Consider the following 121926-nt stretch of genomic DNA (forward strand, 5'->3'; position numbering starts at 1 on the left):
GGGTTTTTTTTCAACAATCCATCCACTAATTTCAGCAAGCCAGATGCACCACTTTGCATAGGAGGTCATGTGGAAAGTTCTTGACCATGTTACAATGATCTCTTCGCATAATACCTCACTCTGCCAACCAGCTCCACACTTCTACTCATAGGACTCCAGCTTTCTTAATAGTTCCCAAATCCACTCAGCTTTCAAGGGTATGAATATGCATCAATACTTTGTGATCAACCATTAAATTGTACTTGGTCCTAGTTTGGTTGAAGAGAAGCTCTCCATTCTGATATTTATGCTATTTTAGCTTTCTCATATATAGGAGTGCTATGAGAGTGTTATTGTAAAATATCAAAAGAAGATGGGCTATCAATGCACTGTAGCTTTACCACTGCCCATATGTTTATGACCCTAGATTGTATCTGACCAGTTTTCATAGACACAAGCACTTTGTGCTTTAGATAGAACACAGAGACTGAGAAGCCTGCAGAAACCCAAACTACTGCAAAGGTCTTGGGGGTCTTCCCAGATTTGGGAAAGGAGAGCGTTATCTCTGGGGACAGATATGCTCAACATTCAGAGAAAGAGAAAGATTAAGTCCTAATACAGCACACTTGTTCCTTGGTAACTGAAACTAAATTCTTAAAAGTGTTTGGCTCTTAGGAGATTATGTACTGTTTTCTCACGCATACACAAAAACGACATCTACACTTTGCAACTATCATTTTCAAAGTCCCATTATAAAGCATTACCTAAGTACAGCACAGGTGGGAAAAGTAGCTCCAAGAACTTCATCAGAACTCAGTTTTCCCCAAATGGGTAATGGAATGCAACAAATCTTACTTAGGAAATTAGCAGAATATTGGGGATCTTCTCACAGGTGTTTTTATAAAAGTTTATAACTTGGATATCTCATTCAAAGTCACAAAGCTCAACCTTGGGGAAAAGAAATAACCACCATAACCACAACAAAAGGCATTTTAATACCCATAAACATTCAGGATTTACAGATCAGCACAGCACCAAGGTAAGCTCCTCACCTCTCATTCTCTCTCCTCAACATGGCATTACCTGACTTTCTATCTTCTCCTTCACAGGCTTGCACTGAGAATGTCTCTGTAGCTCTCAATTCCTCCTTTGATCAACCCAGAGGTCTATCCTCAGTCTTCCTTTTTCAGCTTTAATATTACTTGGCAACACCTCCCTTCTTGCAATTCTCTCCGATGGGTTCCCCTCCAGTACACTGCTGTCACGGAATTCTTGGTTTCTGCTCTTCTTTACTCTTCTGTCTTGCAGTTCCCATTCTTCCATGTGGTTTCTGCCATTGAGTCAGACTTTGGATCTGAATATCCTGCTTTGAACTCTTTCCTAATTATGAGTCCCAACTCCTAACTTTCTACTGTTCATCTGCACTGATGTCTCACAATTGTGTCTCAGTAGGCTGAATGTTGAACTTAGCATTTCCCCAATTAACTATCTCCAAATACTTGTCTTTTCCACTCTCCTAATTGAAAGAATTTCCTTAATAATTATCTCTCATGTTTTTACCTGTTGATTTTTGAAGCTCTTCTTTTAAAGTCTCTTCAGTCTTCGAGTTTTTTTTTCTCTTTGCACCCCCATAATCATTACTCATGCATGGATTTTGCTCTTATATCCTCTCTTTAGCCTTTTTCCTCTCCAGCTCACTTGTTTATACTATTGCCACACTAATTACCATGAAACTCCGCTTTGAACAAGTCATCCTCTGCTGACAACTATAATGGCTTCTCATTGCCTGGTTGATAATGTTTAACTCTTTAGCCTGAATTCACATGATATCACCTGTGACTCTTCCAAGTACTATATTATTTTTATTGTTTCCACATTTATTAATTTAGTGCCTACTGTGGGCCAAACATTGGGCTACATACTGGCCATTTACTATTTCACTGAGTTATCAACAGGCTGCTATTTTGATGCCACTGTTACATTGTGAAGATGAGGGAAATGTGATGCAGCCAAGTAAGGAACCTGACCCTAGTCTCATGCCTCAAACTCCACAACTGTGATCTTAACCACAACACATGTCATCAGTCATTGTCATTGAAAGTTTTTTCTCATGACTAACATGTAGCTCTATGTATGTGGCTCAACAAAATATATTCAGATTAGCTGAAAATTTCTACACCAGTTCATATCATCTTTGCAACAATGCTCAGAGCAATAGCTTCACTAAGTTCATTAAATCACAATGTCAAGAATTTATTCTTTTAAATGTTAATTAAGTCCCCTCAAATCTCTCACTTCCTGTTATTAAAGAGACTATCTGGTAACAGAATATAATAAGAACTTCAGTTCTATACTTTCTTTATTAAATCAGGTACCAGCCAAGAGACAACCCCAGGCCTTGGTCGCAATCAACACTGAGCATTGTCAGATAATGTCAGGGTCAGAGACGGAAATCAGCTTCAGAATTCTAAAACAAGAAGCAAAGGTCATTGAGGGAATGCTGACTCTCAGACAGAAAGCATCAATACCAATTGTTTTCCAATTTTTCTCTTATTTTAAATACTAGAGAAGAATGGTGGAAAGATATAAGTGGACCCCATGTCTTAATCAAAAGTACTTTCCCAGAATAGAGTACATACCATCAAACTGTTTATTGTATTTTTACATTTCTGTACAATTCAGTGTCTGATCTTGGGAAACTATAGATACTCAACTACTAGGCCTTCTGACCTAAGTACGACATTGACCTAATCATTGCTCTCATTGTTACTCACCAAGTAAATCCTTGAGTGAGGTGATGCCTTGTTCCAATAATACAAACATGTATTAGTCCCAGACTCTACTCTTGAATAACTTCCTCCTATGTAGGCAAGAGAATCTCCCCAACACCAAGGTGATGTTGGCCAGTAATATCAGAGAGGTTCTGACATTGCCAAGAACATGGCATGAGATATATTTGGAAAGATCAAAGAGTAGCTTCTGGAAATGCCTTTTTAGGTATGTTAATTAATAAGAAGAATTTAGACATGCAGGTGAAATGGAAGGAGAGTATAAGCAGAAAAAGAAGAGTGAATCATATCTCATATACGAAATCCTATATGGAATGTACAAAATAGCAGGCTATTTAATTTGTCCAGAGTGGATAGGTGAGAAGGAAAAGAGAGAGCAAAGTAGCTGACACCTGAGGCCAAGGTATCTGGAATTTAATAGTCAATAGCGAGAAATTGAGACTACAGTCACAAAGTAACATGATCAGAATTCTGATAGAAAGAATTCTCTCCTACTGAAACATAAATAAGAAGTTGTATAATGTGTTTGCAACCACAAGCTTGAGAAGCACATAACACAGGTACTTAGCCCAATGTATCATAGTAGGCATTCATATGCATCATGGTATAGTATGAATCATAGTAAATAGTCAAATGTGCATAGTAATCACTACTCCAACTAGTAACACACTGGAATATCAAAGAACAATTGCATTGACAAACAGGTAAGAAATAAGGAAGTGTGGGAATGAGAAGAATGACAATAGGTTCTATTTTGGTTGATGAGGTTCAATATACTGCTGGGAACCAGACGGAGGTGTTCTCTAGATTAAATAAACACAGACTCAGAGTTGGGGAGGAAGACTGGAGCCAGAAATCAAGAACTGAGACACATCCACACAGTGAGGCCCAACTGCATTAGATGAAATAAGATGTCAAAGAGACACGAGGCTCAGGCATAGAGTCCTGGGAAAAAAAACCTCACTACAGGGAACAGAGGAAAGGAGATAAGCCCGAGAAGGACCAGTCAAGATAAAAAGAAAAATTCAAAGAGTTTATAATATGGAAACTAAGGGTGAGACAGTTTTATCAAGAAGGCAAGGTTGAATTCTCAAATGCTACACACAAGTAGAAGCCAATGAGAGCTGAGAAAAGGCCAATGGCTTCCATTTATCTTAAGCCAGGGAACCCAAAAAGAATTTTGGAATGTCCGTTTCTTCTATAAAGAGTATAATCATGAAAAATATATACAAACAATAAATAAATTTAAGTATTTAAACTAATGGACAACTTCTCCTAATTTTAAGAGGGAAGAAAAGTTAAAATATGATGCATTTACAATTTCTGTGCCAAGAAATTGCTTTGGCCAGAGTAGTAGTATCCCCAGCTAAGTAAAGGGCGTTTGTTTTATTTATTTTTTTAATGGATGATGGGTTTGGGTTCTACACATGTCAATCACATGACAATTCTTCTCTTTCTCCTTCTCCTTCTTCTTTCTTCTTTTGTAAGTAGAATTTGATGAAGGATACCAAAGGTGATGAGATTTTATCAATGAACATTTTATAAAGTGATTCTTACAAACACATTGATTCTCTTCCTTTTGCCAACACTATTCATGTTGTTGATATAACCAGAAATTAGAGATGGAATTTTTGAGCATTAAATGAAAAGGAGGGAAATTTATTCTTACTTTACTATCTTCATTTAAGAGCTATATCTAATGATGCTTAAACAAACAGGAGGGATAATTTTTCTAAATTCCTATTTGTACTCCAATTTCCTGTATGTTGTTCTACTGGCTGCCACTTCCCACCCACTCCACTCTATTAAGGCTGTCCTCTGTGGTCAGCTCAGAGAAAAACCATTAGTATTTCCCAACTTCAGATTCAGTTCAGATGTTATTTTTGCTTTGGTTTTTAAATAAAGGAATAGCCTTGAGCATCTTGAACCCTGCAGAATAAATTTTGTGTTAAGAAAAATATGTTAACAGGATACTTTAGTGGCACTTTACAAATCAGTGTTTTATGAATAACTGGAAAAGTGGTGAAAGTATACTTTCCTTCATTTATATATCTCTGTACTGTTTGACTTCTCTCAATCAGGAAGGAATCATTGTCGAAAGGGCAAAAATAACCATTACATGGATCAGGCAACATCACACTCCTTTTCATCCAGATGGCTCTCATTGTCTTCCAGAAGAGCACACAGCCCTCTGGGACTGCAGAATGGCCACCTGGTTGTACAAACTGGCGGTGCCCTGTGATGCCACATGGACACACGTGCTCACAATATTCAGCATGGAACACAGAGACTAACTCGTGTCCCAGCTCTTTGAGCCACTGGTACCCATTTTGTCTAACTTGCTCATTGTCTTGTCTTCGGTCTGATGACATCACTAGACACAAATCACATTAAAACTTAGGCTATATGTTTACATATAAATGTGTAAACCGTGTTCTATCACAATAAATGGGTTCTTTTGTCTCAATTCTAAATTCTTAATTTTAAAATCTGATTTGAATTAAATTAGATATTACTTTTAAAAACTTTTTCTAATTGAAATTAATATATATTTTTACCATAGAAAATTTGAAAACTGGCAAAAATTTAAAATTATGTTTATTTCCCATTTTCAGAGAGAACCACTGTTAACAGTATATTGGTTTAGTCTTATAGTTTAAAATATATAATATATGTACATACATATACATGCATATCATATATGTGTATACTATGCATATATACATGTATATACATATAAACCTAAATATATACATATATAATGCATAATATATGTAATACATATATATTATACACATGTATATATAAGAAGATGAAACAATAAAATATGATGTTTTATTTATCAAATTACTCTTTCTACTTAAACTGTGAGCATTTTTGCATTCAGCAAAGGATCAACATCACCTTGGTAACTTAATCCTCAATCACTAGGCCACCCGCTCTCAAATTAATAACATCAACAGCAATAATAATAGCTAACTGTGATGAAAGCTTCTTGTGGGGCAGGCATTGTTCTCTGTCCTTCACAAACATCATTTTATTTAAAGTTTAAAGAAACACTATGAAGTTGTAAATGGGGAAGCTAAGGCATAGAGTGTCAAGTTGCCCAATGTTACACAGAAAATGTGTGTTAGGACTGTTGTGATATTGTGATATAATATGTGGCCTTTATCTTCAGTTCTTGACATCGACCTTCTAACCCTTATCATTTCTGAAACATCTCTTTTTCCAACAAGGTGAGCCTTGGAGGGTCCCTAGATAACTTCAGGGTGGGAGCTGTTCACCAGAAACACCAAACTTTGATTAGAAGCTTGGAACTTTGAACTTCACATGGGGAGAGGAGAAGGACTGCAGGTTGAGTTAATGATCAATCATGCCTACATGATAAAACCTTCATTTAAAAAATTCCTAAATGACAAGATTCAGATTTCTGGAACTCATCTGCATGTGGGGAGAGTGGTCCACGCAAATCGACAGAGACAGAAGCTCCTGTGCACAGACTCTTGTGAGCCTCACCACTGTGGCTCCTGAGCTGGCTGTTTATATCCTCAATGATATTCTTTATAATAAGCTGATGAATGAAGATAAAGTGTTTCCTTGAGTTCTGTGAGACTTTATAACAAATTATCAAACCTGAGGACAGGGTTGGGAAGCCATGATTTGTAGTGGGTTGGTCAGAAGAGGTGACAAAGTAGGATCTGATGGGTTACAAAGTAGGTAAGTCTTGCAAATATTCCTAAAAATCTGTGATTATTTTTCTAGGATAAAATTTTTATAAGCACAGTTCCTGAGCTTAAGTATGTTTATGTTAAAGGTTTTTGGTGTTCATTTTCTTAAATTATGCTCCATCCTGTTTTTCTAATTTTGTAGGCTGGTGGGAGATACTGTTATTCTGTGTTTACTAACCCTTTCATACACGATGGTAAACTCATCTTCAGTCAAAAGCGAGCTCTATCCCAGAGATGCACGGCTCTTTCTCTGCTGTTATTGTGTTTCTTGGGGTGGCCTGAGCTGACTTCAACACTGTCACTGATAAACAGCACAGGGCACTTTTACAGAGCAGGTGCACTGTGTCCTCTGAAATCTGAACCTAGCCCTTCACCAATACCATGTGCAAATGCACCAATTTGGAAGCTCCACCAGCTTGTTGAAAGGACTCACCATCAAGGTCTATTGATGACTTTATTTGAAAAGAGCTCCTTGACCCTGCATGGTTGTAGATAACAGATATGAATCTAAATCAATATGTGAATGGACAGTCAGTCCATTTTCATTCAAGTTCCAACATAAAGGCATCTTTTCAATTTATAGTCCTGCTCATCAACTCTTTTCTTTCATTTCAAATTTACTAGAAGCTTCCAAGTATAATGTGCTCAGTGTTGAATTAAGTCAATATCCACATTAACATTCTTTCAAAGGCAACAGCCATCAGCCAAAGTTCTCACTTCCTGTGACCTTGCTCTACATGCAATGTTGACGCCTGCTTAGCGCCATCCTTGTGATCCTCCCACCAGCAGTGGGCAGCCATCATCTCTTAGATAATATCCAGATTAATTAACCTTTAGGTGAAAATACCAGCATCCCCATGATACTCACTTCCTTCTTGCTCATTACATTCAGCCTGAAAAGCAGCAAGGAGCTGCAATAAATGCATTAATTAGGAAAATGATTAAATGCAGTTTCCTTTATTACCTTGGTAGTTAATCTTCTCTGCAAGGTGCCTGAAAAGTCAACTCATCAGGGGGGAGTGGCAGCTGCTCAAGCCCTTGGACCCTCCCTCTCTCATTAGGAGATGAACCCAAGCTTCCACAAAGTAACCACCACAAAGTAAGGCAGATGCCCAAGAGGAGTGTAGTCACCTCTCTTCTCTCAATCCACCCTGCCCAGAAAGCATGGACAGCGGGGTCTTTGCCAACATCAGAAAGTACAAACTCCACCACCAACAGGTGGGGATGCTGGATGACTGGCTAATAGCTCATGATGCTTAGATCTAAAAGTTCTCTGTGTGATTAAATGGAAATCAGTAACAATATTTGGGAATTGCAAGAAGGGGCAACATTTCCAAAGAGAAATTTTAAAAAGTGGTTAGTTGACATGTCCCTTTACCAAAGAGACGTGATCAAAGCACTCTGCACCCTGTTTCTCACCCCAGATGAGTGTGCTGGAACCTGATATGTCTTGTACAACTAGCGACATTCACTGGGTTTGAGTTAAATTGTGGCCACTGGGTAAGTGTCGGGATCACTTGTTCCCTCTTCTGTGCTGTGGATGATCCTAATGAGACCTGAGGGTGCTCTTCCCTCTTTATTCCCCTTAACAATCCAACTCAGGGCTCATTTAGCCTCTTGACACCTCTGAGCTCCCTTCCCACCCCCACAGGTATTGTTCACCTCTCACTTATCTCCCAGTGACCTTCCTTCAGCTCACACAGTTACACTCTTCCCAACAGCTTGAATTCATTTGTTTACATCACAGTCATGCCCGTGTCCTCAGTACCCCAGAAGGTTGTTTGCTACATAGAAGGTGCTCGAAGATTGTTAATAGAATCTGATTTAGAAGCATCAGTATCTTCTATAAAGATTTAAGAAAAGAAAACTAGTTACATTACAGATTTGATGTGAAGGTAATGTTAATTGAATGTGTAAGTCTCTCTGACTGTGATCTGATCTTGGACAGAAGAGAGAGAGGAGGCAGGAACCCATAGCCATGCTCATCAGAGGTGCAGGATGCTTCTCAGGAGAGCCGTGAGCTTCCATTCAAGGCCAACAAACCTTACAAACCAGACCTTTGTCCCACTGCCCTCAAGGCTGCCAACCTCTGACTCCCTATTCTGTCTTCTGTATGCCTTACTGAGGAACAACCAAATCTCATAAAAGGTGAAGTCCCAGAGTCAGGGATTTTGACATGTTCCACTTTCTATAAGAAAATAATTATCAAATTACTAAAATTATTACCAAAAGTGATTAAAAATTTCTTTTCCCTAACCAGCTCTCAGCCTGTGTCATCAGCAGAGCCCTTACAGGTCCCTGTTCCTGCCTGCTGGTGCCAATGCCTTTCTTGCACTCAAGGCCTCTGTCACATGGCATTGGGTCCAGGCTGAAAAATTACAGCTACATTTTCTACTAAAACAAATAAAAAACAAAAACCTATAAAAAAATTCCATTTCTTAGGACTGGTCCCTCCTCTAATTCATCTGAATGAAGAAGGTACTGATCACTTAAGTATTTTCAGAGGAATCTGCTACTCTACTTGGAGAATAACTTCAAGGTCCCAGAATCCCTCAATCAGCTCCTTAAAAACTGAAGACCAGTCATGGAGCGGCAGCTGGATGCCAGGCCAGGCCTTGAGGCCAGTTCTCTCCCTCTGCACAGCAGCCCGTTTTCCAACCTCAAAGAGGTTGGGACTCTCAGAACTGTGTCCTCTGTCCATTCCTTGTTGAGAAGGTAAGTATGGGGCAGAAACAGCATGAGACTGAGAGTGAGGATGGAGCAGGGGTGAGGGAGTTGTCAGAAAAGGAGCAGAGAGAGCATTTCTCAGCAGAAACATGTCCCCAGATGGCCCCTAGCAGCCACCACCACTCATTTTGCCCTGCATGGGGGCATTGCTCCCTCTTGGCTCCCTGCCAGCACCCTTGCAGCTGCCCAGCCATGGCTCAGAGCCAGCAAGATGACGGGCTTCTGCGTTTGACCTTCATTTTCCTGGTCCCTCACTCTCACTGCTCAGACATCCTCTTAGGGAAATTTTCACCCTGGGACTCACCACAGTGGGACCATCTCAGGAGCCACCTCATGTGGCACTAGGTCAATGAAATTATTTTTAAAAAGTGTTATTTTTGAAAGCATAGAAATGTTCAAAGTGCAGCCTTTGAGTGATGGTGCTGGTGCCAGAGGGGCTGCCATGGAGCCCCCACTGGGCCATTGAGCTGCTGTGCACTAAGCTTGGGCAAAGAGGTGGAAACCTTCTGGTCCCACTCCAGGGCAGTGGCGTCACCCCTCGCTGCCATCTGGACACAGAAAGTGCTGTACCACCCCCTGATGTCTGCTGGACCTTGGCTGGAAGGAAGACCTGGGCTGTGAAGCATGAAAATAAGCTCCCTTTATCACTCATCTGAGCCAATGTCACTGTGGTGCTGTCTGATGTCCCTACATGGAGTTAACCTTGACACCACACCATCTGCACGTCACCCTCTCTGCATCCTGTTCCTTCCACATTAGGGGCGTCTGTTTGCAGCAGACTTGCCTGAAGCAAGCGGGACTGTTTCCTGGTATTTGTACCTATGTATTTTGACATCCTAATGACTCTTAAATACGCATCACCATTTCCAAGAAAGACATCCCACACTTTATAATCACTTAGGCAAACTACCAATTTTTAGAGCTCACCCCTGGAAACGGGGCACAAATGAGCTGTAAATTTAATTTGCTCTCACATCTGCTGCAGTTACCGCTGGGCCTCCTGGGCTGGCAACTGCCCGGGACTCATTCGTTCTAACGCCTCCCTTTTGTCGTGACTGTTTGGAATGATAAGTGCTTCCACAGAAATGAATCACCATTCAAAATTCCGGCCAGGGAAGCAATGTTTTCTATTTAGCTAAACTGAACCAAATCACGTTAGGGCAAAACGCAGAGGCTCAGAACAAATCCATTACAAGAGCAGTCACTGTTTGCTGCTGTCAGTTTACACTCCAGCATGGGAAGGCCTGGCTGAGCTCTGGGATTCTGACTGAAATTTTCACAGAAAAGAGGCTATCAAAGCTCAAGGTGTTTGTCAGTGTCAGGGATCCAGGTACCCCTAAACCTTACACAGGGCCACCTCTGTGCTTAGGGTCCACTTTTCCAGCATTATTCTACAATTAGGTAATATGGACAACTAAATGCTCTTAAGACAGCATGTCCATGTGTGCAAACTGGCCCACTTGGTTGCTGCCTGACTGAGCAGCCCCATTTCCGATCAGATAAACCAGTCGATGTGAATGCTAAATGGCTCATGATCCTTCGGGAAGGAGACACACGTGATACCTGGTTCCAGGGCCCTAGAATGGCCTGGGCTCCCAAGGCAGAGGCTAGGAGATAGATGGGAAGAGGATGAGAATGGAGATGGATCAGGGAGGTGGCCGAGGGAGGCCATCAACGGAAAGTAACAAGAAGGTTTGTGAGAACTTGACAGTAAAAAAAAAATATTTCATACATGCAATTACATTCACCCAACAAAAACCAAGATTGCGGATGATACAGGCAAATGGGCTTCAGCCAAGACACAGGATGACTGGGTGCCGATGGCTCTGCCTCTGTCCACAGGGCTGGCCTTCACTCCTGCCCAGTGCTGAGCTTTTATTTCCCCATTCTGGATTTTACCCCTTCCCTGCTCCAGGCTAGGGAGGTTGACTTTGTCTGCCAGAAGCTGGCCAAAAGCAAGTAGAATTACTCCATGCATCCCCCATGTATAAACTTGAATTCTGACAAACTTGGGCAGAAGGAACCCTGAACATCTTTCCTGGACAGACAAGGAACTGAGGCTCTGAGGGGGCTTTGCCCCCCTTGATGCCATTGCTAACTTCTCAAATGCACAGGGACCCTTCATGTACCCAGTCTTGCATCTCAGGCTTTCTGAGCATCAAGGCACAGAGTCTGTGTGGCTGCTCCATGTTATGGGTGCTGTTCTGAGCACCTGCATTTAATGGAGGGGGTTTGAAGAAATCCCCCACATCCCATGACTAGTGGGTGCCAGGGATGTAGCATTGGCCCCTGACCCCATGTTCTTAGCCACTCCAACTCCCTTTGTTATGTAAGTCATAGATTGCTCACTGTGAAGTAAAAGGATCCAGATGTGGCTCTGGCATAACAATCCAAACACAAGACACAGCAGCAGGTTTCTTACCTGCTGCAATTGTCACATGACAACTGTCCTCCCAAGTGTGCCCAAAGCAGGGTAAAGCAAGGCTGTGCCTGCCCTGATGGCTTCTGGCAATGCCAGTTCTTCCTGACTCAGTGTCAGAGAGCCCAGGGAGCCAGCAGATGGCCCACCATGCTCAAACCAAGCCTGAGTTGAAGGTGCCCCTCCAAGCACCACCCAGGGGAGTGTGGGCAGACAGTTCAACTTGGACACTGGATGGAGCCAAGGGAAGAGCTGGGATGGCTGCTGCCCCTGTGGTCCTAGTTAGTATCACTAACAGGAAGAGTAGACAGGTAAACAGAGCAACAGGACAGGCACCTCCACCAAACAGGCACCTGGGAGGGGATAGGGCATTTTAGTCCTTTGCCATTGATGGAGACAATTACCAGTGTGCCTTTAAAGGACAACCAGGGCCATTTCTCAATAAAAAAGGACTCTCTCTCTCTCTCTCTCTCTCTCTCTCTCTCTCTCTCTCTCTCTCACACACACACACACACACACACACACACACACACACACACACACAATGGAGGTTCCTAATATCTTTTAGAGTTTTCTGGAATTTTCCTCTCTGTCATTAGACCAGGCATGTGGACTTAGGTAGCAGGAGGGGCTGTCCTCTATTCTGGTCCTCCTCTTTGCAGAATGAAAAGGCTGTGGGGTCCAGGGCTGTGTCCACTGGAAGCCTATACACACCCTTTTCTGAACACTCTTCAGAGACACAGGGCCCCAGAATTCATTACCCAAACTGCTCTATGCCCCTTCTAGCATTTCTCCCTAGCTAGGTGCCCTGCAAGTGAGGTGCCCCACCAAGATCACAGGTCCTTCAGGCTGTAAGGTGGGGATGAGGTGGCCTGGGAGGTGTGTTGTGAGCCTGGAGCCCACTCTCCCCATCCTGGGAAGTCTGAGAAACCCATATTCACACTGGACTTCCTTGAAGGCCCTTAAAAAGGCTCAGCTTCCAAGACTGAAAGAGAATAATTTCTGTTCAGCAGTTATGACTGTAACTGCCCTGGGGTCGTATCTTTCACTGACTTGGAGCCTGGACAGTGAGCACTGGGTCCAGGTCCTTGAGTGCTGCCTTGCCCTGGCTACCTCCAGTGATGTCTTTTTACACCGTTGTGTGTGGTTGTAAAGAACCAACCCGCCAGGCTCCACCCAGAATGGACATTTTTCAGTTGGCTTTGTCAGAGGGAAACTTACTCAGGAGCTCATGGTCCAGCTAATGAGATAAGCCAGTGTGTTTTGTATGGCTCACGAGGGTGATTTTTATCCCTCAGAACCCAACTTTGAGGGATAGTAAAGAAAAACGTTGCTATTTGGATTTTAAAATAAAGTTTGACATTTCCACAGAGCCGTAATCCTGACAGAAAGCAGCAGCCCTGCTCTGTTTTCACCTGCTTTTATGTTCCTTCATTCATTCTTCCTGGGCATTGACTGACAGCCGTGCAGGGCTCACTTTGGGTTGAGGGATGCAGAGAGCTTGTAGAGAGGTTGGTGAGGCCGCAGGAGCAACAGCTGTGGTTGGCTGGAGGGACCATGAGGCCTCTCACAGAGGAAAGGGTTGAAGTGGAGTTTTAAGGAGGAATGAGGCTTGGTTGTAAAGGTGAGCAAAAGGTGAGAAGGCTTTCCAAAATCAGCTCCAGCTAATAAGGACTGAGAGGGAGGAACAGGCGGGCGGTGGTCACAGACACAAGGTTATGTGATCCAGGACATAGTGGATAAACAGGGGCAAGACTGGAAGTGAGAATGTAGACAAATCAAGATGGCTTTGAATCCTTCACTGAGGATTTTGGAGTTTCTGAGGCTATGGAGGTGATACCTCTGGGGAAAATGCTGCTGCCATGATCACCTTTACAAGGGCATCGCTGGTAAGGAACAGGGGCTGGGTGCTAAGTAAAGAAGAACAAGGAAGGGAAGATGTCCTAGGGGAGGGCTCAGTGAGTACCGATGCCACCTGCCATGCACCCCAGCAGGCCCTCTATGTGTGGTGTTCACGCATCCTCACAGCAACATGCTAAGTATGTGCTTGACGACTATGTTAGCTACAGGAAAACAGGGACCTAAAGGTCAAGTAATTTGCCATAAAAAAGTTCAGGTAACATAGTGGGATTTGTGCTTGTATCTGTCTAACCCCAAAGATCATTTTCTATTCATTATTTCATAGCAAGATATTAGAAATTTAAAAAAAAAGAAACATATATATCTGTAAGACTTGGTGGTGGATTAATCTGGGAGGTAAGAAAAAAGAAGAAAATTACAATGACTAATGCCTGAATAATTATTCAATATATAAAAGAGGGAAGCTGGGGTAAGAATTTATTTGGGGAAAAATTCATAAGCTCAGTACTAGGTGAGTGGACTTTGTGACAAAAAGAGAAGCATTTAAGATGCTTAAGAAATAAATTATGTTGGGGACAGATGCTTAGGCTTTGGAGATGGGGACATAGAGGTGTTAACTTAAAAATAAAAGGCCTTTCAAAGTGAGAGGCAACAAGCATTTATTTGGGATCAAAAAGAATGATCATTTGGCAATCATGGATTCAGGCAGAAAACCAAATGGTGTTTTGATTAAGAGACAAAAGTGAGAGATATTTATGAGAAAGAGAAGGGGAACAATTACATGAACAGAAGGAAGGTATTTCTTTGGGTGCAGATAACATAACCTATATTAATAATTCAAACAGTGCCTGTAATTTTTAGTCCAGTAGTCATAAGATCTGCTTTCTTGTTACTTTTGCAAACAGGTCTTTGGGACAGACAGAGGTTGCGTTAGGCCCAGTCCAAAGGTTATTTTGCCCTGTTTTAGCTTTCCAGATACTTGAGGTATAAGATGTGCAAGGCAACTCTTCTGAGATAGCAGCTCTAGCTTCACTTTAAAGTGGGTGCATATAAATAAATATGTGTGTGTGTGTGTGTGTGTGTGTGTGTGTGTGTGTGTGTATTTTTAACAGATCATGTTGCAGGTCTGTGCAGAAAATCTTGACTGGGATCAAGGAGAAAAAGGAAGATAAAATTTCCAAGAAAAATAAGTACCCATTGTATCAAATCCCTCAGAGATCAAGAAAAAACATCCTTAATTTGGTGATTTTCTTAAACTTAAGTAGAAAGAATCAATGACTGTCAAACACATTTAATTAGAAAATGAATTTTTATACCATAGAGAAAATCTGTAAAGCAAACGCTGGTTCCCAATGTTGCAGATATAAGTAGATATAAATACTCCCTGCAGTAGTGGGGTTTAGCCCTCACACCACTGTTCATCTGGAGTGTGGGCAGGACTCAATGATTCACATGCAAGAATAGAGCAAGAAAAGGACGAATCAGGAAGGGTCTCCAGTGCATCTCTTATCTGCCCCCTTATTTTCATGTGAAACCTCTTTGCGATGCTTTTCCATTCCCATGCCCTCTGTTTCTGGACATATTCTCAGTCCAGGTGTCTCTGGGGACCAGTAGAAAATGCAGAGCAATCTCAGTTTCAATGAACTAAGGCTGACCAGACAAATATATCCCAATAACAACACGGTGGTCAGAGAATGACACTCAGCAGCTGGATGCACGCCAAGCGCATAGGGAGAGTGAAACCAAATGAGTCTCAGCAGCGTCCTCAGCATTCAAAGAAATTCCACCCATTTCACCCTGTCAGTGACATTAGGAAACAATGAAAAATGACCTCCTCACCTCCCATTGCCGTCATGTCGATAGTTGTTTACTGATACTGGGTCCATCTCTATGAATTTCAGGATCTTTTTTACAAATGACTTTAAAATACTTCATCCAGACATGAACTAGACCCTTCCTTTCTGAGATCTTCATATCACTCAAACCTCCTAAATTTAAGTCACTAAAGAAATGCTTCCCGGCCAGCTTTTCTCAGACCCTTTGTTTCTCTTTGTCTGGCAAAGGAGACTTGCAGGTGGGTGTCAGTAGGGCCATATGCTGGAGTAAGTTGGCCAGCCCATCAGGGCAGAGGTCTCCTGCGGGTGTATGTGCCAGTGTCTGTGTTGTTGGTGTTACTCCCTTGCACACCCCTTTCTGAAGCCATTTCTTCACCAAAGAGGATGTAAAGACAGAGGGTGTCTTAGTTTTGCCAAGAAACTTAGTTTTGCCAGTTTCCCACTTCTGGGCTATGGAAGGGTCCGCAAGAGGCACAGCTAGAGACCGTCTCTCTAGTTCAAAGGAAGGATCTGGCAAAGCCCAGCCTGAGGACAGAGATGGCGGGACAGCTTCATACCCACGACAGGGTTTCTGTGCAAGTGGCACCTTCCAAGGTTCTAAAACAGCTCGCTAGTTGTACTATTCATTTAAGCAAGCATTTGCTAGACTTGTCTGATCAGGAAAATCACCTGTGAAGATTTTTATTCAGAACCCTAGGACCCTGCATAAAAATTCTGATACAATCTTGCATCACACGTGAAATCATGTGATCATGCAAATTAAGAAATTTAAATCATGGCCTTCGTATTTGGAAGGACAGATGTCACATGGAAGAACTGATACTAGAGACCTTGATGAGGTTTATTTCCATGCATTCTGATCAATGGGAAGTAGGTACAAAAGACAAATAGAGGACAAGGCAGAATGAAATTGCTTCCTTGTTGTTCTTTATATGGAAAGCCTGGCCCTAGACACTGTGCAAAACCAACCTGGAGAATACGGGGGTATGCAGTGGTGTATGAGGGGGCAGCAAGGAAAAAGAAGCCAGACAAAAGCATATGGAGCTCAGGGGAGGGGCGTGCAGTCCCCAGGACCCTCTGAGAATGTCTTCCTAGGAAGAGTAGACTAATGGGATGAATGGAATCAGAAGTCCGCTTTCAGTAATGATTACCTAAATACCTCTAAATGATCATCCTGGTTCACTCAGAAATATTTATCACACTGCTCCTGCATGCTAGGTCAGTAACTGGAGAAAACACAGAGAACAAAGTATCCATTGTACTTGGCCTCATGGAGCTTCTATTCCAGTGGGGAAGATCAGTCATGGAACAACCCTTATGCATTCATCCTGGACATGTAATTAAGAGCTGTCATGAAAGCTGGGAAGGGGAAGTGAAAGATGCTAAGAGAGAATGCACCAGGAGCCCTAAATATGGAGGCGCAGAAATCCCACTGTGAGCCTGAAAGAATGGGGTGGGGGGCGGGGGAGACTCCCAGACAAAGAAACCCCATTGAAAAATCTTTATTCAATATCCATTATTTTTCAAGATTTAACATTGCACATTCATACTAAGAGTTTGTGTGTGTGGACTGGTAAAATCCCTGTTTTAAATTCTCCTTTTGTCACATCAACCACTCTTACTCCTTTTTCTCACCTAATGACTTCCCAGTACTCTGGCTTTGCAGAACTGAGGGCTCCACTCCAAAGGGCACTTTCTCTCCACTCCTCTGCCAAATATTAGAATGAACCTTTCTTTTCAATTTAGAAAACACAAATAAACTATGAAAAATTAAAATCATCTTTAAAAAACAATAGCTAACCAGTATAAATATGCGCTGAACCCGATCTCATTTAACCTTCACATCAATGCCGAGGCAGAGGCTGAGCAACTTGTCCAGGGTCCACAGGTAGGAAGAGTCCAGGCTACTGCAGACCAGGCCCCAGCATCGAGGCTGTACCTTCCTTCTTCTCAATGTGTAATTTCACCTCCTAGAGATAACCACTGTTAGCACTGTGATAAATGAACTATCTTCCAGCCTTTTTTCCAGTGTGTGTATGTACATTATGTAGTTTGCTTTTAAAAAAAAAATATTGAGGTAAAACTCACATAAAATTAAATATTTTAAAGTGGATAATTCAGTGGCATTTAGTACATTTTCTATGTTATGCAATCCTCACCCTATCTAGTCCCAAAATATTTTCTTTACTCCAAAGTAAAATCTTTCAATAATTAACAGTTTCCTACCATTCTCCCCTGACCCCAGCCGCTGGCAACCACCAGTCTGCATTCTGTCTCCATGGACTTACCTATCCTGGATATTTCATATAAATGGAATCATACAGTACGTGACCATTTGTATCTGTCTTACAGGTAGCATAATGTTTTAGAAAGTTCATCTATGTAATTCCATGAATCAGTACATCATTCCATTTTATGGCTGAATAATTATACCATTGTATGGACAGACCACTTTGTTTATCCATTCATTGTAGATGAACTTCAGGATTATTTCTGTCTTTTAGCTATTATACATATATATTTCTACCTTCTGACTATAAACATGTATTTGTGGAGTACTTTTTCAACTTGTTAAAACTGATTAAGTAGAATTACAGGGTAATATGATAATTCTATATTTAACTTTTTGAGAAATTGCCAAACTATTTTTGACATAAGCTGAACCATTTTATATTCCCACTAGCAATGTACAAAGGTTCCAATTTCTTCATATTCTTACCAACAAATGTTTTTTTTTAATTTTTAAATTACTATTATAGCCATAGTAGAGGGTGTGACATGGAATTATATTATGGTTCTTAATTTTTATGATAACTAATAATGTTTTTTTATGTGCCTGTTGGCTATTTGTATATTTTATTTTAAGAAATTTTCTTCTAAGTTCTGTGCCAATTTTCTTAATTGAAATGTCTGCCTTTTTGTTGTGAGTTGTAAGTATTCTTTTCATATTCTGAATACTACTAAACTTTTATCAATATATAGTTTGTAAATATTGTTCCATTGTGTATATTTGTCTTTTTACTTCTTCATAATGTCCTTTGATGCACAGAAGTTTTTTATTTTGATGAAGTCCAATCTATTTATTTTTTATTTTGTTGCTCATGCTTTTGGTGTGATAGCTAAGGATCCATTACTAAATACTGTGCAAGGTCCCAAAGATTTACTCCTATGCTTTTGTCTAAGAGTTTTATGATTTTAACTCTTATATTTAGATTATTGATCTATTTTGTTTTTATTTTTGCATATGGTGTGAGGTAGGGGAAATTTTCATTCTTTTGCATATAGACACCCATTTATCCTTGCACCCCTTAGTGAAGAGACTATTCTTCCTCTCACTTGAATGGTTTTCTCACCCTTGTTGAAAATCATTTGGCTATAGATGAATCGGTTCATTTCTAGACTTTCAATTCTATTTCATTGGTCTATATATCTATCTTTGTGCCGGTACCACACCATTTCAATAACTACAGTTGCATATACTGCTTTTTAAACATTTTTGGTTTTACATAATAAGCATAATAACTTTTGCAGGACTAAGTATTTTTCTATAAAACCATAATAAGTTGACTTTGTTATGTTTAGGTTGTCCATACTTTATTATCAAAAAGACTATAATATACACAGTTGCAGTTTAATGAATGAGATAGCCAACACTTATTCTCTAGAATAATTTCCCTAGAAGTAGAATTGCTGAGTCCAATAATATTCAAAATGCCCAGACTTTGAGCAGCTATTGCCAAATTCCCTTCCAGAAATGCTCTGCTAGTCCATCCTCCCTTTAGACTAGAAGTGACAACTCAGCCTCTGTACTCCATTCACTTTTTACCTCAGTCTGATCCCAAGGTCATTGTCTCCTCTTTTCTTCTGTCTCCAATTTTGTTGAATACCAACTCTCCTTATTTTTAGAGTTTTAAAATTAACTGCAAATTGTAAAATGCAATATTCCCTTTATCCTTTTTTTGACTGAGATATTAAAAAATCCAGCTTTCTTGAAAAAGCCTGAAGACCTCATTCCTGATGTGATGGTCCAGCAAGGACCATGGTGCACTCTGAGTGCCATGTGTCTGTTGAATCCATTGAAGCAGAACCAAAATGGCAGTGACATCCTGCATCCTGATCATGCAATGTCGTCTCTCAGTAATTGCATTTACAATAGACAATGTATTATTAGTTAATGGTTGAAATAATTCAGCATAAATGAAACTACTAGTCTCAACTGAATTATGCTGGTAATCAAAGCCCTCTCAAGGACATGGGGCAGAAATGACACAGCAGGGAGAAAGAATGCCTCATTTGACGAAGAAGACAGCCTTCCCTCTCTGTACTCCTGAGAAAAAAACAATTCTAAAAATTCCTCCACTGTGGCTGACGCATCATCAAAGCCACGTGGGCTGTGAAGTTTCACTGAGACGGAAACAGCTTCCTTTGCCAAAGAACTCAGAGCAGTGATTGCTGAATGGCACAAGTGGGAAAAGGAAAGCAGGGTTGGGGCAATTGCAGAATGTGAAAGACAACAAAATCTCTTTACTCTAAATGTCTCTGAATCTGAGATGTATATTGCAGCTCAGAGGCTTCTAACTAAGTTCCTTTACCAAGGTCCTTTCACTGAAAAAAACAAAAACAAAAAACAACTTTAAAACACTCCTCTTTTTAGCATTGAAGTACAGAAGAGTAAAGGTACCAAGAAGCCCTGGCTTCTGTGGCTCAGTGGATTGAGCGTTGGCCTGCAAACCAAGTGTCGCTGGTTCGATTCCTAGTCAGAGCACATGACTAGGTTGCACGTCAGGTCCCCAGCTGGGGGCGTGAGTGAGAGGCAACCACACAGTGATGTTCCTCTTCCTCTCTTTCTCCTTCCCCCTCTCTCTAAAAAATAAATAAACAAATAAATAAATTATTTAAAAAAATACCAAGAATCTATTTATGAAGCCAAGTCATGAAGAAATTCACCAAAGTTGGGCTGAGCAGGGAGATTAGACTTCTGGCAGTCTTGCCCCACTCCCCAGCTTTAGGTTTGCACAGACATCACCAATTGATAAGCAAACACCTTGCTGAGTCAGTTCTTCTCCATGGTGCTCCAAGAAGCCACTGACCCCATTCTGAGGGGGATACACATGAGATGAGTCTAGGCTAGACACTCTCCTCTCCACACCACAAAGGATTGAATCTCTTTTCCCTAGTGTTTCTCTTTTTATTTTTATTTTTTCTTTTCTTTTTCTTTCTTTTTTTGTTCTCTCTCTTCGTCTCTCCTCTTATCCCTTTCTTAAAAAGGAACATAAGAATGAGAGAGAAGAGGGTGAGGGAAGCCTAGAGATCTTACGTTATCTAGGCATGATTAACTCACTGGGGGTGGAAGTGAGAACAGGCTCAGTAGGTATATCTGAAGACAAGTTTTCCACCCAGAAAGGGGACCATTCATCTGAGTCATGTGGTTACCTTTGTTTGAGAGACAATGGTTCTAGCTAAGCTGTCAGTATCAGGGACATTTCCGAAGGCAGAGGTTCTAGAATTTGCATTTACTTTCATGTTCTTTAAAGAATATTAAGAATATTACAGAAAACAAATGATAAATTGTAAATAAGTCGAAATTTAAAAGAAGCTAGGAGCAAGTAAGATAAAGAAAGCATGGTAAACAGAGTAATGGAAAGAACAGGCCATGGTGAACTCAGGAAAGGAGGAAAGTTGAAAAATATAGACACAACTTTCCAGTTACACTTTCATTTCACAAAGCACTTTGCAAGACATCAGCTCCTAATCTCACTGTACCTCAGGGGCAGAAATCAGCAGAACTCCTTTTCAGGTGAAGCAATGAGAAGAGATCCGTCTAGTGGTCTGAGCAAAGTCACAGAGCTCATTAGGGGCAGACGATGTCAGGTCTTCTAACTCATCAGCTGGTGACAAAAAAGACAAAAGCACAAGGAAGAGCCCGTATCTGAACTAGAGCAGAAGGGAGTTGGTAGAATGACTTGGAGCAGAAGCAATGTTTAAATATCATAGAAGAAAACAAATTAGACAGAATTCTCTGAATAGAGGGGAAAAAAGACAATATTGAGACAGGAACAAGTTTAATTCTGTAAGTTTACAACACAGTTCCCTCAGGCTCTGTGGATGTTGGGAAAAAATGACTCTGGTGAAGGCAAACAGTTTATAATGGGTTGATTAAAAACACAGAAGCCAAAAGCGAAAAAGAAAACAGTGACTATGACAGCTGATGGAGAAACTCCCAAATGAAACTCAGGAAGGACACATCCTTCCCCAAAACTGTGCACAAGCCCCGTGTACAGTCAACATGGAAAAGGCCACCAGAGGAAAAACCAAGGCAGAGGTGACTTGCAGAACAAAGACTTTGATTAAAACTTTGTATTATTTGGAGTTAAAAGAGTCTGCTGGGATGCCTTATTTGCCCCTTTGACATTTACCTTCCAAGGGTGTCTTGAGAAAAGAACATAAAAGTTAACCAAAAGATTTCCACAAAGAAATATCAAGTTGGTGATGATCTGCCACTTCTAATATTTTTATTTTAGGGGTTTGCATTCAGAAAACATGGAGATTTGATTTTCTTGGGGAAATCTCAGAAGAAAGTAGCTGTTAGTAGCCATTAATCCCAGTGACCTCATTCACTATTCTCTTCAAAGAGGGTATAAACCAGAAACAGATTTCAAATGAAAGTTCTTTTAATGAGCAGTGACAGACGTGCAATTTGGGAGTAATGAGCCCTGAGTCTATAATCAGCCGCTCTGTTAAAAAGTGTCCCCAGATAAGGCAGCCCTCTGAACCTAAATAAACACACATCCCACCTGGTGTGCTTCTTCTCTCCAGATAGCCCCCTCCACCTGTAAATTCTTGGTGCTTTATCTGTCCTCTCCTTCCAACCAAGAACGAGGCTTGGTGATCTGAGGAATAATGAGCCTATTTATTTTATCTGACCTAGTGGTTCTCAAGCAGAGAACATTCTGTCTCCCCGGGTACATTTGACAATGTCTAGACAGATTTTTGGCTCTCATGACTGGAGAGGGGCTGAGCGATGGTATTAGCATCTGGTGGACAGAGGCCAAGGATGCAGCTCACCCTCTTACTAGGCACAGGATGGATCCTAGGACAGTATCCAGACCAAAATGTTAATAGAGCAGAAGTCAAGAAACCATGACCAACTGAAAGACATGGAAAAATTAGAGCTGCCCCTCTGCCCTCTCCAACATAGGAACTAGTTCACATACAAATCCTGCATCTGTCTTCTTTCTCACAAATACAGGGTTCCAATGCCCACGTGTCCAAATAGATGATACTCTGTTGTTGCTGTCATCTCATCTTCAGGTCTAAGATAAGTCAGGTCATAATTACACAGTGATGTGGAGTTGGGGTAGTTCCAGAATGTGTGAATGCCTGAGGAAGAGACATCTGCAAAGAGGTTAACTTCAGCTGAGTCTCACACGTCAATTTTTAACAAGAATTCCAAAAGTCTGCATCCTTACCTGGGTCATTTGCTACACAACTTCATAGAAGTCAGTTACTTGGCATGACTTTATAGAAGTCAGTTACCTTCTGGATGCCTTGTCCTGTCCTGTGTGTCAAAAAGGAGTACTAAGTGCCCTGGCTGGGTAGCTCCATTGGTTGTAGTGTCAGCCCAATACATCAAGGTGCAGGTTAAATCCCTGGTGAGAGCACATACAAAAATCACTAATGAAAACATAAATAAATGGAACAACAAATTGATGTTTCTCTCTCTGTCTCTGTCTCCCCCCTACTCCTGCTTCCTCCCTCTCTCTCTCTCTCTCTCTCTCACCAATAAATTAAAAAGAGATACTAAAAAAATAAAGATGATTCTTTAATTCTAAAAAAGAAGCTACAGAGAAATGGAATATACTTGAAGTCTAGAAGAAGTTGTGTACTCTTAAAAATCTGTGACAAAAGCAATAAAGAAATAACACTTTAAAAAACAGGCATACACACGAACCAAAAATATGGAAAGAACCCAAATATCCATCAACCAATATATGGATAAATAAAACACAGTATATCCATAAATGGAATGAAGTATTGAAATATGCTACAACATAGATGAGACTTGGAAATATTATACCAAGTAAAAGAAACCAGACACAAAGACTATATATTGTATAATTTATTTTATTAAAAATGTCCACAATATGCAAATCAATTGGGACAGAAATAGATCAGTAATTGCCAGGGACTTGGTGGGTGGGAAATATATAGTAACTGCTAACATATATAGGGTTTCCTTCCGGAGCAATGAAATGTCCTGGACCTAGATAGAGGTAATAGTTTTACAACATTGTGAATGTACAAAAAAACAGTAAAATATATATTTAAAGTTGTTAAGATGGTGACTTTTATTTTATATACATTTTATCTCAATTTTAAATAAAACATGCTTTGGGAAACTTCACTTGAAACAATCTCACGAAACGAGCTCTACTGAATGGGAGGAAACTTAAGTATAAAAAACCTTTTGTGGTCTATTGACTTATGAAAAGTAAAGCCAAACAAACAGCAAAAATTATAAATATGCCAGGTGTTTGTGGATGGTAAATTAAATAGCTCATTCCCCTTGGCACTGGGTTTCACAGTTCTGGGACAAGATAAATGAATATACATCATTGAACATAAGTCATTCCCTTGCCATTAGCCAGGCATATTGTTCGTCATTCTCATTTTTCATCCTCCCACGCAGCTTCATTTCATAATGTCTTAGAGATATTTGAGTATAATCATGGTCAGAGCCAGCCTTTGGGACAGGTAGTCCCCTAATCCTATGAATTCTAAGAACTTCCTCTCCAGGAATATCTTCACCACTGGTATCAGTAGGTCCCCAACCCTGGAGTCCAAATATTGTATCTAGCAAAGTGAACAAACAGCATACAGAACAAGTGACCAGCAGCTGTGTTACCTAAACCAAGGTATGCTTTCTACAGAGGCTGACCAAGCTGGAGAGCCTTAAGGTTTTGCATGTACAGAAGACAGGAAGGCAAAGACACAGCCATTCTAAAAAGGAGGAGGTTTTAAGCAGAAGTGGTAGAGCTCTGAAGATCATTTTCACTGATTCTCTCTGTCTGCAGGCCCCACCTTGATCTCAGCCTTTATCATCCTATAGGTAGAACTGACTTTCACCCACACACTTCAGCATCTCTCCTTCTTTTCTGTTGCTGCTAGAAAGGGCAGATTTCAGGTTTCCAGAATGTTCCAGCTACTTGTTAATTCCATGATCAAATTCACAGTGTCAGAGTCACTGTAGAAAATGTGGAACCTGTTCTGACTAAGACATTCTTGGCAAAAGAGGACAGGCTTATCCAGACAGTCCAATTTTGGATGCAATCTCTCCTGTTCATTGTTATACCTCAATTGTGCAAAAATCTGGAGATGCAGAGATAAATGAGAAGCAGCCCCAGAGACCTTAATTCTCTACTTTCCTTCCACCTCTAAGAGCCAGTAATTCTAAGTTGGCTGACAAAACACCATGTTTCTAACAGTCTTGTCACATGGTAGACATGGCCATAATTATTCTCAGTATTTTGCTGCTCTAAAGCTTTCAGATAGTTCTTTCTGTCCAGGAGCTGACACATACAGCTCCCCCGACCCTGCCATCCAATTCCCACAATCCATGCAAAGAACCAGATTCATAGGGTGGCAGAGAGGAAGCACAGAAAGGCTAAGTAATCCAAGTCTCCAATGTCCTTGAAACTTAATGCACACACCTTGCTGGCTGTTTCCCATTCATTCCCACAACACAAAAGCCTGTGAACTCTTTCAACGGGGCTTCCTGGTAGGCTAGTTTTCATTTGGGTTCAGCAGATGAAAGGCACCAGCAGGAGATTGGTGGGAGGGCAAAGGGAGAGGTCTGGTTGTCTCTTCTCCATTTCCTGTTCTAGACCATGTTTCTGGTGGTGACAAAAATCCCTTCTTCACTGGCCCCACTCTGTCTTAGCTCAGATAGAATTCTTTCCTTTCCTTTAATAAAAAACAATTATTCCTGACACTTGTTTAAGACAGCAAGGCAGACTTTATTCAGGGACTACCTACAGAGACTCCAACAATGACTTTTAGTGGGGAGAGACTGAGCTTAATTCTGAATACATCAAGGAAAAGTGAAAATTTATAGCCCAGGAGGGACTCTGGTTGATCCCACCTAAGAGGATTCTTGCTGAATACAGGACAGTGTGATCAGAAACTTGATTATATATCCAGGGTGATCAAGTGTGAAGAGTGGGGAATTCTGACTAAACCAACTTAACAGAATTTTTGTTAAAACTGAGTGATGCAAAGATGGACACAGATGTCCACATGTCAGAGTTCAGGAAAGAGGGCTCAGAGAATCCTGACTAGAGTTTGGTCAAGGGAGGACACTATGCTGCCTTGGCCCTCCTGGTCTAAAACTGTCATCTTCCTTTGTCATTTCTTTAAAAATATTTCACACTCCTGAGAACAGACCATTCCTTAAGGTCTCCTGAACTGAGTTTGATTTTATTTTCTGCCAGGACCCAGACTGACACGATTCTGGAGTCCAGTCCTTGCATCAACAAAGTGTTGTTAGCATCCAATATTACTTTCTATTTTATTTCTGATGTTACCATTCAACAGAAATCTCCTGAAGTTCTAAGAACAGATGGATCCCTCCTTCAAAATGGAGCATTTGAAAGGTAGATGTTCCCCCAGGACTTACAATGTGCTTTCAAAGTCTCTCAGATGAGTGCCTTGTGAATAGGAAAAGATTTATCACTGTCACTCTTGCCACTGAAAATAAGCCTGCAGCTCACATCAGAGAATTCCAGCTACAGAGAGAGAAGTCAGATGAAATCGAACTCTGAAGACAGCAGGAAAGGTGGCTTCCCTTCAGCATCAACGTTGGGCACATTTGTTCTCTGAGGAAAGCTGATTGCTTTGAAAGGCAATTATTCTGTTCAGCACAGTGATGCCCACTTGTCCATTCAGAGCCCCCTTTTGTCACTGAGAACAATGGAAACGCATGAGCTCAATGGCTGGAGTGACCCCTCTTGTTCCATTGAAAAGAATCATCATGAGACACAGGTTAGGGAGATTAGAACTGGATAAAATGATGTTAGATGTGTGCTGGGTTTTTTCACACTAAGAGTAAAATAACATTGCTATTCTTTTCATCTCTTTCTTCATTGACTCCAAAGACCTACAATAGTTGAACTCAAGTAACTTTTTATTATGGTTGTTCAAAAGCCACCTTATGAGGGTGCCTGGGATGTATATTTCACAGTCTAATAGCCTGGAGGTGGCCTCAACCCTCCTTCTCCATCCAACCTTGAAGTATATTTTTTAAACAGGAGTTGACAAGGATCAAGTGCTTTATCCTGTCTGCCTGGTCATCCCAGTAACCTTTCCAACCCTGTCAGTCATGTCCCCTGGGTTGCCTATCTTGTCCCATTGCACTTTCTGTAACTGGAGTCCAGCACCTCCCTTCTCCATGATGACAGCTGCAATGGTTGCCAGAATGAGGAAGCGCACGGCCCCCTCCCTGTAGTACTGAGTGAGAATACAGCTTGGAGAATTCCTATGGAGCATCTGAAAGGAAATCACCTTGTGAATGATGATTCTTGGAACCCTTCTGGGGTCACTGCATGTTCTGGAAGTGGACTGCAAGGCTGAAGGATGTCTCCACTAAAGGAAAAAGTCTTTTGTTTTAGTGGAAGTCTTAAATGAATAACAGCTTCATGTTCTCACCTGTAAGCACAGTGGTGGCTCAACACAAAATGATGTATTTATCCATCTGGTAGAGTTTATCCAGTGTTCAAATGTACATAATAAGTGTTTATACCATAATGAGAAGAAAGAACACCAGCTAAGGTCAGCCATCCTCATGGACAAGGTGATAGATCCAGGTCCACAAACAATGGCCCATGAACTAAATCCATCCCACCTCCTGTTTTTTTTTTTTTTTAACCCAGTTTTATTGGAACACAACACTCTCATATGTTTATATATTATCTGTGACTACTTTCCCACTACAATGGTGTTATTGAGTCGTTGTAACAGAGATTAGATGGCCTGCACAGCCTAAACTCTGGACTCTCCTGCCCTTTGGAAAATAAGTTTGCCAAACCCTGTAATAAGTAAAGGATGGCAGAATAGCCTTTTCTACCATGCCATAAAATCTGGTGGGAATGAATCAGGTAAATTCCTTAAATTATTTGAGCTTAATGTCAATAGAGTGAACGTGACTGTTTAGTAGAAATAATAAAGCCAGGAGACAATAAAATATCTTCAAATAATAACACTAACAACAAAAGCCAAGAATGTAAATTTATTTAAATTCTAGAAAAATATATCTCAAAAATAAAAGTGAAATTAAAACATGTTCAGACGAACAAAAATGGACTTGATTCGTCAGCATGAGAACCACACTAAAGGAAATGTGAAAAGGTGTTCTTTAAGTAAAAGAAAAAAAGACTCTAGATAAGAACTGAGAAAATGGAGAGGAGTGCAGACATTAAAACTGGGAGTAAATCTAAACAGTGTTTCCATTAAATAATAATAATATAGAATTAAAATGAATGACAACAATACGCATAAGGTAGACAGATGCTAAATAGAGTTAGGGTATCCTAAATTTCATACATCAGGTGGAAGTAAGTGAAAGTATTAATTTATATTAGACTTTGTAAGTCAAGGATGCCTGCTGCTTTCTCTAGGGTAATCACTGGGTTAAAAAGAGTATATAACTATGAAGCTAATAGGGGAGGGAAGCGGAGTAATTAAAACAAGCTTAACCAGTCCAATAAAAAAGAACAAGGAACAAAACCATGTCTTCCAGATATCAAGACCTCTTATAAAGCAACCATAATTGAGACATTTCAGTAATGACATAAGGATAAACACATTTTAAAAAACTGAATGGCCTTTTTGGAAAACTATGTGGCATCAGCAGCTAAATTCAAGACGGCACTGAGAGTAGCGGTGGTGTATTTGGTAATGTGTTAATTCCATGGGGAATCCATTTGGAAAAGAGTGAATCTTAACCCCTACTTCATTCAGTACATAGAGTCATTTCTAGGTGAAATACAAACAATACATTTTCTAGAAAATAGCATAGAAGAATATCTCCAGGACTTAGGAGTAAGAAAAAATAAAAGTAATAAGTAGAGCTCTGTTAAATATAAAAATTGAGTTCATCAAGGGGAAAAAGATACACTACTAAGAGAATAAGGGAAGCTTACTATTATATAAGATTATTATTGTATTACATTATGTATGTTATTTACATCACATATAACCACTGAAGTCCTCCCATCCAGAATCCCTAGATACCAACAATAAAAAATACAGACAACTATATGAAAAAAATAATAATAAAAACAGGCAAGAGACTTGAACAGGCACTTCAGTGAAGAGAATGTGTTTAATCTTACTAGCCATCTAGGGAAACATAGATATAAAGACCAGGATGGACCACTGTAACACACACAACCCCAATTAAATAAATTCAAATATTGACAGTGACAAGCATTAGTACAGCTTCTTGGAAATTGTTTGGCATTTCCTACTATATTTGAAAAAGTGCCTGTCCTAAGGCCCAACCACTATACTCTTTGGTCTATACCAAGAGACATGAATGAGAATATTTGTGGTAGCCTTACCTGTAATGGCCCCAAACTGGAAACAGTTATAATATCCTTAAATAGTGAAATGCATAAATAAATGGTAGAATACTAATAAAATGAAATATTATGATATGAAACAAACAACATACATCTACACAAAACAACATGGCTGAATCTTACAAATATAAATAGAATAAAAAACAATAGTAAAGTAATTATGCTATATGATCCTGTTTATATGAATTTAAAAAGAGGCAAAACTGCTTAAAGAGTCACATGGTAGTTAGTTATGATTGTGAGGCAACATGAGCTTGAGGTTCTGGCCATGTTCTATATCTCTTGGCCTGAGTATTGCTAACATAGGCATATTCATCATGTAACAATATATTGGCAGTACATTTATGATTTGTACATTTTTGTTCATATGTTACATTTTATTAAAAAGAAGAAAACATGTGCTTTCAAATGCCAAGCCTGAAAGCTTAAGAACTTCACAAATTACTAGCTGAATTTGGGAATAAGTTCATTGGGAACCTCTAAGTTATTCTTTGACCAGACTTTAATATGGGTGATTCAAAACAGGTTCTGTTTCTGGTACCTGTACTTGGTGCTCTAAAAAACACAAAGGTGTATAAAATAAATAAGTGAAATATTCAGTATAAAAAGGGGGATATTGCTATTCTTTTGGAATAGAAGGGCAGGGCCACTCTGAAGGAAAATAACCTTCTCGAAGTCGTTCCCCAAGAACCTGTCAAACATTGCACAGAGCAAGTGTGCCTTTTGACTCAGAAACCAGTACCTGAATAGAGAATCCCAGGACCTTCATGAAATTGGACTCTTTCTTTTGACCTCTAACTGAGAAGAGGTGTTTACCTGTGATGATAATTAAATATATAAGTATATTATATCTTCCATATGACATAAAGGCAGATTTCATGAAGTATAAAAAGGAAAAGAGAATTTGTAATCAATATACCTATAGTTTAGACCATGTGCAGGTAATTTAACATGGAAGATAAAATAAAAAGTATTTCATCTTTTTTAAAAGACTGCAATATTACAATTTCATAGACTTATTTATATAGATTTTAAATAAAATATAGATGGTTTTATAGTCAAAATTCCCATTGGGGCTGAAAGTGGATGTACCACACGCAAAAAAACAAAGGTCAGATAAGAAATCAACTGGGTTTAATTCTCCTTAAAAAGTTGTTCCAGGTGAGACCTCTCTGAGATTTTGAGTAACTTAGAAGTTGTTCAGAGCAAAAATATAAGGAGACCCAAAGCATCTTACAGCTCTAATCTTCTGAGAATAAGTATGTAAAGCTGGTTCTGCTGGTGTCGTCTATGTAATCACTGCCTTGAATTGTTTGTTTTTCTCTGTGGTCTGACAGAAGTAGCTTTGTCCAGTTCTGGAACAGTAAAATTACAATCAGCAATGATATTCCAGCATCAACCCCCATTCACTGCCTGAGAGAGCCTATCTAAATCTCATGGCATAAGACACTGTGATATTCCTGGTGAAGGCTGGTATATTTAAGCCATTTTTATCTATTTTAAATATTTTATTTCTTTTGTTTCAGAGACAGGGGAATGGAGAGAGCAGGCTAGAAAGAGAAACATTAATGTGAGAGAGGAATGTTGATCGGTTGCCTTTAGTACATGTCTTGACCAGGGACCGAATCCACAACCCAAGAAACCTTTTATTTTGCAGGATGATGGTCAATCAACTGAGCCACACTGGTCGGGGTATATTAAGCCCTTTTTATCTTCTCTTACCCTCCTCTAAACATTTTTGTTTTTAGTTTCAACCTCTGGACCTTCTGGAGTCATATGATTGGTGGTCATAAAATTGTTCCTGACTTCAACACAACACATGTGAGAAAAAATCCACGAGAAGAGCCATCTGAGAGTCCATAATGGACACTTTCCAAAAGAATTGTCTCAAACAAGAAGAGTCGTCGTCGTCGGCAGCCGTCCGTCTCGAGAGACGATGGTGTAGCTTCTCAAGAGTCTATCTGCACCGCCGAGAATGGCTGTGCAGTCCGACTCGGGAGTGACACGGTATCTGTCTCCTCCCGTGTTGAATCGACATCTTGCGATGACGCTGGAGTGTCCTCTCCAGTGAAGCTGAAGCTACAGAGCCTGGGCAGGGTGATATGGAGGGTCTGCTGTTGCCCATGCAGCAGACCCCCCCTCTCTTCACAGCTGAAGGATCCAAGGGAAAGACGGAGTCAATACAGCTTGGCTTCAGGTGCGCCGCAGGAGTTGCCGGTGTTGACTACAACGTCAAACCGCCTTAGGGACTCCGGCTCCGGATTTTCTGTCGGGGTTTACTCCCTTAGCCTTTCCCCTGAAGAGGTATGCCGCAAGGCAGCGGAGGTTTTTTGGAATCAGAGTTTTCCTTCTCTGATGTACCCTGACTGGAAGATCGAACCAGCGACACTTAGCTCGCAGGCCGACGCTCAAACAAGAAGAGTAAGACTCCATAAAGGAGAGTTTCTGAGTTGACAAACTCAGGCTAATAATAGTAACTGCATCCTAGGGCTTGAGGTTTAAATTAGATTAAATTAGAGGTAAGCAATGAAATGGAGTAAGCTCTATAAATCATAGGCATCACCATTATCACCACTGTCATTATCATCACTACCATCATTTTCCTCATCACCATCATCACCACCACCATCGTTACCATTAACATCCTTATAACCATGACTATCATCATTATTACCAACATTATCACTACTATTATCATTACCATCATTGTCATTGTCATCATCACAATCAACACCATCATCTTGACAATCATCATCATCACCATCAACACCACTGTCATGACCATCACCATCACCATCAACATTATTATCCTTATCATCACCATCACTCTCATTCTCATTGTTACTCTCAACATCATCATCATCATCACCATCATCACCACCACCACCATCATCAACATCATTCTGGAGCTTGTACATTGCTTCTGCCAGCCTTCTTTTTCTTTTCCTTTTTCTTTTCTAACATCCCACATTCCTGAGTGCTCCACCTGAGCCCTCTGGAACTAAATGTGCCTAACTATGCCCATCACAGAGGCACTGGTGGAGTGGTTTGTTCTCCCTCTTGAACCACATGAAAATGGCAGGGAATGCATGTCAACAGCCAACAATGCACTGCGTGAACCAGACACATGGCAAACAAGCCTGGATGCATGGCTTTGGGCTCAATGGACACAGAGCAGAAGGACCTCAGTTGCAGGAAACAGTATGACCAGAGATAACTGAGAATAAAGATATTAAGGAATGGCTGCCTGCAATCTTGAAAGTGCAACTGATTGGTGGTCTGTAGGAAGCCTTTTTGAGACCCTTTGCCTTGAGGTTCTGAATGAAGCTCATTGTGATGCAGGCCTGTTCTGTTTATTTACAGTGATAAAATGAAACCCATGTGAGTTATTTGGCAGCAGGGAACACTGCTGCTTTTAATAAAAGCAAATAAAAAGACAATCTTTTTATTGAAAAGATGTATCCTCAAGGCCCTTTATAGACTACAGATGTGTGCACCTTCATCTTACAGTCCTTTGAAAAGAAAACACACATAAAAAGCAATCTATATGTTCCTAATTTCATAATAAAATACTTAAATCGTTCTGTCTTTCTGAATCAGAAAAGAAAAGAAAGGGAAGGAATAAACCTGCTGTGATACACAAGCCTCTGGAAGGTGCTAAGGCTGAGGGGATACTGAGTTCAAGGCCACCAAGCCTTAGCCTGCTAAGAGGCAAATTTGATATAATGTAAACATGAGAAGTCCAGACAATGACTAAAATATGATAGCACAAAAGGATGAATAGTAGCAAAACCCAATGAGTCTGAGAAGGTTTTAACTAGATTTAACCACTGTTGAAAAAGATTTTGTACCCACAAGTAAATGTAAGTTGGATGTCACCTGGTATGTCCCACACAAGAATGGAAGATGGTACTGTCTAGACAAGTTGTTAATGTCACCTAAAATACATTAAGAAACACATAATCCTCTATGATTACTCTCAAAGAGAGGCCTGAAAAGACAAATGCCCATAGAATAACTCCATTCTTGGCTGACACAGACAACAGCCAGCAGTTTCATACCTGGCTGATGACAGACATGATCTGCTGAGTGATGTTGTTAAGAAAAAACATTTTATTTCTTGTTTTAAAATTGTTTTTCAAGTACAGTTGTCCCATTTTCCCCCTATTGCTCCCCTCTACCCAGCCCGTTATCCATATCCATGTGTCATTTATCCATGTTCTTTGGCTAGATCCTTACCCTACTTATCCCTTCACACCGTCCCCCCTGATAACTGTTATTTTGTTCCTTGTTCAATTTTGTTTATTTGTTTGTGTTGTTCATTAGTCTCCTGTATTAGGTGGTATCATATGGTATTTTTCTTTCTTTGTCTGACTTATTTCACTAAGCATAATTCTCTCTAGTTCTATCCTTGTTGTCGAAAATGGCAGGAGTTTCTTCCTCTTTCTGCTGCATAGTATTCCATTGTGTAGATGTACCACTGTTTTTTGATCCACTCATCTACAGATGGGCACTTAGGCTGTTTCCAGCACTTAGCTATTGTAAACAGTGCTGCTATGAACATAGGGGTGCATAAGTTCTTTTGAATTGGGGTTTCAGGATTCTTCAGATATAATCCTAGCAGTGGAATCGCTGATTCAAAAGGCAGTTCCATTTTTAATCTTTTGAGGTAATTCCATACTGTTTTCCACAATGGCTGCCCTAATTTGCATTCCCACCAACAGTGCATTAGGGTTCCCGTTTCTCCACATCCTCTCCAGCACTTGTTGTTTGTTGATTTGTTGATGATGGCCATTCTGACTGGTGTGAGGTGGTGTCTCATTCCATCTCTCTGGTGACTAGTGATGTTGAGCATTCTTTCATGTGTCTATGGATCCTCTATGTATCCTCCTTGGGAGAAGTGTTTTTTCAGGCCCTTTGCCCATTTTTTAATTGGGCTGTCTGTCTCCTTGGTGTTGAGATGTGTAAGTTCTTTATATATTTTGGAGATCAATCCCTTGTCTGAGGTATCATTGGCAAATATGTTTTCCCATATGTTTGGTTTCCTTTTCATCTTACTAATGTTTTCTTTTGCTAAGCAGAAACTCTTTAGTTTGATGTAGTCCCATTTGTTTATTCTTTCCTTTATTTCCCTTGTCTTAGGAGATGTATTGGTGAAAATATTGCTACATGGGATATCTGAAATTTTTCTGCCTATGTTTTTCTCTAGGACTTTTATGGTATCATAGCTTACATTTAAGTCTTTGATCCACCTTGAGTTTATTCTGGTGTGTGGTGTAAGTTGGTGGTCTAGTTTCATTTTTTGCACATCCCTGTCCAGTTCTCCCAGCATCATTTGTTGAAGAGGCTCTTCTCACTCCATTTTATGTTCCTTCCCCCTTTGTCAAATATTAATTGACCATATAGACCTGGGTTTACTTCTGGACTCTCTATTCTGTTCCATTGATCTATATGTCTGTTTTTATGCTAATACCAGACTATTTTGATCACAGTGGCTTTGTAGTATTGTTTGATGTCTGGTATTGTGATTCCTCCTGCTGTGTTCTTCTGTCTCAAGATTGCTTTTGCTATTGGGGGTCTTTTTTGATTCCATATAAATTTTTGAAGTATTTGTTCTTGGTCTGTGAAATATATCATAGGTATTTTAATAGGGATTGGGTTGAATCTATAAATTGCTTTGGGCAGTATGGACATTTTAATGATGTTTATTTTTCCCATCCATGAATATGGCATTTGCTTCCATTTATTTGTATCTTCCTTAATTTCTGTCTTCAGTGTTATGTAGTTTTCAGAGTACAGGTCTTTTATCTTTTTTGGTTAAGTTTATTTCTAGGTACTTTATTTTTCTTGTTGCTATGGTAAATGGGATTTTTTTTTTTTTTTTTTTTTTTTTTAGTTTCTATCTCTGATATTTTATTGTTGGTGTACAGAAACGTCTTAGATTTCTGTGTATTGACTTTGTACCCTGCTATTTTGCCAAATTTGCTTATTATGTTGAGTAGTTTTTTAGTGGTATCAATAAGATTTTCTATGTACACTATCATGTTATCTGTAAATAATGACAGTTTTACTTCCTCTTTTCCAATTTGGGTGCCTTTTATTTCTTTTTCTTGTCTGATTGCTGTGGCTAGAACATCCAACACTATGCTGAATATGAGTGGAGAGAATGCTCATCCTTGTCTTGTCCCTGATTTCAGGGGGAGTGTTTTCAGTTTTTATCCATTGAGTATGATGTTACCTTCAGGTTTCTCATATATAGCCTTAATTATGTTAAGTTATGCTCCCTCTATTCTCATTTTGCTGAGTGCTTTCGTCATAAATGGGTGATGTATTTTATCAAATGCTTTTTCTGCATCTATTGATATGATCATGTGATTTTTGTCTTTCATTTTGTTTAGGCAGTGTATTATACTGTTTGATTTGCAAATATTAAACCATCCTTGCATACCTGGGATGAATCCCACTTGATCGTGGTGTATGATCTTTTTGATGTGTTGCTGGATCCTGTTTGCCAACATTTTGTTGAGGATTTTAGCATCTATGTTCATTAGCAATATTGACCTGTAGTTTTCTTTCTTTGTTGTGTCTTGGCCTGGTTTTGGAATTAGGGTAATACTGGCTTCACAGAAAGAGTTTGGGAGTTTTCCCTTTTCTTGGATTTTTTTGGAATTGTTTGAGAAGGTTAGGAGTTAGTTCTTCCCTAAATGTTTTGTAAAATTCACCTGTGAAGCCATACAGTTCCAGGCTTCTGTGTGACAGGAGTGTCTTTATTACTGTTTCAATTTCACCCTTTGTTATCAGTCTGTTCAGGCTTTCTACTTCTTCTTGATTCAGTTTTGGAAAATTATATGTTCCTAGAAATTTGTCCATTTCATCTAGGTTGTCAAGTTTCTTGCCATACAGTTTTTTGTAGTAATTTCTTACAATCCTTTGTATTTCTGTGATGTCAGCCATGATTTCTCCTTTTTTTGTTTCTGATTTTGTTTATTTGGGTCCTCTCTCTTTTTTTCTTGATGAGCCTGGTTAAAGGCTTGTCAATCTTGTTTATCTTTTCAAAGAACCAGTTCCTACTTTTGTTGATCTTTTAAACTGTTTGTTTAGTCTCTATGGCATTTAATTGTGCTCTGATCTTGATGATTTCCTTTCTTCTACTAGCCCTGGGCTTTGTTTGTTTGTTGTTGTTCTAGTTCTTGTAGCTGTAGGGTTAGATTTTTTTTATTTGAGATTCTTCTATCCTTTTCAGGTAGGCCTCTATTGCTATGAACTTTCCTCTCAGGACTGCTTTTGCTGTGTCCCATAGGTTTTGGGCTGTTGTGTGTTCATTATCATTAGTTTCCAGAAACTTCTTGATTTCTTCCTTGATGTCATTGTTAACCCATTCATTATTTAATATCATGTTATTCATTCTCCATGAGTTTGAATGTCTTTAATATTTTTCCTTGAGGTTGATTTTTAGTTTCAAGGCATTGTGGTCTGGAAAGGTGCTTGATATAATTTCAATTTTCTTGAATTTGTTGAGGCTCACTTTGTGCCCTCCCATGTGGTCTATCTTTGAAAATGTCCCATGTGCATTGAAAAGAATGTATATTTTGCTTCTTTGGGGTGAAAAGTTCTATATATATCACTTAAGTCCATTTGATCTAGTGTGTTGTTCAATGCCTCAATATCCTTGGTGTTCCTTTGCTTCAAAGATCTGTCTACTGTTGCTAATGGGGTGTTAAAGTCCCCTACTATGAGTGTGTCGCTGTTGATATCCTTCTTGTAGTCTTCTAGCATTTTCCTTATATATTTGGTTGCTCCTATATTGGGTGCATATATGTTTACCAGGGTTATATCTTCTTGGTGGATTGTTCCCTTCAGTATTATGAAATGTCCCTCTTTGTCTCTTTGTATGGCCTTTAGGGTGAAATCCATTTTGTCTGATATAAGTATTGCTACCACAGATTTTATTTTTCATGTCCATTTGCTTGCAATACTTTTTCCATCCCTTTACTTTCAGTCTGTGTAAATCTTTTGTTTTGAGGTGTGTCTCTTGTAGACAGTATACATGTGGGTCACATTTTCATAACCATTTTGCTACCCTATGTCTTTTGATTGGAGCATTTAATCCATTTACATTTAAGGTTATTATTGACAGGTATTTATTTATTTCCCTTTGTACCTGTGTTCCTCTCCCTCTCTCTTTTTTCTTCTTTTTCTTAAAATAATCCCTTTAGCATTTCTTGCAATGCTGGTTTGGTGGAGATGTATTCTTTTATTCTTCCTTTGTCTGGGAAGCTCCTTATTTCACCTTCCATTTTGAAAGAGACCCTCACTCGCTAGAGTATTCTTGGTTGTAGGCCTTTGTTTTTAATTGTTTGAAATATTTTTTTTTTGTCATTCCCTCTGGCTTATAGTGTTTCTGTTGAGAAATCAGTTGATAGCCTTATCAGAGCTCCCTTGTATGCTATTTCTTGTTTTTCTCTTGCTGCTTTTAGGATTCTCTTTGTCTTTGAATGTTGCCATTTTACTTATGATGTGCCTTAGAGTGGGCCCTTTAGGGTTTATCTTCATTGGGACCCTCTGTGCTTCCTGGACTTGCATGACTTTTTCTCTTATCAAGTTAGGAGAATTTTCTCTCATTACTTTTTCAATCAGGTTTTTTATCCCATGTTCCTCTTCTTCGCCTTCTTGTATCTCTCTGATTCAACTATTTTTTCCTTTTATGTTGTCCAGCAGTTCTCTTACACCCTCCTCATTCTTTTTTAGTCGTTTTTTATTTTGTTGTATTGTCTGGGAATTTTTTTCTACCTTGTCCTCTAACTCACTGATCTGATCCTCTGTTCATTTAGCATGCTTTTGATTGATTCTACTGTGTTCTTCAGTTCAGAAATTGTATTCTTCATTTCCTCCTGGTTCTTACTCATAGTTTCTATGTTCTTTTTTATGCTGGCATAGTTCTCCGTAAGTTCCTTTTAGCTTCCCTGGAGTTCTTTGTAGTTTCCCTGGAGTTCATTGTAGTTTTCTTTGAGTTTGTCAAGTTCATTGAGCTTCCTTATAACCATTCTTTTGAATTCCATGTCTGATAGTTGGCTTATGTCTGTTCCATCTGTCTCTCTTTCTGAGGATTCCTCTTTTCCTTTCATTGGGAGGTTGTTTCTGTGTCTCCCCATGTTGGATGTTTCTTGCTTGTTTTTGTTTCTTAGGTTTGTCTTATTTGATTTCCCACCTTCATGGTATGAGATTCTGTATAGGAGACCTGGGGGATTCAGTGGTGCAGTCTCTTCGATCTCCTGAGCCTGATGCTCTTGGGGTGCCCTTTATACCATTATTTTAAGCTGTCTGGTTGTATTTCGGTTACTCTTTGGTAGATCCTTCCCTCTAGCTAGTTGATTGACAGTCACTCAGCCTACCTTGTCTTGAGTTCTTTTGTAGAGATGTCAGTACAACCTTTGGGCACTGCCTTCTATTTCTGGATCTGCCTCTGGTCAAAATCCCATGGGTTTGGTTTCAAATCTTTTCTGGCTGGCTGGCTGTGAGGAGATCTAGGCTGATTCTGGGGTTCCTATTCTCTCACTCATGGGCCTGCCGCCGCTCTGCTGTGAGCTGCAGTTAGTTGAGTCCCTTCCCCCTGGTCCTGCAGCACCCTCAGCCCTCCTCAGGCTTGTCTAGCAATGTTCTTCTCATGGCACACATGCCAATAGTCTCTGCCCAGCCTCAAGTCCTGTCTCCACTCCTCCAAAAAGTCTCTGTGTTGCCTCCGAGGTGTAGCACCAGCCTGAGTCCCTGCCTGTACGTCTGCATGTGTCACTTGCCTGCCTGGGGTTCCTACCGAGTCTGCAGTTCTGCCACAGCTTTCCAGTATGGGCCCCTCTCCCCAGCTCAGTTCTGCTCCTTTGTTTGGTGGAGCCTTGGTGTGGGCGCTTGAGACAAAGAGTTGTCAGCCCAGGGTTGCCAGCCAAGGGAGTCCCCACCTAGACTCAGTTCATACAGTTTCTCACAGTCTGGGCTGTTCACTGTCTTCCCATGACTCCAGCTGTTTCAACCAAACCTTTTTTCTGAGTCCCTCTGGTGCTTTGCTGGTTGGTGTGCCTATGGCAGAGGGAAGCTTCCAAGCAGATCTCGGCTAATGAACTGGTCAGCAGCTGCCCCTTTCAGGTGCAGTGCAGCAGAGGTGCTGGGCTACGAGGCCCAGCGACTCCACTTTGAGAGCGTGGGTCAAGCTTTCTGTCCTCTTTCACACCACTCCCACACTCCTTTCCCTGTTCCCGCTATCTGAAATCCACACTCACTCACTCCTCTCTGTGTTTGTATTCCAAGTCCTTCCATGATGGGAGCAAGCAGACAACACTGCTAACTACTCCACCACCTTCTTTTTTCTGAGTTCTTAAATATTCAGGTCTCATGACTTATGTAGAGAAAACATATATTTGGTGGATTCCTGATATGATTTTTTCACCTAACAAGACTAGAAAAAATACATATTTACAAGTTACTTATTTTTAAAAACTAGTTTATACTAGTGCAGATGTAATTTTATCTTCTTGTTACCTGTTTCACAGTTCTCAAGTGACTCTTACCACCAAATCCATTAGTATTTTAAGGAGTTCTTAATTATAGAAAAGAATAAGTTAGTCAAGCAAAATGAGGAAAACTGAGGGGCATTGGGACTTGGGACCTGAGTTTGAGAAGATAGGTACTTTCAAGGTCTTTACTGGGTAGAAGAGTGTCTCCCCAAAATTCAAGTCTACCTTGACCCTTATGTGTGACTTTATTTATTTTTAATGGTCTTTTCAGATGTAATTGATTAAAATAATGTCATTCTGGGTTAGGCTGGGTTCTAACCCTATGGGTGGTGTTCTAATAAAAAGAGAAAACAGAGATACACAGGAAAGGACACTGAGTGAAGACAGAGGAAGAGAATGGAGAAACATGTCTACAAGTCAAGGAACACCAGGGATTGACAGCCAACAACAGAAGCTGGAAGGGGCAGGAAGAACCCTCCCCTGGAGTCTTTAGAGGGGACATGGCCCTGCCACACCTTAATTTCAGACTTCTGGTCTCCATAATTGTCAGAGAATGAATGTCTATGGTTTTGAACTATGAGGTTTGTTGTACCTTGTTACAGCCGTCCTGGGAAACAAACACCAGGTCCCTTAGCCATCGCACAGAATGGAGTGTGGGCCCAAACCCCTTCCAGGAATTCATGACCACTGAGCATTCAAGGGTCCTTTGAAATCTGTGAAGGGAAGATACTGTTAGAGTAGATTAAATAATGCATCTCTTAAGTGACCCTGCTAACACATGGAGTTCTGACAGACACTGTTTCCTTCTACCACATGCCACCATGAGTTCTGTCAATCCTCGGCATGTGATGTCTTCCTTTTATTCTTGATCAGGCTTATAGAAAACTATTTCTGTTTGATCACCTAACGTACATTTTCAATGGCCTGGGTGGACCTCCATGTCACCTCATTGGACCTCAGTTTCCTTGTATGCAAAATGAAGAGACAGAATCGTGTTATTTTTAGGGACCTTTTGACTCAATTAGTCTTTTGGCTATAAAATTTCCATCAAGATAAATCCAGCTTTGCTTCAAATGGGGACAAGCAAATGCAAACCATGTGCAGAAGTCACCACTCCAAGCACAGTGCCAGGAACCATGTGGAAGAGGAACAGGCACCAGGTCTTCAACTCAACATGAGTACTGATCTCTCCTGCAGAGGGCACAGATTCCACAGCGCAGCACAGCAGGAAGTTCCATTCCCAGACACTGGACATCCAGTCCTGGTCAGCACCTGGAGCTGTGAGCACCCACAATGTTTGGGATCAGGTGTCCATGCTCAGTGGCCTCAAGGGAATGTTTCCTTTGTCAGCCTACAAACTTGACCATTAGAGTCCCACCTTGGCCATGACTTGGTGCTGTGTATTAAGTACATCTTTCAAGTAATCTCCTTATTTTAATAAAATATTTTAATTTTCTTTGCTACCTCCTTTTGTATCATGAAAAGCCTAAAGAGTTAATTTTTTTTATGGAAAGAAGAGCTCTCTCTTGGGCTTTATCACATTGTGTTCTTAGGAATTGCCCACCTCTCATTAAAGCATGCCAGTTTGTGGGAGGACAAGGGGTTTCAAGATGTAGAGCCTAACCTCAAACTTTATACTCTGTTTTTTGAGGGAAAAAACTTTAATTAAGAAAGCAAATGATAGATCGGAGAAATAGATGCAATCAAGCGAGCCAGTCTTACAGACTCTCATTTATTCTCCATTTCCTCTGGAGATCCAGCCTAGAAAAGGAAAATCAATGATGAGTTTGAGTTGCAGCCTTGCTCAGTGTCAGCCAGGGCACACCCCTGACCCCTGGCCTGGTCACTCCTGGGACCCCATCCAGCAGCTTGCATGTAGCGCTGAGTGTGGAGGAGGGTAAGGAGGTGAAGAAGAGGGGCTTATTGTACAAAGTGAAGACTGGGGCTAAGGTGGGGGACTGCCTCTGTATGAATGAACAGATGTGTTCTCATGGGTGTGTGTGGCCTGGACAAGAAAGAACCCTGCATCTTGGGGCCTAATGATTACAATAGCTCACTTAGAGAACATACTCCCTAAAACAAATGTATCTCATGTGCTCAATTTAATCACCTGGCACTGTGTTGAGAAAGATTCTGAGCCTGAATCAAAGTCAATGACAGAGGGTACTATTCTAAGGGGTGGTACCAGCCATAGATTGGGTTGGGGAGAGTAGCAGTTCAGGTGTTTTACAGTTACCATTAGTCTTACTAAAATATTTGTCCAGTGACAATTTTTCTATAATTGCTATGGCATGGCAGGGTACATCATTATTTTTTCACTTCTTCCTAAAATAACTTCATGATGTAGGTAAGACATTTTTATGAATTGACTCTGCTCCTGTGTATTTTTCTTATTCTTGGATACTCAGATGGATATAAATGTACCAGGTCTATAATGAATTCACATCCATTTCTTAAAATCTTTCCAGGATTGCAAGTAATGAGCATTGAATGATAAACTGATTCATCTCAGGACTCATGAGGTGAATTTTAATTTCTGCTTGTAAGTAAGTCTTCAAAGGTTAACAAAAAAGAGAATGGTTTTCACCAATGAGTCATAGAAACCAATAATGTGGTGTACTTCCTCCCCCTTTAGATATAAATATTATTAGACCACCCAACATGAACTACTGTTCTTCTTATTCTATAGCTCTCCTGGAAATCTCATCTAAGACCTTCTATGCATCAGCCTTTGGAAGTAAAGTCCCTTTGTGTTGTGAGCTCTTCTTTTAAAATTAAACACAGGTGCCAGGGCAGAGGGAGAGAGACTAGTTGCATTATTAATTTCTAAAATTTCTGCTCTGATCCACAGACACTCTTCTCAGTGACATCTCCTCCATCCATTTATACCCCACATACCTTGGTACTTAACATCCTTCTAGCCAAAAGCAAATTTGAATGCTATTTCTTTTCAATGTTGTATTTCAAAGAAAAAAAAAAGGTCACAATGTCTTTGATACTCTTCCTTTGGCTGCACCTATGTTTTATCCCTTTAAGTCAGGCAGGCTTGTGACTGCTTCAGTCAATCAATCTGATGGCGGTGACTTCTGGAGCAAGGTCTTAACCCATGAACTTCCACGTGGTCTCTTGTAGTGTCCCCTCTAAAATGCTCCTTCTCAGAACCCAACCCATGCTGTGAGAAACCTGAGCCACAGGGATAGGCCATGTGTGGGCATTCTGCTCAACCGTCCCAGCAGAGCCCAGCCTTCAGGCCACCCAAGCCTGTGTGCCAGATGTCTGAGTGAGGATGTTTCCAGTTTCCAGTCTCAGGTCATTCCAGCCAGTCAAATGTTTCCAAGTAAGACTTTAGACCTCCCTTTTGAGCCCCACACAATTTCTGGACCCATGGGACTAGTGAGCATAATAAAATGATTGCTGATTTACATGACTAGGCTTGGGGTGGTTTGCTGTGCAGCACTCAATAACCAAATATCCACGTGACTTTTCACCACGTCACTCAAAGTTGTCAAGAATCCCACTTCCTATTTCTATCCTGATGGCACATTCTCCGTTGGTCCTTAAGTATTTTTCTGTCTTACACCTCAATCAATATTACACTAATATTTTTCTCATTATAATATTTTGGTGTGACTTCTGCCAAGATGGAGGTGTAGACAGACACACTGCATCTCCCTCCAAACTAAGAAGGAATACAACTACCTCAAAATTAGAGACAACCAGAAGTTCCAGAAAATAAAACTGCATGAAACTCCAGCAAACGAAGATATAAAGAAGAAATACTCATCCAGACAGGTAGGAGGGGCAGAGCTGGGGTGGAGAGGACGTGGTGTGGTGGTGGCAGCAGCAGCGGCAGCAGTGGCAGGGCAGCAGAAAGCACAGTCATGTGTTTTAAAAAGTCATGAGGGACACCTGGGGAGCATTCCCAGTTCCTAATCAAACCACTCAGATCCATTTCCAGCACTGGGAAAAATGAGGCCTTGTTGCTTCTGACTGTGTAAACCAGTGGGGTTTGGGGTGGAGGCAGAAACTGCCGGTCTCTCAGCAAAGTCCACTTGTTTAAAGGGCCCCCATGGTCCTACAACATCCACAGACCCACCCACTCTGGGAACAATGGCCAGGGCAGCAGATAGAGGGGCGTCAGTACCATACTGAAGTGGGAGAAGTGCCTGGAAAAGGGACAAGTGCTGGGCATGCGGCATTGTTCCCTCTCAGACCCCTCTTCCACATACAGCGCCACAACGTGATGAAACAGGTTGCCCTGTACCGATGAATCCCTAAGGCTCCACCCCTTACATCCCAGCGACAGCTCTACCTGGAATGCAGAGGCAAACAAACAGAGGAGCCTGTCAGAATGAGGAGACAGAGAAGTATGGCCAAAAAGGGGGAACACATCAAGGTTCCAGTGGGAGAACTAAGCGACGAGGAGATAGCCAACCTAATGGATGAGGAGACAACCAACCTAACAAATGCAGAATTCAAAATACTGGTGATTAAGATGCTCACAAGCTTGACAGATATGCTTAAGTATGGCAAACATATAAGAGAAGTGAAGGCTATGCTAAGTGAAACGAAGGAAAATCCACACAAAATCAATGGTGAAGGGAAGAAAATGGGGGTTCAAATCAATGATTTGGAACATAAGGAAGAAAAAAACAGTCAACCAGTACAGAATGAGGAAACAAGAATTGAAAAAAATGAGGAGAGGCTTGGGAACCTCTGGGACAACTTTAAACGTGCCAACATTCGAATCATGGAGGTGCCAGAAGGAGAAGAGGAAGAGCAAAAAATTGAAAGCTTATGTAAAAAAATAATGGAGGCAAACTTCCCAAATTTGGCAAAAGAAATAGACATACAAGTCTAGGAAGCATGGAGAGTCCAGGGCGACCTGGACCCAGAGGGGACCAACACAAGACACATCATGATTAAATTGCCAAAGATGAAGATAAAAAGAGAATCCTTAAAGCAGCAAGACTGAAGCAGAGAGTTGCCTACAAAGGGGTGCCTATAAGACTATCAGCTGATTTCTCAAAAGACACTTTGCAGGCAAGAAGGGACTGGCAAGCAGTATTCAATGTGATGAAAAGCAACCTATAACCAAGATTACTCTATCCAGAAAAGCTATTATTTAGAATGGAAGGGCAGATGAAGTGCTTCCCAGACAAGGTAAAGCTAAAGGAGTTCACTATCAGCAAGCCATTATTATATGAAATATCAAAGGGACTTACTTAAGAAAAAGATCAAAACTATGAACACTAAAACGACAACAAACTCGCAACTATCAACAACTGAATCTAAAAAATAGAAACAAAATCCAACTAAGCAAATCAGAATAGAAAGAGAATCAGAATAGAAACAGAATCATGGGTATGGGGATCATTTGGAGGGTTGTCAGCTGGGAGAGGGGAGGGGTAGAAATGGGGAAATGGTGCATGGATAAGAAGCATAATTAGTTGGTACAAAATAGACACGGGGAAGTTAAGAATAATATAAGAAAACATGAAGCCAAAGAACTTATATGCAGGACTCATGGACATGACCTAAGGGGGGTGGGATTGCTGGATGGAAAGCGGTACTGGGAAGAGGGGAGCAAAGGGGGAAAAATTGGAACTACTGTAACAACATAATCAATAAGATATACTTTAAAAATATTTTGGTGTATTTAACTCTATTGTAAGAAATTATTATTATGGGACATTTGGATTCTTTTCCATTTGGGGCAATTATGGATGATGCTATCCTGAATATCTTTGGGTGTAATTTTATGCTTGAGTTTGAGATTTGTTTCATAGAATAGATTTTCAGAAGTTTAATTACTGGGTTAAAGAGGATTAATGACAAGACTCTGGAGGCATATTGTCAAATTTATTTTTAAAGAGTTATAACTATTTAGAGTGACACCAATAATATATGAGCATGCCTATATCATTGTATCCTCTTCAACTCAATTAGGTTTTATAATTAAGAGAAATATTAATTTGAAGCATTAAATTCATAGCTTTATTTATCTCACGAATACTTGTAGATGTGGAATGAAAACAAGGACAGCTAAAATAATAGATATATTATAGCATGGGATAAAAAAGCAAAACAAAACAGATCAAGTCTGATTTAGAAGAAGAGACAGAAGCCAAAAGAATGATTGTCAAGCCAGAGGGAGGGAAAGAGTGAAGTGGAGTAATGCACTGGAAGGGAAACTTGGATGCCATGGCAAGGTCAGGGGGCATAAAGACGGAGGGAACCAAAACTAGAGAAAATTTTCTAGCTGTTGCATGGATCCCTGTGCTGAGCAGGACTCTGAGGTTTGGACAAAGCTCATTGAGGGCTGAATATCAGGGAGTCTAGGTGAGGTTTTCAGGAGAACTGTGCCTGAGAATTAGACCAACATATTGCAGAGACCCAGACAAGAGTCATTAAGAGAATAAGCAAAAAGAAAAAGAAAAACTTGACCAGTGATTGAATTACCACCTTGTTTATCATTCCATAGTTTCCTCAGAGGATAGCTAGAGGTTAGAACAGATGCTTTAGAGAAAGAGCAGTAAGGAAAAAAAAAATTTTGGAATGAGAGTAAATATGACCAAACAAATTCAGATACCCTTGGCATTACTTTTTAAAACAACTAACAATTTATCTTCTTCCAGGTCAATGTAGCTCCTGGAACTAAGAAATTTATGACAATATTCAAAACACCAATCAAAACAGGGTTCCTTGAAATCCCACTTGTTTAAGGGCCAGCATGCTGCACAAACCTACTTTTTCCCAGCTACCAAGCACTTGTGATAAAAACATCTGGTCTATGTGAGCTTGTTTATGGCAATAGCACTTTATGTAAATAAATATCTGCTTAAAAGTGCATCCCACAGCCTTGTTTCTGGAGACTTCCAGCCAAGATGGAGGAGTAAAGAGACACGCTGCATCTTCCTCTATGACTAAGAAAGAATACAACTACCTCAAAACTAGAAACAACCAGAAGTTTTAGAAAATCAAACTGCGTGGAAGTTCAGCAAACAAAGATATAAAGAAGACACACTCATCCAGACAGGTAGGAGGGGTGGAGCCAGGGTGGAGAGGACACGGTGTGGTGGCGGTAGCAGTGGCAGCAGCAGTGGCAGCAGCAGTGGCAGCAGCGGCAGTGGTGGCCATGGCAGGCAGAAAGTGCAGTCACATGGTTTAAAAAGTCAGGAGAGACACCTGGAGAGTGTTCCCAGCTCCTTACTGGACATTGCAGCCCATGATCCTAGCACTGGGCAAAACCAAGCCTCATTGCCTCTGACTGTGCAGACCAGTGGGGGTTGCGGCGGAGGCAGAAACTGCTGATCTCAGCAGAGTCCACTTGTTTAAAGGGCCCCCACTGTCCTATAACGTCCACAGACCCACCCACTCTGGGGATGACGGCTAGGGCAGCAGCTAGAGGGGTGCCAGTCCAGTGCGGAAGTGGGAAAGGTGTCTCGAAAAAGGGTGAGTGCTACGCAGGTGGCATTGTACCCTCTCGGACCCCTCCCCCACATACAGCGCCACAACGTGGTGAAACAGGTCGCCCTGTACTGACAAATCCCTAAGACTCCGCCCCTTACATCCCAGCGACAGCTCTACCTGGAATGCAGAGGCAAACAAACAGAGGAGCCTGTCAGAATGAGGAGACAGAGAAGTATGGCCAAAAAGGGGGAACACATCAAGGTTCCAGTGGGAGAACTAAGTGACGAGGAGACAGCCAACCTAACAGACACAGAATTCAAAACACTGATGATAAAGATGCTCACAAGCTTGACAGATATGCTTAAGTATGGCAAACATATAAGAGAAGAAGTGAAGGCTATGCTAAGTGAAACGAAGGAAAATCCACACAAAACCAATGGTGAAGGAAAAAAAACTGGCATTCAAATTAATGATTTGGAACATAAGGAAGAAAAAAATAGTCAACCAGTGCAGAATGAGGAAGCAAGAATTGAAAAAAAGTATGAAAACTTCCCAAATTTTGTGAAGAAGATGGACGTACAGGTCTGGGAAGCACCAAGGGTCCCAGGTGAGCTGGACCCAGAGGGGACCACACCAGGGCACATCATGACTGAGATGCCAAAGGTGAAAGATAAAGACAGAGTCCTGGGGGCAGCAAGAGAGAGGTAGAGAGTTGCCTACAGGGGGGTGCCTATAGGACTATCAGCTGATTTCTCAGAGGACACTTTACAGGCAGGAAGGGACTGGCAAGCAGTATTCGATGTGATGAAAAGTAACCTATAACCAAGATTACTCTATCCAGAAAAGCTATCATTTGGAATGGAAAGGCAGATGAAGTGCTTTCCAGACAAGGTGAAGCTAAAGGAGTTCATCATCACCAAGCCATTATTATATGAAATGTCAAAGGGACTTACTTAACTAAGAAAACGAAGATCAAAACTATGAACACTAAAATGACAACAAACTCACATCAACAACTGAATCTAAAAAAATAAAAACAAAATCCAACTAAGCAAACCAGAATAGGAACAGAATCATAGGTATGGGAATCATTTGGAGGGTTATCAGCTAGGGGGTGGGGGGAGAAATGGGAAAATGGTGTAGGGACTAAGAAGCATAATCGGTTGGTACAAAATAGACAGGGGGATGTGATTGCTGGAGGGAAGAGGGCTACTGGACAGCGGGGAGCAAAGGGGAAAAACATTGGAGCTACTGTAACAACATAATCAATAAAATATACTTTAAAAAAGTGTATCCCACAATTACAACTGATATCATCAGCTGCCAGTTTTCAAAGAACAATATGAGAGAACCACCAATCAAGTTCTCTACACAAGAAGAGAAAAGCTGAGAGACCCACCAGTGTCACTCAGGTTCTGTCTGTTCTGGGTTGGCAGTGAGGACCCATGTTATTCTGTGCACATGCTGAACACTACTGGGTCTGTAGAAAATCTGTCTTCTACCAGACCACATACAAGTGCTTGGCACAAGCATCTCACATATACAAGCAAATTGAAATCAATTTTCTGCCTGGACAGGAAATGGGCAAATTAAAATATTCTAGCTTGTATTGCAAAAGTGGTATTTATATATCAGGTGTGGATTATAGATTACCAAAAATGACTTAAATTTATACACTGACCTACAACATGCATGGTGAGTTCCTGTGTATTATCCCACTTCATTAGCACAATTGTGACAAAGAGCTATTAATATCTTTATTTTTCAAAACTCCAGGCCTAGGTAAATCTAACTGTTTGCCAACATGTGAACAGCCAATGCTGAGGAGAGAAATTATATAACTGCCACATGATGCAATTTCCAATCTGTGTTCTCCCAGCACGCCTGGGCCTGCAGACCCCTTGCTTCCCCTCCCACTCCTCACACCTCAGCCAGGATTCTGTGCTGGGCTCCCTCGCCCTTGCCCACCACTCCATGTCAAGTGCCCCTGTATGAATTTTGCCTCCTGTAGTCATCAGAGTAAACCTAACACAGGCCCATGAACAATAACAGGCTTTATAAGGTCTTGGGGGACCTAAAGACAACCCACAACATCATTTTTTGAAGAGTTCTCTTGTTTCAATCAACACTCCAAACAGAACAGAAAGGCTACTCTCTTGTGTCCAGATACTCTTTGAAAAGATTACTGGTGTTTTCCTACTTGCTTTCTCTCCATGTAGACCAACATTTCCTATTTGGGAAACATTGATCTTTTTATTTCTGTGCGGGCCTTTGAAAAGAACAGAAACAACATGGCAGCTTCTAACACTGGCTGGATCCTGCGAAAGGTGCTTGCTGAGGTACGGGTCCTGGGCTTGCCCCACCAGAGACCAGTTAGTGGGTCCACTCTCTGCAGCTCAGCAGATTTTCACAAGAGAGGACAGAAAATAGAGTTAGTTATGGAAGGGACAGTATGACAAAGGACATGGCAGAAGCCCGAGGTCAATTTCAGGTCTTCACTTATTGGCCAAAAAGTTCCTTTGGCTTTTTTTCCGTAAGATGTCTCTAGTAGTGCATAGTTGTCTTTAACTTTATTCACAACAATTTTGTTAGATTTTATTGTGACAGCTGTCATATTAGTGTGCATTTTTAAATAGTTTATCAAAATGGGTGAATTTTTGCGTAGCCATTTCAATATTGAAGATGGGAGAAAATCTGTAACATTTTTTGGCATATTATGCTTTATTATTTCAAGAAAGGTAAAAATGCAACTGAAATTTTAGAAAATGAAGATTTGTGTGGTTTATGAAGAAAGTGTTGTGACTGATCAAATATGTCAAAATTGGTTTGCGAAGATTTGTACTGTGAATTTCTTGCTGGATGATGCTCCACGGTTGTGTAGACCAGTCGAAGTTGATAGTGACAAAATTGAGACATTAATTGAGAACAATCAATGTTATACTGCATGGGAGATAGCCAACACACTTAAATTATCCAAGTTAATAATGTTAAAGTTGAAAGTAAAAAATGTGTAATTTATTTTATGGAAGAAAAAAAAGAACTTTTTTGGCCAACTCAAGAGATCTGAGCATTTGGGTGATGTTTACATTGTGAACATAAAGGGACTACACATTAGACCTGGCAGGCCCAGTGATCAAAAGTAACCACACAGGATGGTCCGATCATAAATTCCTAATTGGGCAGATCATGGTGGGTAGTCAGATCCCAGGTCTATAGCAGGGGTAGGGACAGGAAAGGTGGGAGAGGAGTCAGGGGAGGCAGAAGCAAATGATGATGGTGGTCCTGCCATGGGCCCTGCCAAAGAGTTAACCCAGTGTGGCAGGTAAAATTAAGGCAGTGAAATTAACACATTAATGGTCAACAACGGAAACTGATCCAAGGCTAGGATGAGACTGAAAGCTCCCTGCATGTCAGCTCCAAACTAAGGGGTGAAGGGGATGGACAGCCTTTCTGGTTCCAGCAGGGCCCCCATCTGTGTGCCTCTGGACAGGAAGAAAAGAGAAGAGGTGAAGGGGGTGGCAGGGGCAGAAGCACATGGAACTGTCTGGAGGATGGCAGGGTGGAGTCTGCAGTAGGTTAATTTAGATTCCTTATGAGGAATCAGGAATCAGAGAGCACTCCTACTGCCTCCTTTCTCCTCAAGCCCCACCTTTACTTTCTTTCTGCTCTGGAGCATGTGGACTCTCCCAGTTTGGATACAATAGTCTTTGTTTTTCAATTACAGTTTACATTCAATACTATTTTATATTATTTTCAGCATAGTGTACAGCATAGTGGTTAGGCAATCAGATACTTTTCAGAGTGATGCCCTCGATATTTCTAGCAACCTCTTGGAACCATACATAGGAATTACAATATTATTGATTATATTTCTTATGCTGTACTTCACTGGATATAATTTTCTTAAGTATGTACCAGTGACAACCCCGCATCATCTGATACACTGAGGGTCACAGGCTGTAGCTGGTGCATTGTACCCGCATGAGACCAAGGATGGTGTGGCTTGTAAGAGGCAGCAGTGTGACTATTGAAAGGAGCTTCTGATCTGGGAACAGAGAAAGAAGCAAAGGACTCAATAAATCCTAAGGGGAGGAGTGTGGCAAGTGATCATGAGGATGAATGGGACCACATGTATGCATTGTAATGGTCTGTCAACCAATGGTCATTGGCACTGATTTGATGCCAACAGGAAGCCCCAATTTGGAGTGTGGTGAAGAGAACTTTATTCAGTGCAAAACACAGGTACCTCAATTGCAATAGAGCACAGCTGTGTAAACAGCAAGGCTGTGAGGTATCTCTGGGGCCAGATCCCTCTCTGGCTAGACAGCTCTGCTCTGCCCTGTGCTGGCCTGCTCTGCTCTGTTCTGCTTCGTTCCAACAAGACATCTTTGGTGTTTCAGCTCCCACTTGGAACACAGTCCTTGGGGTGAAAGGAAAGTGCGCTCTCAGAGCCAGAGGGGAGCTGACTTATGTAGACAGAAATCCCTGCCCCTGGTTGGTCCATTTTTATTCAAATGAGGACTCCAAATTCTCAGTCTAATTTTTCCAAAAGGCACTGCCTTGATTGGTCAGAATAGCGCTGGTATGATCAGTTAGTGAAGAAGCTGATGGGGATATACCTGCATAGCTCTAATTGAGGAAGCTTCAGTCCTATCGGTTGAAATGGGATTTCAGGAATTTTATAGAGGCTGGTTCAGCAGACATAAAAACAGTGCAGAAAGGCAGTTCAGTGCAGAAGCAGGTAATTCATGCAGGCTTCTCCCTGAAGTGCAGTTTGCATGAGAGACCCCTGTGCAGAAATAGCTGCTAGGCTCTGCTGTTTTTAAATTTGAGCCCAGTTAGCCACCAAGAGCCCTTCTTTGTAGGTTTTTCTTTCCACAGGTGTGACCAGGGAGATGTGGTCCAGATGTGGTGGATAAAGCTTCCATACCCCTTCACTATGGGGGTTTTAGTCACAACAGAGTAACCAATCGCAAATGACTATAAGAACCTGACCTTCACCCACATGCTGAGTTAACACTAGAACAATCAAAAGGGAATTGCTTCAACAGAAATTGGCACATTGTTAATAAAAAGCCCACAGACCCTGAGATGGAGAGATTGTAGTTTAACAATTTTGCAGCCAACCACCATTTGTCATCAAAGAAATAATGAACAGGTATATCATGAAGAATTATGTGATGAGCAATACAGCACCCATTTTAGGGAATCAGGATTCAAAAATATAAATGCTCCTGTCCCCAAATATGCCAGTCGGAAGACACCTTCATCAATCACTGTAGAAGTGTTTTTTTCCAAATAAATGACCTTTCACATAGGGCCACCTGCTTCCTCTAAATCAGAATGCTGTACTGGTGCAGAGGAAAATATGCTGATATGTTAGTCTGGGTTCTCCACAGACATAGACCAATAGGACATATGTTAGTCAGGGATATGTGTTTCTGTGTCTTTGGAGAACCCTGATATGATGAATGGATGGATGGATAGATAGGTAGATATTAATAGATATAGATACCAATATAGGTATCTCAATATAAATATAGTATAGATGTAGATGATATAGATATAAGAAAAAGTGAGGATAGGGAATATATAAAATGGAGTCACTTTAACCAAGGTGCTAAAATTAACATTATGAAGATTGAGGTATAAGGAAAGTTTCCATTCTTATTCTAACTAACTTGAAAACTTAAACTTTTTGAACTTTCCAGTCTTGTCCAAAGCCTGGATATACATCTGGACATACATCAGGCCTTCAGATAACCCTCTGACTACCACCTGAAAGACTCATGTACCCAAGCCACCTGACATCCATTATCCAGGCCACCAGACATGACATGACCTGTCAACATCTTTAGACCATGCAGCATCAATCATCCAAACTGCCTGACACATGACAGAACTGTCCTGGACCAATTCTAGGGATATGAATGCAGGACTGATTATTCTCAAGAATGCACTTTTTACTATGAGAACTCTTTTCTTTATCACTCAGAACATTTTGAGTTTTTCCGTAGCTGTGTTCCAAGTTGCAAACTGTTAAGACCCTTAAATAAATCTTTATCATGTATGTGTAGTCAAAGCTTCCATACTGTTTTTGAGTTCATTTGAATATATATATACCATAATTCTAACTATTTTTGTTGCGTTAGTCCAGATTTTCCAGAGGTACAGAGCCATGTATCCTGACTAACAGATGTCCTATTGGTTCTGTGTCTTTGGAAAACCTGGACTGATAAATTATAGGTAGATAAATGATAGATAAGTACTTGATAGGTAAAATATAGATATAAACTCTCTCTACACATATATCTCTATAGGTAGAGATATATCGACATCTAGATATCTACATATGTATCCATATCTGTATCTAATCTAGAGCTATTTGTATAGACAAATAGATATTGATTGATTTTAAGGAATTATCTCATGTGACTATATAAGCTGGCAAATCTGAAATAAGTAGGGCAGCCCGGGAATTCAGAAATGCGTTGATGTTGCAGCCTTGAGTCTGAATTCTGCAAGGCAACAGTCTGGAAATTCAAACTGGGTGTCTCTGTTGCAGTCTTGAGGCAGAATTGCTTTTTCTTTGGACAACCTCAGTCTTTGCTCGAGGCCTTCAGCTGATCAGGTAAGGCCTATCTACATTATCAAGGATAATCTCTTTTATTTAAAGTCAACTGATTGTAGACATTAGTCACATTTACAAAGTCCCTTTACAGCAACACATCTAAGAGTATCTGACCAAACAACTTGGCACCCCAACCGAGCTGCCTTGGCACATACAGTTAAGAATCCCTGCTGGTTTATATTTCCTTTTTCTGGAACTCCACAGGGTGAGAGCAGTCTTCCTTCCCCGTAGCACAGTTTGCTGTTTAGTTCCTGAGCCTGCTACTCCTGAGCCAGAGGGAGCTGCCTGTGGTAGGAAACTGCACAGGGCGGAGAGCCCAAGTGAGGAATACACACAGCTGGCTGGTTCAGTGGTTCTCAGATCAGCCTTTTTCTTCCCTAGAAATTTCCTTAAAAATGCAACTTCAAGTTTCAGATCTGTTCTCTAAACCCAGGGCAGAGGGGATGGGCATGGTAAGATTATTCAATCACACTACGAAAAAGTTTAAATACAATTTATACACATTGAAATGCTCAGTTCTTAAATGGACTCTTCCATGGGTTCTATGAACATCTATCAAGGCACAGAGCATTTTCACAAGCAGAAAGATGCCTTTTCACTCCCTCGTCAATCATCCTATTCAAATTAAAATGATTTTTAAGACCTTAACATAGACCAGAAATATATTTTCTCAAATTTTGCTGTTAACATGTTTTTATTTTATTTTTTAAGTATATTTTATTGATTATGCTGTTACAGTTGTTCCAATTTTTACCGCTTGTTATCCTCTCTGCTAGTACCTCCCTTCCCTTCAGCAATTCCCCCTCCTTAGTTCATGTCCATGGGTCGTGTGTGTAAGTCCTTTGACTTCTCCCTTTCCTATACTATTCTTAACATCCCCTATTTTATTCCTACCAATTATGCTTCTTAATTCCTGCACCATTTCCCCTGTCCTCCCCCCACCCCCTCAGATTTTGACAACTGGCTCTAATGCACCTGTAAGCATTAGATGACGCCATGAGATCCAACTCCTGCATTTCGAGCTCCCTACGTGAGAACATTAAGAACACTCTGACTTGCAATCACGTTTATTTATCATGTAGTCTCCTTGCTGTCAAAATAGATCATTTAAAAAAATCTCTCCTAGGTATAACACAGCATGTAAGAGTCTCCAGATGGTATTACTTCCTTCCATTTTTTTTCTAAACTAAAAAGTACAAAATTCACCATGTATAGACATATATGCACAATTTCAAGAATATACACACTAACACTTATAAGGCCTTTATGTTTGTACAAATATGTCCTCTTTTGGTGCGCTCCACTGCTTCCTATAGCTTCAGGGTTAAAGCTAATCTAATTTTTCTTTAGCCTAAGTAAATTACTTTAGTATTTCTTATAGAGAAGGTCTCATGGAGAGAAATTCTCTTCACTTTTATCTTCCGAAAATGTATTTATTTACCCTCTATCTTTAAATTACTCATTTTACTTTAAGATTAATAATATTCACATGAGATTGTAAGAAATACAGAAATTTCATAAATCTTTTGCTCAGTTTTCCTCAATAAGAACATCTTGCCAAATTATAGTACAATATTATAACTAAAATATTGATAATGGCACAATTGAGGTACAGAATATTCCATTACTACAAGGATCTCTCATGTTGTCCTTTCAGTAACTCCTAACTCTCCCCTCTCTACTGCCATCAGTGACTTCTGGTAATCACTGATATGTCTCCCTGTTCTACAATTTTATTTCAAGAATAAAATTATGCTGGGTGGAACATTTTTGGACTGCCTTGCCTTCATTTTTAAGGCTATTTTGTAGGGTATGGAATTCTAGGTTGACAGTTGTATGTGTGCATGTGCACACTTTTTATTTCTTATGATTGGCATTTTTCTGAGGATTTTGGATTAATTTCATCAATTTCTAACCATTCTGAGAAAATACCTCATTAAATACTTTTTCTTTCTTATTCTCTTTGCTTCTTCATGGATACCAATTATACATATATTGGACCATTTGATATTGTCTCCAAATTTAAGACACTCTTAACTATTCTGTTTTTTGGGGTTTTGTCTTCTTCGTTGTCTTCTTCTTCTACATTTTTCTCTTTGTATTTCAGTTTGGACATTTTAACTAATTTGTTCTAAAGTTTATTGATAATTTCTTTTGCTGAGTTATGCTATGTTATTAAACCTAATAAAACATTTATTTCTAATATTGCACTTCTCATTTCTATCACTTTGTTTTTATAGTAACTACATGTCTACTGGAATTCACCATCCCTCATACATACTGCGCATGTTTTCTAATAGGTCATTTAGCATATATCTAGTTATTTTAAAGCCCAAGTTAAATAATTCCAACATCTGGGCCATCTCTGGATCTACCTCTATTAACTATTTCCATTCTTCATCATAAGATATCAAAAGAGTAGAGACTGAAATAAGTAATATTTTCCTTTAGAAAAGGGTACTTCCTTTCTTGTGTCAGGCCACTGGTTTGGAATGACTATAAATTTATTCCATACTTGAACTGCATCTGAGCTTTGGGCAATTTTAATTTGCTTTAATTCACTATTAGCTTCACATATTTGAGAATGGGTTCAGGATTTTTCATTCTGCAATACTTGGGTTGGAGCACTAGGAGTCCCAAAATTTGTTCATGTTACTCACACCAACTGTTTTGCACACAGTGAGAGCTCTTACTCTGATTTACAACTCAGCTGAAGCATTGTGCATTACTGGAGATTTCTCATTGCTTTCCAGCCCAGCCACAGGCCTTTGGACACCTAAGAAGATCTTGTGTTACTCGGAATGCCTTTGAAAATTCTTTCATTTTCCTGCCCCACCTACATCTATTGTCCACGGAAAACCTAAAGTGTTTGGGAACTAGAAGGATACTCTCATGTTTCTTGCTTATGCCCAACACTTGGCAACTAAAAATCCTGAGCGCCTCTGGCTGATCTGTCTCACTTCTCATGCTCCGCTTTTTCCCTCCTTCCATAGGGGGGTTGCCTTGGACTTGGAGGTGGTGCCATGAACTTCAGCAGTCTGTCAACTTTTTGTCTGGTCCTCCAGGATTTGGCACCTGTGACAAGGACTCAGGCCACTTGGCCCACTACAACTTAAAATATATTATATTAAGGTGATTTTTATATGAGTCTTCATTGTGGTAAGTGAAAATGTTAAATGTAGATATTACTAAATTGAAAAGTAAATGTATTATTACTACAAACTTATTTTTACACAATTTAAATTTCAAAGAAGCCCATACGATTAAAAAAATCTTATTTTTAATTTAATCTTTGAGCAGAAATACACACTTTTAAATAAAAACATGAAACTGTGGTGTTAATTGGTCTTACAAAGTTTTATGAGTTAAAGGTTGGTAAGTCTGAAAGGGCTGATAGTGCTCTTGCCTGCCCTGTATCCATCTGCCTTGTGTGGTCCCACTACCCGTCCTGGGTACACCAGCATTTTTCTTCCTCCAAAAGACACTTGAGATTATGAAAGTGTCTGCAAACCAAGTCTGACCTTTCTGCCACATTTTTTCATACCTTTGCTCAGTCTAATGTGGTAAAATATGGGACGTGGGACACAGGAAGCACACTTCACCCTTGACCATTGGTACTTCACGAGGATGCTAGAACCAGTGACGTTTCTATAATGGCACCTTGTGCTCTTCACAAGTGCACATTCTTACTGACGTTGAGGTCCCTGAGCATGCTCATGCCTCAGATTTAGAAGGAGCTACAGTGATGGTGGTATCTGATCTTCAGGTAGGCCCTAAGGAAGACAGATATATAATATTCCTCTGTTTTTAATAAAAGTACTTTACCTTGAAAAACTATTAAGCAAAAATTTTACAAAGTTTATCAAGTGAAATTAGTGGCACACAATTGCTTCAATAGTTAAAGAATATCATGTTATCCATGTATGAACTGGATTTTTAAAACAAATCCCCAGGACACAAATCTACCTCTGCTCAAGATAGGAGCAAAGAGCTACATGAAGTTATGAAAGAATAAAAATGTTCCCCGGTCAACCTCCATCTGAGAGACATGCATATAGTCTTGTTTTTGCCACAGTAATTCCAGGTAAATTGCATTGTCATTATGTTAAAAAGGGGAAAAAAATCATCTTCTCTCAAAAGTTCTCTGCTGGAAGCCCTTTCCCACACTCTTGGGAACTACCACCACCAGCTGACATTGTCTTTACTTCCATTAAAGTTTCCTCATTAAAACACACACCAGGAACACGTTTGGAAAAGAAGCATTGGGTTAATCTGAAATACACCTTCATGTCCTTTAGTTTCTTTTTTTCCCTAAAATTGTGTTTCAATGCATGGGTGGATGGTGCCGGGCTCATGGCCAAGGTACAGGCACCCCCTACTGGGAAGGTAAGTAGGTGACTGCAGGCCTCATTGGAGTGGAGTAAGAAACTGATAGTACTTCTGGATGTATTTCCCACTGAAAACACTTACATGAAATTAAAACAAACAAACAAACAAAACCACACTTGGAGCCAGGCATAAAGGTTTTGTGAAATTTAAGTGAAAAGGATGCCAGGTAAAGGACAAATAGAAAGCTCAATCTGTGAATAAAAAGAAACCAATCACATCATTTGAGTTCATTATACATAGGGAATATACTGCTAAAGAAAGCTAGAAAGAAAAAAGAAAAGAAAAAAAAGCAAGGGAAACTGACAGTTTATAGAACTGTATTTATCTTACTTTAATTTTTCTAATGCCTGTTTCTATATAGAAATTAGTTAAGCATTTCAAAATTGCACCAAAATCCAGACAACTTATTTCCTCATGCAAACAGGCTTTATAAACAGAAAGATGCATTAATAATATTATTATGGATGATGGTAAAGGTGATTGAAGTTAAATTCCATTTTCTTTAAAAATACAAACTAGGAAAGGTTCTATTTTCTGCTCCATTGCCAACTGAACAAACAGATTTTCAATATGCAGACAAAGGTTGGTCCTCTGTGGCAGAGATTCAGAGCGGGGGTGGGAGTACCCGGCACAGACTGCGTGTGTCATGCTTTCCCGTCTTCTGCCAAGGCGGCTCCCCAGTATCCTTGCTTCTTGAACATGAGTCACTGTGAAATTGGCATTCTGAAAACTAACCTCCAAAAAGGGCCCATGACCTTTTATAATGCACTTCTTCTTGCATTTTAAGGTAGGAACCAGAGGATGTGTTTGGTTTTCCCCACCATCTCTCCTTCAGCTGATCACACAGCTCCGCAAGAGACGTGACCCTAGAGTCCTGCCGCAAGGGAACCCAACTCCGCTTTTCTAGATGTTTTCACATTAACAAGACTCTGGAGGAAATTAAAACCCTACAAATGGCAGGTTCTCCCCCACCTCAGAATCTCTTTCCTCCTCTCCTCCATGTCCCCAACGGGAGCTGAAAGCAGAAGCTTGACACAAACCATGCCAGCCTCTGAATTCTCGATTGTAGCTTCCCCAAATCACAGTGCAGCTTGGACCACGTGCTTGGTATGCACATGGCTGTCCCAGCTTTCATCCTGATCTTCTCCTGACCCTCCTCACGCCCAGGTCAGGTGTGGGCCTGGCAGGGGGATCCAATTAGCAAAATAAACACCTGTAGGCTAAGTGCCTATCATCTTTCTCCAGAAAAAAATAATTTCCCTCTGAAAGGTGAAGCACCAAAAAATATTTCGGGAGGGCTATGTGTCAGGAGGCTTTTCCCTCCACAGATACACTATTTATTTACCAATAGCCTACTTATGGTTTCTGGAGATCAGATTTGCTTTATCCAAACATAACTTGCCTTCTATTAACAGAGTTCTTGGTTACCTGCTAGTGGTTGATGGGCAGGCGAAGGTGGGGCTTTCCCCACTATATATGGAAGGTGCCCTGCGCAGGGAACTCGTTTTGGTCTAACCTTTTTGTCAACTGCTTTTGCCAACTTCCAGCCCCCTTGCACTGGTCCACAATCAAGGTGGCTTTAACTATAGTGTGGAACAAAAATAGACTTGGTTACCTAACACAAGGTTACCGCATCATAAACCACACTTACTGCCTCTGATGCCCTGGCTGGTTTGGCTCAGTGGATTGAGCGTCGGCCTGCGAGCTAAGTGTCGCTGGTTCGATCTTCCAGTCAGGGTACATCAGAGAAGGAAAACTCTGACTCCAAAAAACCTCCGCTGCCTTGTGGCATACCTCTTCAGGGGAAAGGTTAAGGGAGTAAACCCCGACAGAAAATCCGGAGCCGGAGTCCCTAAGGCGGTTTGACGTTGTAGTCAACATCGGCAACTCCTGCGGCGCACCTGAACCCAAGCTGTATTGACTCCGTCTTTCCCTTGGACCCTTCAGCTGCAAAGAGAGGGGGGGTCTGCTGCATGGGCAACAGCAGACCTCCATATTATCCTGCCCAGGCTCTGTAGCTTCAGCGTCCTCGCAAGATGTCGATTCAACACGGGAGGAGACAGATACCGTGTCACTCCCGAGTCGGACTGCACAGCTATTCTCGGCGGTGCAGATAGACTCTTAAGAAGCTACACCATCGTCTCTCGAGACGGACGGCTGCCGACGACGACTGCCTCTGAACTCCAACCCCTGAAGCATCTAGGTGCTTTTTCTTCAAGAACTGTCATAAAACTTTAAATGTGATTATTCTTCAAAAACTAGAATGGCTACTTCATTTGAGGTTTTGCTGCATTTTTATTAGGGTTCGTTTTAAGAATTTAACGGGCGTGGGCTTGAACTTCAGGGAATCATAAAATAGGCCTGTTAGGAGTTCAGGTACACAAGCCCCATGACACACTGCCTGCTGACCAGCCCTTCACTCCAGATCTGTTGAGCAGTCAGTGGGGAACTGAATGAACCCTGCTAGGCAGGCACACAGGGCTAAGGACTCCAGGCATCCTTCTACCCCTACCCTCCCTCCAGCATCCAGGATCCCAAGGCCAGGGCAAAGGGACAGCCCTCCATACTTCCTGGGACGTCGGCTTCTGAGGGGAACTCACTTTGAACAGTTAATACGATCAAGCTCCTCATACAACCTGAGCCCCCCACCCCCATCAGGGTTCCCACCCTAAGTGACTATTGCCTAAGGGAAATGTGGCCAGAGGACCTGATTCCACACCGGAAGGGGAAGCAGAGCAGGGAGATGACCATAAGCCACCTGGTGTTATTAACCTTGGGGGTTATTAGAAGCAAGGGGTTGAGAAGAGTAGGTGTGGGCCTCCTGTTCCTATTACATAAGGGGCAGTTAGGAGTGGGCACTGCCACCCACCCAGGCTTCCCTGGACCCGGGGGGCCGGAGAGAAGCTGCTGCCAAGAGCCTGGACACAGAGCTGGCCCCAGAAAGAAGGGCCTGAGTGACAGGGACGAGAGGGAGACTGACATTCCAGTGTGTGACCTGTTTTAATTTTTAATTTACTACTCGCATACAACACACGATTAACATGAAAAGATTAAGTATTAAAATACATTGATTACAATTTGAACTATTAAAATGAATATGTAATAATACAAATTTACATATAAAAACATGACAATCAGGAGAGGCAGTTACTCTGAGTGCCAAAGGTGTGCTGGGTTCACGGTGTGCATTTCGATGCCCCGTTGTTCTCTTCTTTTGAGTTTTGCCAGTTGTACACTCACAATTTAGGGTGAGTTTATCTCAGAGCAGCAATTAAATGACTATTTGTTAAGAAAAAAATTCTTAAGGACCACAGAGAAACAAAAAAAATTAAAAACAGGGACTAGATTAAGTTTGAGATGGTGGGAGGCAGTTACTGAGCTCTCCCCACTTCCTCCCAAATTTCCACGGAAAGGAACCAAGAAGGGGGACAATGGGAGAGCCTTTGTAGGGAGTGACTGAGAGGGCAGAGCCAGAACAGAGGGCAGGTGTTCAGGCAGAACAGGGTGGCTGCAGCTGTCAAGTTCTCCGACTGCTGGGGAGCTCCCCACAACACCAGACTCCCCATTTGGAATTTGGTGGGTCTGGGGTAAGGCTGTGCCGCTGGAGAAATGCTGCTCTGGGGGCCATCCAGCCCGGCCACCTCACCCTCACTGCCCCGGGCACAGACCCCTACGAGGCTGCTGGGCAGCATCTTTCCCAGCAGGAAAATCAGAGGCCCGCCTGGCCCCAAGTGGAAACCCTGGCTTGCAGAGGCCACCCAAGCAGCGCCTCCCAAGGTCCTAACGTTGTTCACAAAAACCCAAAGTCCATAAAAGCAAGCAGACATTTTCATTTCCATAAAATTGAATTGTAGCATCTCTCAATGAGACTTCACCCACAATTAATTGTTTACATAGAACATTTTAACTGAGCTGAACAAACAAGCACAGCTTATTAAGACTGAAACGTCATGGTATAAAGGTACGTCTTCCTCAAAATTCTCTTCGGGGGCAGAAAAAAGAATTTTGTTTCACAATCAAAACTGAGAACAATAAATTTCTCTAAGGAGGTGTCAGGTAAATGGAAGAGTGTTAGTGGCTGTCTTACCTTCGAAACTCCCCTAAATTTCTAGAACACTCCTCACTGAACCCTTTCTTGCATCTGTAGTCTTTAAAAGGTTGACTGAACTCATTTATAAGCTCTACTCACACTACAGATTCTTTATGATCCTACATGAGAATGTGCTGGAAATGTTATTCGAAAAATCTGTGTGTGTTCAATGTGGGCAGGATGACTTAACAGTTCTTACACGTGACTGATCAGGAGTGCTCACAGAACCCCCCCACCCACTACCACTTCCCCCCTGGCCACTGTTCTGTTTTCTGGTCAAAGCATTTTGCTTAAGGATCGTCTAAAAAATATCCGGGAAAGAGTCTGAACAAATAAGCAAAGTATCTGCTTCTATTTTGAGTGGGAGGCATATTCTCTCAAATTCTATTATTTACATGTTATCCTTTCTCATTTACTTCTGGAGATAATGGGCCTAGGTGGTAGCACTAACTCCATTCAACACCCAAAGTATGAGTGGAAGTATCTCCCTGACAGCAAGGCTCTCAGGTTGTAAACTGCACCTAAGTGTGCCCCGGGCAAGGCACCCTGTCCTCTGGCCCGTGCAGTTCTCGGGTGAGCCTGCAGTGCCCTCTAATGGCCACAGCGCGGCACTCTCCATCCCCCAGATACAGATCCTGTTCCCTGCTGTTACATGGTTTCTACAAAGTAACCGATGTGACCAAGTAGCCTCACAGTGGGAAATTACAGCCTGAAGTATCCTCTACAGGCCAATGAAAAGCCAGGACATCCCTGGGAACAGGCATGGGGAAAAGCTTCAGATCTCCAAAAAGATCACTGACCACACCTCCATCGTTCTCCCTCAGAGCCACTGACCCATTTTGAACCGTTCTTCAGGGTCCTGGGCGGTGACTGGCCAGCGTGGTCAGACCAGAGAGCTTGCCTGACATGAGAGCTGCTGCAGGGCAGCGCACCAGCCTGTCTGTGGCAGGCTGCTTAGGACAGCCCGTGGGAGCCAGCTGTGGCGCCCAGAACCTGCGTGCCCCTCTGCTAGCCTAAAGCCACACCCAAGTCCAGGTTCAAATGCTTACTCACATTTTTATTTTTAATGATAAAACCCCACAACAATGTTATGCTTGAATACCAGAAACTAAATTTATGAACAGCTTAAAACTGCTTCACTCTCTGAGGATGACACAGCACCAAAGGCAAGTTCAGGCGTATTTATCATCAGGTCACAAAACAGAGCAGATGACGACAAATTCCACACACCAAAGGGTCAAAAGAATGGCACCAGCAGAAAAGGTAAGGCGTTGCCTATTCTTCATCAATTAAAACCAAGTAAAACTGCTGAGGTTAAAAAAAATATTCTCAACATTTTTGACAAAGCCATCCACTAGGCAAATTTTCCAAAAGACTTGTCTGCAGACCTGCTTTTCTCTTCCTGACCTCCCTTGCACTTTGCATCCCCCTAAGTCAAACGCTAGGAGGGAGACGCTCACTGAGGTCACCACATCCACAGGATGCAAAACACAACCAGCACCTGGCCGGCTCACCTCACCTGACCCCACAGCTTCAAGCACAGATAGCCAGCACCTGCCTTCTTGGCCCTGGCACGGAAACAATCACCAAGGTGCTACTAAACCACTGCCTCCGCCTCCTGCCCTGCTGGTGTTTCCTCCTCTGCCCTCTGGGAACTTACTGTACTTTTCTCCTTAGGTGAACACACTCACACTCACACACTCACTCTCATACACACATGCACCACTTTAAATAGCCTCCATACACTATCAACCTCCTACCTTCTGCCCTATCTTGTCTGAGCTCCACATGGCCTGTAAAGGCTCCCTGCCACCTCCACTTGGATGTCTTACAATGTCCACATCCCAAACCAGCGCCTAGGATTTGTTTCCTGCCACCAACCTGTGCACCTGTACCCACCCCATGGAGCCCAACTCTGTAACCTTGAATCTTGATTCTTACCTGTCCCTTACCCGAGTGCAGGAACTTAGCACTGACTCTACCTCCAAGAGATATCTGAAATTTCACCTCACACCATGATCTCTCCCCTAACTCCTGACAGGTCCCTCTGCTTCACCTCTTGCCCTTCTCACATCCCTTTGCCACAGAACAGTTCCAGTCAACTGTAATCTCATATGACATCTCTGCTCAATCTGTGAAAAAGCCCAGGGCTGCCCAAGTCCTAGGGACTGGCAGTTACCTGTATGACCAAATGACACTTGAACTTGAGCAGCATGTTCTGGCTGTATCAGCCACCTTGTTGCACACAAAAGGCTCTTTCCTTCTCAGAGCCACATTCGTCCGCCTGGGAGGGACACTCATCCCCCGCTTTCAAAAGCTGGCTCCCTTCTCTCAGGTCCGAGTTCAAGTGTTGCCTCCTAAGAGGGACTCTACTTAATCAACACCTAGGAAGAACAAAGTGTACCCTACTATTCTATGGCATCCTTCACGTTTTCTTCACTGAACTCAGCAAAATTTTCAGTTGTTGATTTATTGGGGCAATTGCTTAGGGTTTTTCGCTAACAAGTCACAGGTCTTCATGTTCCTTGCTGCCTGTTCACCAGCTCCTCTGTGTGAGGCACCAGCACAGAGCACATGCTCAATAAACACTGGCAGAAAAATGAACTCACCAACCAAAAGCTTCCAGACGGTTACATGGAGTTGTTCATAAACCTCAAGTTTTCTTGTTATTACTACTTTAAAAAGACAAAGGAGTAAAATACTTGTCAAATGTAATTTGAAAAGGACAGCAACTGTATTTAAACAAAGATATCCAATCATAAAGGTTAATCAATACTTAATTATCTGGTATCTGATACCACTGAGAGCATCTCAGAATACTCAGAACGGTGAAATACTGGCAAAGCAGCACATTTCTATCCAGAAGTGGAGTCCCCTTTGGAATGGCTATCTTCTTCTGTCTGCAGTTAAAGTAGAAGTAACACCAAGTGTCATCTTTACTGATCAGAACAATAATGTACATGGCTTACTTTTATTTTTTATTATAAAAAACATATACAAGAGGTTTAAGAAATGATGAATAAAGACAAATCAGAACCACAGCGAGTTATTAAACCCATTTTCTCTGTACAAATACTAAAATTCCCAAAGTGGAACATCATCGAATGTGACACACATTATCGCACTGTCCATATGTACGCAGCAAAGAGCTCCGCCGCGCCCATCTCTGAAGCCATATGTGCACGTCACTGATACAGAACCTGCAGTGAATTTCTACTTTTCAGTCTCCTTTTCCTGACAGAGTTAAGTAGTTTAAAGAACCTTTGTTAAGGAACTCGTGTGAAGAAAACGCATTAAGTCGACTTTCTAGAGGCTCCCCCGTGTTTTACTTGGATCAGTTGCGCACTATACCTTGAGAAAAACTTCTGTAGCCCGTTTCCAGCTAAGATAGTGGAAGAGTCTTCTAGTTCTTTTTTTAGCCAATATAGTTTTTCCTAGTCAGTCATTTGAGAACAAAGGCCAGAATTAACTCAAGAACCCAATCAATGCTTTCATATTAAATTCATTATAAAATGCCACCCAATTTCAAAAAGCGACTGAAAGGACACTTTCTGCAGCAAAAAGGGCTAAATTCAAGTTTTTGTTGTTTGACCAAGACACAGTACAATCCATGTGTCATGTAATCACGAACAGCTTTAAGTGATTTAAGTATGTGGTTCAGGGAAACACAGTTGTGCCACTGTATTTTTCCTATCTCCACACAGCGAGGAGAGCCTCTTGGCATTTTCTCTTTTGCATCTTTCTTGTGAAACCTTAGTTTGCATTCTGAAAGCCAATCAATCTGTTTACACCCCGTATGTGTGAAGGCACTTCTCTAGGTGCAGGGGCAGGTGGCGGCTTAGCCGAGTTCCTCTGCACACAATGCACCGACTTCTTCCAGGGACCTGACCACTGCAGAGGGGACGCTGTGAGAGGTCTCTTTGCGCCAAGCTTCCAGGATCTTGGATATTTCTGCTGGGTTGCTGGGACTCAAGTCACAAAGAGCATACACGGCTGCCAGCTGTATGCCCCATGGTATATCTGAAAAGAATTTTCATATCCATCATTACATAAAAACACGTTATTCAAAATTTTAATGGTGTAATCTACTGAACACTATTCTAATACAAAACATTTTCTGCCAGCAATGAAATCTATAAAACACAAGACCCACAATGAAAAAATTAAGACCTGTCTACCAGTAGGGGGAAAAAAAAGAAAAAGGAAAAAAAGCAGAACAGCCCTGTGCAGGTTGCTGGGGCTGGCCTGTGCCGAGAACAGCTAGCGTGTTACTGGAAGGAAGACACAGGGCTGGCCGCAGAGTGCCTCCCTCTCATGACCAACATTAGCTAAGCTTTCCAAAGCAGTTCTAGAAGCAACACACTCCAATGTTGAAGTTTTAATAAAATGTGAATCCCAAAGCATTCATCAAATAATTGACTCCATTTAATATCCACTGGAGGTGTTTATAAAGGGACTTTGGAAATGAAAAACATAATGAAATGAGAACAAATGAAAAGCTACTCTTGTACCATACTTTCATATACTAGATTATAGTACACTACAATATACACTATACATACTGTATTATAGTACACTATTCTAAATTATAGCATAAAGCTATAAATTACAGCTAGGTTACAGATTACGGTATATTAGAGTTCTCATTTAACATAAATTTACTTAGAAATTATTTAATTCCAATTTAGTTTCGTTAAATTTTAGCTAAAGTCTTTTTCACTGAAAGACTTCAGTTTAAAAATTTAGGAGTTATTTCATTAAAATTTATTATTAACTATGTATTTCAGATTTCCATTAGTGATGTGACTGATGCTCAACAGAGCAAACTGCTACTATTTAAAATAAATAAAAACATCACAAAACCCACACATTCACATGTTAATGCTAAAAACGTAGACAGTACCGCAGCTTTAAAATTACTTGCCCCTAACTTATAAGGCAATTATAGAGAAGCAGTGTGGGACTCATAGTAAAGACTACCTCCCCCCAAAAGTCTAACGGTAAGAGAAACACAATGATTTAAAAACAATTCTAATAACTAATAAGCAGGAAGGTGTGGCACTAGGTAAAGAAAGAGCTGCAGCTCTGAATGACAGGTCAGTGCTGGAAACATAGCCAGATGGCCGCTTCTAAAATCACCCTGATCTCCTCATTTATCAGGCAGAGAGAAACAGCGCATGGAACCCAGACCTGGTGAGGCCAATTCACCCCGAGGAATGCAAGCGTGTTGTGAACAGAAGTGTTACCTTCATCCTGGGCATGCTGTATGAACATACCGATAACCGAACTAATATTTTTCACAGCCGATGGAAACCCTTCCTTCAAACCCAATTGGCCTAAACGACCTAGGGGAAAAAAATAAACCAAAATATAAACAATCTTTGGTTAAATATTGATTAATCCTTCATAAGAATTTAAAATTTGTTCTTCCATAAAATATTATGCACATTAGGTTTAATGACCCTGAGCTGAAGTTAAAATGGGTACCTATTCTTAAGTGAAAATGGTTAAATAGTAAAGGATCAGAACTCAATAAAGTACCATTTGTCTTACAGGGGTGACCAAAATGGCTAGTCATCTCTTTTATTCATACATACAAATGAGATGCAATGCTTTACTTTCTCAGTGAATTTATAATACATAAAGGGAATTTAGAAGAATGAGTGGTTTCAGCCAGAGAGAACTTAGATGGGAGGAAAATAAAGACAATTCCTTTATTTTATGAATAATCCATGCCAGGCTTGTTAATATTATTAAATCATGGCCTATCAACTTACTTATTTGCTGAATTCTTTAGTTAATGCTAGCTTCAGAAACTCTAAGACAAGAAGGTTCTCTAAAACTTTCTCCTTAGAATCAGTTCAAACTCCAAGTTGATTAGGCATGTGCAAGAGGGTATGCGTACATCCAACCCTAAGACCACTTCTCAAGATTCCACCAGGGCTAAAGAGCATGCCTCACCTGTATTTGCCCTTCCCCTCAGCCATTTCCCCAACACTACATTCTCTCAGCACCTATCAACTGCTTTGTCCAGGTCAGCCTTCAGTGCAACAGATAACCAGGGAAGCAAAGCTTAGCCACAACTAGAATGGCCCAGCTGTCCCCTCCAGCCCTGTCCACACCTGTTTCTTTTTGAGGCACATTAGCTTGGCCTGCCCTGGTCCATCTGCAGGCCTAAGCAGGATTCACTAGTCCTGATTTAGCTCTTGTTTTTGACATTACACTTCTTTTCTACCTATTCATCCTCTGAATCATATTTATATATTTATGCACTACTAATTATTCTTATAACATGTTATATATATTCTTATAACATATTTTATAACATTAAATAAACTCATTAATTCTTAATTATATAACTATATATATTATTCTAAATAATACATACTATTAAAATTTATAAATTATTTTCTCAAAAGCCAGAATTTAATGATTTAAAGAATAAACTAGCCTGAGTGTGACTAAAGGTACAAGTAAGGTTTTCTCCCTACAATGGTATGTTCTTGTTTTTCAATAAACTACTGACAAATTCTTTTTAAGTCTCATATGGGTTACTTTTTAAGGTATATAATTAGAAGTATTTATATATATCTTGTGTAGTTATGGAGCCTGATAATTTGTATTCTCAAAAAAAAAAAAAACTTCTCAGGCAATTTGGACAGTTAGCCAAATCTGATATGCACCAATTCATATAAGGCACCTAAAGGCAAGAACCACAGAACCACATGTGAGGCTGACCCTCTTCCAGAGATGAACAGAGAAACTGCTTCCATGCAGTAAAGCAGTCAACTACCAAAAATGCAGCCTTCCACTCTCATTTCCTCTCTTGTTACAGTCATTAAATACATAAACAAACAACCACTGCAAGAATAACAGGAAGAATCACATCATATTTTAGAGGTGTGACTTAAAAAAGCAGGTTCTTTCAGAAATTTCAGATACTTCATCATAGATACTACACATCTATATGTATTTATAGACTTAACATCTCTCCTAATTCCTTAAATTCTCAAAAATATTTTACAATTTTAAATGAATTAGTTCCAAGTATGAACACTCTTGAATCCATGAGACAAGGTGCTACAGATACCAGAATTTCCAGACGTACAGATGCCACATGACTGCTGAAACTGTCATCAGTGGCCCTTCTGTGTCCCACTGCTTCCTACTTGGGACTGAAATTGTTCTTCAGGGTATCTTGAACTGAGGAATTCAGCAAAATATGGTTGAGACATTAACCCACTGAACAGCTGATTCATTTCGATTTTTGTGCCTTTATCTTCTAATTCCAAAATTGTCTTTAGCAAGCCTTTGATTCTCAGTCTTGTTTTAATAGCTTAATTACAAGTAAAAATTAGATGTCTACCTTGTAACCAGGCTGTTGTCTTATATCATTTTATATTTACTTAGCACAGTATTCTTATGTTTGGCTGTAAAATGCACACAGAATAGAAATGTATGTTTGCTGAAACAGTAACAAAATTAACCAGGAATAGTATATTTTCTACTGTGATTATTTATAGACCTCACTTACGTAACTGAAATATTCTCAAACTTTACTTCAATGGTATTATCTGGAAGTTTTAATTAATTAAACTCCAAAGACACCTAAAAATCATGGTAACTGTCGTCGAGTACCTAAAGGGCTTAACGGAAGAAATCAAATGAACCTTGTGTTGTGTGATCAGGGGCGATGAATACATGCTGCAGACAGAGAAGTCAGTTCAAAATACAAAGCCTGCTAATGGTTAATAGATCTCATCTGTGATAGTTCTGCAGAACCTAGAGAGCAGCTTGTCAGAGATGAGGCAAAGAGGGGAAAAAAAAACAGGTATAATTTTAAAACAAAGATCTATGATTTTAGGGAGCAGTAGAACTAAATGTTCAGAGGTTCTTTCCTTAGATCTGAGATTAAAAAAAGAGTATGTCCCATTTAAACAATGATTTTAATTTCTGTATATTCAGCTTAGAGGAAAACAAAACTGGTTCCCAATTATGTAAGTACAGAAAGTGATCCTTACTGTGCACATATGAAAAAAATATTTTATGAAGAAATAGAAGATAGCCTTATTTTAGAAACCAAATAAGAATATAGTACAATTTATTAGCAATTTATGTATCTTGGTGTGTATATGCAAGTGTATATGTCTGTTTATATTAATATTAGTATCTGAGAAGCAAGAGTTCAATTATAAATAAAATGTACTAACATTAAAAACCTTATTATCTGACAAAGATGGATAAAAACATTAATTTTTTAAAGAAATACTATCAGTAAGGATAATGGATTAAGCGCAAAAGTATCTACTCTAATGACTACAAAATAAATCATGGTGAAGTTTTAGTCAACATATATTATAACACACTTATTCCCTCACCAAGAATATCGTCAGTAACAAGAAAAAAATTAATCTGAGAGACAACTCACCAATCAGCCTCAGTATTGATGCTATAATAACATCAGGAATATATGCAATGTTCGCATGTCCTTTTCTGTATTTTATCCACTTATCCATTACAGGCCACAGCTCCTTGCTATAAAGTAACAACAATACTTACATGTATATAAAAGTATGCATGTTCATCATCACTCAAATATTCAGAACTTATCATAAAAATAGTCTGTAAGGGATGGACAATTAGTGAATAAGAGAAACTTCTGAAGATGTCACTTTTTAAATTAAAATGGGAACAGACACTAGAAGCTCACAAACCCTCTAAGTATTCAGGGTATTTGTGCCCACACTGGCTTAAAAGAAGCTACAAGCAGCCATGTTTGCATCTTTATTCGCTATTTTAACCTTTTCTTACAAGACTTTGCAATAGAGAAACTGAACAATGTCCCCAAGTCACAGACCTGGGAGAGAGAAATCTTAATTTTCACTTAGACCTTTCAGATATTAACGAAGCTCCTGTGTTATAACAGCCAACAGTTTCCATGGGAGGAGCAAGGTTAAACAGGCTGCTTCATAAAAAGAACTAAACCAGTGGGAATAATAATTTTTAAAAAACTTTTGATGAATTAAAGAAACTTTCTAATATCGAAAATCAGTGCCATTTCCTCTCTGCTTTCTCCTCTTTAAAAATGTGTTTACTTTTTACAGTATTTATAATACTAAAAAAGTAAAATGCAGAAAAACAGAAGAAAAATGTAAACCAAAACCAGAGCGACTACACATACTCAGATAATTGTCACTCTTCTAATTTTGGGGTTCATTTCGAGGCACTTCCACCTGTGCACATACGTTAAAAACATGGTGGATGTGACCACAGCACTTAGGAATCAGGGTCTGGCGTCACTCGCGCTAATCTGGCGTCATTGGCGCTGATCTTCAACACTGTCCTCACCACCTGTGGGAGGACCTTCAACAAAACACCTCTGACTGGCCCCATCCCTGAAGGGCTCTCCTCCGTCAAGTCTGCGGGAACAGAGGGGCCCAGGTAGGCATTCACACATCATTCCACAGAAGGTAATGAATGGATAGCCTTCGGTTACTTTCTTAGTTAACAGACTATGAAATACTTCTGTGTCAATACATAAAAATCCATTTATAGCTCTTTTAATATAGATGTTATTTAATTATATAACTCAATTCCCTATTGCTGACATTCAGATGTATAATCATTCCCTAGTGTTAAGGAGGAGGAAAAAAAAACAGGTGAGAGAACCAATTTCCATAGAATAAATTCCTCCAGCATTTCAAAGATATGGACTATCAGTCCTTTGGTGAATCCCTTTCAATGTCATAATCTCCTTTAAACTAGCCTCCCTCAGTCAGAGTTCCAAGAAAATCAAGAATTACAGAACAGACATTTGACTATTTTCTCCATTCTCCCAAAGATGGTACAGAGCTAGTGCCAGAGTTCAAGATGTACAGAATGAAGTTAATTCATCATTTATTTCTCTCCTGAAACGCCCAGATGATAAGAGCTGTTAAAGTGGAATTTTGAATATTTCTGTTCATGTAGGATTTTCCAGAGTATTTGTCTATTGAGATGATGGTCATTATGTTTCATTCTACACGTATTTGTTGAGCACATCCCTTGCACGGGCACTGTCCCACATCCTGGGGTATGAGAGTGAATCAAAGTGCCTCCTTCATGATTCGTTTCTCCTTGGGGGAGACAGGAGTAACAGACTATAATGAATAGTAGTAACAGGTACCACAGAAAAATAAAGCAAGATGTAATAATGATACAAATACTTTAAGGGTAGATCTATTATCTTATTTATTTATTTATTTGTTTGTTGTTTTGTTTATTTTTAGAGACAGGGGAAAGGAGAGAGGGAGAGAAACATCACTGTGTGGTTACCTCTCACTTGTGCCCCCAACTGGGGGCATGATGTGCAACTGAGTCATGTGCCGTGATTGGGAATCGAACCAGTGACACTTGGCTCACAGGCCGATGCTCAATCTACTGAGCCACAGCAGCCAGGGCAATTTATTATCTCTTATCCAAATCAAATGTCATTTTAGCTGCTTTAAACAGCAAAAATTATTCAAATCACTAGTCAGGAATCATTCCATAGACTACCCTAAAATTCAAATAACTCAACTTTATTAGAAATTAGAAAAACACTCTGTACCTTATAATGTTATCATGCGTCCAAATCCACTTCTGATGGCAGCAGAGCAGATCAATGGCAAATATGTACTCCCACGTGTTATCACTTAGGTCTTCACCAAATCTTTCACTGGACTGAAATTCTGTTTTTGGACATAACTGTATGGTCAAAAGTAGCTTAGAAACCATGAAGCCAACATCTGCAGGAGAATTCTAGCAACGAAAAAAAATTAAAACTAAATAAAATGCATTAAGAGTTTCAAGTATAGCACATCTTATGTAACCTCAAAGAGTAAAACAGGCCTCAGACAATCATTTACTTTTAAAAGACACCTTCTGAAAGTTGTATTTTGAATAAGAAATTATGTTTATCTTCGTTATGGCACATGTCCTAAAATAATGCTAGCATGGTGGTTGACAGACCAGATAGAAAGCTCCAGCATGATGCAGAATCCAGTCAGGTAGAAAAGAGACTAGTTGCAATTCAGACCAGAATGCAAATTTTCATTAACTCTAATCAGAGATTTACAGTTATAAAGTTATAATAAAAAATTTTAAACCTTTAAAGAATAGTATAAATTCTGTCATTTTTCTGATTCTAAATAGTCTGCTTTATCCAGAAAGTCATAAAATGGAATCAGACCGTATTAGGCCCTGGTATCTGTATTCTTTCACACTTGTACATGTTTTTAATATTTATCCAAGTTTTCCATGTACTGTTAGTTTGAATGCCCCTTTTTATTGCTGAGTAGTAATCCATTATATAGATATACAACAGCTGATCCGCTCACCCATTGATAGACATCCAGGTTATTTCTAACTTAGGCTACAGTTAATATTACTATGAGCATTCATGCACAAGTCTGTATACAGACATAAATTTGATTTCTCTTGGGTAAATACCAGCAGTAGAATTATAATTGTTTCCTTTAAAAACAATTATTTTTTATTTAAAATGAACAGGAAGCTTTCAATCTTTTCTTATTTCTGAAAAAGAGTGGGGTTACCTGGTTCTTTAAAGATGAGATAAAATTCAGGTGGAACCCACACATGCCTTTTGTATAGTATTTTTAAAAATATCCTCAGAAGAGAATATACATTTTTAAAAAATTGATTTTAAAGTGAGAGGAAGGGGGAGGGAGGGAAGGAGGAAGGGAGGAAGGAAGGAAGGAAGGATGGAAGGAAGGAAGGAAGGAAGGAAGGAAGGGAGGGAGGGAGGGAGGGAGGGAGGGAGGGAGGGAAACATCGATGCAAAAAACATGGACTGGCTGCCTACTGTAGGTGCACCCCAACCGTGATCCATCCCTCAACCTTTTTGTGTGCAGGATGATACTCCAACCAAATGAGCCTCCCAGCCAGCCAGGGCAGTATAGCACATTTTTAATAATCTTTCAACCTCTTTTATGATCACTGAAAACAACAGGTTGACTTAAATATTCTACCCCTAAAACCAATTTTGGTCAGTTTTATTTTGCTAAGAAATCATCCTAGGTTTTCAAATCTGTTGCTCTAGAGTTGCAGGTGGTAGTCTTATCGGTCATTATCCTTTAAATTTAAATTGTCTTCTTCCTCATCCAAAATCTTGAATCATTTTGCTTTTCTCTTTTTTCATTAATCTGAACTCTGAGCTAACAGTTTTGTTAGTATTTTTAAGGACAATTTTTTTCCCTCCTACTTTTTTTTTTGTTTTCTACTTATTTTTATTACCTTTTAAACTATATTCTTGTCTTCTAGATTTTGTCTCAGAAATTTAATTTTTAAGATGATTACCAGCCAACTTTGTTTAATACAGTAATACATTTAAACTATGTTAATGAATATAGGTTTTCCAAAAACCAGACATCTTTGTTATGAAAGTTTCCTTATCAATGACTTTAAAAAGATTGTAATTTCACGGTTTGATTTTCTGGGACTATACATTTAAATTTCCAAGTAATTTTAATAAAATTTTTGAATTACTTTTGTCTAATTTTATTAACAGAGAATTATGAGTGTATAATCTTTACTTTGTTAAAAATTTAAGGTTTTCATGTGGACAAACTCATGAATGGTTTTTGTAAATGTACCACAGGCATATGAAAAAATACATTCTTCAATCAAATTTACCTTTTATATTATTGAATTCCACTATGTCTTTGCTGATTTTTGTCTATTAGATCTATTGAATTCTTTAAGAGAATAGGAAAAGTCTTGTACTGTAATAATATTCTCCCCCCAAGTATTCATTTTTTTATAGCTTTGTCTTTATATTTTATTTAATCTGATACAGGGTAAATACATTTATTAAAATTCTACCTTATTCGTAAATGTCTCTTGTTATCAAATCATCACACCTGGCTTCATCCTGAACAGGCCAAAGGAGAAGGCTCCTTTGCACAAGTGGAGGACGACACAGGGAACAAGTGGCCCTGCAGGCAGCCTGGGGAGAGTAGCCTTTTTCTTAATGAAATTAACATCAAAAACTACTAAAACAACGATCTAGACACTATATTAGAACATCAGTTACTAAAGAAAATAATAAATAAAAGTAAACATGGGAACAAAATACTTAGAACAAATACAAATTCCATCAACTAGAAAGAAAAATAAAGAATATTTGATTCAGAATAGTCTTAACAAACAAAAAAGGTGAGATATCAATTTTTTCATCTTTCTTAGTACCTATTATAGAAGCAAATTATTTACAGCTCTCTTAGGAGCGCTTACATATACATACATATGTATCATCTCATCAGTCATAAATTAATGCACAAAATAAACTGTTAAATTAACACAATACACAGGTCTACAATTCTTCCCAAAGGATCTCATGCATACTTAATGAAAAAAATGCAAAAGCTTAGGCTAAAATAATATTTTAAAAGAGCTAATGCAAAGAATATATTATTTCTAAAAGGCTCTATCAACTAATATAAAACACAAAGCCAAATAACATTTACCCGAGACCTACAAAGTATGGTATTACAAGAAATAAAAATATACCTCACCTTTTCCCAATTGAGAAATGCTCTCAAACAGTTCAGAACCTCCCCTTTAGCACGCTGCCTGGCAACCAGCTGCATTGCCTTATTAATCACTGATTGAGAGATAAATATATCATGCCACATGTTTGCAATAAACAAAGTCAATTTTTCTGACTCCGGAAAATCTGTACGAAAGAAAATAAGAGAGTAAACCTTTATGTCTGATCAAGTGAATAAACAAACGAAGAATAAATGTTAGTAATTTCACTCGTGCCTTGCAAGGCTTTCTACCCAATGAGGCCCAGCCTCAGTTGTTTAGAAACCTGCTTCTCTCTCCTTCCCTTTGGCAAACTTTCTTTAAATTTGAAGCATAATATATGTATATATAAACCATTGTATGAAAAGACAAATAAACTCTAAAACATGAAGACAGGGCAGCCATCCTCTGTCCAGCCTACCCAGGTCCCAGAACCATCCTACTTGGTTAGTGTCATTTCCAGCCATATTTTTGTGCATTTACAAGATAACTCATTTGTAGAAAATATAAAGCTTTAGATTTAAATAAATATTTTTTGTAAATTATGAATGATAATCCTTTGTTGTAAATACCTTTTTCCCACACTGTGGATTGAACTTTGTCCAATTAACTTAATGGAGGTATAACTTACATACAATAAAATACCCTCTTTTTAAGTAGACAGTTGAATTTTGACAAATATCTACATAATCCCCACCACAATCAATATATAGAACACTGACAATATCCCATATTCCCAGGGGCTGAGCCTTTCCAGTGAATCTCTTCATGCCAGACACAGACAACCCTGATCAGTTTGCTGTCACTTTAAATTAGTTTGCCTAACTTATTCGGAACACTTGTACCCTTCCTGGGCTACCCCTTAGTATGTTTCTGCGATTCATCCACATTGTTGTATGCATCAGCAGTCTGCTCCTTTGTTCAGGTGAGCAACATTCTGTTGCTTATATATCATGCTTGCTTTCATTAACCTATTGATGGACATCTGTTTCCGGTTATGGGATATTATGAATGAAGATACTATGAATATCTGTGCACTAGTCCATGTGAAGACATGTCTATTTCTGTGAGATAAGTCCCTAAGAGTGAAATTTCTAGGTCATATGATAAATTAAAGTTTTAATTTTATAAGAAAGTGTCAGTGTTTCGCAATATGTTTGTACCCAGACAATATGAAGATTTTTATCCTGTTTGGTGTGAAGTCGCATCTACTGTAGCTAACATTACAATGTGTTTAAAGAGTAGGTAACTCAAAGCATAAACTGCAATTTTTGATCTGTTAATTCTGAAATCTTTGTGTTCATCTAGTTATACTTCCTTCTGTCCCAGGACTTTTTCAACCTGTTGTTCTATCTGCCTGGAATTCTCTCCCTCACTTTCCTCTTGGGTATTCCTTTGCATCTTCACAGCTCAGTTCCAAGTCACTTTGACAAGAAAAGCTTCCCTGACCTCTCAGATGCTCTCAAATCTGCCTTCCAGAGGAAAATTCATTCATTCCACAGATAAGGATCATATACAATGCGTTTTTCTGGGGCGGAAATATGGCAGAAACAAGACAAACAGAATTCCTGTCAGTACACAGTGTGCCATGTAATGGAGGCGTGAGACACAGCAAACCACGTCAGCAGGGCGCATGCCATGGAGGAAAAGGAGAACCCGGGATGAGCGACGATGGAGAGCACGTGAAATCACACAGTAAGCCGTAACAAAGCTGTAGGGAAAACTTCCCTGAGCTGAGAACAAGCTGGCTGTGTTTGAGCAAGAGCCAGAAATTCAGCGTGTGCTAAGCGGAGTCCATGCCCCTCTCCTTTCTGCCGCCCACCACTGATAAAACCTGATGCGTGCTTGTCTACTGTCACCAGGTATTGGCCCCACTGAATGGTCATGTCTGGTTTTGGTCGTCACTGAAGCCCTAACACGAAGTATGCACCCGTAATATTTGTTAAATAAATCAGTGACTGAAAGAGGAAACAAATACTGAAGTGGGCAATAAACACAACAGCCTCAGTCACAACTCTAGAATTGCTGAATATATTCAAGTATCCTGATTTATAAGCGCCACAAACATTATAAAATATTATAAATTTTTGCAATCTAGATAAGACTTTCTGATATAATATTAAGTGCATTTTATATCATTTTACTATTTAAAAATGTCTCCACTAATAATGTGATATAATGAAGAATGACTCCTAATCTGATTACCAGTAGAGACTGAAGAAATGGCAGTAAAGCGACGAGAATCAAAGGACAGCCCTCCTTTCCCCTTCTCTCCGGTACTCTCCTTTTCATGAGCTAATGAATCCATCTTATATTTTCTGTCCTTTTCAGGTGATAACACAGCATTGTAGGTTACTTACTTTAAATCATTTCCTTATTTTTTGTCAACTGTATCTTATTCTAAGGTAGTTGCAAAAGGAATAAAACAAATACACAGTGATGAGAGGGCCTGTATTCTGTACAAGTGAAATGCTGACCTATGTAAGTCTAAGTCACAGAAACTCGTCTACTGGAAATCAGGAATAGACAGGTAAACCCAAGGTTCTACATGCCCTCTGGTAAATGTACAAACCAATACACTGTTTTTAAAAATACACAGCAGTTGTTTAGCAAAAATACAGATTCAAGTATAAAAAGCAATAATATATTTTCAATACAAATAAGCCACAAAGTGAACAAACCTTCCTTAAGTAGGCTGTAGCAGAACAAGCGAGCTCTTTCCACATCTCCAAGTTGCCGACAAATACCCACATACACTCTGCATAGTGCATGAATGTAACTGTGCTCCAGAGATGTCTTCTGAAGTTTTAGTTCTGAGAGAATGGAGTGAAGCAAGCACTCTGCTAAATGCTGGAGTGGGGGGAAAACAATGAGAAGGTAATGTACTCCAGTATTTATCCTTAGCCTATTAAAAGAAAAGCTAAATTACAAAATTTAGCATATACTAGAAAAATAAAACATGTAGTCTATCACAAGATAGCAGAGGGCAATAACTGGTAACAACTCATTTAGCAGGTAAGCCAAGGGGCTCTGGGGACTAAGTCCACAGCTGTCAGCTGCCTGTGGTCAGTGGTGCTGTAGTTGTTAGATGGCATATCTGAGCACACCTGGATGTCTGTTGTCATTTCCACCACTCCAGCCAATTACAGAGTCTTGGTTTTTGCTACAATTTGTGTGTGTGCAAATATTAAACCCACTCTATCCTACTCCCTTCTAGTTTTCTCAACTCCAGTGCATGCTACACATTTATACTATTTACACCTTAAAACATTAGGTAACATTTTTCTTGCTCAGGAAGAGAAGCATTAAGTAATTTGACGTATTCATCCATTTGAAAATAAATATCTTTTCAAAGTTAGTTATACTGCTCTGTATGCCTTCTGAATCTTAACTGATCCAAGAAAAATATTTATACCATTTTGACTTGGAAAATGTGCAGATAACCAACACAGTACAATCGTGTAGCACTGGAAGTCTTTCACAGAAGGTGTCAACATAATTATTTAGAAACTGTAAGCCCATAAAAGTCCTAATAAACTGTAGTAGGTCTGCACAACCCTCATCTGGAAACTGAACATCTGCTCCCATTTGATTTGTGACATACATTCAGGAAGGGAGAAGGGAAAACCAAACCCACAAGCTGTCTTTCTGAAAGACTCTCAAACTTTCAAATGTGTATATACTATTCATTGAAACAAAATACTGCTATGTGATAAATCATTTGATGCTTTCGAGCAAATAATTTCAAACCTTTAAACATGTCAGAATCAATGGGAAATATGCAATTTTAGTTCTGACAGATACTTTTTCTTTAAAATGTTATTTGATGAACAAAAATTATCAAATCTCTAGTGTTGTATCACATCTCAAATGTATAAAATTCTGGCTGGAAAAAAAAGTACAGGTCTTTTTGTTTGTATGGATAATTGTCAATGTCTGAACGAAAACTTTTGTAGGGGTCATCTGCCATCTTGCTGACAGCAGATAGCTTGTCCCCGGAGAGGAGCAATCCCTAAACTTAGGAAACAGCTGCCACCTACCTTCTTTGTTGTGCTGAAGTCATAGACTACTTCTTTCTCTTGATCTCTCATTACAGGCTTTTTGGAGATATTTCCCACATAAACGTGACTCCGAATGACAGGCAACAGGTCAAAGGAAGACTCTGCAATCTTCTTCAGGGCATCAGCTATGGCTTTGTCATGGGACTCCACAGTTTCTTTGGGATTCAGAGGCAACTGTGAAACTGAACTGGTAGTTTGAACAGAACTTGGTTCTTCATCTGTTGCTGCAACTTCAGCTCCACGGAGGTTCCTGCAGGGGTGCTTGTTGACTCCTTCTGTAGTGGTGCTCCCAGTTTCTGATTCTGGGGACCCACTGTCCAGGCGCAATCTTTTAGCACTCCTCAGTATACATGCTGACAATGTTCTTTTCCCACTTGAATCCTGTTGAGTCCCCAGATCTCTGGACTTATCTTTATTACAGTCACCACCAGAGCTGCCCCCTGTTTTGACAAAGGCAGTTGACATAGAACTGATTGCTTTGAACCCTGTTATAGCGCTGACAGGCCCTGGTAAATTCTGCCGGTCAGTAGGTGGACCTCGTGTGAGCTGAATATTCCCTTTGAGGATGTTGAGAGTGCGGGCCCTGGCAGATAACTCTGGGTACATGGTGTCAAGGATTTTAACGGAGTTCTCCTGGGGCCCAGACACAGCAGTGTGGGCCGGTGCACAGGGGGGCAGTCTGCCAGGCACAGGAAGGGCATGCTTTGGGGTGGTGGCACAAAACTGCAAAGGAGATGACAATATTCTCTCCCCAGTGGATAAAGCAGATGGGGATGGAGATGTGCACGAAGGGGAGGCATGTTCTGGATCTTCCAGCAAAGGAGACATCATGGGTGGCACTGGGATCTCACACAGTGGAGAAAGCTGACCTACAGGAGAGGTGGGTGAGGAGGGACTGGAACTTGATATTAGAGGAGAAACTGGGTGTGAAGTCCTTGGAGGCGTGGCAATCAAAGGAGCTAGCAGTGGTGGCAAAGGGGGCCCCACCTCCTGCCGTATTTTGCTCAGAGTGTCAGCGGAACAATCTGTAGGGGTAGAGGTGTCAGCATTGGCTAGAACGGTCTGAGTTTGAGGTCTCTGGGTTTTTGTGTTACCACTGTCCCCTGAAGATGACTGAGAAACTTCACTTGGATTAATTTCAATCCTGCTGGGTGCTGAAGTCTTTACCAGTTTGTTTGACTGATCTTTGTTTGAAGTCTTTGATCGATTCTTGTTTTTGCCAGATGGCTCCAGTTTTGAGTTATAATATGTGTGATCAGACACAACAATCTGAGACTCAAAGACTTCATCATAAATTTCAGAACTAATCCTTACACTAGGTTTAACAGGTCTATTCCGCAAACGACTTTTATCAAAATTGGAACTCTGACCATTGCTGGAGGTATCTTCTTGAGTACATGGAAGATTATTGCCACATGGGGGCTCCTGAAACGGAGAGCCAGGGTGGCTGGTCTCTGGGGACTTCTCCACAGAAGTAATGGAAATGAAACCAGCTCCTGGACCTCCTCCATCTGGGGAAGCAGGGATGTCTCCAGGGGTGTCACAAAGGATAACCTGGTCCACATCTGGCATGAGAGCTACCCCATTTATGATGGTCCAGTTGTCCCCCTTTTCAATGACCAGATTTTGGTCCTTATTTATCAGCACATTTATAACTTCAGAAGTGACAGTAGATATCTGACACTGAAATGTCCTTTCTGCCTCACAACCAGCATGGTGCTCGGCTGTCTGCCCGGCTTCTGAGTCAGAACACTGGGGTGGGGGATCCACCAGTTCTGACAGGACTTTGCCTACATTGTCAATCAGACTGGCCACATCTGAGTTACCCTCGGGTCTGTCTTGAGTGTTTTTGACAGTAGATACCCCACTAGTGGGAGAACTGCCACCCAAGCCGGCTGTTGACAGGAGTGGATCTGAAGGGTGCAATGAGGAACTGCTTGTTTGCTGAGGTGAGACTTGTTCTTTTACATGTTCAGTTGTCAGGCTGTCATTTATATTGAAGAGCAGTAAATTACCAGCATCTTTTCCATCCGAGTCCTCACAGATGGACTGAAGTCCCTGCCCAATATCGGTTAGCACCTCAGACAGCGTTTCCAAAGAACACTGAGTGAGCTGACTTGCACCCCTTAATGGACAATCGTCTTCCTCGGATTCAATCCACTCTTCACAGGTTTTGAGAGTTTCTTCTTCATCACAGAGCTGCTTTCTGGACTTTTCTCTTGATATTTCACTTTGCTTTAATTCCTTGTTCATTTCTTTGTTTAGGGTTTCTTTGTTAGAATATTCTGAAACAGAGTCCCCTGAACTGTAATCTCTTAACTGACAACTTTCAAGAAACGTAACGACATCTGATGTAGAAAGTCTGTCTATCTCAGAGAAAGTACTGATGTTGAAGTCCTGCAGCGCTGAGGTCAGACAGCCCAACTCCGTGGAGGGCCTGGTCTCGGCGGCACGAGAATCCGCAGTTCCTCCGTCTCCAGAGGGTGCAGCATCCCACTTCTGGTCACCCATCACGGCTTCAGGCTCATTCTCACCCTCACTGCAGCTAGGGGCCTCACTCTCCTCCAGCTCAGTGTCAACACCCCCCACCTCCCGAATGCCTGTGTAACAATACAGAGGGCCAGGAAGGCTACTCTGAGGGAGATCATGTGTCTCTTCATCTTTTCTGCCAATCTCTGGTAAAATGGCAGCCCCTGTGGTGCCTGAACCTTTGGGAGAAGCACTGTCAGGAGTTGGCGATGGCTGCTCCAGAGGCTCCTCGGGGCTTTGCTCTGTACTAGGAAAGTCCTTTGAAATTGTCAGGGCTTCACCACCAGATCTGACTGTTCCTCCACATGATATTTCTTCAACAGGGAAACCTCCTGACCCTGTGACTGGAGGAAGTTTATCTGCACCCATCCCAGATGAGTCCAGACCTGTGGCATTTACACATGGACACTGCTCCTGTAGCTCTGCCTGCACGGCAGGTTCTGTCATGTTCTGATTTGGGACTGGGATATTTTCAGATAAAAATGATAATTTACTATTAGTAGAACAATGAGAATTTCCTACTGGTAAAGAACCACTTGGTGAATCAAAATCTAATTTTCTCCAAGAGGTGGAAACTTCCAGTGAAGTCCTTTCTGTAGCAGCCACCTCCTTGATAACCTGGGTTGTCTCCTCTCTTTCTCCACATCTTGCTATAGATGATGCATTACCAACACTTTCTGTTACTAAGGCAGGCTCACTCCTATGCAGTCTCAAAGGTTCCGATTTAGCACTCTGTGTTGTTTCAGGCCTGGCCTGCTTGGTGATAACTGACACTTGATTAGGCAACAATGATGCTGACCCTCTATTTTCTAAGGACAGCACTGCCTTTTGCAACTGATGGCTGGTCTCTTGTTCGTGTTCTGGTTTAGCTCCCAGCCTTTCTTCACTACCTCTCCTCAACAGATCACTATGGTGCCAAGAAGTACTTTTAACAAAACCACTCTTAATCAAGCCAGGCTGAGACTCGACTAATGGTGCAAAGTCTGACTGGCTTGGGGTGAGCTCAGCGCCTGAGCCTTGGCTTTCACACTGTCCACCTTTCATGGCTTTCATAAATACTGACTGTGGAAGGGCACATACTTTGGTCATGCCTTTTACAACTTTTGTACATTCTCTGCCACTGCCACTCTGATGGTGAAAATCAGATGTTCCTAACTCAGGGTTCAGAGCACAGAAGCTATTTTCCAGCTCGTTTGCTTCTGTAGAACACTCTAGTGGCTCAGACTGCAGACCCGACATGTGTGAAGCTCTAGTTTGTAACTTCTGTTCTGAGTGACACACTTCAGTAGGGACCACTTCAATAGGAACATGTGTATGACCACACTTCAACCCAGAGGAAGACTGGGGATTACTGTAGACAGACAAGGCTCCCGAGGTAGAAGAGGAAGAAAATTTGGCTTCAACATCAAGCTCTGTTGCATCCATTCCATCATCTGAATCTTCTTCAGGTTCAGGTGATTCTCCTAAAACAAACCCTTGAATATCTTCTCTATCTTTTTCCAGTTCTCTAGATATTCCCTGAAGATGGTTAGAATCTGAGTCACAAGTGATTTCATTAGTTAGTGTCCACTTAGTAAAGTCTGATTTAGGTGATCCTATCATTCTGGATAATGGGGTTTTTCCTTCAGATCCCATGCGTTCATTCAATGGCCTCTTGCCCAGGGGAGAATAACACAGGTCTGACTTCCCAAGGGCCGCTTCCTTCCCTTGTGCTAAGTTGCCAGACAGCTTCTCAGCACTCACACTTCCGGTGAGTTTACAAAGTGTTTCCTCAGTTTGCACTGATTTATCCATCTCCCTAACCTCTCTTTGTACTTCTGCCTCACCTAAAATGCCTCTTTTCCTACCACTCATGAGTTGAGATGACACTGTCCAGTGTTTCTCATGAGCTAAGGTGAATGTGGCGGCAGGTTCTCTCAGTGTTGCTCTAAGAGCTCCAAACCCAACAGTTGTCGCTTCGTTTACTTCCAATGTGTTTAGAGCTTGGGTGGCTTCATGTGAACTGGACTTTTCCTCCCGTATAACGCTTCTTTTATTTTTTCTAGGTGAGCCAAAACAATCTTGTGCCTCAGGTGTATCATCTTCTGAATTAGATTCAGCAGAATTTCTATGTTGGGCTGAGTTATTATCACTGGAATCTGTATACTCTCCAAAGTAGGTTTCCTTAAAAATAAATGAGTTATACTAGTTAGTTAATTCAATACTAATTCAGCCAACTAAAATACCAATTAAATGTATTAAAACAAAAATGTATGTGCTTCCCAAAGAATCCTTTAGAACACATGTGAAGGTAGGTAGTTTACTCTCTGTAACCACTGTAACAGGTGGGAAAGTCTAAATCACAAGTCTGGCACGGCTTTGTCCTTTCCTAAGAGCCCACCTCTCCTCAAGAGTTATCCTCATTCACACCTCTTCTTCGATAACAGGTTCTCCCAATTTCTAGCCCACACAAGGCCTAGGGTGTGGTTTATTCTCCTAACCTCCAAACACTCCTACTTCCCCATCTTCTGGCTAAAAAGGCTTCTGACTCTGGCTATACAACCCTCTCTTTACCTCCACGCCATAGTCACTCCTCCAGGGTCTGACTCGCATCTGACTTGAGTCCAGAGCACTGCCCTCTATACACCACCTGGGCCAGCACTTCGGGTGACCACTCATGGACAGCTCTCTCCAAACATTACCTCACAAGTGCTGGACCTTGAAAGTTGTTACCACCCAGCCCTGCTCCACCCCTTCAACAGCACAGGCAGTGACAACGCCCTCCCGCCCAGCCTCTGTCTCCACCCCTGCTCCAGAGCCCTGCTCGACCCCCAACTAGCTTCTTCTTGTGCTAACTGCCTCCATCACAGGTGAGCTAATTCATCAACCGCCTGGCCCCCACCTTTCTGTAAGGGAAATGGTAGTGTGGGGAAGACCAGTCAATGCTGACAGAAACACTCCTACTCAAAGAATTGTTTCCTCCCCTGAGTTCTTAAGAGTACCATCATCTCCTGGTTTTCTTTTCCTCCACTGTCCGGCCACTTGTTTTCAATCTTTCCTCTTCCTCTTTTATCATGTAAATATTGCAATTCCTCACAATCTCTCTGGGACCCCACCTTCTTCTACACTCTTACTGAATGACACCACATGGTCCCATGACTTCTGTACCCAAAAGCTAAAGCATCCTGACACCTGTATCTCACCACAGCCTCCCTCAGAGCACCTTGCCCACGGATCTAAAACACATACTGCATATGTCCACTTGGAAATCCGCCACACACCTAATACCTATCATTTTACACATTATCTTCCCACCCAAATAGGGCTTCTTACAGTTTTTTTTTTTTTCCCCAACAACCTTGACTCCTCTACCTCCCCTAACAACCATATTGAAAACCTCACCAAAGGCTGCTCACTGAACCTCTTAACATTTTTCAAACTGTCCCACCTCTTCATAACCCCAATGTCACTACTGAGCTAAGGTGTCAAGAACTCAGAAAAGTGCTGATTAAATGATTTCCCTATTTATGGTTTTGCCCCTTCCCTGACTATCCCCGCCTCTACCCATTCATCAAATGACTAAACTAAACCTTTCATATAAAAATCTATCATTAGGTTCGTTTTCTGGTTAGTTTGTTTGTTTTTGTCTATCAAGAACTTCCCACTGCCTACAGGATAAAACGGAAAGTCCTTAGGACACACCTGTACCTGGTTTGTGTAAATGTTCCCTAGCATTAGGCTCACCCCAGTTAATGCCTTTGTGTAAATGGCAATGCCATTTGAAATGCCTCTCTCTCTCTCTCTCTCTTCAACACTGAGCTAGGACCTTACATTCCTGAAGCATCTCCCACCTTTTCCCTTCCACCTGGTCTCCATTCAGGACCAAGCACCTGTCTAGGTCCTCTCCAGCAAGGGGTGCTTCCCAGTACTGAACTGCTCTACTGAGGCCATGTAACCGCCTGTTCCTTATGGTGTGACCACCATACAAGATCCAACCAAGTGACAACCATACCCTCTGTCACCTCTGCATTCCTGGAACCTAGCACAGTGTCTGGAACACAACAGAATTACATTATGTTTCCTGAATGAAGGAAATGATTCAAAATTATTTACTTGCTCCTTAAGTCAAAAAGTGTGTAAGTCCGTTCCATCAAAAGTTAACTTCCTAAGAAATTAGGATAAACCATTCTGCAAACATACAAAAAAGTGATAAGTTCATGAAGTGGGGAATTCAGCAATCTAGATTAATATATGCTATATACAAGGATTTACCCATGTATAAGAAGAAACAATTAAGACACAGTCCTACAAGAAACTTACAATTTGGTTGTCGATAAAGACAAAAATGCAACCATAACAGAAAGTAAAAAATCATACTATACATGTTAATCCTAAGGGCACTGGCAGGCCTTTTAAAAGTCTCTTAATACTCCCTAATAAAATCTAGTCCGAGTACCACAAGTGTTCTTTGAGTATGGCTAGCATAATAGGGTGAACACTATGCCCATCTGGTGACTCAAAGTCAAAGTGCAAACTCACAGGTGCAAGCGAAGAAGGTAAGGTGCCCAGGTGTGGTAAGGACCCCAGAGGGGGTGATGGCACTGGAGACAAAAGAGGAGGAGGGAGCTTGAAGAAGTCAACTGCAGCTTGAAGATCTTCATCAAAACAGTGATTATGATCAGAAAACTCAGTACTGTCCTCATCATTCCTTGGCATTAAAACCTCAGGATGCTGGTCCTCATTACAATGAGCTGCTCCACTGGGCCTCTCTTTTCCCACATTTTTACATGGGGAGAAGTCACCCTCTATCTCCATGGACAGCTCTGCCAGACACGTCTGCACAGCAGAGGCTCTGAGAGGACTGGCTCCTACCCGAGCAGGCATGCCATCTTCCCCAGACTCTCCGGATCTGGGCTTTTCTTGGGCAGGTTTTGCTGTGGAAGAAAAAGGTAAATATCCAATATTTATATTGGGAAGACTTTTAAAAAATCCCAACTTATCCTAATAGCTTAAAATGCTTGCAATATTAAGACCAAGTAAAAACATGTTTTAAAAAACAACTGATCCCTTCCTGAAGACTACTGTATAAAACCTAAACATGCTTCACATAAATATGCTTCATTCACAACCAAAAGGATGAGAAGACAGGTAGATGGGTGGATGGGATGCCCATGACCCCTCCGCAGCAGGGTGCAGGGTGGAAAAGCACCCGCAGCAATGTGACAGGCCCTGACGACGTGCTCACCCTCTTGACTCTCTCGGTGAACGTTACAAACAGTAGCACCTGGGAGAAAACAGCTTTGTGCATGCAGGCTGCCAGGGAACACGATATTCTCTGTATGACAAGTGTTCTACAATCCACTGATACCAAACCTACCACAGTTGTACAATGCTCTAAGTAAGGAAGTAGAGCTTTTTATTATAAGCAACAAAAAAATTACTATAAAGAGCCAATCCTTTCAAGTCTTGATTTTGGTGAACTGCAGTGGTGCTAATTAGTGTCCTAGGAAATAATTAGAAGTATCTATTTGTCATATTTGAAAGCTGTAAAAATATGTTTTATAGGACTCAGGTGTCCTGAAAAAAATGGCTGATTACAAGGCTGGGGAGGGGAAATACAAGCTGGCCCTGAAACACCTTGCAGGGCAGAAAGAAAAGAGGAAGTAAAGAGGTACTCAGAACAGGACGGGGTGTGCACAAAGGGCCCAGGAGCCCTTAGAAGATGACAATCCCAGGAGCCAAAGCCAGGGTAATCTGAACAACATGTAACGGCAGTACTGAATTATAATGCACAAAATAAAATCAATACCTATGAAACTGTACTGACAGAAATAAGTGAATGAAAAAATAAATGGTAGAAAAGAGACAGCTCTTTCTTATACAAGAATCCTAATTAATAAATGCAAAAGTAATGAAGGCAATACAATAAAACCTATTAGACAGAGTAGTTATTATGGCCAATAAGATCCATGGATGGCAGCTAAAATCAGTAGACCACAGTTGGAGAGAAACAGCATATTTGCAGTGTCAAAGAATCTCCCTGAAAATAATTAACTAATAGTAACTTTACAATGAAGAAACCTGGCAGACGCCACTTAAATAAATGATCAAGATTAACACCCCCAGTGATAACGCATCTCTACATCCTTTCTCTCAGGGTACATACAGCACCCAAGGCAGAGTGCAGTATCACCACTGTGGATTTCTTGCCATAAATACAAGGTCTTAATCTAATAGGAGAAAACATCAGATATGCCAAAACTGATAAGATTTCTACAAAATTATCTGTACTCTCCAAAAGTAAAAAGGCATAAACAAGGAAAGGTGGATGATTTGTCCAACTGCAGGAAATGAAAGGACGAATGGTGGCTAAATGCAACATGGGCTTTTGGAAAGGAAAAACGACATTGGTGGGAAAAACAGATGAAACTCACACATGGTTTACTTTCGTTAACAGTATCGTACTAAGTTTTGATTACTGGTGATGGAAAATGTTAACCTTTGGGGAATCTAGATGGGAATAATAAGGGAATTTTCTGCACTACTTTTGTAAACTTTTTCAGGTGAAAATAAAAAGCAAAAAATATATATATTTATATTTATTTATTGGTATCAATTACAAAGATACCATGTTTTCCCTTCTATCTGAAAAAGCTAACATTAAGGAACAGACTTATCCCTCTAAATAATGTTTTTAAATAAACATAAAATTATTAAATGAAAGATGTCCCTGTTAATAACATCTTTAACAACATAAAATCAATTGCTTATAATAGACTATTGACTAATACAGCAGACTGAAAAGAATCTCAGGCTGCTTTTGCCTGAACAGATGAATAGGTAAATTCTAAACTGAAGAAACTAATTTAGCAGCTGCAGGCTCCATATGGTCATATTATTAGAATTCTATCCAGGAGGTGAACCCCACAAACATGCATCTATAGGCCTCACAAGTTCTGAATCCACATAAATGAGAATCAGAAACTTGCCTATGAACATTTTTCTTAGCAAACATCACCTTCACAGCCTGAGAAGAAAAACTAGGTGCATGTTTCTACAGACTTAGATCTTTCATTAACTATAAATTCATAGCAGCTAACTGAAGAAATACGACAACAAACTTAAAAAGCATTTTAATCTTATGTAAAATAGCAATTTAGTAATCTTCTCCCCAACCACTCCAAGTGACTAATATCTATTTGCAAATCTTTGAATACAGTGCAACTGAAAATGGAAGAAAGTCTCTGTGGCTTTTTACTGCAAATCAAGATACATCACAGATTAAGCCAAATCTCTGAAAATGCATTAGCTAACTGTGTTGTACAATAATAATCTGATGTGACAGTATTTTATCTAACCACATCTGTATATTTGTATCCTAAAGGAGACTACCAATGCAGAGCAGATTGTAACTAAAATTCCAACCAAAATAAGCAGTTAAGTTACATAAAAAACAAATTAAGCCAAACTGCTGGTGGATGAATGGAACTCATATGATTGGAAAAGTCACCTGTCCATAGTCTTGTGCACGCATCTGTCAAATATGTCCCCACTGTGGGTCCTGCCAATTTCTTTGTATGTACTCTAATAAAGTTGCTATTAAACATTAAAACCTAAATGCATTTATTGAGATTGGCAGAAGTCACACTGCAAGGAAAGGAGTTTCATATAATTAAGAGTACCCATTCTAGCTTAGTTCATTCTCTAATGGAAACTAAGACATTCAAAATGAAAAGTCCACAATACCCATGGTAAACATTTCTATTTTCATGTACAATATGTATTCCTAGAAGCTTCTCTCTCACCTGGGACACATGTGCTGCTTTCACCAGGTACTCTGTGTGTTGTGTTTACACAGAGCCAGAGTTCCTTCAGAAGTAGTTTTACTTTTCCTGGGAAAAAGAATAAAGTATTAAAGATATGTTATTTGGCTCAATCTCTGCAAGGACCAAAGATAGTCCTGTGAAATCAGGACTTATTAGGAATTTAGAAAGCTAAGTAACTTAAACCCGAATTCAACCATTGTGCATTACTAACTGAGTTAGCTACTGATGGAAAGGTCTGCGATACCCTAGCCAAATACTGATAAATACAAGCTTGGGTTTTGTTTGAGGGAGGAGGGAGAATGGGAGTCAGAAGACCACATTTACCTGTTGTTAATGACTTCTATCACCTTTATGTTTGCGTGGAACAAATAAACCTTTGGCCTGTAACTTTTCTACAGAGTGATATGTAACTGGAGAAGGAAGCAGATATAATGACTGATATGAGAGACTTGGGTTCTATATATTCTGCAAAGAACAGGAGAGCGGTATCTCCTCAGTTACAGAAAGTTATCAGGAAAGCCTCAAAGTTGACCATGCTGTAATTAACCTGGGGGGCTCCATGGATCATAGAAAAGCCATTAGTGGTCTTAAGAAAAAATGAGGTGAGAGACAAAAACGTGTGTATGTAAACATATGGATAGGGAGAGATAATCACACAGAGAAGCAAAATCTTTGGAATTTCTATATATTTTCAAAGGGATCTATCTGGATTCCTAAAATGGTTAAGAACCACCAATTCAAGCTGTAACTAATATAGGCCCAATACAACTCATAGAATAATAAGAATATTAACTATGGTTTTAAATTGAGTTTAACATTAATAAATATACAAATTAAAAAAAAACTTTCAAAGCAAAAAATAGTCTTACAAATATACATAGTTTGTGGTCAAATCTCATAAAATGACAGCCCACACAAATTAAAATACAACTAAAAGTAAGTTATAAATATTAAGCAATTTTAGGCCACTTCAAACTTCTATTATTGTTTCTTTGAACATAAGCTTTTAAATTAACCTGAAGCATTTATCAAAAATACCGAAATCTTTAATCCAGTCTAGAGAGGTGAAAAGACCAACCTTTTAAACCAAAATATCTCTAAGGAATCACATATTTTGAATAGGTCAGCTCTATGGAAGCCAGCAAACTGCATCACACCAAAAATAAGGTTCAGACAGAGGGACAAGGACAGAAGGGGAGGACAGAGGCGCAGGGTGGGTTTGAAAAGCTGGAGATTTCCAACTTCCCCTGAGCCAGTCAACTTCTGATGATCACCCTGTGTAAGGCACATCCATTTCTGAGTTTCAAATTCTGTGATCGAGCAGCTTATCTACATGGTGATTAACCTACCCCAAAGCCTGCTTCCAAACACTGTAATCCCCTTTGCTTAAATGACCTGACCAGGATAGGATCCCTGATTATTAGGTATACCCAAAGCAGCAAACAGGGAACCTTAAAAAAAAAGAAAAAAAGTTACTTTTCTATCCTTATGGAGGTTATTAAGCAGAACTATGCCTATTCTAATTGAACGCTCTTTCATTACTTCTAATCTACAAATAAAAGAAATATCCACTCCCAGGAAAGCAAAAAAAAAAGACCTTCTTGTGGCTTCATTACTTGGTTGGGAAGAGAAAACCTCATTAAATTGAACTGCACACCTTAACCCAATATTTTAAAGCACTTCCTTCATCAAAATCTAAGGTATATCTGTCAGTATTTCTGAACTTTTCTATTCCATTGACTTGTCAGTTTCCACATGAATGTCACACTTCTTTAATCACAATAGTTTTATTATGTTTTAATATCTGCTCAGATCTTTTTTCCTTTTCAAAAATATTATTCTAAACATCTACTGATTTCAGATAAAAAGCTTCAGCATCTGCTTGTCCTTTCCCATATAAAACCTCAATGGGATTTTGAGTGAGGCTATATATTTACAAATACATTGAGGGAAAATTCACATCCTTATCCTTTGAATCTCTTAATCCCGGAACATAATGTTTATGTATTCAGGTCTTCTTCATTGCAATTCAGGAATTTCTGAATTTTCCTCATGGAGGCATAGCACACTGCTTTTAGGTCTTTTCCTAGAAATCTGATGGTTCTGTTGCCATCTGAGAATGGGTTGTTCTTATTCCATCCCTGTTCTAAATAGATTCATAATGGTATGTTTTTTGTTTGATGCTTATATCACCACTTTCCCAAGCTCCTACACTTCTATTTTCCTGCTGAGACTTTTCAATTTTCTACAGTCCTATCATTTGAAATTATGACAATCTTGACTCTTCTTTATTAGCATTTAGAGTTCCTAATCTTTGTGTTTACTCTGCTGCACTGCCAGGGGCCTCCCATACATACAGAATGGAGGTAACAGGAAGCACGCTTACCTTGTCCTTGCTCTGTAAGTTTCACCTTTCTCAAGTGCAAATGTTTTTATTCTATTATTACCTGGTCAATTTTTTTTTTTTTTTTTTTTTAATGAGGAATGGGTGCTTAACTGAGATCATACCATTTTTCTCTTAACCAGTTGTGGCAATATTCCTTAGAAAAATCCTTAAGTCATAGTTTGTATTTGCAATTACTAGATTTGAATTCTTAAAATTTTATTTATACTCCTAAATGGCAAAGCTCTGAGTCTTGAGGATGTGTCTGCATGTCCTTCTTAACTGGCTTTGGTACAGGGTTATGCTAGTCTAAGAGAATGAGACAGAAAGCACTGCATATTTTTCTAAGTTTTAAACTAAATAAAATAATAAGTTTTCACTGAAGGCTCCACAGAGCTCAATGGTAAGCCACCTGGATCTTCTATGGTGTTAGAGCTTTAATTTTTTTACTTCTAGGTTCTTTTTCTGTTCAGGTTTGCAACAACTACTCTGAGTCCACTTTGGTAAGGTTTCCTAGAAAGTAGTCCATATCATTAACATGATAAATATGAATGTAAATTTGTGAATTAAGATTCCCCAACTATAGTTTTATAGGTTTCTCAGTCCTGGTGCTGTTAGGTTTTTGCTCCTTTCTTGATCAGACTTGCAAAGATCTGTCAATTTCATCAGCATTACAAAGATCCAGCGATGGTTTTAATGGTCTCAAAATCAACTGCATAGTTTCCTATTTCATTAACTTATGTTTTCATCCTCATCGACCGCTTTCTTGTATTTTCGTGAGATTTCTGCTGAATTTCCCTGCCTTCTCAGTCATTCATTTTCTGTAATTCTTGCTTTCTAAAATAGTCAGTGAAGACTACAAATCATTCCTTTGAATACCATATTGGCAATATCTCAAAAATTTAATAAATGCTGCCTTATTGTTGTTTATTTACAAAACAGTTTAGTGTTTCCATTTTTATCTTCTGTTATCCAAGAAGAATTTGTCATGTTTATGTGTTTGCAATTACCAGATAAGTTTTGAAAGACTTTTTGGGAGGCACGGGAGAGTAATTTTACTAGTATCTTCTTAAACCTCAATATCTTAATATATCATAAACGAGTTATTAGTAAATACACTTTACATATGTTTTAAACATATTTTAAATTCTAAAACTGTGGTTTAAAAGAATCATATGTAAATCATCAACCTTGCAATTATGATTCCAATTCTATCTCCTATTTTGTATTTCTGATTTCTATTTCTGAGAAACAGATTAAAATCTCCCATGGAAACAGATTTAGCTATTGCCCCTAGAATTTCCAAGCATTCTACTTGACAGAGTTCCACGCTTTTTGATCAATGACAGCAGTCTCTTCTTGGTAAGTTATAGCTTTAATCAATCTAGATATTCCCTTTCAATCCATATAAATTCATTCCTAGGCTTGACTTATTTTTGCCTTACATTACAGCTTTCAACTTAGCATTTGCTTGGAATTTCTTTATCCATCCCTGTATATTATTTTTTCCATCATTTCATTTGATTTTAAATGTATTCCCTATAAATGTATCAGAGATGAAGATGACACACAAGAGTTATGTTCAACATTTGGGAGGCCTTTCCAATATAAATATCACATCTGTGCTAAGGTCTGGGAAGTTTCCTTCTGTTATCTCTCCATCACCTTTTCTCCTTAGGCTATTCTCCCCTGAGAAGTTCTAACAAGTGACTATTATGACATCCAGCTCTATTGTCCAGATTCTTACACTTTCTCTAATACCTTTTATTTCCTTGCTCTTTTGTACCATGTTCTCAGAGACTCCCACAATAGGTCTCAGAGACACCTACCCTATATTTACCCACTCAACAATTCAGCCTTTCTAGTGGCCGTATTTCTACAATTCTATTTTTAATATTCCAGAACACCAACTCCAATTTCATAGCAGCAGCCTATATATATGTTCTTAGATTTCTTTTAAGGATACTACTCAGTTTTTTTTTTTTTTTAACGTGGTTCATGATTTCATACTGTTTCCTCAGGAACTAGCTTTTCTTGAGCTTTGGTGCATTTTCTCTGATCTGAACGAAAGTTTAGGCAGGACATCTTTGATAGCCAAAGTATGTTTCTTCGGCCTACATTTTTTAGTCCTATAAATGTAGGTTGTCATTTCATAAGCTTATAGCAGCAGTTACGCAATCTTTTTGGCACCAGAGACTGGTTTCGTGGAAGACAATTTTTCCACAGATCAGGGGGTGGGACAGGATGGCTTCATAGCCTGCCACCAGATGCAGCTTAAGTGTTACTTGCCACTCACTGATATAGTTTTGATATGAGTCTGCAAGCAATTGACTTATCATGTTCTCTGTGCAGCTAACCCTCTCTGTAGTGATACACTGTATATGCAGTTGCTCCCCAGTACTAGCATCACTGCCTCAGCTCCACCTCAGATCATCAGGCACTATCAGACATTAGATTCTCACAAGGAGTGCACTAGATCCCTCGCAGGCACAGTTCATGGTAGGGTTCATGTTCCTATGAGAATCTAATACCACCGCTGATCTGACAGAAGGCGGAGTGCAGGAGGCAATGTGAGCAATGGGGAGCTGCTGTAAATACAGATGAACCTTCACTGTCCCACCCAACGCATACCTCCTGCTGTGCAGCCCGGTTCCTAACAGGTCACAGACCAGTACCAGTCCAGTAGTGGTCCAAGGCTGAGGGTCTGGGGAATCCCTGGCCTATCGGACCCTATCTTCAGAGGAAGGGAAGACAGGTGAATGCAGTTATGAGGACTTAAATGGACTATATAAACATCTCATTTTCTGGGACCAGGAGCAGCTCGTTTTCAAAACAGCCACAATTCCCAATTCTGGCACTCACTCTGGATGTCTCCCATGGCATAACTAAGACGTTAAGAGAGCTAAACTTTGGGCCATAGCCTGTGGACAAATGTCAGAAACTGTTTCTGAACCCAGAAGGGTGCACACTTTTCATGCCTTAATCAATGACTGGGCAAAATGCTGCTGTCCTGCCCTTTCTCCCTCTCCCTGTCAGCTTTGCTTTGAGAAATACAGGGCTTCTGCCACAAAAACTTGCTTTCTGAGGGCTGCTACTGGCTCTGTAATTTGAGGCTTCATCATCAATTGGTACCAACTGCTTTACATAGAGAAGAGTTATATTGTATTTTCTGCAATTTTTTCTGCAATTCGAAAGCAAGGAAAGGCAAATGTGCCACTCACGTGGCCTTTTTAAAAGTGAAATCAACACTCTTTCTGCCTCACTTGTAAATCTCTTTCAGAAGTATTGAAGAAAAGCATTAAAGATACATTTAAGAATTAGGAATTAATTCCACCAAGGTCCACAACTTAACAATCAGTAGATTCCTAAAGACTTCATTTATTTCGAAAAAGTAAAATGTGTAACAAACAATATCCCAGCCCTCACAGGAAAAGAAGACCAAAACAAAACAAAACTTTACTTGGAGATAGTAACAACTTCTTTGAGGAAAGTAAAACAGAATGTAGAGACAGAGAGCAACTATAGGAAAGGGGGAGGAAGGTTTGGTTTGAAATAGTAAGGTCTGAGAATAGCCTGATCGTAGAGCAAATCTGTCAGTCCAAAAGAGATCATTAAATTCAACAGCTGACTGTTACCGGGGAAAGCCAAGAGTTGTCCACACTTCTATTTCTCTCAGCAACAGCTATTACTGAGAGTTTTGCTTGCCACACATAGGAGGAAGAAGAGTCAAAAGCACACAAATTATATATCACTGATAGTGATAAATCAGTGCGTAGGTAACTGAAAGGTATAGACTATTAAAGCCTTAAACCACACAGAAAAGATTATCTCATGCACTGAATTAAAAAATAAAAAGGGGGAAGTCTGGCAAAGGGATAGTCAGTGATACTGTTAGGATGGCTAGAGTGCCCATCTCCTGGTAACTAGATTTATTCTAAACTTGTAGTACTTTAGAAGGAGTTGGGGGTGTAACAAAATGTATAGAGCAGCATTATGAGTATGACAAACCAGTCATATCAAAATTTTCCATTTTACATGGGAAATTTACATTGGACGCTGCACATGAATTTTAACTCTTTTAGCAGTTCTTACATATTGTAAAATGTAAGACCATGGTTATAACACAGAAGGAGTGTGTCAGATGCTCTCAGTATCTTCCAACAAGAGAAGAAACTTGGGTTCATTATGCTTAAGAATTAGATACAGATCTGCTTCTATCAAATATGCTGTTGGTAACTATGCATAACTTCCTGAGTGGCTACAGAATGAAAAGGTTTCATTTTAGCTGAAAGACTATTGGTATTTATGGGGGAAAAAAAAAAAATGGTTGTCAGTTTTCAAAAAAATAAAATAAAAAAATAAAAAGGAAGCAAAAAAAGATAAAGACTTCTAAAGAGACCATTTATTGTACAAAACAATTTAACTGGTTTTAATAATAGCCATTCGGGGAAGAAAAAAGCACATTAGTGATATGAAAACATCGTTATTTATATTTTACAATTTATCCCCACCAAAAAAGTGAGAGATGGCAGAGCAGAAATTAATAATCTTCCTTTTAGAAATGGAGAAGAAAAACACAAAGGAGGAAAGTTAATGGTCACACAGTGAATAAATACAAATGTTACAATGAAAACCCCAATTTTTCAACTTCCAGCATTTTGCCTCCTCCTCTACAAGATCGTCGTCGGCAGCCGTCCGTCTTGAGAGACGATGGTGTAGCTTCTTAAGAGTCTATCTGCACCGCCGAGAATGGTTGTGCAGTCCGACTCGGGAGTGACACGGTATCTGTCTCCTCCCGTGTTGAATCGACATCTTGCGATGACGCTGGAGTATCCTCTCCAGTGAAGCTGAAGCTACAGAGCCTGGGCAGGGTGATATGGAGGGTCTGCTGGGTCTACAAGATCGCTCACAGTGAAAAGGTGTGTCTGCACGTTTGTCATTTCCCCTGTGAATTTGACAACCACTTCACTCTTCCTTATAACTTTTGGCCTTCCCTAAATTTTTGTCTTCCAAAAATACACTTATAGGGTTTTGACTCCAGTTTTCCTGCCTGACAATAACAATTTTTATATATTTGGAACCTAAGAAATTAACTTGATAAATTGTAAACTAATGAGAACACTATACTTATTTATTGAAAAGTGTGGAAATTATATCTCTAACTAGTTTTCATTTCCCAAACAATATTGTTTTTTCTTGTTTTCTTTCACTGTGCTATTTTATCAAACAGTAGGGTGATAATATACACGATCTAATGGAGACATGAAACGAGATATAACTTCTTCCATGGAACATTTACTATGCCTGGGAACTTTCACAATTACAGGTAACAGCAACAAACAAGCTCCCAAACCACTAAAAGTAATGCACAGAAATAAAAACAGAACTTGGAATACACTCACTTTTATCTATGCTTCCATAAGAATCACTTGAAATTTGTGTTCCAATGTGTCTCAACTCTAAAAATGTGGGGGAAAAGAAATAGTTAAAAAAGAATATTATATATTAAAACAGAATTTTTATGTAAGCCATTAACTGAATACTCACCCTTTTCATTTTTCTGCTTAGAAAATTCATCAAGCCTTTCCTGTGAAAACAAAATACTAACAGTGTTTGCAACGCCCAGGAGTGCACCATTCTAGGCCTAATGTGAGGGGAGCAACCCGACTGGCACTGCTGGCTATTTTCTCAGAGGCCTCACTCCTGACCCCTGCATGATTAAGACACTGCATTTTCACAAAGGACACTAAGGAGCCCTGAAGCCAGAAAGTTAACATGTATGTGCACTGTTATCTATTACCTGTGTCTTCTTAAATTCCTTTTCAAGTACTTTCTTTTCATTCCTTAGTTGCTTGAAGTCCTGAATTTGCTTGACAGCAGCCTCTTTATTTAAAGAGTGGAGGGAAGTAAGAAAGAAACACAATTTACCAACTTTACAACTACTGTTAATAAATATTCAAAATCTAATCTACTGAGAGTTTTTCTCATTTCTTAAAACTTTGAAAAAAATTCTATAAAAGATCTGTTCCTTCAGTTTATTATCAATCAGGGATAAATGTAGAAACACTTTTAGCTTAAAATATTATCTCTATTAGCTACAAAACCATAAAATTTGCATAGGCCCTAAACAGTCTTTGCAATTCCAGCACAAGCCAGCCCAAACCCTCTAGTCTGGCAAGTATCCAACACCCATGACCTTTAAAGAGGGAGAGGTCATGGTCCCCCCACTCCTTATGCTTCAACAACCAGCAACACTCAAGGTTACAGATTTTAGAATATTGTTAATACCATTCTCTAATTATTTGGGGGAAGGGACAATCTTCTCTATGCTAACTATGTTGTTACTCCTTTCTGAAATCCCTTTCAATAAGCTAATAGCCGTGACTGCTAATACCTTTATCATGGATCTATAGTTGACCCTTGAACAACACTGGGGTTAGGGGCGCCAGCCACCAAGGGGTGAAAATCCTCATAAAACAATTAATAGCCTACTGTTGATTAGAGGCCTTACCAACAACATAAACTGTCACTTAACACATATTTTGTATGTCACATGTATTACAGAAAATCTTATAAGAAAATCATAAGAGAAAATATATTTATAGTATTTAATGAAAAAAACCTGAGTGTCCACTCAATTAAAACTCAAGTTGTTCAAGGTTCAAATGTTCTTTTAAGGCATTTTTAAAGCCATTCTGAAAATCTTCAGCCAATTATTCATTCGTGTTTTGGGTTCTGAGGCACTGTACAGTCCCAGTATACTTTAAGAATCCGACCAGTGCCCTGGCTGGTGTGGCTCAGTGGATCAAGCACCAGCCTACAAACCAAAAGGTCGCTGGTTCAATTCCGTGTCAGACCACATGCCTGGGCTGCGGGGCCATGCCCCTAGTTGGAGGTATGTGGTGTTTCTCTCCCTCTTTCTCCCTCCCTTCCCCTCTCTCTGAAAATAAATGGTCTTAAAAAAAAAAAAAAAAAAAAAAAAAGGAATCTGAGCCATATTAACTTGACCTGAATATATTCATATACAATCATTATGAAAAGTAATATTCCTTAAAGCACCAGAGTAACAATCCTCTCCCAATTCATTTTAATAAGCCTATCTCTTTACCCAATTATTATGACCTATTATTTACTAGAAAAAATATTTTTGTCACATGGAAAATAAAGGCTACACTTTCGCTTCAGAGGATTTGTGTTCTAAAAGCTGTAAGTAGTCACACAGGCATTTCAGACTTTTAAAAAAGATTTCCTGGAATAGATACTTATTTCCACATGCTAGCAAGAGAAGGCAATATTTAGAAAGAACACAGTGCTGCTGTATTTACTGCCACACTATTAATATTTGTGCGACAACCAAATCAAAGAAAAAATTATTACCAAAATATTTATGGTTGTGGTCTAAAAAAATCTAGCTCAATCTAGGTAAACTGATGACTAGAAATATTTTCTTTTATCTATATATCCTGATCCAACTAAACTTAAATCCTTACTTCACACCCTAAATGATAAATACACCATTTCTGAAGCAGAGCACTGTAAGTATGATGAAATAGCAAAGAGCAGGGTCAGTAAGCCACAGAAGGTTAAGAGGATTGCTAAAGCCCATGGGGGAATGAAAGAAATATGTACCAGGGATGGGTCTGACAGAGTGCTGCTTGTCTCTACTGGATGTTATTTCCACATCCCAAACAACCCAGTGATAGAGGAAGAAAACAGAAAAGCTTTTGCAGAAGAAAAGATTTTGCATTCAATTCCTGAAAGGGTTACTAGCTGCACCATGAGAACTGACCAGACCCTCGGCATGGCCCCTATGCCCTGTGCCTACTCAGTATGGACCAGAAACCCCGAACCAAACAATGGGGTCGGGGGAAGACCAGGACAAAGTGACAATCCTCAAAGTAGGGACCTTCATGGAAATCTCTCCATGGATGTTGTCATAACTATCAAAATACCTCAAGTTTCTTGATACCAAAAGTAGTAACCTTCTCTACCAACCACTGATTTCATTAGGAAAAAATGAGAAAGCCCCATGAGATTCAAATTTCAAGATTAAATCATTTTACTAATCAATTTCCTTTATAGTGAAAGTATAGGCTGCTATTACTTTGAGTGCAACAACATTTCAAGGATTTGTCATACTTCACTTTCACACTACTATCCAGTAACTGAAAGGAAGACAGTATTCAAACTTCTCCCCTAATTACACCTTTAGTGCAGTCACCCAGGGCAGCACCATCAAAAAAACCACGATGACTCAACCACTTCATCAAGTACTACAATCTCTTACAGTATCGTAACTAGATAACAATATTGCCAATTACCTTCCAGCTTTTTCACCTTGGCTTCTAATTTCTTCCTCCTAAAAATAAAATTTTATATTTTAAAATGGTAAAAAAATATATATGTAACAGAAAAAAATACACTATAATTTGTGGTATATTTTTAATTACTGAGATTTATATAACAGTAAATGTCACTCACAACAAGCATCACACATCAACCACTAAAATTGCTAGAGATTGTTCTAAAGGCAGAGCAAACCTAAGAAAAAACAGCATGCATTTAGTGTGTAATAGATCTAAAATAGAAGAAATCTGTATTTTTCTCCCTCAATGGCCTCATCTATCAACCAAACTGATGTGTCTGAAGGGTTTCCTAGAATTAGCGCAGCCTCTAATTGGACAATGCTAATTTTCAGAGCATGGACGGCAGGAGCGCTGACATCACCACTGTAAGAGAAGCCGTGGCTGGAGACATGCACTTGTTTTGGGATGGGTTTGAATCAGAGAAGGGAGTTAACTCACTGAGAAAGAGTCTCTGAGTTATTGCTACATCAATATTAAACTACTTTATATATAGCTCACAAACTTGCTGAATAATGTGAATATAGCATTAAACTTAAAATAATCAACTTGATGCTTCTGAACAGCCCTTTTTATGAATGGTAACAGTCACCCATTCCGTATGATATCTGTATGATATCTGTTAAAGGACTGGTACAAAGAAAGAAGTGGATAATGTCTGTACAGACAGATACACAAGCATACATGCCATACACAGACATAAACATGTTTACAGTTCTTTCTTGTATAGCCCTTTGACACATGATGGCTTATTTAACCCTCCTTATAATCCTTCAAGATAGTTGTAATTTCCATTTGACAAATGTGGACACCAAGATTGAGAGATGTTCAAGATTGCAGTTAATTACAGGCAACAAACCCACAGACAGACTGAAGCGAAACATTAATTTTAAAAGTTTCAAAGATGAAAACCCCATTTCCATAGTCATTTGAAAACTACTTACTGAGCATCAGTTTTCAAGCATTCTTCTTTTACACGAGCATATTCCTGATGAGTATCCTGATACAACTTCAGAGAACTCTAAAAAAAAAAAAATGAATAGTATATACTGCCAATTTGAAAGTCATGATCATCAAAATAACTTATTTTGAGCTTGAAAAGCTAAATTAGCATAATTTAAAGGTATGAAATTAACCAAATGAATAATATGTTAGATAAGAAACCAAAGTACAATTCATTAAACATTTTACAGAATATAACCAGAACTTATTAGATATAATATGATTAATACTCTAATCAGTTATAAAATTGAAAGTATATTAATTCTAAGGCAACTCTAAATCTTCATAATATTGAATAGCTAATACTTTTATCTCAACTAATTAAAATTCAACAAAACCTAAAGAAATTTTAGAGCTTACTACAAGTTACTGTTACTATTATGCAAATATATAAAACAAGTTGCTATACTTAAAAGAGTAACTGGAAAAAATGTGTTAACACCAATTAATATATATACCTTAATGGTCACAATGGAATGAAAAAGAAACTTATCGAATAGCTTTATATCATAATATAATGTGTATATATTTCTTTATCACCATAGCTCTGAGAGACAGGCTATAAGACCTCTTTTCACAGATGAGGACATCTGAGGGTCCATAAGATGACTTAAATTTTCCAAAGTCACAGTGAATGAGTGAGGAGGGCTTATCATTCAGTTCTGATTCCAGTTCCTGTTTCCTCTCAGATAGGGCTGATGAAATTATTATACAATCAGAGGTAGACAAGATTCAATGTAGGGGTTGTTTTTGCCTAACTTTATTGCATAGTCAAACATATAATAAAGAATTTCTACAATAATAGAAAAACCAATCACTGTTAAAGTACGTAAGACCTCAGACAGGTACAGGGCATTGCTAGAATGCCACAATTTGAACTCAAGAGGCACAAATACAATACTATCCTGTGAAGAGCTCAGAAAACAGGCAGAGAAGCCAAGGATCACCCAGCTTGGCTACTAACTGGTTTTTTGCAAACCACCTCACTTTATTGGCTTCAGATTTTTCTTATCTATAAAAGCCATGAATTCTCTTCTAAGACTCCTATAAAGAAGAAACTAAAATTTATGAAGAAAAACAAGCTTATACCATTTTAAATAAACTTATTGCAACCTGATCTTGAAATGGAGGACACGATTTTGCTACCTTTAAGTTTAACTTTTTTGCATGTTATTTTACACTTAAAGAAAAAAACAAAGTGAAAAGTCAATCAATGCAGGACACATGGAGCCATAAATTCACAGCTAGAAGGTTCCTCTCATGAACCTTCCAAAAAGCATAACAACAAACACAGAATTATAGATTTAATGATTACTGTAAGGACCAAGCCATAAAACAGCTAGTTTGATGTTCACTAAGTATAGTAACATACTTAAAGAATCTTGACTAGCATTTATTTCCTTTATTAACATACAAAATGTACCCTTAACCCAGTAACAGTGAATTAGAAGCTCTTAATTAACTGAAGACAAAGCTTTGTAGGAATATTACTTTAGGTACCTTTTTTTCTTCTAGCTCAGCCTTTAAAGATCCCAGTTCTTCCTGACATTTCTGCAGAGGAGAAATTTTCTGAAGCATCTGTTCCACTTGGTGATGCAGAGTACTATTCTCTCTATAAATGGACAATGCAGTGAATTAGTAAATATCTATTGGTGATTTTCGATTATTTTCTAAAAACAAAAAAGGAATAAAAGACTTCTCTTTTTAAATGTATTCTCTCTATTAATACCAATGTGGTCCTCATGTTGCTTTTTATTTTTTCGGCATTGTAGTCTAGCTCTAATAAAAGTGTATCAAAAAGCCACTTGAGAAGCAGATACAGCAGATTCTCAATCTCCTGGAGAGTATATTAAAGGGTAATTTGCCAAATAAATTGGCTCCTCTAATCTTAAACTCATCCCTATTTATTCAGATTAAATGGTAGACAATTTTGTGGTTCAGTTTATAACCATGCTTTTTTTGTCTTCTTCTAAGTGATCAATGTAATCAGAGTATGAAATATTTCTGAATTCTTACATTATTTTAAAATGTTTCAAATACACAAGATAAACAACCCCATTCATGTAGACAACAAATAAGCTTCATCTCAATGGCAACATGGATCAGTAAATTATTGAATGAGAAGTCAAATCAGGCAATAATTTAAGACCTTAATAAAAACTTCATTTGGACAATAGTAAAAAACATGAATCTTTTTTTATGATGAGCATCAAAGCAACATTCCAAATAATGCATCAATCTTACATAGATTTTGTTTGAATTTATTTAAAAATCTAGACTGATAAACGTCTCGCCCCAATCAATGATGAAAACAGACAGCTTACCTTCTGGCAAATTGCAGCTGTAAAACGTGTTAAAGAAAACTCTGACAATTTCATCTACTGATACTTGTCTGAAGACAGAACTCACTTAAAAATAACATGTATTCAATGTACACATTGGCAAGATCATGATTCCTAGAAAACAACATTCAAAGTTTCATCTTTAACATACATGTAACAGTGATAAAAGATTTTTACTAACTCATTCCTATTTATAACATGTACCAAGAGTCAAAATACTCACTTCTCTAAATTAAAAAGGTATCTGATAAAATATATGATTAATATTAAATTCCAGGCCCTGACCAGTGTGGCTCAGTTGGCTGGGTGTCATCCCACAAAGCAAAAGGTCACTGGTTAGATTCTTGGTCAGGACACATGCCTAGGTTTCGGGTTTGGTCCCTGGTCAGGGAGCATACAAAAGGCAACCGATTGATGCTTCTCTCTCACATCAATGCTTCTCTCCCTTTTTCTCCCTCCCTTCCCCTCCTTCTATAAATGAATGAAAGAATGGATGAATGAATGAATGAATGAAAATTAAACAAAAATTAAATTCTAAGAATAAAGAAATATGAAACTAATGAATCCTATATGTATCAGAAACCCGAAACAACTTGTCCTTCATTTCCTAAATAGTCCAGACCATAATTCCAACAAACAACAGTTACGTTCTTACTAAAACAATATAAAACTATACCAGGAGAACAACAATCTAGATAATCCCTCACATTTACAATTTACACAATTTGAAAACTTCATTTCCCATCTCAAGCTGCAAGTAATGTTCTAAGAGAGCAAAAAATAATTCCTTTAAGTTTCATCTATCAATTTCTACTTGTATCACAATATAGTAAATGTTTGTAACAAGTCATATGCTCCTCTATTAAAATGTAAGCTTCTCAAGATTAAGAAGTATATTTTATTCATCCTAAACTACCACAGTCTTTTCAAGGAAGAATACAAGAAAGAAAAGCTGAAAAAAATCTGATGATATAAAAATACTCTGCCCTTTAGAAAGAAGAACTAATAAACAAGGAAATGTTCAGAATTATTTTTAAAAAGAAATCAAGTTAGAAAGCTAAATTAACTCTGCAACACTGGTACCTCAATGTGTAGAGCAAATCACTATACTTGAGTTTCAACAAATATGTATTTTGCACAAATGCCAAATATATTTTTTAAAAATCTATAGTTACCTACAGTTGAGAAAGAAACCAATTACCACATCATAGAATGAAAATTCAAGAATCGAAAGTTTTATCAATTTTTAATAACTTATTCTAACAATTTTGATTTTTAAAATTCTGTAAATTTTAGAAAAGTGAATAATTTTCCTTACTTGCATAATACTTCAAAAAGGTTATGCTAGTCCTTCCAAAAAGGATATATATAATAAACACATAATTAGATAGCAATAAGTATTTCAATGGCAACATGACAAGCAAATGGAACTTACTGCCTACCTATTTTCCCATGTGGCTAATTAAAAGTACTTGTAGCTTATAAAAACTACAGAGAGTAATACAAAGACATTACTCTTGCAATAATACATATTTATATTAAATAGACTGATAATGCCAACAAATAAGGCACAAGAAATATCAATGACATTTTTTAATGCAAAAATTTAAAAACGAAAAGTAAATCTCAATGCTACACCTTGGTTTTATTGCTCTACTCACACAAATTAGATATGATGGCAACAACACAAATACGTTCAGGGTACCAGAAGTAATACTGAAGCTGGCCTTGAGGGACTGACAAAGGTGAACAGTAGAATCTGCCCCAATACTGAAGCTGAAGCTGCACTTCAGTGACTTTCTGACCTACTCATTGGAAAGCTTATGACACCTTAAGAAAACCAAAACCGGTAACAAAAATAAAATAAATGCTACAGTAAGGAAATTAGCAATCTTTATCCTGAAACACATAGTAACAGTAAAAGACCAGCTGTTTACTGTGCTTGTTAAAAATGCTTCCTACTTTAAGCCTGTAAATACTGCCCTCCAAAAGATAATATGAATACCTCACATTTCTTGAAAGTAAAAATCATAAATAAATTTAAAAATTAAAAGGGAAAAGCCAATAAAAGGATATCATCACATTTCTTCTGATATTCTGTTAACAAGTTACTGCAACAAAAAAAAGAATTGTTATACAATGTTAAAACTATGTTTCAAAATATGCAAGATACCTTTCTATGCAGTAGATTTGGTTAATTATATATAGAAACATATATTACTCTAAAGTCCTTAAAAATGGTCCATTGATATATCAGCTTTTCACTTAAAATCCCTTTGATCTAACATCTTACCATATAAATTATATGACTTCTATAATTTTTTAAAAAGTTGAATCTCACACTACAGCTATGAAATATTGTGAGGAAATTTGAGGCCCTGTCCTAAAGCTAAGAAGGCTTTGAATATAAATAACAGCTTTAAAAAAATGTCCAGTTTAGCAAAAGTCACTTCCTCAGGCATGAGCCTTATTATAAAAGCCAATAACAGAAGGTTAACAATGAGGACAGGAGTTCCATTATAATGAGAACAATGCCACATAGGCCTCAGAAGAGAAACTCCAGTTCGCCTGCTTCAGCTTGTCTGTCAGGCCCATGAAGTTCACACAAACACAAGAAAACATACTCACTCTGTATTAATAATTTTTTGCTTCAAGGTAATTAATGCTTCAACATATTCATTTAAATTCTGAAAGAAAGAAAAAACACTACAGTCAGCTACTTGTTTTTATATAAATTTATTTAAATACAATTTTACTGTAATGTCTTTTACTATAAACATATTGTTTACTGTATTATATAAACACAGAAATATGTAAGTCTATTACTTCCATTGTGTATAACACAGAGACATATGCTGTGTGATCCTGAGCCCAGGTTGTGTCTTTATGAATCTCTTTTATCTGAATAATGGAACTCTAACAGCAAGGTAGTTGTACTGATGCTTTGATTGTGCACACTTGATTTCAGTGCGGTGCACTCGGTTTATACTGCAAAACACCAACAAGGAACAAGCTCAGAAATCAGTGATACCAGGTTCCACTCAGCCACACCTCAAAGAAACTGGTCCTCCCTCATCTAGCAGGAGCTTTGCTTTTGAAGAAGTCTCTTCATGGAACACTGTGAACACCTGCAGCAGGAGGACTAGACCAAGAACAGAGTGGCCAGGTATACCTATGCACACTGGCTACCTACTTCTTCTCCCCATTAAACTCCCAGACAGTGAAAGCCAATCTTTATACTTTCCAGGCAGAGACTAGAAACAATTTCTCTGAGGATCTGAGGAACTCAAACCAGGCTGAAGATCAGATCCAATGGTACTGACATCAGACATTATTTAATCCATACATGGCCCACCCAGACCTACTGTAATGAAGCTTATAACATAAACCAAAAAAACTTGGAATAAGCAAAGTTGAAAAGAAAACTTCAAAAAAAACTAATATGATCTGCGATAAATTAATTAAATTCATGAAACAAGAAGCCGTTTTTAAAAGAAATCTTAGCACTCTTAGACATTAAAAAAAGCTCTTAAATATTAAGATTCTAAACACCCACTAGCATGGCTAAAATCAAAATGACAGGCAATAACAAGTGTTGGAGAGGATGTAGAGAAATTGAAACCCTTTCATACTGCTGGTGGAATATAAAATGGTGCAGCTGCTGTGGAAAATAGTTTGGCAGTTCCTCAAAATGTTAAACAGAGTTAACCATATGATCCAGCAATTCCACTCCTAGGTATATACCCAAGAGAATTGAAAACACATGTCCAGGCCAAACTTGTACACTCTTATTTATAGCAGTATTATTCACATTAGCCAGAAAGTAAAAATAAACTTAACGTCCATCAACTGATGAATGAATAAACAAAATGTCATACAGCCATACAATGTGATTATTTGGCAATGAAAAGGAATGAACAACACATGCTACAACATGATGAACCTTAAAAACATTATGCTAAGTGAAAGAAACCAGTCATAAAAGGTTACATGCTGCATGATTCCACTCACATAAACTGTTTATAACAGACACATCCAGAGACAGATCAGTAGTGGGAGATGGGGGCAGGTAGTGGTGGACAGAGAATTACTGCTAATACAGGGTGGGCAAAAGCAGGTTTACGGTTGTTCATATGAAAAATACAATAATTAATAAGTAATAATACAAGAATAAACTCTTGTTTCACATACAACCGTAAACCTACTTTTGCCCCACCCTGTATTTAAGAGGTTTCTTGGCAGGGATATAGAGTCATGTGGGTGAACCTATTTCACAATTACATAGTGGTGACAAGATAACTGTGAACATACTAAAAGCGACTGTATTAAACACAATAAAAGGATGAATTTTATGTGAATTATATCTCAATAAAATTGTTATAATTAATTAAAAACATGGAAGCAAAATAAAAGATTTGATGATTAAAAAAAAAAAACAAAAAAATAACAACTGTCCCCCAAATAAAGCAAACCGCAGACATGGAAAAGAACAAAAGAAAAAGAAAAACAATTAGTGTCAATGTAAGAAGTTCCACATGCCCAACAACAAGAATTCCAGAGGGAGATAACAGAAAAGATGGGGAGATAATCAAAGAAATACTGATGTTCAAGAAAAATATCCCAGAAAGGTAGCCAGAGATTTCTAACACTCAGATACAAATAGGATCCAACCCATGACACATCAGTATACAATTTCAAAACATCAGAGACAAAGCAAAGAACCTATAAGAATCCTGAGAGAAAAAGATGAAACAGGTCATATACAAAGAATGTGGAATCAGAATGGCTTCAGACTTCAACAGCAATCTAGAAAACGAGAAGTCGAGACTAGAAAGCAAGCCTTCAAAATTTCGAAGACAAATGAATTCCAAGTCTATACAAACTATCAATCAATAGTGATAGTGAAATAGATATTTTCAAATCTGCAGTCTCCATACACTTACTTCCCAGACATTTTTGCACAGGGAGGTACTGGAGGATGTGAACAGGCTCCACTAAAATCATGGGTAAACCAAGCAGGCAATGTGGGGGATAGAGCAGAGATAAAGAGACCCTCAGAAGGCAGCTGAGTGACAGATTAGAGCTGAAGGCTCGGGAGGGAATTTTTTCCCCTTAGAAGAAAACAAAAGAACTATCTGTCAGAATGAAAGCATTAAAAAGATATTTATACCTAACTGGCAGATAAATGCAAGTGAATGTATATAGTTGGTTTCCGTCACGCATACAAATTACGATTTTTTGTAAAAGCGTTTTTTTTTCTTTTTCCGTTCTTTCAAGTTCTTTGCTAGTTGATCTCATCTTCCCCACCTTGCTTCCAGATGCCATCTGTAATGTCATGTATATGCCAGAGACATTCCAGAGACCTCAGACTGTAGTCATACACAGCTGGATTCAAATTCTTGTCCTTCCACTTTCTGGCTGAGTGACCTTGCGCAAATGTATTTGACTTCTCCAGGCTTTCTAACTGCATAAATAAGGAGACAAACACTGGGAGGCCACAAAACAGGTTTGCTATCAGGATTAAATAGGATGAGTCAAAGTGTTTAACCCAGCCCCCAGCGTAAAGTAAGCACTCCTTCACATTTTTAAGATGAGTAAGTTATATTAAGGATATAATCATTAACCAGGGGAAACAAGAAAACACAGGAAAGATAACTGTAATTTACTCCAGAGTTTAGATGTGAACAGCACAGTTAGGTCAGCTGCCATAGTGAACTAACTGAAATCGTAACTATACTGAGGACTTGGGGGGGCAGAGAAAGGGTGCTCAGGTGTGGTGGAATACAGGGCAGAAAGAGAGCTCAATTCTCACCTTCCAAAGTCAGAAATTGAACAACAAGCCTAAATATGAAAAATGAGAAGTAGAACACAAGTCTATTATTTAACAATATGGAAGTCCATTATGAAACACACACTGTGTCAACAATTAACAGTACTGTCTGTTGGGAAGGAGGAATGAGTGGGCTTGGGGGCTATCTTAACAAATCTTGTATATCTAGCTCCCTCTAAACTATGCTCATGCATAACTAATAAAAACAAAAACCTAAATTCACAAAACACAGCATTATACAAGGGGGAAAAAAAACACACATACTAAATGAAGATGACTTCTCAGTTTCCTCCAGCATTCTAGTCCCTGACTAACTTTCTTCCTAAGGCCTGGCTGGGTGGCCGTTCAAATTCGGTCAGATACTGCCATGTCCTAATAAAACACTCTGCTTTCTCCAATCTAATTCCAACGGCACATTAATTGCAACAAAGATCTCCAAATAATGAATCTCAGAGTTGTGAACACTGAGTAGCCTGTCTAGTTGGGGGGGTCCCTGTAGCCCCGCTGCTCCGCATCCCTTGTCAGGCACAGGCGCACTGCCCTAACGGTGCCAGGCCTCCAGGGAAGGAAGCGGGGTCTGCACACTCTTCCTCGCCAGGAAAAGGTTAAGGCTGTGTGGTTTCTTTGATTACTGCTTTTCTCCCAGCAGCCCTGCTTTCTTCTTCTGAATTTCTATTCCAATATCTGTTGGAAGGCTCAGATTCTTTCTTCTCTCCTCCCATAACTACCATCTTTTCTTTTTTCTTTGCCCTCTGGTTGAGTACCTCAAGCTATGCTTTATACTTACTCACTGGGCCACTAACACAATTTCCAAAGGAGCCCATCACTCCCGACTTTCTGTTCCCCTTTCAACCCTTTTCTATAGTGTACTGTTTAAATTTTATCCATACAATCTCTTCCTAAATGTCACTGTGAATATACAGCACTGGAGATAAAGCAATCACTCTGTGCTTCCTGCCTCCCTTCCCTTCTTGGGGAAATGGAATCAACCCAGTGGCTGAGCCCACAGGGCGAGGGGAAGGGGCAGCAGGACAGCCCGGGCAAGGAGCAAGCCAGCAGGCCTGGCCGGGGTAGTTTGTGAAATGGGAATACTAAATAAGTAAGTAAAATCCATACATACACAGCAAAGAAGTAAAAAGATAACTTGGGGAAAAGTTAATTGCCTGAGTTACTACTACTTCAACACTGCTATGATTTTGGGCTTCAAGACTCTTAATTTGTGGGAGCTGTCCAGTGCAATCTGGGATGTTTGGCAGCATTCCTGGTCTCTGTACTCACTAGCTGGCCAGAGCACCCCCAAACTGTGTTGCAAAGAAGAGTCACCATAGGAGGCTGGAGACTGCTATCCTTAGGAAGGCATGCTTGCAAAGTAGGTCCATGGTTGCCGTCTGGAAACTTGGATTTCTGGAGGGTTCCCACCCGAGTCTTTCCAGCCTGGTCTTCTATTTCCTTTACTTTGACTTTGTGCCTAATCCACCATAAAATACATTCTCCTCTCCAAGCCTCTGAACACGGTATGTTCCGATCCACACACTCTCCTTATATCTCTTCCCTTTTAATTAACTATCAGTCATCCTTCAGAACTCAATTTAGGTTCGCTTCCTCTTACGAAGCCTTCAGATGCCCCTCTTAGATGCTCAGGGTACCCTCTACATCACCCAACATAGTACTTACTGCATTATGTTTATAGTCTGGTTGCTTTCTCATCTGTAACCTCAGGTAGAACATAAGCTCCATGCCTCCTCTGTTCTTGACTGTGTTCAAAACACACCATGGCATCACAAACGTAGTGAAGCTCAATAAACGTTTGCTAAATGAATGAATTATAATTCTGTGAGCATCCCTGTAACATAACCATTTATAAATCAATATGTCTATAGGGACTTATGTGTCTAGTTCCAAATGATGAAATTCAAACTATTGGCAATTATCAATGGGACTTCAGCGCAAGTTTATATAAGCCATAGGCTCAGATCTGCTCCAAAAACAGCCAAACACCACCTATTCTAAAAGCTGTTCTAGTTGCATTAGCTAAACAGTATAACCATGTGCTTCAAATTCTCATCTGGATCCCCAAGAGTTAAAATGTTTGGCACTGCAATAAGGAATGAAACTGGTAAGAGGAGGGGGGGAGGGGTATTTCTCCTTCATAGGAAGAGTGACTTATGGCGGCTTCACTTAAAACCATTCAATGTAAGACTTGTTTACTTGTGCATGTCACCAGCGTACTGGTTTATAACTTCCGAATTTTAGCAACCCATATGGACATTAACCTATAGATCTCTCATGAGCCACTGCGATCGATTAGGGTGAAAAAATAGAGCTGAGGTGATGTGTGAGACTACAAGTAAAAATGCTGCATAAAATGTGGTCAATTCTATGCTTCTGAATCAAGCTATGATTTCAGCAAACACACAGTATTTCTTCAAACACTAAGAAAAAGAGGACAGGGATGAGTAAGGCATAAAAGGAGATTTTCAGGGCGAGCAAACAGCTATTCAAAAAGCACAGGGACAGTTAAGACTCCCATTACAGCTCAGAATGCAGTAACAGCACTGATGTGAGGGCCTCCTGCAGGGAAGGTGCTTGTCATAGGCCTGCATATTTTCTGCAAGATCCCGAGGTTTCAGTGTGCTGAAACTCCACAGCAGGATACTCTATGTGTGCAACTCCTCGGTTACTCCCTTGGAATTTAAGTGGAGCACAGAACTTGATAGTCTACTATGTAACACCTGCAGAAATCTCTTTCCTAAGGTGGTTACTGACCTCTCACTGACAAATACAATGGTCTGTTCTCAATTCTCATGCTTTCCAAAACTGATTTCCTATACACTGCCTGTTCAACTCTTTCTGTTTCTCCTTCTCACCATTCCATGCCTGCCTTCATCATTACCCAGCTGGTCTTTCTTCACTGACTCCTCGTGATGGCATGCAGTCCCATCAACTGCCACAAAGGTTTTCAGTTTCTTTTAAGTGACAGAACATACTCCTCCACTCTCCCACTGCCATCACTCACCAAATAAAATTCTTTCAATGAACTCAGCACTCATCTAACCTGGCCTCTTCTCTAATTCCCTGGAGGTGTGTTAGTGTACAGCGAAGGCACTGTGACTCACTAACAACAAATGTGAACGCAGGTGAAAATCCTCAGTTCCCAAGTCATTCCAAACTTCAGCCCCACATTTCCAACGCCTCTGCTGACTTGGTTTTGCTTTCTCCTGCCTCTACCACAGTTCTCACAGCCACTCAGATTTTAAATCTCTGTACCTTCTATCTCCCTGAGTTGAGATCTCTCCACTCTGCAGTTTCCCATAATCAGAACCTTTCTGTCCTCCATTCCCAGGCCCAGGAAACTTCAATTAATCCAGGCTTTTATTATAACTAGTATGCATTAATAAAATAATTTACCAGAGCTAGTTGCACCTCCTCCAATCCATCCTGCACACCATGTTATTCTTACTATAAGCAGTGCTCTTGTGTGGTAGCTATGAAGTCCCTTCATCACTCCTTAATGCTGACAGAAATAAGAACAAAATATTAAGGTGGCAACCATTCAAGGTCCCCTATAATCTACCATGGATCGATTTTTCCAGCCTTACTTCGCAATGTTAAAGATTTGTTCCAGAGACTCTATTCACCCTCTTTCGCTAAAAAGACACTGCAGGCAACAGGAAAACCCAAATGCAATAGTGTGGCCAGAGGTAAGGAAGAGGCCTGCAAACTAAGGCCCTTTGCCTGTTTTTGCAAATAATGTTTCGATGCACCACACCATGCCCATTCCTTTGGTGCTGCCTGGGGCTACTTTTACACTGCAATGGCAGAGTTGAGTAGTAATGAACAAGATTATCACAGGACCAAATATTTATGAACTTGTTCCTTACAGAAAAAGTCTGCAGACACCTGGGTTTAGAGGTTTAACAGGATTACTCCTATTGCTCTTTTGAGAACCAACAGTAGGACTGTGGCAAGGGTGGGAGAAGGGAGGCTCCTCAGGAGGCTACTGCAATAATCGCCGGGGACTAGATTATAGTGGCTCACACAAGTGTGGAAGCAGTGGGGACTGTACACAAGTGAATGGGTAGCAATGGTAGAGTCTAAAGAATCAGTTGATGGACAGGATGCAGATTTGAGACACGGGGATTAAGGATGACGTAGTTTCGGCCTAAGCAACAAGAAAGATACAGTTGCTACTTTTAAGCAAGAAGGAGACTACTACGGGTAAACCAGGTTTTTGAAAAAAGATCAGATCCACAACTGAAAAGAGTAACTCACACCAGTTTTTTCCTGCACAAAAGCCTCCAATGGATAACAAAGGTAGGGCCAATACAATCAGTTGATGGCCTGCATGCAGGTTTGAGTCAAAGAGAGGAATTAAGGATGACATAGTTTCTGGCCTAAGTAACAAGAAGGATGTAGTTGCTACTTTTAAGCAAGATGGGGACTACTATGGGTAGAACAAGTTTCGAAGGAAGATCAGATCCACAACTGAACAGAATAATTCACATGGGTTTCTTTCCTAAACGAAAGCCTCCAATGGCTCACTATTCATTCAAAGTAAAAGTCAAAATCCTCACAATGGTTCCAAGGGCCTGCATGATCAAGCCCTCCTTTTTTGGAGCTTCATCAGATTCCCTGCTACAGGTTGTGCCCCCACCCCACCCCCCACCAGGGGAAAAAAAATTATGTTGCCATCTAATCCCCAATGCGATAGAATTTGGACCTGCAGCCTTTGGAAGGTGATCAGGTAGGTCATAAGAGCAAAGCCCTCAAAAATAGAATGTCCTTATAAAAGAGAACCCATAGCACCGTCTCCCTTCTTCTGCCATGAAGACACAGCCAGAAGATAATCATAAACCAGGGATCAGGCCTCCCCAGCACCAAATCTGTTGGTTCTTTATTCTTGGACTTCCCAGCCACCAGAACTGTGAGGAACTTGTTATTACAGGCCAACCGAGTTACAGTAGCCCTAAACAGACGGAGACACCAACATTCACGCTACCGGCAATCAAAGCCTCTTGCTCTTCCCACGTGCACTGAGCAAGCTCCTCCATCAGGCCTCCACACCTGCTTTTTCACGGTCTGGGATGCTTTTCTCCCAAGATCACTAGGGAGCTTATTCTCTATCCTGTGCACTCCCAATCCCACTCAAACATCACCTTCTCTGTGAGGCCTTTCCAGCCATTGGTCCTTTCTTCCCCCACTGTTCTCCCCTTTTCTGCTTAATGTATCTTCAATGTATTTACCGCTTTCTCACAGTATGTGTTTGTCTCCTCCCCCTAACTCCTAGAATAGATGATCCAAGAGAGCATGGATATTTGTCTTTTCCCCTCTCTGCTGTAATCACAGTGCCTGAAACACTGCACATAACCAATAAATATTTGTTGAATAAACTGGCCCAAGTAATAAATACAATTTATCAAGAATTCATAATTCCACGCATGTTCCCAGGTTTTTGAGAAGTAAAAAAAAAAGAAAACCACGTCATAAATGCCTTCTATGCAGCTCCACTCAATTTTACTATTAGTCCTCCTTGTAGTCCAGAGTGCCAGAGCATGACTCCCTTTTCTCCCTCCCCTGCTCTCAACAAATAAAGCGTTTGAGATCAGTTCGTAGATAACACATGCATGCGTGCACGCGTGCGCACACACACGCACAAGCTTTTCTTGGTGGCTATCTGCCCTACATTCCTTTCTGGTCTCAATTCACCAGCAATCTCCCCTCTCCAACATCCTGACACCAACCAGACCCTGTTCTCCTCAAAGACACTGTGCTCCTTTTCACTTCAGGAACCTTTCCACCTGCTAATCCCTGCGTAGAGAGCCCTCCCACACCTACTCTAGTCTGCTCCTCATCTAGGCCTCCCCATGTCAGCCCCTCAAAAACACCCTGCCTGCCACCCCAGCCAAGCGACAAGACCACCATTCCAGCTCCTCCTCTATTTTCTTCCTAAGACTTAAGACCCTCTAAAGTCTCATTTGCACACATGTAGCTTACTTATGAGAACAGATCTTAACTATTTTGTTCCCCACTATGTGTCCCTCCTGCTTAGAACGGTATATAAAGTAGGTGATGATTTAATTACATCTAATAGATCCCAGGGTGGACAACTCCACTCTACCGCTAAAGATACTGATAGTAAAAAATTAAGAGATTCCTGACACCAGAAAGCTAGGAGGGTCTAGCTGGGAAAGAATACTTGGGGCTATTTTTACTGCCTCACAAGACCTGGAACCAGACACTAGTAACTCATCTTCTGTCACTAGAGACAACAATCCACAGTCCACGCAGCCGCTAGAAACTTCCAGTATCTGCATGCTGGCTGGGAGGGTCATTAATTGATAAACGACCCTCCCAACCAACCCAATCGTCGCATAAGATCCTGCCTCCAAGAAAGAAATATTTCAACAGGCCAGGACAAGCAAAAGCCTTATCCTCGGAGGGAAATATTCCTTCAGCATTTCACCTATCATTCACCAACCTAAACGTAAGCCCTGGGGCGCCGTGAGGCTGGGTAAGTGTAGGAGACGGCCCTCCAGAATTAGCTTACTCCGCCCCACCACCACATCCCCGTACAGGAGGGCTGGGTCCCAATCCTAAGCAGAGCAAAGAAAGCCGTTCCGAAAACCACTGCTATGAACAGAAGACGGAGAACCGGAGGGCGGGGAAGCGGAGGGAAGCTTCAGCCAAGAAGCTGGAGCAGCGCGCGGAGGCACAACCCCCGCGGCCAGACGCCCGCCCTGCGTCCAGGTGGGCCCACCAAGCCCCTCCGCGCCCTCGACTCCGAGAAAGCTCCGCACCTGCTGCAGGGAGGCGCAGCCCTGACACCGCGAGAGATCCGCCGCTGCCCCGGGAGCCGCCGAGTGGGTCTCGCCCGGCATCATACTGTCGCAGCCGGGCCCTGTGGACCCGCGCGCCTCAGGGACCCGCGGCCTTAGCCCGGTACTGCCTTTGCTGACGCCGCCGAGGCCGCCGCCTCCCAGGCCGCTTCCCGCCGTGCCCGGGCGGGTCCATCCGTGCACAGAAGTCCCCGTGGAGCGGACTAAGGGCTCTCCGAGCCAGAGCAGCCTGGGGCACTGGAGAGAAACGCTACCAGGTGCGGCCCCCGAGCGCGACGCAACCCGGCCAGGGCCCCGCCCCGCCCCAGCTGGCCCCACCCCTCGTCACGCCTTGGGGTAGCCTAAGATTCCGCCTGAGAAAAATAGGCAGCAGAACCGTGCTGATGCGGCGGGGGCTACGACCACAAAGGAAAATTCAGGAAGAACGGAGGCATCGGAGGGGCACTCCCTCCACCGATATGGGGTTAATATTTTATTACCGGCTTGTTGCGTGACAGATTTCATAGGCACCTAAAACCTTCAACAAAGGGGAGGTGCCCTGTGGTGACGTAATACAGTGCGTCTCCTGCACTGCAAGGACCCTACTCTGGTCTGGTAGGTGCGCGATTTATAACTAGAGGGAGCTGCGCTGTCCGTTTCTGGCCAGGTCCAGGTGGACCCGGGAGGACTACAGTTGTCGGCGCTCCGCGCGGCGGGCGGACCCGGAGCGGTTCGTTTCGCCGCGTCCGGTGCGCTTTATTGCCTAGTCTTGGTCTTAGCTGTCGGTGACCCTTCTTCCAGGAACGTTTTTCCTTCTGGCAACTACTCCCGCCTGCTGTTGTCGATTTGCGGCCCAACCCCGCCCCGCAAGCTCTGGCTGTGGGCGCTGCAACCCCCGAGGTGCCAAAGGCAGCAGCGCCTAGCTGAGTCCTCGGCGACCCCGTCACCGCTCTCGGTCAACAGCCAGCCTCTGTCAAGTCCCATTTCAGTACCCCTTGGCGGAGGAGGGGAAGGAATTCTGGTCGCAATTTGGGTCAATTCAGGCCCAGGTCCTTTGCCTGGAACAGCTTCCTGTCAGCTCTACATATGGTGAACCACATATCCTAGATCCCACATTTTACCTCCACGTCCTGAACTCCTTTTCATCCCTAACATCGAGTAATTGTTTACAACACTACACTTTTGACTTTGAGTGTAGCAACTTTTTCTGTCTTAGAGGTGAGTTTTCCTTTTAAATCCTGTGAAGTGCTGTACATAGCAGGTGCTCAATGAATATTAGAGTGAATCAAATTTGTTGCAATGAAATGATAGGTAAAGAAGAATAAACACTTATGTTCAAAAATGAAAGTGCATTTGTTTCTACTTACCTTTCTCAAAATCACTTCTTAAGACATATAAAGAAAAACGAAAGTCTTATTTGTGTAATGCAGGGCGGGCAAACTACATAATAAATACTGTATTTTAGGCTTCAAGAGCCATACAGGTCTCTGTTGCATATTTGTCTTTGTCATTTTTGTTTGTTTTTTAAAGAACCTTTTAAAATGTAAATATCATTTGTACCCTCCAGTCTGTACAAAAACAGGTGTAATTATAGGAAATAAAGGAAACTAAATGAGTCACTAGTTGAGGATTGCTGAAAATTATTTCATTCCTCTTTCTGACATGATGGGCCAAACACCTGTTTTGCCATCGTGATGGAAACAAATGTCTATACTGCAGAAACAGATGAACAATGGCTTTGAAACAACACACCGTGCTTTAAGTTCTTCAGCTAGTGACCCATTTGAGCTGGCATTTTACAGGGGATTAGCTGTAGTTTAGGTGAAAAGTGACGAAAGGACAGGGCTGAATCCTAAGGATCTACTGTACAGAGAGTAATTGTTAACACTTTATTTATGGCATTTTTATTTTGGAAAACAGGATTTTGTGCTTTTCTGGCAAAGTGTCCTAAGACCTGGAAGGATGTCTAGATTTTGGACTCTTGATTTGGGGGCTTCCCTTTGCCTCTAGAGCAGTGGTTCTCAACCTTCCTAATGCCATGACCCTTTAATACAGTTCCTCATATTGTGGTGAGCCCCAACCATAAAATTATTTTCGTTGCTACTTCATAACTGTAATTTTGCTATTGTTATGAATCATAATGTAAATATCTGATATTCAGGATGTATTTTCATTGTTACAAATTGAACATAATTAAAGCATAGAGATTAATCACAAAAACAATAAGTAATTATATATGTGTTTTCCGATGGTCTTAGGTGACCCCTGTAAAAGGGTTGTTCGATCCCCAAAGGGGTCGCGACCCACAGGTTGAGAACCCCTGCTCTAGAGTCTAAAAGTCTCATTTCTTGCCCCCCACCCACATCATCACCTTCCAGGTACTTAGTTACTTCTCGAAACAAATTCTTTAGACTGTAACATAATTGTGAAGTGACTGAACAATTTATTAATGTATGCTTCCATTGATAGATTTGGTATAGAAGCCAAGGAGGGGTGTTTTTTTAATCATAAGTCAAAATGGTTAGCATTTTCTTCTTGTAAAACCTCAAGAGATGTTTTATAAAGTAGTTTGTTAACACTAGCAGTCTACAAATTCAGGGATATTATCTGATTATGCTAGATTAAATTTCAGACCTGTGAGGTAATGCTACCATGTGCCCACAAGATGTCCATCTTTCCCTGTCTGTAATTTAGGCACAGATTTAATTTCCTGCCATATTTATGACATATCATGCATCAGCCCCCTTCATGTGGAAGTGGAGGGGTCACCTCTGGGGCATCCCAGGGTGGGAGACATTTTGTGGGAACCATCTGCCACTCACAGTCCACCGAAGCTTGGTGCTAAACTACTTCGCTCCGATGTTTCTCACTCCCCTGGGTGACTGGCATTTTACTTTGTCCCCAGGGATCAGGCATAAGTCCCTTGCCTTTGCGTATGGCCCCTGCACTCACCTCAAAGGGATGAAAAATCTGGGGGGAGGGCAAACAGTTCTTCCTGGAAGACTGACTTTATTCAGAAATCGGAAGAACCCTGATTTTTTGTTTTAAAGCGAGGATAGTTGGAATAGAATACAAAACAGACAAGATTGTTAAAGGTGAAGCATAGTTTTAAAGATTTTTCACAGTTGCAGTATCTTCTCCAGGGGAGTACAGGCTCAGTCTGCTTTGTACAGTGTTTTATGAACATCAGGCAGCTGGGACAGCCTGTCACATGAGAACTTCCGGTGGCCTCCAGGAGGTGGGGCTCAGAGAGGGTGGCAGGTGAGAGGATTCTGTACGGGGGAGCCGGTATGCCAGGGCATGTCCTTTCCACCTCAGAGAAGAGTGTCCTTTCATCTTAGGCCAGTGATGGGTCATGGAGTGAACGCTGCCCAGTTCCATATGTGCCTGGAGTGATTGGAGGGAACCATGGGAAAGCCAAAGGAGGTGGGAGATTCCTGGGGCTGTGGGACAAGGGCCACTGGGAGCAAGCCACACTTTCACCAGCATTGGACAAAGGTAAGGGGGTTTTGGTGCAGTAAATATATTGTATAGGCCTTTCAATGGGAGCTTCCAGGGACCCAAGAGAACATCCAGAAGAGAGTAGCAGGTGTTCCTGATGCCCAGTGCTGAAGCAGAGTGAAAGCAGGCAGCCTGGGATAAAATATTGCTGCTATATCCCCCATCAAGAGAACTGCAACTGGATGCCCACAGCTGGAAAGGGCCTGCTCTGGCCACCTCCTGTATCCCAAACACATGGCAGACCATGTCAGCTGCTCAGCAACATATTTCAGTTTTCCTGGGCACCCAAGAATTCACCAGCCTTTCTTGCAACTGACATGAGAGTAAGTTCCACTGGTTAAGTGTCAACAGCAAGGAGTCCTGTTGGTGATATCTCTACCCACATCCATCCACTGGTCCCTCTGCAGCAGCCACTACTGTCCCAGGACTGCCAGCTCCTTCTGAGTCACTGTAAGGAGCCTCCCACTGCAGTAAGTTGCTGCTCCTGCTCAGCCTCTGCCCTTGGCCACCCAGCTTTGAGTGACACCCGGCTGTGCACAAGGGTGTCACAGAGCAGAGGAGAGAAGCAGACAGGCACTAGATTCAAATGTATTGCCTGCCCATACAGCAGAAATGAAATTCAGGCTCCCACAGATGATAAGGCTCCACTGGATTTGGTCCCTGCCTTGTGCCCCACACTCCCTGCTCATCCTTCAAATCTTCTGGACAGTCAGGCACTTTCTTATTACTCAGGTCTCAGCCTAACTATTGCCTGGCCAGATCTTCCAGACACACGCTGCCCAGACATTTATTGTCTTCAGTATAAATAAAACCAATGTAAAGGATCTGAAGTGGTCTTATTTTATCCAAGCCTTGACTTTCCACCTGTCCCCTCTAGAAGGTGAGCATAGAGAGCAGGCCCTTGTCTATTTGTCCCTCCTGAAACCCGGAGCCTAAGGCAGCACCTGGCACATTGCAGGCAACAGTGAGTATTTGTTTGGCAAATGGATGAATGTGCTTCTTTCCACAACTCTAAGGAGTGCATGTTAATTTACAAGTGAGTAGCAGGCCTAGTGCAATTGAGTGGCTTGTCTCACTGTCACATGGAGGAAGTAGCAATGCTGGGACTAACATGGAAGCCCCGGGGACATGCTGTGGCCATGGCACCACTCTGTGTCCAGTATTGGTCTCCACCTACTTATGCTGAAAGCAGCGTATTGCTTTGCACACTGGGGGCTTGCAGTAAGTATTAATGACATGGAAAGAAATGCCCCTTTCTAATGTGTCCCCAAGGTTAGAGCCCTGTTGAAATGTGTGAACTGCCAGCCACCCTCTTTCTAGCTAGGTCTGCTCCCAGCCCTCCTCACACTGAGTGGTCCCACCATCTCCCATGCCAGAGTCACAGGGTTGATTCATCATCACTTTCAGACTCAACATGCCAGAAGGATCGCCTCACCCCATGTCCATTTCTCCCTTCTACTTCTGAGAAGCCACCACCATTTAGCATCCCACTGCAGTGATTGGTTGACTTCCCACTTTCACAAAATTCTGCTCTTTCAGGTCTCACATCTCTCCTTTCTGTCTGTCTGCCTGCCTGTCTAGTCCCTTCACCCTTCTGATTACACCCTGACCTCACCCACACATGTTGTACATCACTCCTCTTTTTGAGGCTGTGATTGTAAGACCCCAGAGAGCCCTCAGGTAACTTCAGGATGAGTCCACAAATATTCGTGGGGCTGCTAAAGATA

The 121926-nt window shown here is 40.2% G+C and overlaps 1 protein-coding gene across 1 annotated transcript; it reads right to left on the minus strand.

The window, feature by feature from the left end:
• Positions 1-65703: 65703 nt before the first annotated feature.
• ICE1 (interactor of little elongation complex ELL subunit 1) lies at positions 65704-116834 on the minus strand. The gene is made up of 19 exons (XM_090276243.1): positions 116681-116834; positions 106682-106740; positions 106130-106164; positions 104036-104054; positions 103212-103323; positions 101654-101730; positions 100668-100705; positions 98147-98229; positions 97894-97933; positions 97749-97805; positions 89943-90029; positions 86677-87071; positions 79609-84321; positions 78250-78418; positions 75556-75716; positions 72591-72781; positions 70431-70537; positions 67249-67347; positions 65704-66022 (listed from the first exon to the last, which is right to left on the minus strand). Exons 1-19 carry the CDS (start codon positions 116762-116764, stop codon positions 65841-65843), a joined length of 6708 nt encoding a protein of 2235 aa, XP_090132369.1. The 5' UTR covers positions 116765-116834; the 3' UTR covers positions 65704-65840.
• Between the last annotated feature and the right edge of the window lie 5092 nt (positions 116835-121926).

This window comes from Furipterus horrens, unplaced genomic scaffold, assembly GCF_987537825.1.
Source record: "Furipterus horrens unplaced genomic scaffold, mFurHor1.1.pri manual_scaffold_5, whole genome shotgun sequence".
Taxonomy (NCBI): Eukaryota; Metazoa; Chordata; class Mammalia; order Chiroptera; family Furipteridae; genus Furipterus; species Furipterus horrens.

Coding starts and splice junctions, on each gene's coding strand:
- ICE1 (XM_090276243.1), bottom strand. CDS start 116,764: ATGATGCCGGGCGAGACCCACTCGGCGGCTCCCGGGGCAGCGGCGGAT. Junction 106,165..106,681: donor CAAAAAATTATTAATACAGA/GTGAGTATGTTT, acceptor TTTTTGTTGCAG/TAACTTGTTAACAGAATATC. Junction 70,538..72,590: donor ACGCATGATAACATTATAAG/GTACAGAGTGTT, acceptor GTTACTTTATAG/CAAGGAGCTGTGGCCTGTAA.